General features: G+C 38.3%; 2 protein-coding genes across 2 annotated transcripts; one reads left to right on the forward strand and one right to left on the reverse strand.

Annotated features, from left to right (window-relative positions):
- The first annotated feature begins 43,591 nt into the window (after positions 1 to 43,591).
- Positions 43,592 to 98,538, forward strand: LOC145985930 (gamma-aminobutyric acid receptor subunit alpha-2-like). The gene is made up of 10 exons (XM_083120070.1): positions 43,592 to 43,763; positions 86,778 to 87,004; positions 87,627 to 87,694; positions 88,659 to 88,879; positions 90,883 to 90,965; positions 93,198 to 93,332; positions 94,402 to 94,554; positions 94,646 to 94,806; positions 95,605 to 95,739; positions 98,184 to 98,538. Exons 1-10 carry the CDS (start codon positions 43,684 to 43,686, stop codon positions 98,505 to 98,507), a joined length of 1,587 nt encoding a protein of 528 aa, XP_082976196.1. The 5' UTR covers positions 43,592 to 43,683; the 3' UTR covers positions 98,508 to 98,538.
- Positions 98,539 to 99,745: 1,207 nt separating this feature from the next.
- LOC145985931 (uncharacterized) lies at positions 99,746 to 112,888 on the reverse strand. Its single transcript, XM_083120071.1, has 6 exons — positions 112,807 to 112,888; positions 109,712 to 109,835; positions 108,339 to 108,440; positions 102,194 to 102,307; positions 100,616 to 100,732; positions 99,746 to 99,860 (listed from the first exon to the last, which is right to left on the reverse strand). The coding sequence occupies exons 2-6, from the start codon at positions 109,832 to 109,834 to the stop codon at positions 99,777 to 99,779; spliced, it is 540 nt and encodes a 179-aa protein (XP_082976197.1). The 5' UTR covers position 109,835; positions 112,807 to 112,888; the 3' UTR covers positions 99,746 to 99,776.
- Between the last annotated feature and the right edge of the window lie 18,196 nt (positions 112,889 to 131,084).

Raw genomic sequence — 131,084 nt, forward strand, 5'->3', positions numbered from 1 at the left:
TCCGCTTGTGGCTAAACGCGACGATGAGGATGAACGTTGAATACATGAACATAATAGAGAGTCGAGCGCGTCTAGTGCTTGACTTAACGGCCTTGCCACCGACGATCGTAGGTTGGAGCTCTGGGGTGATCCCTTGTGAGCGTCTCTTCATCTAATCATCATTCATATCATCATCGCGATTATCATAAGAGGCATAAAAGCGGCGTATATGAAAAAATCACATAGCTGCTTTAAGTCGTGGGAACAGAGAAGTATACTGGCCGTTGGTCCAAGCGCCAGAGCCTCGTTTGCTTACAACAATGCAGTAGTTTTCAAGGTGTACTACCGGTACTTTGGAGAGAGGTTGACATTTGAGCGTCTTCCCAGAAGGTCACTCATCAGATCTTTTACTACATTAAAATATTTACATTTCAGCATATATGCAATATGTTTAATTATTAATATTTATTAAATTTTCTCATTGTTTTCTTAGTGTTAAGTAGTCAACTTTCGTTCTCGCCAACGATCGTAGGTTGGAATCCAAGCCTGGGCATAGGTGTTCTTTGAAAGTGTCCATTCATTGATTTCATCTCATGTGCACTCATCCTCATCGTCGCGATTAGCCAAAGTTAGTGAAAGAATAAACGAAAAATTCCCCAAAATATATTTTCTCTTTATTTATCTCTTCCCCATCTCTATTCCTTTACTCTCTCTCTCTCTCTCTCTCTCGTAAATTCTACGCCTAATTCAAGCCGTTAAGTTGCTGGTACTCATCAATTTGACGGTGGAGAGACAAAATAATGTAAGTTGTAAAATGAAGGATTTGTACAATCCGGATTGTAACTGCTCGATAAAATTTCATTTCAGCCGACCGCTGCTGATGGAAGTCCACAAAGCGGCGAAGGAGTTAATACGCTTAGTCTCTTCAGCAAACCTCGAAAAATAACCGGAAATTAACTTTTATGAGATTCCCAATCCTAATATGGTTTTAATCCACTCCACAGAGCCATGTAGCTAACGAACACAACAAATACCATCGCTGAAATTTGTGGGATTTTGTCAATCACTGGATTCAGGTCTCTACTTTCGATTTCCATTTCATTAACGTACTACGCACCGCCCCAAAAAAGAAAAAAAGAATTGCAACAACTTACTGTGCTTGCTGACATGCTTATTGGGGTGATTGGAAATTAACAGCAGTTCGTTATATTTATTTATATATAGCTTTCATTATAAAATTAGTTTCCTGTGCTTTATTCTGCCTGATGACAATCTACACACAGAACTGTAAAAGCATTTATTAATGCAGAATAGTGAGTAAAAGTGGTAGTTTCAATCAAACATATAAATGCTTCATGTACTGAATATGCACTAAAATGTATCCGTTTTGTAAAATATTATTAATCAAGTTACTCGATCCACGAGAATGTGTAGAGAATATTTTAACACTTAGTCCCAAACAAAAGCTGATTTGAATTCTTAAAATGAAATTAGTCAGTTATGATGTTTAGAATAATATTTAATTTTTTAATGGAACAAATAGGGTTATATATCGCATAACTTATTAAATGTTTTATCCATTTGAAATTTGCTGTGTGACAAATCAACGAATTAACAATAATAATATTAATAAGAATAAAAGAATAATGCAATAAAAAGTAAATTGGTAATTCGAGCTAATAACGAAAGTAAATGCATAAATACGACTACATTATGATTTAAGTATAAAGATGTACTCTAGTGTCTCCTTTCATTCATCTTAAGACTTTTCTCTCTTGATGCATTAAAATTCATCAATTCAGAACCACTAACCGTAAAACCAACAACTACACGCAGAGTTTGTATCAATCGATAAGAGGATCATTAAAATTAATAGTTTATTTATTTAACGTACTGATAACAGTTAAAAAGAAACCTTATACAGCACTATGTCACAAAGAGTAATATCAAAAGATTAACTCATAATGTTTTTTACAACAAATCACATCCTATACCTAAATATAATATTTTAAGGGAAGTCATAATTAAAAACATCGATTAATGTTTTTATAAATTCACCATTTTTTCAATTTTGCTGACAATAATGAATTCTTTCTTGTTTTATATTTTGGAACATTATATACTATTGTATTTATAAAGTATTTACTATAAATCCTATTTGACAAAATGTTTTGTATCAATACATTAATTTTACCTTTCCTTCTTGAGCTCAAGGTTGTTAAATTCAGTATCTCCAACCACTCAATATAATTTAATGATATGTAACTTTTTTTCATTTTCATACAAAGTAACCTAATAAATAATTTCTGAATTGATTCAATTTTCTCAGTATGACGTTTTGCTGCTACGTTCCATAATTCACTTCCATATTCCACTAATGAGCGAACTAAAACTATAAATATAAATCTAAAAGTTTCAATTCTATTAAGGGAAGTCCATTTAAAAAATATAAAACCTAAAACCATTTGAGCTTTTTTACAAACTTCAATTATATGTTCATCAAATAACAATTTAGAATCTATGATTATGCCAAGATTCTTATGACTAGAACAAATAGAAATCTTATTAGATTTTACAACATATTGAGAAACAATACAATTTGTTTTTCTCGAAGATCTCGATAGTTAATTAATAACAATACTACTAATAATAAAAGTATTACATGCTCAGTCATAACTGTCTACATGTGTACATTATTGTGGAGGACGAAGTTGATTCGTAATAGCCTCCGGTCGTACATTTGAACTGCATAAATTTAAATTGATGTGCTATCTTTTCTGGTTGTATGGGTCTCAAATTCGATTCCTGCCTATTATTTCAATCGTTCGAATCACACTTTAAAACCTGTATTCTAACACAAATCAGCCCCTCTGTGTGACGTGGGCTTTGTCAGCAGTAGCTAAGCCATCATTGTTTATATTAAATGCACACAGGCCGGGGGCTATGTACCTCTCCCCTCCTACTGACAACTGATCATATGTAATTCTCGTTATAACTCTTGGGCTGAATTATGTCGAAAGCTTAGTTATTTCTAGTATTTTATCACCTTAAAAATGTCTCTTTTTTTAATTCTGGGCCTTTTTAAAAGCTGCTGTGGAGTTCTCTCCCACTCCCTTAATCCAGACCCTTAGCAGCCATGAACCCATAGATCACATAGCGGTAATTCATCCACTGATTCTCACCCAACCAAAATTATCTAAGGACGTCATTCACAAAATAACTAAATAGTTACAGAGAACCAAACTTTATGATGATTTGTGCACGGTGCTATACTTTGGTTCAAAACATTATAAATTATGGTATATTACTTCTCAAACCATACTAAATAAGAGTTTCTTTGTTATTGCATATAATATAGGGTCAATCCATATGAAGTTATACAACATGGTTCCTTTACCATTTTTTAAAAAAAGTTTATTTTTTGTGTGGTGTGAGCCTCATATGTTGAGAGTTCAGAATCACTGTTATTTTATTTTTACTATGACCGATTTGAAGATCGTGGGCATTTTTTTGTCATGGCGCGCATCATTTTCTCCATTCGTAAGCATCAGCGGCAACTTTTTTATCTCAGCTCTGGTAAGTCCTAAGATAATGAGACAAAATCTGTGATGTTAAGCATATTATAGGCTACAATCATATTTGCGTATAATATTCTTAATATTATTTCTTCCTAATACATTTTAAGGACAAAATTGTGTATCCTAAATGTTCAAAATGTCATTTTTGGATATTTGTTTAGGGGGAAGGCAATTTGTTTAACACTTGATTTTTTTGTGCAAGTACCTCTGTACCAATAGTGTGTGTCAAAATTATTTGAAGCTTGAGACTTAAATCCTTTTTTTTCTAAAGGGTTATAAACATGTACTTTTTGTTATAAAATTCCAAGTTCAGAGTTAAATATCTCTGGTGGACAGTTGTGTAAAAATCTGAAATTTGTACACAATACAGTACTCCATGATAAGTAAATTCAGTAAAAAATTTGCGTTTGAGATTCAATTGACTTAGGATATACAAAACTCGTGAAAAATTCAATATTTTGCATTAAATATGGTATCCCTAATTTCATTTCTTATTAACATTTTGTGTTAAAATTCTGCAAACTGTAAATTGGAATGTCAATCAACAACATTACAATCCTGAAATGGATCTGCAATAAAATATGTATCCGAGGGCGTGCTGAAAAGTAAAGCTTCCTATGTTGTTGTCTTTTTGTTACCTTGTAAACGCATTTTGGATTTTGAGCAACCATACATTGCACCTAAGACTTTTCCGCTTCTCCATTGAAGGTTTCAAACTTCTATCGCCAGGGGTGCTGAACTATAGCGAGGAAAATGGCAGTATGTAACCATGCAATGTCGGTGTAGCGCCTGAAGTAGCATGCCGTGATGGAGTTTCTAACCGCAGAAAATGTGCTGATATTCATCTCAGACTGTAGGAATTTGATGGGGATGTATGCGTAGACATCAGTATTGTGCGATCTTGGGCTGTTCATGCTTGTAAAGAAAACGCTGAAGAACTCTCAGCTTATGTGAGAGGATGGAGTGGAAGGCCGCGTACTGCAACTGATGGAGGTGATCGGAATCGTGATTCGCTAGGGTTTTCTTTACGAGCATGACCAGCCCAATATCGCTCAGTACTGATGTCCACGCATTCATCCCCATAAAATGCCTTCAGGCTGAGATGAATATCAATTTGTAGCCCATTCTCTGCGGTTAGAAAATCGATCACGGCACGCAACTTCAGGCGTTCCACCGACATGGCATGGTCACATGCTGCCATTTTCCTCGCTATAGTTCAGCACCCCCTGGCGATAGAAGTTTGAAACATTTAATGCAGAAGCGGAAATTCTTATAAGTTCAATGTATGGTTGCTCAAAATCCAAGATGCGTTTATAAGGTAACAAGAACAAAAACAGCAAGCTTTACTTTTCAGCACGCCCTCGTATATAAATTGTATTGTAGATCCATTTCAGGATTGTAATGTTATTGATTGACATTCCAAATTACAGTTTTCAGAATTTTACCCAAAATGTTAATAAGAAATGAAATTAGGCATACCATATCTAATGCAAAATATTCACGAGTTTTGTATATCTTAAACCAATTGAATCTCAAACTCAAATGTTTTACTGAAGTTACTTATCATGGAGTACTGTATTGTGCACAAATTTCAGATTTTTAAACAACTGCCCACCAGAGATATTTAACCCTGAACTTGGATTTTTTTTTTAACAAAAAGTACATGTTTATGACCCTTTAGAAAAAAAAAAGAATTAAATCTCAAGCTTCAAATAATTTTTGACACACACTATTGGTACACAGGTACTTGCACAAAAAATATTCAAGTGTTAAACAAACTGCCTTCCCCTTAAAAAAAATGTCTAAAAATGACATTTTGAGTTGTTAGGATACACAATTTTGACCTTAAAATGTATTATGAAGGAATAATATTGAGGATATTATACGCAAATATAATTGTAACCTATAATGTGCTTAACATCACAGATTTTGTCTTATTGTTCTAGGACTTACCAGAGCTGAGATAAAAAAGTTGCTGCTGATGCTTACGAATGGAGAAAATGATGCGCGCCATGATAAAAAAATGCCCACCATCTTCAAACCGGTCATAGTAATAAAAACAACAGTGGTTCTGAACTGTCGACATATGAGGCTCACACCACACAAAAAATAAACTTTTTTAAAAAATGGTCAAGGAACCATGTTGTATGACTTCATATGGATTGACCCTATATCCATTTCATCCAATTTTATTGCCAAATATAATCTAAAGAAGTAATTTTTCTTTCTTGCTATTTTATCATTTTAACGTTGCTTTGCTACAAAAACGTTCTGATCCGAACTCGAACACAGAAATAGCAGCATTCGGTTACAAATATACAATTTTACGTACAGAAGCAGGAATTTCATTCGTATGTATAAATGTGATAAATGCAGTGGATATAAAGTACTGGGCATATTTTTTGGTAATAAAAAGAACTATTTCCACAGTGTGCAATAACATTCATGTCAATCGTAGTGTAGCATTTATTGCAATGGCTAGTCAAAGCACATGATTGAGTTGAAGTCAATATAAAGCGAGAATGTGAAGCTATTGAGTGACACGGTCCGCGGTTTCCACTAACTGCAATTTCTGGGATTTTTTCCCGCATCACTGGCAACACCCGCACGGAATTACTCATGCGACTGAAATCGAAATTTCATCTGGTGTTGATAAAAAAAATAGAGGAGGAGCTACTTTAATAAGGGTGAAGCCATTACTACTTTTTTTTTAGCTTGTATGTATCTCTCTGTACATACCAAATTACAGGCTGGTGATGTTTTATTAACATTATTGTATAGGCTAAGAAAAGCTTAAACTAATCCGGGATCTCCCGCTTAGATCAGTGGCTAAGGCTGTCGCCTTGTAATCAAACTGTCCTGGGTACAACCGCATTATGCACTGGTTAGCTTATGTCTCGATTAGACGACCGGCTGGTGACAATTAAAGTTGCCCTTCTCAAAGCCCAGGTGCAAATTTGGCGCTTAGAATTAAATTTCTACTACTCAGATTCCTCTTGAGCCCGTTCGGAAGCAACGGATTTTGCTAAAACTGTATAGAGGCTATTCAGAGCATGAGGAAAAAATACTTCAAATTTTCACCACCAGGTAGAAATGTAGCGCTGAAATCTGGTGCACAGTGAACATCATTCTCGGAAACACTTCATCCGACCATTGACCACACTGCCTTACTCTTCCAAAGGGTCATTTACTTTGACAGGGCGCATATTGAACACCCCAGTACCGACATAAACCCAAATTATGGGCTGTTGTTACTTCAGCGCCACATTTCAACCTGATGGTGAAAATTTGAACTTTTTCATCAGCATTCCCTTCCCATGGCCTCAATAGCCTTTATACCAAGTTTCACCTCAATCCATTGCTTCGACCGAGCTCTGAGATTAGGAAATTTAATTCTAAGCGCCACATTTACACCTGTTGGTGAAAATTTGAACTATATTCTTCTCGTCAGCATTCGCTTACCAATGGTCTCCATAACTTCTACACCAAGGCTCAGTAGGTGGCTCCCGTGGTGGAGTGGTTAGCACATCGCGCTATGATGCCAGGGGTCCCGGGTTCGAGTCCTGACCTGGGCATGAATGTTTGTGAGTGTCCATTCATCATATCATCACTCATCCCCATTTTCGCAAATTAGCCAAAAGTTGCACAAAAGGCGAAGTAAAATAAAGCAAATCAATCAATCAACAAGGCTCAGCGAAAACTGTTACTTCGAACGGGCTCCATAGGGCTCTGAGTAGTAGAAATTTATTTCTAAGCGCCACATTTACACCTGGTGGTGAAAATTTTAACTATAGGGCTCTGAGTAGGGCAACTATAGGGCACCCGTTATCTAAGCATAAAGTGAGCTTAAAACAAACTTTGAGAATAAAGTCTATATTTAAGGTCTGTTTCAAAACGCTGAAATGTTCCTCTCCTAGAATCAAACCCTGAACTCGAGACAAAAACGTTAAGTTTTGTAATATCGGAGTGGCCTGCACTCTGTCTCTGGAATAGGTGGAACAAGGCCGCGCATAACGGTAGGAAAGGGGAGAAAGCGAGTGGTGGAGGAAAGCAGTGCGCACTGCTGCAAACGGCTGGTTGCTGAAGCAGCTTTTCCCCTACATTCACTCACTTCAACTCTCGCGCGTTCATTGGTCGAGCCTCACGAGGCCTACTTAGGCAGAGGACTTGTTTTGCTTGTTCCAGAGATTATCGGGGATTAGAGTAGTTTCTTTTAGATCCACGTAAAGTTTTAAAATTACCATAAGTTTTGTATTACTGTATAATTCTGTAAAATACAGCACTCTTTTCTATGACGCTTTCTCAGGTGACAAATTCGTGGAATACCTTTATCACCCCAAACCGAATAAATAGAAAACAAAATGAGTAGCAGATCCACTCCTATGAAATTCGATTCTGGAACTCAACACTCAATAAGTTAGTGACCAAAGGTGAAACTCGGAGCACCAGATTATGTTCCCATTACGACGAGTTTCTAAATATTCCAGGAAACGTGTTGCGCTCGAAAATAGAAAAATCCTCTGTTCCTGTACCGTGATTGTTGGCAACAATCCTCGTGTGGCGAAAACGTCCGAGAGCTCATCAAAACTGCAAGAGAATCATCTTCCTTTACCTGAAAAGAAGAAAGCAATAACCTACGAGTTTATCTTTTTTTCTTTTCGGTGATCCTGAGAGACTAATGCCTAGATTTTTATATTTTTCATGCCATTTTTTATTCATTATTTAGGTAATAAACTTATTTCTACACATGTAGACAAATTAAGTATTATTTTAATATAATAAAACCTCACTGCAAACATTCATATTGTAGACCGTTAAATCTTGAAACAAATTGATCAAAATAAGTCGCGACTTCATTTAAAAAATATGGTAGCCTCAATTTTTTATTTGGAAAAAAATATCTTATAGAAACTGTTTAAGAATACGGTGAAAGACTAACTAAAAGAATACAGATTTGCAATTTATAACTCGTACAATGTATTAAATACAATAAAACAAATAATCCACAGTGTATTGTAGCGCTACTGCTTAAAATGACAGTAAAAAGTAATCTCCAATACTCATTTTGTGTAATTATCTATTATGAAAGTTATCATCATCATCTCTGAAAACCCTCCTCTCCTCGTCTCCCAATATAAATTTTAGGTTTGATCAATTCGAATTATAATTAAGGTTTAATTCAAACAGGCCTCGTAGTCTAGAGTGAGTGAAAGGTGTTAGGTTCGAATTACAGTAGACCATATAGATAAATCTTCATCGTCGCGATTAACCTCGAGATGGAGAAAGTGACGTAAATAACTAAAGAAGAAATAAAAATCTCTCCTCCAACCACCACCCGCGTCAAGTAATTTTCCAAAGTCTTGTCACATTACGCTTCAAGTCTTCCATTTTGTAACAGATTTTGTTCAAATACCTCAACACATCAGTTGTCAAAGGTGTGTAGCTTATTCAGTTCGTAAGCTCTTTAAATCACGGCAGTTATTGTGGTTACAAATTTTGGTGGCCTGCCCTCCTTAGCGTCCTGTTCCTCCTGAATCACTCGCACTCGATCTCGCCACCGAAGTCCCCGGGTTCGAATCCCGGCTTGAGCATGGATGATCTTTCATCAATTTCATCTGATCATCGCTCATCCACATCATCGCGATTGGCCTAAAGTAGCAGAAAAGCGACGCTAAACAACAAAAATACAAATACCTTAACTCATCTTAACTTACTTCACTCAAAATATTTCAAAGGTTTTGTCTGAACTTGTATCACAAGTTATTCCCCGACATGCCTGTCACTTTTCTTCCATAAGCTCCAAAATGTACTCTGGACAAGAGTTTGAAAACCTCAAAAATGGCCAATAGGTGGAAATGAATATTCGTATTTAGTAGTTACTGAGTACTCATTTGCAATCTACACCTCGCATAAAAACATGATCAGGGACTCAAATTCCACCGAAGAGTGTATTTTTCGAAATGCATTAACAGGGGATGGATCTTGGACAACGTTTCCTCTATTCATCTCGTACGTAAAGTAGGAAAACATTTCTTAAATTATTGAAATTTAATTTGCAATCCGTAACGTATCAGTATAAAGCTAAAATATACTTTAATAACATTTGACTTTTAATCATTAACACTGGACACTGGCGTACGGGGGGGAGATAATGGGGCCACAGCCTTTCCAGAAATTTAGAGAAAATCAAATATTTCTAATGAAAGCCATATATAAATTCAGAGAACAGCAAGTGCTGAATTCATACCCCTTCAAAAATGACCCCCAATTACCATTTTTGTTCTTGAACAACTTTTAAAACGAAGGTTAATAATAGGAGTTACGAAATATTTTATAGGTATTCCCGCCCCCCTTACTGTGTAATATCCACCTTTACAATTCCAGCCCTCTCCGGAGAGGTGCCGGGTTCGAATCCTGGCCTGAGCATGGGTGTTCTTTGTGAGTGTCCCTTCATCAATTTTATCACATCATTACTCATCTTCGAGATTAGCCAAAAGTGGCAGTAAGGTCAAGTAAAATATACCAAATCAATCAAAAAAATCCTGCATACGCTAGTGACACTGGGTAACGTATAAAATACATGACACAGAAGCGACATTATTAAAAATCAAACAACGTAAAGAGAAATGTACTCACATGATATGGAGACGCAACAATAGTCCCAGCATTGTTGACGAGTGCATAATCAACAGTTGTAGAAGTTGAGTGAGCGTTTCCCAAAACCGCACATGATTCCGCACCTACAACAAACCCAGGCGTTCTATGGGTGCCGAGAACAATACCTACGCACAATATACGTAAAGCCGCTTCGTAACTTGACTCCAGTTCTTACGCAATATTTTGTTGGAAACTTCCAGCTAAGGCGACGCTGGAGCATTGACGTGGTCCGTCGTGGAGTCTGGAATTCCGCGCAAGCTCCAGCAAGGGGGAAGGGGCGTCCTGACGTAACAGGTGATTGCCAGATATCGCCCCGCAACAATGAGTAAAGTTTGGCTGCGGCCGTCCCAGGTATTTGCTGGAGACAGGTCTATTAAGCGGGAAGCTTCGATGGTTCTGCGCGTGGGATAGGGACAAGACTTTCTGTGGGGGGAAACAAACATCGAGGTTTCTGTACTTGATGCTGGGTATTTTCAATTTTTCTCACCATGGCAACCATAAGGGAAGAGGATCTCCTGGAATTCTATTACGCGTCTGAGCATTATAGGCCAATAACGAATATATTATGTAAAGCGAAATAACGATAGTTTCCTCTTTTATTACCTAGCGACGTTAAAGGGGGTCAACGGTGGGTTCCTCCCCGACAGTTTTGAAAAAAGTATTTTGATGTTGATTAATTATTATTTTTTTTGGGTCCGTCGACGCATACGTGTACGGCCATTTTGTACCCTTCAGTGATTACGGGGAAAACCACCTTATCAAACATCCTTACCTGAGAGTTAAAATACCAGAGCCCGCGTATTAACTATCAATATTTATAAATTGCATTATTATACACAGCATTCTGTATTTTCTTTGGAAGATTGTCACTGTCAATTTCCTCTCTTCTATTTTATCCAACGTCACTACATCTAGCAACGCAGGATTTGTCAGTTAGGTGTTCCATGTTCGAATCCCAGGCAGGTCCCTCAGTTCATATAGGATCCCAATCATGCAAGTGGGCTCCAGTTTTATCTTTGTGCATAAGACAAGATGAACATACAGTAACGTTTCCAGAAAAAAGTGAAGAAATATCACATGTAAAAATACAAGTACGTTTTGGAGACAACTGTACATTTAATTACCAAATATTACTTTATGTTAGGTGGCGCTAAAGTGGGTGTCCACGCCCTTTCCCAGCTCTAATGTTGGTTGGTTGATTGATTTGGTGTTTTAAGTCCACTTTATACACATTATGGCTAATCGGGGCTGGACCTACAGTTTAATTAAAGTGGGATCCGAACCACTATGTGCCTCCACCGGGTATCGAATCCCCCCACCCCCACTCCCGCCCTAATGTTATCACTGGAATTGTCCTTTTGTATAAATTAGGAAAAGTTCGATATGGTCCAAAAAAGGAAAGTAAAACGTTATCGGCTGTTGCTTCTAAACCTATGACGAAACACTAAATGCACGAGGCTGACAATATGAAATTTTTAGAATTAGGGATTGATCACATGTCAACATGATGTCCTACATTGTGCCGCCCTTTCGTCTGTTCTGGTTAGAGCAATGGAAACCATTTGATCTCTTTGGTCACTCAAAAACTTCTGAGCGAGAAAGAATCGATTCATTTCTATATTAAGGGCACATCAGCATTTTTGCCCGTCACACAATACGGATACTAAACTGAGGGAAAGGCCTTAACAGGACAATAAAATACGTGTTAAAAATCAATTTATAAAACCAAGATTGTCATAGACTATTAACAACCAAGACTATACTGTCTCTATCGATAAAATCTCCACATCGTAGTTAAAAGTTGAAGCTGTAATGAGGAGCCCAGCACACAAAAAAGACAAACACAGGACGAAATGATCCCACGGAGGATTATCCTCGCTGCGGGTCCAGGCGCCAGAGCCTCGTTGGCCTTGAAGACGCAGTTACCAGTGTGTACTACGTGGAAGTGAAGTTCACTTTCGGTTGTTTCTTTGCGCTAAGGTTACCCCTTACACGCCAAAGCGAGGAAGAAATACAATGTAGCGAATGTACCCCATATCACTGAGTACTGTGATACAAACTGTGTTTTTGTTCATGCAGGACAAAAAATCTAGTCAACAATTGAATTCAGTACCCACGATAATGTACTCAAAACGTATCTTTAACCTGTTTTATGTTATCATCCTTTATTAGTTACGACACGCTTAAACTTTCGAATCGCTTTACATTTCTGACGGTTTGTAACTTGTATCAGTCAATTGTAACAAAAAACTGTTTCATCTGTTATAATCCTGTATCTTTTTAAGTTTCTCTGCGAATGAGTGTAGTATTTAATTCTGAGAAAATAAACGTTTCAGCTCCCAATCTCTTTTGACATTAATTAACCGGGCACAATTTCATTAGGCGATTGAGGGGCAAATCCCTTTATTGGGTCTACGAGTGTCCGAATGTCTCAGCTATCGAATTTCCAGCAGCAATTTACCCAATCAGAGGCACTGATTGTGATTTTAATTAAAATACTTCTCTGCACGGTCCGTCTCCCATCCGGAGAGAAATGTGACGTCACTGGGTGAAAGGAGAGAAAGGTGCTCTTGTTGTCTCTGAGAGACGAGGGGTCGTCAGTTCTATTGGCGGAATTATTTTGAAAACTATACGTTCTTTAAAAATTCAGTTTGTTTCCGTTGCACCTTTGATATAAGGACATTGTAATCAATGACAACTAACAAATAATTGATGTGGCGAATTTCATAATTTTCTACACATATGGTTTTGGTTTCAATACTGTAAAAATAAAGATGTAATGTAAAACTTCATTAACAAATATACTTCATGCAAAACACACAGGGCGGCGCTAGAGTAGCTTATGGTGGCCCAACACAAATAAGGCTGAGGTGTCTTCTTAATAGTATGTAAAATGCAGGAGGCAGGTTTCTTTAAGTATACACATAATAATGATGAATATCATTCGAAACCTTATATAAATAGAATTCAGAAGCTCTTTTAACCTCTGGAGCAGGGAGGTTTGCATCTAAAATTTTAACACATCTGCAATGTAACCTTTGAATTTCCGTAATTTGTTTTCACGCCAACATTTCAACTTCCAATTATTGATTAATAAATCCTTGTGCATGTCACGTAATCCAAATTTGAATATTAAATATTTTTTATGTGTGGCCCACCTAAATCTTTCATAGCCATTCATAACCCACACCAGAAAATCAGGCGCCACCACTTAATATACATGACCATTTTAAATGAAACCGTTAACGCCATTTAAAAGAATAATTCCAGATTACATTTTAGTTCGATTAATGGACTCGGAGCCTAATCGGATTGTATATTTATGCACATCGAAGCCATGGGTATAAGATGAGAGTGGTATTGATAACCAGCACTAGGCCTACCCAGTTAACGATGTCGGCTTGTAATCAAGTGGTTCCAGGTTCAATACCCGGTGAAGGCATATAGTGGTTCGGATCTCACTTTAAACTGTAAATCTAGCCCCAGTTAGTCTATCTGAACATAAAGTACACTTGAAAGCAGATTTAATAGCCACTGATGCTGGCATGACCTGCCTGCGAGCTTTTGATCTATACAGTAATAAATAAATAAACATAAATATATAGCTATACAGGGTGTCATTTTAAAGGCGCCCACGGAAACGTATAGAGAACATCAAAACAAACAACTTTTCTCAATAACATTTTTCTCGTTGGTGCATTGTTTCAGCGCTACAGTCGTTCAGAAAAGCCCGTTTTGCCGCCTGAATGCTGGCACCACACACATTTTATTGCATTTGTGACGTCATATCCCGTCGTGAAGCGATGCGTTCCAGGGTTGACAGGAACACATATATTCTATGAAAAGTGACATAGCTACAATCAGCCACATTACGTAAAACAAAACGAGAAGTCACGTTCTGTAACCTAACAGGAAGTAAACAAACGATAGGAAAAATGGTACAAAGAAAATAGAATTCAAGTGGAAGTAGTCATATCGAATTTTGTCTCAGCTTACATGTCAAATATTTGCAAATCTCGTTGCCAAGGTGACATCTACAATTTAGTCTATCCACTTCATCATTCTGATACTAGTTGTCTGTGACACATGAACAGATGAGAAAATAGAAATGAAAGAACTCAAAATTCCAAAGGTAAGCAACACATAATATAATGTATATTCAGGGCATTATGTGGCAAGGGGCAAAAATGATTGAAAATACAGGGATATGAGTAGCAGTAAAGCAAGCTCTCGACGACTGTGTTTATCTACGCACCGGATACACATACACATGTAATAGTTTCCAGCTGTGAACAAGGCAGTATATTCGCTACTGATTCATCTTTAGATTGTTACTGTGGTTGTATGTGTTTTAGCCGTAATGTAACAACGTGAACCTCGGATACTTCCGTTATCAGCACAAAAGTACCACAAGGCATCTGGACACAAACCTGTAGATATCAACCTTTCAACGAGATTTGCAAATATAATTGACATGTAGCTGGGCGTAAACAGCCACATGTAAGCTGTTGGTCCAATAAAATTTATTATTTTTGATATTTGGCATGTAGGCTGAGACAAAATCCGATATTGACACTTCATTTTGAATACATTTTTTACCATTTCTCATATCGTTGGTTCTCTTCCCCCTACCCCTGAGATGACTGCTGATCTTCTGGCTGGTAGGCTATGATGTTCGGTCTACTGGACGCGTTTCTCGCTTCGTTTTACAGCTAATAATGTGGTTGGTAGTTTATCATTTTTCACAAAATTTGTGTGTTTCTTGCAACACTGCCGTGCGCTGTTTCGCAGCAGGAAATAACGCCACAGATACGATCAAATGTTGTGTTGGGTTGCCAGCATCCAGGCGGCAAAACTGTCTTTTTTTGAACGGCTGTAGCGTCGAATCGACGCACCAACGAGAAAAATGTTACTGAGAAAAGTTGTTTGTTTTGATGTCCTCTATACGAATCTGTGGTCCGTGGGCGCCATTAAAATGACACCCTGTACTGTATATATATATATTAGGGCTGTCGATGTATCAGTATTGGAAAGTATCAGCTGGATTTGATTTATTGATACTTTTCCGGTCTTTCGCAGGGTCCACAAAATGTTGCAACAGACTTTTGCAGAGTATATATTATCCTGGAAATTATGTCTAACTCCGTTTCCATTTATTTTGCACAAATATGCGTGAAGAAACTTATTTGGTGATTACATAAGAAGTATTTTAATATTCCGAATATTTTGAAGCAAAACTCTGATATTTTGATACTTATAATTGTAATGCAATATTTACACACTAATATTTAAAAGAACAAAACTTTTCATTATTACAATTTTCAGGCATTGGTAAAGGTGAGAATGAATAAGAACAGCATCGGTTCAAACTTCAAACTACAGCCCTAATATATAAACATTTTGACAGAAAACTTTTATGCGAAACGTTGGGCTTACACATCTTTATCTCGTCATGGATTTTATTAATTGTAGAAGAATGTGCCGTCATGTCTAAACAGTTTGTATCAGATTCGTTGCCTTAATTTCCTCAGAAAAAAATTACCGCTAAAGCCATTTGTCAGGAGCTGTCGAATGGATTTTCATAATGTCATTTCCGGCATTGAATTAACTCCCTGGCAGACGCTTTCGCAGTTTCACGATAAACGAAGCCTCCCGAAGCATATCGAACACTCTGACGAGTGCGATAGCATTGTCTAGGCCTCCATACATTCGTAAAAGCTTTCAGTTTGCTTTGCAGTGGAAGTTGACGCCAAACAATGCCTCTGGAGATGTCGTCATTGTTGCTGCGTTCAAACATGTCTTTCTGGAATCACAAATGCGTGAAATGAGCTTAACTCGGAACATTTGATTCATTTCAATAATTCAAGCAGGCAATCATTGTGCGAATCGATAGCGAATTCGATGCATTTGTAAAACGGGTGTCTGCCTTCCGCCATGTTAATTTCCCATCAGCCACCGCGAACGGCGGCGGAAGAATGAAACCGCACGCGGGCAAGTTGTCCATCGGTATTACTTCGGTTATTGATGAAGTGAAATAAATAGCATGCGCATCGCCTTCCCACCTTATAACCAGTGTAGGCGCCAGCCTAAAAAAGGGGGGGCGTAGGCTTGTCCAGAATTTTTTTATGGTAAAGGCACAGATCTATGCATAAACATATCAACCATGTCATCAGATGTAACATTGGAAATATAATGTGTAGATTTTATGCTATTAAATGTAGATATGAATTATTACGTATCGCGATATTTTTCATTGAAAAAAAGGTGGACAAAGTTTGTTTTAGATCCACGTTGTGATCAAATAACCTAATCGGAACCGGACCTACAGTTTAAAATAAGACACAATCTACGCCTTCACTGGACCCCTGATTACAAGGCGACGGCGTTAGGAGTCCTAAAATACTACTTTAATACCAATTACCAACAAATGGAAGAATGATACCTAAGAATTTACTTTCTGGGGTGAAACTGTCACAAACATCGTAAATATTTGACCTAGAATACTTCTGCTTTGACTCCGTTAGTGTAAATTTACTTGTAATCTCTTCCCATACTTTATTCTTTCAAGGTCACCAAAATTGCGCAATGTTAATACATAAATAAATTGATTGATTGATTTATTTCTTATTTATTTTAAGTCCTCTTTATGCGCAGTAAGGCTAATCGGGACTGGACCTACAGTTTAAGGTGGGATCCGGACCACTATGTGCCTCCACTGTACCGTACATAAATAAATAAATGTAAATAAAGATTAATGTATAATCGTCTTGTAATGAAGTCCTGGATTAGATTTTCAGTGTTCAGCAAATCCTGTTCCGATCACCTTATTTGTGTACACTTTTTTTTAATTATTATTCTTTGACTGAAAACATTATCAAAGGAAGTTGTTGAAGGATTCTATCTTGCATTGCTCCTTCTTTTTTTAGTTGGGATAAAACGATGTCATGATTTTTGATGTGTGGTCATCGCCATTTGTGGGAGGGTCACGTACCCCGTGACCCTCTCGCTTAATCCACCAATGAGTGGGTGCTACAGATTTAGGTTTCAAATTCTCTGAGGGGGGCTAATAATACCGACAAAGAGGTATTTATTTAATACTTTACTACGTTATCGTCTAACTACCATGCGAGAGATCCGGGTTCGATCCCGGCGGGGGAAAACCGGAAATTTTTCCACCTGTTCAACGGCTCCGGCGCCCACCCAGCGTCGTATAAAGTGGGTACCTGGAGGAAACTCCGGGGGGTAAAGGCGGCCAGGAGCGTGGTGCTGATCACATCACCCCCATCTTCGGCCGTGATCAAGAATGTGTGGGATCCTAACCCCACACCCCCTATACGCCTTCATGGTGTGGTGCATAGCACAGGGGAGCACTTTACCTTTTTTATCTTTACTGCGGTATAATTTTACCAATGACATATTTTATACCCTATTCCAACTATCTCTGGAGCAAGGACAAGGGAGGGGGGAAATCGAGTGAGCAGTGCGAAGCAGTATACGCTGGTATAGGCTGGTAACTGCAGTCGCTTTCCCCCCTCCATGCAATCCTGTACCTCCCGTGTTTATTGGTGGAGCCGTCTCACGTCACTACATGTGCAGAGACTTGTTTCCGTTCAGCTGCTCAAGAGATAGTTGGGACAGAGTGTAGTCAGATTCAAGGGTAAGTATTACAGTATTTTTGCATATTTCTCATTAACACATTATACTGTTAAGTAGTTTATGATATTTAATTTTTACCAGAACGAGTGAAATGTATTCGAACCTAAAATTTAACACATTTTCATCCTATATTTGAATTTGTAAAACTTCTTTTTTAGTCCGACATTTAAACTTCCTATTATTGCTGAATAAATCCTTATTCGGCTCACGTGAATAATAACAATGTGAATATTCCATTTTTATGCCTGACTCACACAAATCTTCGACAGCCACTCAGTGGCCCAACCACACCAGAAAGTCCGGCGCCGCAAGTGCAGGAATTCCTTCCGGCTTGGAGATTCCCTTGCATCCATTGTTTGTCAGGAGCAAACCGATTTCCATCTCTCCGCCTGCGCTAAATGAAAACGTTCCCGTACAAAAGTGCGGGCCTGCGGGCACTTTGATGTTGCCAATAATCGCCTATGCATACCAGCAGCTGTGCAGTAATTGTCACCTTCTCCCCCTCCTTGAACTGCCGACATCGTTGCACGGTAGAGGAAAAATGCAGAACTCAATTAGGTGGGAACTCTGATAGCAAAATGCTCGAATTTTAGAGTGGGTTTCAAGGTACGTATTTTGTTCCCAGGATTCGATGAAAACGTTATAAATTATGAAGTGTTGCCTGTTTTTGAATGTCATTTGTCGAGAGAGAAGTAACAATGACCTATAATACCGTCCTGTGTCCGCTTAAAATTGTCAATTTTGACCGGGAAGAGAAAAACCCTCTGCCGCTGTTGCTTAATTTTCACTTCTAGGCGAGCGACGGTGTGTGATGCAATCAGTTCCTTGACATATAATACTGCCACTGCGTTGCCATCGACGTCACCTGTATTCATTCAGTGCCAAGTGTCTGTATTCAGTGCCAGATCCATAAATTTTGGGCCCTCCCTCAAAATGTTACTAAAGGCACAAAATACTACTTGTGAAAGGAAATGTCAAAACGTTTGCTGTTATTCAGTTTCTTCAGTGTATGTGTGCGTGTACCTCTGGAAAGATTGATTTGGTTTTCTTGTTATTTAGCAAATCGCGACGATGAGGATGATTGATGATAGGATGAAATTGATTAAGGAACACTAACAAAGAACACTTATTACTAGACGGGATTCGAACCCGGTGCTCCTGGCGTCGTAGCACGCTGAGACAATCATGGAGGTCGGCATACCACTGGAGAACTAGGTGGAACTATATTGTGTCGTACTTCTCATACAGGAGTTTTGCAAAATTATGTACAGACGAAAATTTTGATAAATCACTTATGGCTGTTTAAAGTGACAAAAATTCAGCTGGGATTAATGGACCAATATCCGTTTCAAAATATTTCTGTAAATGCTCCTTATTTGCTATCAGTTCGTCATGAATTGTGTTGGTTAGGTAAGCAAATCAGGTTTGATGGCCCCATAGTAAATACTAGGTAGTAATTTCGTTCTATCCACGGGTTTTTCGTTCCTTTTCCCGCGTGCTGGACTAGTAAGACCCCTTTCACCCCTTAACTCATCTACAGTACAATCTCAACTAGTCGTCCCACATCAGAGAGCAAAGGAACACACGTTATTAACCGAAAGCTACTGCATGTTACCCAACATAAAATGAGTAACAAGTCCTTTGACAATATTTAGATGGTCTTTTCTTCTCTGCTCTGCGGTGCTGGACAAATTACTGTATTTATTGTTTTAAGAGTACATATTTGAGTATTTAAAGGGCACGGCAAGGGCCCCGTAAAGACTTGCCCATCCCTGCCCCACACCACCCCCCATACTGCGGGGTTTTGCTGTTTATAGATCCTGCACTGCTCTGTATCGTCGTGAAGGAGAAAGCTGTAGACACTAGAGTACTGCATCATTTACAATGGAATATCATTTTAATATGAAAATAATCGTAGACACATATATGTAAAGTACCCGCTCTAGTAGTTTCAGCCCACAGTCATCTGTTTCATTTTCATATGTCACTGTATTGTCAACTACATTTTAACATGGATATAATGGCTATGTTTACTTAAGTTTCAATTTCACTGAGTCTTTCAACACACGATCTATATTTGAGGGCCCACTACCACAGACAAATTACGGTTATACGCTCGTTTTGCCTGTTCGAGCGTTATTCGCTCGAGCAAAGAAGCTCTCGATTCCGTACTCTATCTAGCGTCGTACATGCGAACTATTTGGTGCTCGGGCGAAATGCTCTTCCTGCAACAAACTAGTAGTAAACACTGAAAGCAGAGACGTAATATTTAATGTAATATAAATATGGTAATATGAGGGCGCGCATGAGAAGGCGAAGAGAGTGTAGAAAACAAATGACTGTCCACGGTGTTATTTCAATGAACCCTTATAGTAAGCTCTGCATTCCATACCAGTAGATTCCAGATTCCGGCGCCGAATTTACTAGGGAGCAGTTCGTAGAACACCAAGGTATAGGGACCGCCAGAGAGTAAGGTTATCTGCTCTTAGGTTTTATACTGAAAGTTCCGAACAACTGATTGAGCTTTGAGGCTCGTATATAAGGCTGGAAAATGTAGTATATGTTATTATTATGAAGGAATTATGAATTCATCAAACATTATTGCTGGCATTGATGTTAGCAAAAATAAATTCACCCACTTGGACATTATAAAACGTTTGAAAACGGTGTACAAGCCTTCGATAAAACACTAGATTTTTTACGTTTGCATAATGTAACCAAAGTTGGACTTGAAGTAACTGGTGGATACGAAAAAATTATGCGCATATACTTTACTAAGCAATGGTTTTGAAGTTTACATCATTCAACCAAGATGTATTAGCGACTATGCTAATTCGACGATGTAACTTTATTATATTCTTAGAAACGAAACTAATTTCGTTATTTTCACTTACAATTCACATCAAGAGAAGTTTTGAGTTCTTTTTAGTTTTAAACGTACTTTATGCACATGTAAACTAATGAGGAGTGGACTTACAGTTTAAAGTGGGATCCGAACCTTTATATGCCTCCACCGGGCATGAAACCTGAGACCTCTAGATTATAAGGCGACAACGTTACCACTACGCCGTTTGAGAGACTTGTCAAGATAGATTGAAACACCATAAAACGTTTTATTTCCTTCATCTCGATTCAAAACAGAACCGATTATAACGGGTTATCTTCTTTTAAAAAAATGTGAATGGAGACGAAAAATTAACCCTTTGTCTTGTCTAAAAATAGATATGCTTGTCAGCGATTGAGACGTTCAGGCACTGGCGTACGCAGGATTTACTTTCGGGAAAGGCTGGAATTGTAAAGGTGGATAGTACATACCTGCTTTCTAGGTGCAGTATACACAATATGATATTTCGTAAATTAAGAACTTTCTACTCTCAAAAATGACAATTGGGGACATTTTGAGTATAGGGGTCGCATTTACCTTTTATTTGAAAATGTTGATTTTCTCAAAATTTCGGAGAGGGCTGTAGCCTCATCAGCCCCCCTCTGCGTACGCCAGTAGGTTCAGCGTAGCAGTAGTCTAACCCATATGTCCTGTTTCACGCAATGAAGCGTCTGTGAACTTATGCATGAACGCATTGCTGAGGTTATTTTTACGCAACGAGGTTATCCCATTGTTGAGGCGAATCCTTAGGTTGTGATAACAGCTTGTCCGAACGCCATGTGCAGCGTTAAATACGCGCTGTTAATTGTCTCCGATAACAAAAGGGTGAAACGTCCCTGTATGTGGTGGCGGAGAAAAGTCGATGATGGATATCTTGTCTGTTATCCTGAGAGAAGAAGGGTCATCATTCTTTCCTCTATAAAGGAAATCAATGATGGCGAGAGAATTTCACGGACGAGGGATACCAATATTCTCCACGCCTATTCCAGCGACAGTTATGACTACTGAAGTTCTTGTTTCCAATTCTAAACTTCATGAACCACAAAAATCCAAAGGTTGTAAGGATATTAACAGAATGTTAACCCATATGCTAAGCTAGAGCAACATACTCAGTTTCCCATATGCTAGACTTATACCAACCTGCAGTGGTGTCGAATAGGGGGCGAGGGGGTAGTTGCCCTCCACTTTCTGTCACTTTTGCTCCCGCACTATGCTAAATGCTAAACCTTTCAAGGGAAAGTAAACTGTTCTTGCCCACAAAATGTTGGCACCTTGCTTCCTCCAGTTTTGGAACCCAATCGCCGCCACTGCAAACCTGTGTCATTCATCATGTGAGTACCATGCAGATAGTAGCTTCAGCCATGGCGTAGGGTATGGCTTTGAATTAATAGTATTTACGATTGAGCCTTGTGATATAACCACCTCTATTTTTTTCCTTCAGAATTCATTCGATGCATTCATAAAGCTTATTCAGTGTTCGAATTTAATGTGGAGAGTTGAAGGAGACTTCAGAAATGTTTTTTTCCTGATTTAGACATTTTTGAAAGTGGCGTGGGTTTTCTAATTGAAGTCAATTGAAATTATGTCATTGCAATAATAATAGCAATACAAGATTTTCTTATCAAGGCGTATAATTATTAAAAGCCATGGTCCAGTTTTCTAATAAAAAATACAAATAAGTATAATTTACACACACACTTCCACAATCCCTATACCTTTCACAGTATTGTGACATACAAGTGGTACAGTTTCAAGTTTTAAACCTTAAAGTCAAATTCTAAAACTGAATAATAAAACGAACTATGATAATACAAATATTCTCAGAGCGAGAAAATTCTCTTTCCTCGGTTGAGCATTAACTTTAAGATGTAGAGCCTGTGAAAGGAAATTCATAAAGGGGGATTCTATGGCTTCCCAAATTAATTCGAAAAGTGACGTTTTTGGCGCTAATAAAGCGTACAATCAACAAGATTCCTCCTGTGGAATCTGACAGGAGTGGAATTCGATAGCCGCAGTGGCATTCTGTTCGATATCAGGTGAAGGCACATAGTGTTTTGTATCCTACTTTTAAAAAGCTGCAGGTGTAGTCTCAATTAGCCCATATGTGCTTATAGTGGAATTAATCTCGAAGAAACTAGGAGAAATAAGGCAGGGATTGTTCTTTGAGCAGCAGTCCTCGGGTTGAGAACCACCAGAAGAAAATTAATTGGGAAGCATGTCGCATTTAGTATAAACCTATAAGAGCCATGAAAAATTATATTTGGGCTTAAAAGCATTCAGAAGCCATCGACCCGTTGAGCATTCGCCCTCCTGCCCCCTCTGGCACCAACACTGAGAACCACTACAATCCTCCACGTAACAGACAATGTAGAGATTGTCGTAACCAAGAATACGTTCATATTTCGCCCCCATATTTCGTCAGGTGCTATTAGACCATAAGTAGGATCCATTATGGAATTCTTGATTATGTCACCGCATGTACAGTCACGGACACTTCTGGGTTGTAACGACAGCCGAATGTGCTTCAGTTTCACACTCAGAGTGTCCATTACTGTACTCGTAGTTGACTTGGTTCCGACTAAGGTCCAAATTGATGTAGCCGTAACAGTTAAATGTTGTGAAGGAAATAAGAGCACGAAAAGAGTTGACCACTCTAAACTTAGGAGGTAAACTTAATTCCATACTTTTTTTTTCTGCAACCGAGAGCTTCTGCGTCAATCGATGCAGATCCTTTTTCATATTTAAAGCGGGTCCCTGTCAATGCCTCACCAGAAAGCCTCCCTGTGAAAAAGATGCCGTAGAATTCCCGTCCATTCAACGCCAGCACTGTTCACTTCCGCAGACCAAGTATCAAAAGAAGCTGCTCCAGTGAAAAGAGACGTGCGTGTATGGTGGCTGCAGGGGAATATATACATGCATCCATACATAGTTAGAGAGACTTGGGGGGGGGGAGTACCGTGGGTAGGCTATTTACCAACATCTCAATGGATAGACCGCATGGCAGCCAATTATTTTTTAATTAAAGAATAACTCAATAGTATGTGCATCATGGGAACTCCCCTTCCCCTCCGAATGCTGCATCTCTCAATAGCAGTTTTGATCACGTTCTAGGCTCCTCTCTACAAACTCATACCGTAGCTTGTGCGTCATTGCGGAACTCACTGGTCTTATCTTCACCCAATGGGTTAACAGGTAAAACAGACAAATGTGCATATCGCCTATTGCTCATAGGAATGGACGTGGGGGTTTATTGACGTTAGTTGACTTTGTTCTCTCTCTCTTCTCCCCACCCCCCCACTATGGTTCCTTCATTCTCTCTCATCTCCCATTGCTTTCTTTCTGTTTACTCCATTGACACCTGGAAGTGCGGAGGGTAAGGGTGGCTGGAAAATGAATGTCAATTTATAATTTCATTTCAGTCAAGTAATTTACGTTAATTATTATAAGGGCGCTGAAGGAACATGATGAATTCATACTGAAGTACTGATTTTTGAGGGAATAACCCCTTGGGAAAAAATACCTTGCTTACCCCTTCCGGGAAAAAAACAATTTTCAATGTTGCTTTCTTCCTTTTCTCGCTTATCCCATTTTTGGTAGAGCTAGAAAATAAGCAATCCAATATAGGCCCAGACGTTATTTTTATTAATAAATAATATAGATTCCAAATAACTACTATGTACTTATTAACATTATTCTCTACAAATATTAAAATTGCTATCTAAAACGGTCAATAATGGAAATAAATCCGTATAATATATATTTTAAATTAAGTTGAAAACCTCTCCTGTACAATTTACAGGGGCATGCAAGTAAACAAATGCTGTAGAGACGGAATTCCATAAATTGGCCATCTTGATTATAATTGAATATGAGTTTCAAATTGTTACCTTTTTTTGAAGTCCACTTTGTGCACTGGTAATGTAATCGTTACTAGATTTGCAATTTAAAATTGGATCGGAACCAACATCTTCCTCCACCAGGTATGGTATTGAACCGAGACCCCTTGATAGATTTTAATTGAGGTGTTTTGATTAGCAACACGCAAGTGGCCATGTCTAGCGTCCCGTTTTCACGCATGCGGTCCTGTCTTCCGCTATATTTCCTGCATACTGTCATATCTTCCGCAATATTTCATGCATGTGGTCCATTTCTTCCACCGTATTTCCTGCATGCGGCAATCTCTTCCGCCATATTTCTCGCATGCGGTATTCCGTCATATTTTCTGCAAGCGGTCATGTCTTCCGTCGCATTTCCTGCACGCGGTCATGTCTTCCGTCGCATTTCCTGCACGCGGTCATGTCTTCCGTCGCATTTCCTGCATGCCGTCATAGCTTTCGTCGCATTTCCTGCACGCGGTCATGTCTTCCGTCACATTTCCTGTACGCGGTCATGTCTTCCGTCTCATTTCCTGCACGTGGTCATGTCTTCCGTCGCATTTTCTGCATGCCGTCATACCTTTCGTCGTATTTCCTGTGTACCGTCATATCTTCCGTCGCATTTCCTGCACGCGGTCATGTCTTCCGTCGCATTTTCTGTATGCGGTCATGTCTTCCGTCGCATTTTCTGCATGCCGTCATACCTTTCGTCGTATTTCCTGTATACCGTCATATCTTCCGTCGCATTTCCTGCACGCGGTCGTCACATTTCCTGCATGCGGCCATGTCTTCCACTCCCATTCCTGTTAAACGTCATGTCTTCTGGCTCCAGTCCAACCGCCTTGGCCGGATTAGAGGCTGGGTATGCCCCACAGTGTCAGTGATAAACGGAAAAGTTCCCACCTGAAATCATTCACACCAGAATCGAACCCGGATCTCTCGTCGGACTCCCTACTTTACTGTAGCGGCTCACAGATTGCACTTCTGTACATGCTAAATTATAAGTTAGAACTGCTACTTCCGAAACGGTTATAATATGCACTCTTCTGTTCTGTAGCTATCCCAGTGAGATCTAATTGCATTTCATATGTAACGTCAGCAGAATATTTATTCAGAGGCGGTGTGGGTAGTCCATAACTGAGCACAAACCTCCATTACGCCATGCCTGGTAATATCTGCAGACACCGTTTCTTTGTTTGAAGTGAACGGGAAGTCAATTTGGGCGGTAAGAGCACAGCCGAATCCCCGTTCAATTATTTCTTTATTCCACGTCCGGGAGATTCTCGGCTACAAACGGAATTCTATAGCAATGTCAACAATGGGCCATCGTTTCAGAAGCTTTGCACAGAATTCCATTCCATTTGTTGCTGCGTACGATTGAATCACGGGAACAATGATCTCAAGGACTGTTCGCCGTTCTTTCGCCGTCTTCATTTCGCATTTAAATCTTTTGACTTGAAACACTTAAATATGGGAGCATGCACAAAAGACATCAATTTCTAATTTGTAGTATCTCTGATCCTTGAGGCTGTGTGATTCTGGTTGTTCTCTTGTTCGGATGATTCAGTCGTATTGATGCGATATAGTTTCTAAAGCACTCCTCGCTACGGTGATAGATCAATGAAATTTCACCCATCGTTATTGCAATTTGCTACTCTCATTAGAGTTACTATAAATTGGGAAGTGAAAATACGGACAACTGAAATTTTTAAAACCTATATAAGATATAGAATTAAATATAAATATATGCCATATTTGATATACAATGTTTTCGCACACAATATAAAACTACAGTTTTAAATGTCGCAGAAAAGCAGAACTACCGGATTACGGCACACATCCACACAACAAGTAGCCACTCAAGGAATATAGAGATTAGGTAAAGCCATCCGAAGATTGCCGATCTTGCACGAACGCGTGACGTCACCGGAGAAGCAGTGAGCTCGGCTGAAGCAGACGGCCCCTAGCATTTATATGGGAGATTCAGAGAGCGAAAGTATATTATTACTTTTAGGAGGGGGGAAATAATAATTGTCATCCTTCAAGATGGTATTGAGGCATCCTTTGAATGATTAGTAACATAATTGAAAACGCGCTACTTTTAAAAGGGGGCAAAATACATGTGAAGAAATGTATTTTGAAAATCCATATTCCTGAAACTTTCTGACCGATGCGCTACAAAGAAGTTGCGTGTTCTCCTTTAGAATTTCGTCATTTTACAAATCGTAATATAATTTTGACAAAAACGTGGCATGCTAAAAAAGAATTAAAGAGTTTAAAAAAAATTATTGATTAATAGACTTAGTTTATTTTACTTCGCTTATCTGTCACATATGGCTAATTGCAAAGATGAGGATGCGTGATTATATGATGCTAGTGTAAATTTATAAGCTATTAAAATTTAAAACTTATTCCTGTTCGAAAAGAGAAACTGCCAAGTCAAATTAATATTTCGTAGAAATACATATATTTGTCTTTCATGAGGCCAAGAGAGTATTCGGAGGGGACGCTGGCTTGGGAAGGCTATAGCCCCGGATCTCGATCTGCAAAGGGGCTTCCAGTGGGAAAACATTGCTATGAAATAGTCCAGAAGAAGGGACGAAATGATTTTTTTTAAATGGCTCAAGAATACAAAGATATAAGTGGATATTTGACAAGCTTAGTCTAAAACTTACAACTGAAGTCGTACGTGTGTGTGGGGGTGGGGGGGGGGTTGGCTACGTGAGGTAACACAGTGGAATATGATTCACAATACTAAAATTAAAATAAATATGTGGGAACAATAGAAATCAAAATATGTTGTAGCTAGTGACAGCACAATAGTAAATATGGAGGGGTAAATCATATTTTCCTGGGGCAATCATTTTTATTATTCCGTTACATACGACACAAAAATGCATATTTTGGCTAAAAGAGCATTCATTCATTTATTTATTTTGTCGTTTTACTGGGGGCAGATAAGAGAGAGAGAGAAATTGTCGAACGAGAATTGGGGGGCGTTCCTGCCCCCCCCCCCCGTAGTGTGGTCACTGCCTATGGCTATGCTGGAGAAGAATGCACCAATTAATACGCTATTAAATAAAACAGATACTTTTAAAACTTTTAATCAAATTATTTGTGAACTATGATTTAAATTTAGAGAGAGCACATACCTGTTTAATTTAATTTGGATGAGTTAACTTCTGAAGACTGCCATTTCCGAGCCTTCTTCCGGTGTAACTACACTGCCCTTTGAGCCGTAGCTGCTGCGTTCAGGTGGCGGAACGAGCAGAATACTAATTAAAACAAATATGTGACAAATATATATATAAAAAAAACAACGTGTTGAAGCTATTGACGGCGCCAAAGAAAATACAGAAGACAAAGAACGTGGAGAGTGCAGTGATATTTTACGGGAAGCAGCAGGCACGTATCCAGGAATTCCTTTCGGGGCGGAGGCTGAACACCATTTTTTAAAGGGGTATCACAATTATTTCTTTTTTAATAAATCACTCAAATGTCCAGCACGATACTGCCGAAATATTCACTTTAGAGAGAGAGACCTTCGATCTCTTCGTCTTTCGACTCGTAGCACTACTCGAAGTTCCGCTGTCGTCAATGTCTTTAGCTTTGGGATCGAACTGGAACTAGTAGTAGACTTCGTTACTTTACGGTATTTAGTCCATTTCACTTTCGAATCACTATATCTTATAAAGCAACCAATGGACACTGACTGATCACTAATCGACTGTATGAATTGTCACACTTACCTCTAAAGTCTCCACCCTTATATTCTAGAACGTTTCGCAGATATCAGGATTCGTAAATATTGCCAGTAGTTCGACTCCTTCTCTTTTTCAAGAACGTTCCCTCTCGCGCTTTCCAGAGATTAAAAAATTACAATGAATCCGAATCGCCCTACCTGCGGCGCTACCTTTGTTGTGCAGCTTCCAAATGCTGACAAGTCTCTTCTACATAGTGTTCAAGTTCGCTACGACAGCACCGAAAGCGTAAGAAAAGTTTACGTGCAATATTATCAACAACAGGGTTATAGAACATTCTCCGTCTTGCCTTGATAAGTATTTCTCTCCTAAAATTATCGTCACATTATTCAAGAAGACAAAAACCTAATTTTATCTAGTGTAAAATGAAAACTTTCCTGATGGGGGGAGTCCACGAGTTACGATCCCCACCTTGGATACGCGCTATAAACAATAACAGGGTCCGTAGAACATTCTCCGTCTTGCCTCAATAATTATTTATTTCCTTAAATTATCGTCACGTTATTGAAGAAGACAAAAACCTAATTTTATCTCGTGTAAACTGAAAAATTTCCTGGGGGAGGGGGCTCGAGACACCTGATGCCCACCTTGGATACGCAGTATTAACAATAACAGGGTTATAGAACATTCTCCGTCTTGTCTCGATAATTATTCCTCTCCTTAAATTATCGTCACATTGTTCAAGAAGTCAAAAACCTAATTTTATCATTGTAAACTGAAAAATTTCCTTGGGGAGCGGGGGGGGGGGGGCTCGAACTACCTGATCCCTACCTTGGATACGCACTATTAACAATAACAGGCTTATAGAACATTCTCCGTCCTGCCTAGATAATTATCTCTCTCAAATTATCACCATATTATTCAAGAAGCCAAAAACCTAATTTTATCTAGCGTAAACTGAAAATTTTCTGAAGGGGGCTTGAGCCCCCTGATTCCCACCTTGGATACGAGCTGTTACCAATAACAGAATTCTAGAATATTCTCCGTCTTGCCTCGATAATTATTTCTCTCCTTAAATTAACGTCACAGTATTTTATTTGACACCACAAGAAACAAAAAAATCTCATTTTATCTAGTGTAAACCGAAAACTTTCGGGGGGGCTTGAGCCCCCTAAGCCCCCCCACCTTAGATACGTGCCTGGGAAGCAGTCACGTTTATTACACCCTTACATTTACATACAATATTATAAAGTTCTGCTTTTAGATCTCGCACAATGCCTTTTTCACAAAAATGGGCAATCTCGCATTTTTTTATATCAATCAAGCTGTGATATTTTAGATTTCTTCCGTTAGTTTTCTGATAATAGTTTTCACAGCTTTCCATAGCATTTAGGCATGATTTCAGTTGACAAGAACAAAATAATCTTAATTCAAAACATAGAGCAAAAAGAAATCCAACGCGCTTAAGTTAAAACTCCCTTACATTGGAAACCTGGAGAGAACAAAACAGGGTTTCCTTCGTAACACGATTTCTTGAAAACCATTTTACACATTTGAATCAACTTTGTGATAAATTGATTAGAAAGGATGAATCTTAACAGTGAAAGTTGTAACTTTTCCCTTGCTACTATATTTTAGAAGATATTCGTTGTCAAATTTCTCAATATTTGCATAAGGAACCAGCCTTTTCGTGCCGAGTGTTTCGATGGTGACGTCATGCATCCACGGACAACTGCGCATACGATCTGCGCCGCCGAACGAGCACCCCCTGGTAGCCACTGTACTGACTGAAGTAAGACAAAGGCAAAGAAAGCGAGTAACCGTCAGGTCGTGTGACGTGAACAACAATGGAAATGGCGATTGATTAAACCACTTCAAAATCAGTAATCACAATTCAGGATTGCCAGTACACCGAAAAAGAAACTCGGAACGAATATACTTCACAGAACAAATCTTATATTATATACATCCTCTACATCCTTAGGAAAAGTACGGACATTTTAACATTTTTTGCAAAGTACGGTACGAACACGGACGCGATGGTCAAAATACAAACTGTCCTTACTAAATACGGACGTACGGTAACCCTAACTCTCATGTTAGTCTTCTTACCTTACATAAGTTTTATATAAACAATAAGAATAACTTGTTTGGGCTTTATGAACTGCTCAAATTATGTTTCACATTATCTTGCTCTCCTTAAACTGTAATAAACATGGTGTGTTACTTTTTAACAATGCCAAACTCCATGGCGGAGAGTGATTATCACATTGCGTTACGGTCTCAGGGGTCCCAGGTTCGAATCCCGGTCTGGACATTGGGTGTTTGAGGGTGTCCATTCATCAATTTCATCATATCACTTACTTCCATCTTCGCGATTAGCCAAAAGTGGTAGAAATGCGAAGTAAAGTAAATCAATCAATCAACTTTTTTTTAACAATAAATCGAGTTCCTGCAGCCGCATTCAAAATCAAACGAAACAAGTACGCCAAGGATCCCGGGTTCGAATTCCGGCCTGGAAATAGGATTTCCTTGAGAGTGTTCCTCCATCAATTTCATAATTTCATCACTCATTCTCATGGCCGGTATTAACCAAAAGTTGAAGAAAAGCGACGCTAAGTGACAAGAATAAAATCAAACAATCAAACGTATTCCAGCGTTTACAAAGGAGAAACTACAATTTACTTTTACCCTAAACAGCTTTGCATTTGAACATTTCAAATTAATTAAAAATGCACAGATTATGTTAATATCTGTCCCTCTCTTAATTTTAATTTTCCAGAAATATCTTGTTCCATTGAAGAAGAAATCCGCAATATGGCCCTCCCGCTCGCAAGTCACGTTAATTTGACAGCTCCTTTCAAATGGTGCCTCGTTTGGTATTCAGCGGGGTCTTGAGAATCTTGACATATAATGCATGCATAATACATATAAACCACGGATTCCCAATCCGTCGATCACGAGTTGTGTAGGTCGTGGCTCTTGCACACTGCTGGTGCTCACATCTTGAGGGAAAGTTCATTCTGACTGAAGCCCCAGAACAGACGGCGGAAAACCTGGTCAGTATCTCGAAAGGCAATAATCTACAATTTCATAGAAACATTCTCAGTCACACAACTTGACCTTGATGATTACTCGTGTACCAATAAGAGTAAGAAATATTACGGTACTACTAATCAACAAAGCTTAAAAGACCACTATGCGTCGGTCATTTGTTCGTCCATGACATTTAACTCTCGGTATCTAAAGTTAAAGATCTTGCAAATGGAAGTTTAGGTAAAGGTAAAGTACATTGTAGCGTGCCATAAAGGCATATGGAAGGGTTGTGGTGGCAGGGACCAGGGTTGTTGAAGGTCCAAGGACGCCATAAATTCTAATGGGTTCTATTGGGTTCCGCTGCAGGACCGGAACCTTTTTTGTCGCACAATTTAAATTCGGTCCAAGTTGCGTATTGTATCATTAAAAACGTTCTTGGACCGAATTTAAATTGATCCGCAAAAAAAGGTTACTGGACCGTATTTAAATTCATCCGGAAAAAGGGTTCCTGGACCGTATTTAAATTCATTCTGAAAAGAGATTCCTGGATCGAATTGAAACACTCTATATATAATAAGGTTCTTTACGACCTAGAACCCATTTACACTTGCTGATTTTCTCTTCCATATGGGAATTAAATTCATTTACAATTCCTAGAAATTTTTAACCCTGAGGTGGTAAAGGATCGAGAAATTCATACAGTCTCATGGGTTCTATTTGGTTCCGTAACAGGACGGGAACCTTTTTTTCTCGCATCAAAGTTGCGTAGTGTTTCATTGAGAAAGGTATTTAAATTGATTCCTGAAAAAAGTTTCTGGACCATATTTAAATTGAGCCGGTTAAAAACTCCCTGGACCGAATTTTAGGTTCCTGGACCGTATTTAAATTGATCTGGTAAAAAAGGTTCCTGGACCTAAAAACTTAACTTATTTTATTTTACTTCGCGTTTTGTGCCTCTTGGCTAATTTGCGAAGATGGGGATGAGTGATGAAATTGATGAATGGATGAATGGGATTCGAACCCGGGACCCTTGGCGTCGCAGCGCGATGTGCTAACTACTCTTTTTTTTATTTACAATTTTTCTTTCATACAGTAATTTTACAGGTTTTGGATAACAATAGTTCTTTTAACATTCCATCAACACCTTTAAAAAATGTGCTAATAATATTTTCCTTTTATCCTGAGACACTTTATGATATTCCTGTTTAACATATATTAAAAATTGATCATGAAAATCTATACCTTTATATATGCAGACAAACAATATATAATGTCCAACCAACCATTCTACAGTGTCTCTCAAAAAGTTTTAGGACAACGACATTTTAAACTAGGCAACCCAATTTACACAAGGCGTTGGTGGGTTGCGTGTACAGTTAGGCTCAATTTCAGGGTTGCCACATGCACAAAAGATATTTATAAAATACGCGAGAGAAATAAAAACAAGTACTATTGTATAAAATTATTAAAAATATCACTATTATATCGCAAGTGACAAAATTCTTTCTCAAAGAAAAAAAAATAGTTTTCTAGTATTTCATTGCTGATGAGTCTACAGAAAGGAAAAGAGGTGATAGAAAACGAAAGGTGACAAAGGAGAGGAGAAAGAGAAAGCGAAAGGAGAAGAGGAAAAGTAGAGGAGAGAAGAAAGAATGGATAGACGAGGAGAGGAGATGTCGTGAGGAGAATGGAAGAAGGTTCTAGGAGAGATGAGGAAAATGGAGCAAAGAAGAGAGAAGAGAAGGAAAACGTGATGAGAGAAGAGGAGACGAGAAGAGGGGAGTGGAGAGTAGAGTAAAGGAGAGCAAAAGAGAAGAAGGAAAAGACGAGAGCAGTGGAGTCGGAAATGTAAGACAGGAAAGGAGATACGAGGAGTGGAGATGAGTGGGATAGAGATAAGATGCGAGAAAAGTAGGGAAGGCGATATGAGATAAAAGCAGAGCAGAAGGAGGGGAGAAGAAGGAGAAGGAGAAGAGAAGAACAGAAGGGACTGAAGACAAGAGGTAGTTGCAGAAAATATCGTCTCAGCGTCAAGAATTGATGCATTGGTCATATCGTCATGAAACATTCAATAACATTTTGAAATGTATTGGAGAATGTACTAGATCGGTGCGAAATGTCTTTTGGCTTAGTTCAGAGCAAGATAAAATCTTCCATGTAAGATCTTTGATTTTACCTGCGATTATACCACTAAAAACATGAATGTAATTTTAATATTTATAAGAATTATCCAATTTTTGTCCATTTCTCGGTCCGTTGAAATGGAGATTTTGAATTTAATATCTCCCTTCCCCCATCGTTAATTCCAAACTGAATCATTCCGTTTCACACGGCGTGGACAATGAACACAATGGGATAGGTCTAAAACGTACGAAAAGTTTCTGCCACCGGAAGGGTTTGAACATACGACCATCAGATTAACAGTCCTGAACGGTAAACACTACCCTACAAGCTTTCGCTCCTGAAAGTAAGTAGAAGGAGCTGACCAATGTGAAATGTAGATGCAACTCTCCTCCTCCATATAATATGCAAAGAATAGTTGTTTGTAACAAAAAAAAACGAAGGTAGTAGGCCTACGACTCGGCGAAAACATGTAATGGAGAATTGCACGTAATGAAAACTTTTCATTCGATATTTGCGGAGGTTTCCTTGCATTGAACTCTAGTGGGAAAAGGGGTAAACTTATTTTGTCCTGAATTGCCACAAATGTAAATAGTTATTTTATTAATATTTGTCAATGTCTTTGAAGCAGTACACAATTATCGTTAGAGTATCATAATTCACGATCGTATACATGAAAATATCCCTTGGAACGTGTGTCAGTTCATTTATTTGTTTATCTTTTTCATAAATTCCATATGCAGAACAATGTAGTCACTATAAAATTCTATTACAAATAATGTTACCATACTCTTGTTTAATAGAATGGGATTTAAAAATAGACGAAAAGGAAAACCTAGTATGGAGGATCGAACCTGGTACCGCTAGCAGCCTAACCGAGTACTCTAACCACTACACAACGCCCTTATCTTCGATTGAAGCAATAATTTTTAAGTATTCTGTCCCTCCAATATTGTAAATGTCGTTGGGTATACATGTAGTTGAACTTTTACTTTAATTTTGAATTGATTTCTTGTAGTATAGCAGCTATCTTCGAGATATAATTTTCGAAGTGATGAAGAAGAACGAGAATATTGGTAGTTGTGAAAATGCGAGTTATTTCTTCTAACTTATTATTGTGATTAGACAATATTAATGGAAAATATCTAGAGGCTTGAACATTGCAGGACGATATTCTTTTCCTGCGATACTGGAACAGACGAAATGCTTGTTCCCTGACGCAAGTCTCGTGTTCAGAAACATATTTGCTGTTGCGTAAGGTAACACGAAACAATTACATCGTTTGCGAACTACCAAATCTGCGCAACGTTAGACGTAAACAGGTGGAAAATTTTATTCATAAAATCAATTCACATTTGACAGAATTAGTCAAGAGAGACTCGTGGGACACTGTGTTAAGGTGCTGGAGTAAATACTTCTTATTTTTCTTCCTGGAAGAACAACAATTTTTAAAGTAGAGCAACAGTCGTTCGGTCCTTTCTTATTTCTTTTAAATTCTTCCACATTCCTTTAATTGGGTTAAAAATAAATAAAAATATTGCTTACATTTCTGACATTGACGTAGACCAGGCCCGTATGCAAGATTTCTTTGAGGGAGGGGCCAGACCGAAATTTATATATATATATATATATATATATATATATATATATATATATATATATGAGTGAGAGAGACACAGATATTACAAAATAGTTCAAATAGTGCGAGCGCCATTGAAAAGTCACGATAATTCTATGTTTAGAAAATAATATATTTATAAATTAAATGTTGCGTACTAGGAATTGTTATTAGAATAAAGAACATGTTTAATTGTGAGTTAAGAAAAAACAATAATAAAGAGACATTCTCGCATCACGATTGCAGTTCGAAAAAGTCGATACAGGGATTGAAAGTAACGCACTGTCCTGACTAAATCGCTGAATCCGACGTCTGCTAGCCTTGCATTATAAAACTAAAACCATCCAATATTGCACCCTGAAGACTTTTGCACAAGAAACAGAATCATTTATGTAAAAACAAAATTGAAATGTTTACACATTTCTAAAATCGACGATGTTATTTTCGTAGTTATTGATAGGTTCACATTAAAATATTTCAGGGTTTGAGGCCTGATGTACACAGTGGGAGAGAAATTTTGGAGAATCTTTCTATTAAATTTATTATTTACATCCACCTTATGCTCAGATAGGTTTATTGACAATCGTGAACTTTTCGTTTAATAGATAATATTTGGTTTTAAACGACGGGAGAACATTGGTCTAATTTCCTTTCTTGTTCTTTTGAGAGAATATACAGTTCTGAAATAGCTATCGCGTTCGGAAACGGCGAAAAAAAAATGACTGTTTTCAAAGGTAGACAAGCTTGGTAGCGCAGCTTGTTCGCGTTCAAAATGACTCACTCACTCACGCTATTCAAGGCCGCTTCTTATCGCAAAACACTGTGCGTCGATGCACAGTGTCTGCACCCAGCAAGTTACAAGTGACCAGAGTCGAATTTTAAAGAAAATCTGAAGAATGATAGATTTGGGCACTAGCTCAAAATGCAATAGTTTAAGTGATAATTTCCGACAAACAAGAAAACTTATTGAATGAGTATTGGGATAACTATTGGGATAGTAATACGTGTATCCGCTCCTTTTTAACAATGTAAGCTCGAAGACAATCTGTATTCCATTTGTTTATATTGGCAACCGGAGGTTATTATAAGGAACTATTTCGTAGATGTTCATGTAACCGTTATAAAATTACAAATAAAATATATTCACAAGGTTAGATATACTAACAACGAAGAAATAAATTAAGAGTTAAATTTCAAATGCATGTGTATAGAGTAATTCTAGAAGTACAGAGCTATATCAGAGTATTGAACATATTTTTGCAGGATAACGTTTACAATATTGACGCGACAGAATAATTAAGAACTGCTGCTCCAAGGGAAAAAAGGGCGTACTATATTAGTTAGAGTTCTTGAAAGCATTGATTGCGGTCACAGGTTCGATCCTCCATACTAGGTTTTCTTTTTTTTTCTATTTTTAATATATATATAATATATATATTAAATATAATATATATATATATATATATATATATATATATATATATATATATATATATATATATATATATACACATTTTGGGTCTGGCCCCTCCCTCAAAGAAATCCTGCGTATGGGCCTGGTCTACGTCAATGACAGAAATGCAAGCAATATTTTTATTTATTTTTAACCCAATTAAAGGAATGTGGAAGAATTTAAAAGAAATAAGAAAGAGCAGAACGAATGTTACTCTACTTTAAAAATTGTTGCTCTTCGAGGAAGAAAAATAAGAAGTATTTACTCCAGCACCTTAACACAGTGTCCCACGAGTCTCTCTTGACTAATACTGTCAAATGTGAATTGATTTTATGGATAAAATTTTCCGCCTGTTTACTTCTAACGTTGCCCAGATTGGTAGTTCGCAAGCGGTCTAATTATTTCGTGTTACCTTACGCAACAAGCAAATACATTTCATAAGACTGTTCTGAACACGACACTTGCGTCAGTAAACAAGCATTTCGTCTGTTGCAGTATCACAGGAAAAGAATATAGTCCTGTAATGTTCAAGCCTCTAGATATTTTCCATTAATAATGTCTAATCATAATAATAATAACTCGCATTTTCACAACTACCAATATTCTCGTTTTTCTTCATCACTTCGAAAATTATATCTCGAAGATATCTGCTATACTACAAGAAAGCAATTCAAAATTAAAGTAAAAGTTCAACTACATGTACACCCAACGACATTTACAATATTGGAGGGACAGAATACTTAAAAATTATTGCTTCAATCGAAGATAAGGGCGTTGTGTAGTGGTTAGAGTACTCGGTTAGGCTGCTAGCGGTCCCAGGTTCGATCCTCCATACTAGGTTTTCCTTTTTGTCTATTTTTAAATCCCATTCTATTAAACAAGAGTATGGTAACATTATTTGTAATAGCAGTGTATAGTGACTACATTGTTCTGCATATGGAATTTATAAAAAATATAAACAAATAAATGAACTGACACACGTTCCAAGGGATATTTTCATGTATACGATCGTGAATTATGATACTCTAACGATAATTGTGTACTGCTTCAAAGACATTGACAAATATTAATGAAATAACTATTTACATTTGTGGCAATTCAGGACATACTAAGTTTACCCCTTTTCCCACTCGAGTTCAATGCAAGGAACTTTTGAGAGACACTGTACACTACGCAATTTAGTACATGGAAAATACGAAAACGTAGGTAACATTATGTTATGCACAGTAAACGCATTGGGATGGGTGCGACAAATTTTTCCTAATAACACACATACAGTAGATATTTCCATGTTTCACGTGTCCGTATGCATTCACTTAGCCAGTGTGAAATCGAACCATTTTGTTTACACCTACCACATAGTGGGTCTTGTAACAGTTTTAATTTATGTCGTTTCTCTTCCGTTAACACTATATCCTGTATCACACAGTACCACGCAGATTTTACCAAGGGCGATAAATGTGCTGTTTGAAGATTGTTCCATATTTTGTGCCAGGGATGGGTTGGTTGATTAATCATTATCTTGCAGCTAGGCAGTGTTGCCAAACAACGTGACTTGTATAATTGAGATACTTTCGGTATTTCAAGAGGTTTCGCTGAAAGTAGTATATAACAAATTTCTAGCACTGATTCTTGTAAATATTTATAATGCGGTGGCACCGTTGCTATAGCGATCGGAGACTGCAATGGTATGGTGTCCAAAATCTGCTTAAGTATCACACCCGTTAAACTGTCTGGGAAGTTTACTAACATTGACATACTGTACGCGGAGAGTTGGCTTTTTAACTCCACGTAAGTCAAGCCAAGTGCCCCGCACCGTACCGGTAGACATACATTCTCGTGACTCACCCGCAGCATTTGGTGTGCCCAAACAAACCAGTTTATCGCACTCCTTATCTGTACACAATCCAATTTCCTAATCGGAAGCACTCGTGCCACAAACCAGAGCTTTGAACTCGCATAAATATTTACTAAGGCTACCCTGGCAACCAAGCTAAGGGCACGAAGTTTGTTTTGTTTAAGCACACTTTTCAGGCCAGCAATACATGTTGAATAATTTTGAGCAATCATTTCTTGTAAAGAGTGGGTAAAAATTATTCCAAGAATTTTCAGTGCATTTACTTTTTGAATTTTATCGTTTTGATACGAGTGGTTTGTAGCATCTAAGTGCATCCAATGAGTTTTATTATAGTTAAGCTTTAGGCCAGCCACCGAGCTGTACTTTTCTATCACATTTTCAAGTATTTCCATATCTGTCGGCAATTTCACAAACACAGTGACATCATCAGCATAACCTAATAATTTTATCGTTGTTGAGTGAATATTTAACCCCTGCAATTGCATTTCAAGTACCTTTAAAAATGGCATTAACGCTACACAAAAACTTATCATAGACATGGGATCACCTTGTCTGACACCCCCTTGTATAGGAAATGTCTTGGTTAAAAAACCATTAATTTTTACACACGATTTGGCATCAGTATATAAACTCTTAATCGCATTTACAAATTTTGGACTACAACCCATCCTTAAAAAAACAGCATATAAAAATTCTTGCTGTACCGTATCAAAAGCATTTTGAAAATCCAATGCCCCTATACCATGGTGACCTTGTATGGTCGTATGTCTATAACTAGTTATGACATCACGAATTAGTACTCGGCCACAGGGTCCGGCAATTAAGAACTTGAATATGGCGTGGATCTCGTTAAAAGAAAATCACTCAAACTCTTACGTGTACAAAAATATGATGTCATTCGCTCTATCTCGCGCATTATCTCGCTTGAGCACCACCTACACCAAGGCAACGCCCTAGGGGGACTAACTCACAGCACGTTGTTTATGATATCAGGAAACGAAAACATCACGGACACTCGGAGCTCTAATGTGAATGTGTGCTTCCGTAAACACTTTCGAAGCTACAATTTGTAGCCGGTTCGGTGGCCGAGAGCTCTAAGTTGTCTACTTTCGATCTCGCCACCCAAGCTCTGGGTTCGAGTCCCCACCTTTGGTATGGATGTTCTTTGTTAGTATTCCTTCAACAATTTAATCTAATCATCACTCATCATCATTGTCGCAATCAGCCAAAAGTGGCTGAAATGAGACTCTAATTAACAAATGGCATTCACTCTATTGTTTGTTTCGCCTCATTCGCCTAAGATCTTACGACACTATCCGATTCGTTTCTATTTTTTGACTTGAAGAACGAATTGTTCTATTGTTACTTTCATCTTGTATTCGTTCTTTCTTTCTCTTTTGAGTATTTCACATAGCTTTTCTATTTCTTGGGCTAGTTTTGATAAAAGAGGATCTGATGAAAGAGATGGTGAGAAACCCAGTGTTTCAACCTGGGACCTCTGGCTTTGTAGGCCGTTGATACGACCAATCCGCCACGATAAAAAAATTGTTATATGTGAAGCGTTTAGTAATGTCTTAATTTTAATGCGGTTATCCTAACATATTTCCTAATACGTTAATTGAGAAGGGTTCAAATTCCATCGAATTTCATAGAGACGTTCCTCGTTGTACACCGCATATGCGTTTAGACCTCTCTAAGTTTTCTTCATTTGAAAAGGCGTCTGTTGTAGAGCAACTTCGATGGCTTGCATGCTGTGTGGGAAGAGATACCCGGTGACCAGTGGCGGCGATTGGGTTCCAAAACTGGGAGGGGGCGGGGGCAAGGGCATTTTACTTTCCAATGGTATATAAGGTTTTGCATAGTGCGGGGCAAAATTGGCAAAAAGTAGGGGAACAACTGCCACCCACGCCCACCCCGCCTAATCGCCGCCACTGCCGGTGAATATTCATGGAACATGTAAAACAAGGTACAAAAGGAATTTATACGTCGTGAACTGGGAAAAATTTTTTTGAGGGAGGATTATGAAAGAGTAAATAGTTACAGTAGCTATGAATGTAAAAGAAACTATGTTAAAGGAATAGCAAACACAGCGCTCCTACTGGCGAGAAAGATAAGCTGAACACAACATAGGACTTTACGTATAACCATAAAAGATCACCTGCAAATAGAAAGTTTTGTACTTTCAAAAAGATGTCTAAAAACTCTTACCAATGATCTCCTCTAATTACTACAGTTCTGAAAATGTCGTTACTGGCCATATCATATACATTTTATCTAATACCTACATGCGCATCCCTCAGAAATCAGATTACAACTAGGTAAGTTGTGGACGATCCTCATTGATAATCTCGTGTCTGCATGATGGATTTTCCACAGAGTTTTATTGCCAAAAATTATCTTCGCTGATGATTTTGTGAAGCGCCAAGCTGAAGCTCTTTCCCAATAAATCCACACTAGACTCTCGTAATTCCGCAAACGTGCTGCTTGACGGTTTCAGAAGATTAATGATCTTATAAACTCCTTTCTCCACGGTAAGTAATCCAGACGGGAAACTGCGAGGTGCAGCAGAATCTCCACCTTTGCTCACGACTTACAAATTGACTTCATTGATATAGAAAATCATTCTAAGATCCATCGGGTAAGGAAGATCGACCTTACATTTAGTTGTCTGTAGTTAAGCTTTGAGTTTTATGCTGTCACACGCCAATCGCTTTCTGCGTGCAAATAAATAAGCCTGAATATTAAACTAATTCATACCTAGAGAGGTACTTGTATTTGTATTCTTGTTAATTTCCTTCACTTTTCTCCCACTTTTGGGTAATTGTAGCGATGAAAAAGAGTGATGATTGTACGAAATTGATGAAGGGGAATCGCAGAGAACACCCATGCCAAAGCCAAGACTTGAACCGAGGAACTTCGGTGACGGAATAGAAAGTCCACCACTTAACGCTCTCGGCCAAAAAACAGACTACATATGTAATACCTAGGCGCGATCCGTGCATTATTTGCTAGGCAGTTCACTGAAACAACCTACCACATATTTAATTTCACCACAGCTGAATTTTTCCATCTTGTGGTATAAGGCTTTTCAGAGGGATAGAAAATTTTGCGCCGAAATAACTATAAATTAGGCTTTCTTGTTCTTGAACCATTTTTGTCACAGAACTCGCAGTTTTGTCGCGATTAACCTAATGGTGTAAGTAAACGAAGTTTATTCTATTATTTAATATAACAAAATTCGATATTAATAATTTTGCACTGATGTAAATAAAGAGCTTATCACGAACAGCATCCCAAAATGTCGAGGGAATTTTGGAATCAGATGTCCGTGTGGTTCGAAGAAAGAAGGACTTGTAAACATCGCCCACCCTCCGATTCCCCACCGTTGGTGTTTCATTTTAATAATGAAAGCACCTTTATTCAAGAACGATGTTTCATTTTATCCACTTATTCCGAGAAACGAGTAATGTACTCCTCCTGACATTCCTATTCTCGGAAATTCTCTACTTCTCTTGAATTAGAAGGGTTTCGATACGAGTGTTATGAAATAACAATGGCTCTACATGAAATTGAAATTCCTGTAGAAAATTAGAATAAATTACCACAACTGTAGTAGTCAGCAGGGGAGGTGTGACCTGGAAATTGAGGAGAATTTTGATGCCTGCCAGTGATAAACAGTATCTTTCCAATAAATTTTCAATTAGATTTTAAAATTTACTTAAGCCCACGGTGTCGTTAGCGGGGGTAAAGTGGAGACGCGTCTCTCCCAATAAATCAGAGACAGGGGACAAAGGGAGGGGGATATGCTCAGTCCAAATTAACACATAAGCTAACGTCCGGTCCGCATCGTAAAGCTCTTTCACAATCCCACTGCAAGGCTCTTCCTTCTGCAATAATCTCTTGTCTATCGGCTTGTCCGCTGCCTCCAAATGTCTATATTTTCTGGCCAGAACACAGTTTCTGACAATCGTTAAGAATGTATATGTAACTTTTTTAAATTCTGTGCCATCTTGTATTTTTTTGTGTTCTTTTCCTGCTTTACGTAAAAGTAAATAAACATATTATTCTGTTTTCTATGAAACACACATTGCCCTCCTTCCTCCCCCTAGATTCCAGAGCCTGGTGCCACCAGTGCCTACGTGAGAAATTTTCTGAATGGTGTCTTTTATATCAAGAACCACACACCAGAAGAAGACAAAGATAGGAAGCCAGACATAAAAATGATAGAGAAACAGGTGAAAGAAAAAGAAAGACAGAAGTAGAAAGAGGGAAAGAAATAGAGAAGACGAAGAAAGAAGCCTGTAAAGATAGAAAAAATGAGTAAGTAATAGACGAGCAGAAATGGAAAAGAGGGAGAGAGAGAGAGAAAAGAATGGAAACGGAAAAGAGATAGAGAAACTGACTGAGAAAGACAGAGAAAGAAGCAGATAAAGATGGAACATTAGTAAGGGAGACGAACAAAGATTAAAATAGAGAGAGAAGAAATATAAAACCGTAGAAAGATGAATGGAGGAAGTGGGGAAGGACGCAAAGAAACAGCTATAGGTGAACAGAGATGGAAAAGATAGGGAGTGGGTGGGAGAGAAAAGAAAATGAAAACGAAAAACGGAGGAAGAAAGACAAAGCAGATAAAGATAGAAAGAGGATAAGTAAGTGATAGACGAAGAGAAGTGGACAGAGAGAAGAAAATGAAAGAAAAAGCCATAGAAAAACGGAAGAAGAAAGAAAGGGAAGGAGAAAAAGAAATTGGAAACAAAAGAGGAAGAAAAAGATATAGCAAGTGTGAGAAGGTTGCTAATCATGACCAGCAAAGTAGGCTCACCTGGAAAATTTTCTCCACTTTGATCCCACCCAGTCGAAAAGCCCTGACGACGCTACTAATAGAAATCCAAGTAACAAGATGCAGGTGAAACGCGGTTAGTAAATTCGTTCCTGCATTGTGGAGAGCGAACGAGTTTTCTATTGTCGCATAAATGCATGTTGAAGACCCCGTGAAGAGATGCAAGGGGAAGCCGCGTGTAGAGACGAGAAGGGCATGCGCGTCCGATCCCATCAATGAACGGACGGGGAGAGGAAGTTCGTTTAAAAACTACTCATCTTCGCAAAAGTTCGCGCGTTCTCTCCGAATCAGGTGCTACGATCGCAGAATGGCTGCACTGTCGCCCGATATCGTGATCTCCTCGCAGGAACCTATCACCGGGTGAGACGAAAAGTTGCCGCCAACTGCGAACTTTTCATCTCCCCGCCGTCCTGTGCGTGTGTGCGTCATGAGGTTCAAAGGTGAAATCAACTTCCGGTGGTTAAAGCGAACAGTTCCCTATTTCTTCTTCGGTGCTTCAACTCTGCTGTAAGTATTCCAACCCAATTTCTTTCTTCGGCTTAATTACTGTAACTCCCAAGTTAAGCCTCCGTGGTCTATTGGGCAGCGCAAAAGTTTGCAAGAAGTGTTTGTTTTCGATGCTTAAGGCATTTTTTGAACCATTTAATAACTTTTTATAGTTGTGATCCGGGTTGCAATAACCGGATCCGGTGAGAACCTAGTACCCGGATCGAAACAAAGTTCTGGAACTTAAGATTGGGTACCGGAACCTAATATCGAGTGCCCGGATTCGGAACACAAAATCGGGTACCTGAATCCGGAACCTAAAATGGAGTACCCTGATAAGGAATCTAAAATCAGGTACCCGGAGAATATGGATCTTAATGTCGGGTACTCTGATCCGGGTCGTACCATCCTTTCTTCCAGCTTTATTGTACAGTCACGGACATTTCTGGGTTTTAACAAGCTAATTGACATTCAACAGAATCATTACAACTCAGACGTGTCCGTGACTATACTAATAATCGTCAGTTTGCACGATCTTGATAATCAAGGTGCTTCGGAATTGATTCTCTGTTTGGCTCATTTGAGATTACCGGCTTCAGTTGGAGTTATGTAATGCAAAAACGTTCTCAAGATGTACCTAAAGTGTTTCCAAAAGCATTGTTAGAACTGTTTGGCTGTGTTGCAAGTGTGTGAAGTGTGATAACTAAAAGTAGTTCCTATACCGTGTCCCAGCTAACTGTAGAGCAGGGCCGCGCATATCGGCAGAGGAGGAGGAGGAAAATCGAGTGGTGAAAGCGCAGCGTTGCCAACCGTACGGTCCTGACCGTACATGTACGGACGTACGGTCCAGACCTTAGTCCGTACGCTAAATACACGGCTTGTCAAAATTTACTCTTGCAGTTTCATTCCTAATATTTCCCTAAGAAATTCAACCAATCGTACGGACCTGGAGACAAAAATACGGTTCCTTTGGCCATGTGCGTCTCGGTATTATTCTTTTCAAAAGTTTGCAACGCTGCTTAGCGAAGGAGGAAATCGGGAAAACTCCCGTCGCCCATTACACAATCCAGTTTCTCTCACTGTTCATTGGTAGAGCCGTCTCGCGTCACTACTTGCGCAGAGACTTGTTCTCGTTCGCCTGGTCTACAGTTAGCTGGTACGGATAATAGTGAATGTATTTTCTTAGGGAGGGTGCACTTGCTATAAACCGCCAGAACACATTCAGAACACTTATCGTGGATCCAGACGCCAGAGTCTCATTGCCCTGCAGCAATACAGTCCAGGGTGTACTACGTGAAAGAGAGAGATTGACATTTGAGTGCTTACGGGAAAGTCACCCCTTACTAATGTGCGAATTAACAGGGGGATATCGGGACCCCTTTTTTAATTATATTTATCCCTGTCAGGGATGTTTTTATCCCCTTTGAATTTCATAACTATGCATCAAAAACAATTGAAAAATTATTCGCGTCCATTAATGATGATCCAGCTTTGAAAGATTTCCCTGCAGCCTTGTGGATTAAAGGAGGACCCCATTCTGCAACCTCACAGAACATGTATTCAAGTGTTCACAAGAAAATTGTAGGTAGGTGGTTAGATGGACGTTAAGTTTGAACTTGGCAACAGAAATTTGGTCAAGATTTCCGTGTTGCTACTCGAAAGTTCTTTTTTGTGCATGAGTTTGGGTCTTCTTACAATGTATATACACTATGAATTAAGTGTTTCTAAATTATGAGTAAATGTTATCATAAGATTTAATGACCTAGGCTAGAACCAACGTTCTGAAGCACTTAGAACCTATAAGGCAATAGTTTGGGATTCGGAACATAAAATCGGGTACTTAGAACCACCGCAAGACAACAGTTCAGTTTACTGGATTTACATACATACAAATTTGCATACCCAAAAAACCTACAGCCAAAATTAAATTAAAAATACGCCACTGAGTGGCAATCCTTCCCAAAGCAAAAATCTTAATTCGCACAGTGTCCCTTACACCCCAACATCAAATGTTCCTTTCCCCTCTCGCTTTCCTGTATTGCATTTTTAATCTCTCTTCTTTTTTTTTTTTGGTCCCGCTTTACTTTTTAGTCTTCCGTTATGGTTACTCTGATTGTCTTATATTGGTACTCTAGTATTATACGGACTACCTCTTTGTCTACGTAACAAGAAATGCTTACGAGGTTATGTTAGGTCTGTAAGGTTAGGTTCCATTAGCTTAAATACAACCTAAATAATAATTTTTCATTGTATTTATGCTAATGGAACCTAACCTAACAGACCTAACCTAACCTCGTAAGCATTTCTTGTTACGTAGACAAATGAGGTAGTCCGTATAATACTAAAGTATCCTTATATTTATATACAAACAGAATTAGTATGTAACTTCGTAACTGGGGAATAGTTTTTGAATCGGAGAATAAATTTCACGAACTAGAAACGTCAGCTCACAGAAAATCATGAGATAATGTTATGATAAAATCTCCAAATGCTAAAAGGGTCAAGTAACACCTCTTTTGACAGGTCTCCTGTCAAACGAGTAACAAGTAACATTTGTAGAGAACTTCTTTTTTTGGTTTGCCCAAGTTTTAGAATAAATCTGTCTAATGAGTCTCTCCAGCTTCGCAACAGGCTAGTATTCCAGAACGGAATAATAAAGCTCAAAAATTTATTCATGGCATCACATCGCATATTGTGAGTTGACTGATTGTATAACGTATACAGTGTGTCCGTAAAATAATAGTGGGGTTTTAAACAGTCATAGTTTTGGAACAAAGCATGGTAGAGAGATGAACGATACGTCAAAGCAAAGAGAAACTCTCAAAGTTTCTTACCTGTTTAATAGACTTCGATGTGTGAACCCTTAGTTGCCCTGCAGACGTCAAGACATATTCAGTCTCTTCCCATACACGGCAGAGAACATCCCGCGTGATAGACGAAACAGCTTCAGTGATCCTTGCTCTTAAATGGTCCAGATTTCGAACTTGAAAGGAAAACACTTGACATAACCCCACAAATTGAAGTCCATGGGTGTAAGGTCTGGAGACCGTGGGGGCCAGGCAATCCACCCTCTTCGTCCGACCTTTCGCCGAAGAAATGTTTCGTTAAGAAAATCCCGCACGATTGTGGAAAAATGTGGAGGAGCACCATCTAACTGGAAAATGGAATTCTCCGATATTTGAGGCACTACATACCCTTGTAACATATCCAGGAAGGTGGTCCCCGTTATTGTTTGTTCAGCAAAAAAGAAGGGACCAATAACTCTGTCTCGTCCAATAGCGCACCACACATTCGCTTTCTCACTGTCACGCTCATGTTCCATAACGGCATGTGGAGGTTCACTACCCCATATACGAACATTATGCCGATGTAAACATCCCGAAACATGAAACGTTGTTTCATCACTGAAAATAAACTTGTTGAAAAACATGATGAGTAGCAAGGATGACTAACGAGCTCATTCAGCTTTCGTGTCCTTGAAAACATAATGCGCATGCGCTACCCCTCGCGCCTGTAGGTAAGCTTTCGCATACATAAACTTGGAGAGTTTCTCTTTGCTTTGACGTATCGTGCATCTTTCTACCATGCTTCGTTCCAAAACTATGACTGTTTAAAACCCCACCATTATTTTACGGACACACTGTATTTTGAAATAGGTGGTGCCTCGGTAGGGGAGGAGATTTTCGAAAATGTAAAATGGGAAAAAGGGTGATTGATCCTTGGATAGATCTTATAATTTCAAGTACATTTTAAGAAATACTTCTTTTCGGACCCAGTGATTGTCCGTCTATGATTTTACCGATGCATGTTCATGACGCTATCTTCGACTGTTCTAAAATTACAAAAAGGTTTAGAATGACAAGTCTTTTGGGAAAGGCATTCGAATTCGATAACCCATACCAAAAATGTTTACTTTAAAGAGACCTAACGATATGTCACTCAACCTCTTCATCATGTAAAATGTTGTAGATCCTCCCTCTCTCCCTCGGATCCCTATCGAGGCACCACATGCATTTTCGTGAGCTGATATTGATAATTAATGCGATTTTGTTATCCGATTCGAAGCTAATATCCTGTTCCAATTTACAGTTTCAACATGTATTTTATTCTTCACCTCTCTTCTATTTGCTCTATTGCCTTTAAACATTTATTTTTTTCTCCTATGCATCCATTGTTTGTCATTTCATGTTTCTCTTATTCCCCTATCGTTCATTTCTCCTCATATTATCCCTTTCCATCCACACACACACCCTTCCCTTTCTCGTGTTCTCCGCAGCCAACAATAAAACCGCTACCTTGGTCACACTGTTTCTTCCGAGCCAATGTCTAGCAGCGAAAAGAATTCGTCTGAATGTCCAGAATTCAGCTGCGGCGACGAAACATGGCGACGGGATTTCTTTCTACGACAGACTCCTGTGAGAGACGCAGGATGCAGGGACGGACGCTTTGTTGTGGCGTCGTGACTGGCAGGGACTCGCTTTTCCCTTCGTTTTTCGCCAGGAGCTGCTCAGACATCACAGACAAGAAAAAAAATGCAAATTAAAAGAACGATGCGCAGTGGGCGGGCAAATAAAGGAACAGTTTGTTGGCTCTCTCCGTTTTCTGCGGATATGTAACATCCACATGTACTCGACTCTCAACTGAGCAATGCTTCAACCGCAATACTGAAATTAGACAATATAATAACGTAGGAGGCACGTGAGGTCCGATGGGGTGCTTCTGTAATATAACAATGTTTCTTTAAAAATTAATATTAAATAATAATCAATTTTCAAGCAGTGTCAGGCAATTTTCTTACTTTTATATAGTTAGTCGGTTATGTAAATACTTAGGATTTTGTATGCATCTGAGGGACGAACGCTTTGTTGTGGCGTTGTGATTGACCACGCACCTAATGTATATGCATAAATTAGGCACTGTGTTATTTGCAATAATGTAAAATGATATAATATAAAACCAATGTAAAATCAGAAAAAACAATTTTGTATTTGGGTCCTTATTCTAAAGTGCAATAGTAATGCATAAAATACAATATTTTGTGCTGTGTGTGATCGGCAAGCTGATTGGCAAAGCTAACAAATATTGTGTCTCCTTTTATTTTTACAATTCCCCACAATTCTGTAATTGTAGAATGTTGCTAGTTCATCAACTTATTATATGTAAACTGAACTCAGTGGTTCAACAGCCCTTTGAGGACCAGGCCCTGCCAAGCGACTTTTTGTTGGGTGACGCGTGGTCAGCACGTCGAACCCCATTGCGGAGTGTGACCCTTTCCAAAGACACAAATCTCAACTTTTCTTCCACGTAGTGCACCCTAGACTGTGGTTTGCAGACTAGCGAGGCTGTGGTGTCTGGACTCACAGCTAGTATAATCATCTGTGGGGCTCGTATTGTGCTGTCCCTATGTGTCTGTGATTGTCCCCTCATCGATCTCATCATCATTCTGTGGTGGAGTGGTTGGCACATCGCGCTACGACGCCACGGGTCCCCGATTCGAATCCTGGCTTCGACATGGATATTTGTGAGTGTCCATTCATCAAACACATCATATCATCACTCATTCCCATCTTACCAAATTAGCCAAAAGTGGCACAAGAAGCGAAGTAAAATAAAGCAAATAAATATAAAAATCATCATCATTCTTTCTCATCCTCGCGAAATGTCTGAAGTGGCAGTAAAGCAAAGTAAAATAAATTAAATCAAATCGAGCTTCCTGTTTTCGAGGCTGGAATCCTCTACTTCTTTCCAAGTAGCTCCTTAATTGGACCCGCGATGTTCAGTCAACACTAAAATTATGGATCTCCCACCGCAAACGAACCCGGATGAGCTCAAATTCTGGGTTGCATATATACCCGGGCCCCACGCATATGAAGAATACAGTGTGTATATTTATTTTTAAAATGTTTATAAGAGTATATATTGTTTCTAATATGAAAGGTTTATATCACTACCTGCTGGCATTTACAGTGTCGAATTCAGATAAAATTATCACAAATTTCGAACGTGCTTGTTAACATACGTATTGTAACAAAATTATGCAAACATTTCTACAAGTTCCCATTATCTTTTTCTTGTTTTACAATTCACTTTAGAGTAAAAATTGGAATTCTCGGCTTGCTATTTTTCGTGGTGAGGAAAGTGACATTCCGCTGCTCTTGAGCCTTAGTTAATAGCAAACACGCTAACAGTGTGAGAATTCCTGGTGAAAAACTTGGAAAATGAATATGCATTGCTTCCCCGTCGGCTGATCCATTAATTATGTTTGTAATCCCGTCGAGCACCGCTCCACAACGTCCAATCCGATGATTTCGGTTGCTGGTTTCTGTGAACAGAGACTGTTCAGTTATGTATGCAAGATTAGCTGGCCATTTTTGGTACTGACCGGCAAAGATGAAAGAACAATTACGCTTATGTGAAGGACTCATCTGTCTGTGTCATCAATCCAAACACAGAAATATAAAAGTGACGAGCTGAGAAGCATAACTAGTGTTATCTTAAAGCAATATAAACGATATCGATTGGTATGCCATGTGAAGGAAGCTTCAAATGTTATCTTTTTAACTCTGATATTTCATAAATAACTACAAATATAAAATTTTCTTGACCTAAAAGTGCCAACTTTGTATGTTACGCCCTCCCTTGCCCGGGAAAACAAATGCTACCACTACCTAGATAGAGGCGGCAAAATCTCCCTCGGACAAGCGAAATAGCGTTACGGTCCAGGTTAAGTTCGCGTGTAGGAACCGGTGACCAACAGTGCATAGTAATAAGCCATATCGAATAAAAACAAAGACATATGTACTTTCAAATTACCACCTCTTTACCTGTAGCCGGGAAGCGGCTAGCTGCATACCTGAAAATCACGGGTAGCGACATGCATACGAAAATGATATAGCCCAAAATTAACATGAAAATAAAAAGTATAGTGACGGACGGTGATGTGATCAGTAAGCACTAATCACGTATCTAGAACTATATTTCTAGAGGGGTCCAAACGAAGTGTCTCACATATAATAATAATAATAATAATAATGATAAAGCGCATCCAAAACACCAAGTTTTCATGCACAAATGGAAATGAGAAATTACAATTGTGTGTGGAAGTTCTATTTGGGGTATGCCACAGGGCCCAACTTACTTGCCTTAGGACATTCCATGAAAATCCTCTCATCTTTGCATCCAGAGAAAACACATTGAGAAGCCAAATTGAGCTCAACAAAAATGGAATTATTACAGGTCCCCACACTTGCACTCTCACATTCTCTCTCAGATTCAATCCTCATGGGGTCATCGACACAAGAAATTATACATGACATGTACAGGTTTTATGACGACAAGCCCTAATTATTGCATTCTCAATTAATTTTATCTTACTTTTTGTCTAATCAGGTCATTTGTGATTTTGCTCCGGTGCTACTTAAATCCTAGCCAGCCCTTACTTAAGTTCACCTTTTGTTTTTTAAAAAGAAACTAGTCGGCGCGGTGACAATACATTACATGACCAGTATAAACAAAGGCGTCTCAACGGCAATTACATTCACGTGGGCGGACGTTTTCCTTTTACAGGACCTCACGTGGTTCCAAACATAACAAGTAACCTCCGTTGAGTGGCGCAAACATATACTCTCTAGCAGGCGGGACTTAAACACTTCGCCGCGACGAGCAATTCACATTACCAGGCAAATACTTTAACAAACAATCACATATGCGACCTGACGTAGCTAGCAGCGACACAGCACTGACACATAAAAATGAACAAACCTCAAGTAGAATATGCAATTAAGCGGGCGGCGCTTTACTCTAATAGTACGCACTTTAAACAAATACAAAGGAGCACAAACAACAATGAATTTAAGATCATAAAAAAATATCACAAGGAATAAGAAAACTTGACCTGAGACGAATAGATTACAAATGACAAGCGCGACGGGAGTTTGATATAAAATTTCGAGTTGAGTGGCCGTTTTCAAAATGTCGACGAACTTCAAGGGCGTTCTCTAAATCAATCGGGCCGTCACGTGTTAAGGTTCACACAGATGAATACTTTACCATCTCTCAGCTTCCGGAGTGCATCCTGGCGTCTTTATGGCCGATTGAAAGCACATAGTATCCACGCGAAAGGTTTCCTTGGTCGTGACGATGAAGATGCAAAAAGGGTTCGAACACCTAGTTCCCCGGCTCCTCTTCCTCTCGGGATTGGTGGATCTCCGTGGTATGGCGCGGTTCGGACGTCGCATCTGAGCGGTCGTTGTAGGCGTCGTCGGCGTCGTCGGGGCGTCAACATCTCTCTCTACGTCTCTCTGTCGCGGCTGGTAGGCGTCGTCGGGGCGTCAACATCTCTCTCTACGTCTCTCTGTCGCGGCTGGTAGGCGTCGTCGGCGTGGCTCGTCGTCCCTCTCTCTTTCTCCGTGGCGGGTAGGCATCGTCGGCGTGGCTCATCTTTCTCCTTCACTCTCCGTGGCGGGTAGGCATCATCGGCGTAGTCTCGTCTGACATCTGGCGAATCGACGTAACGCCCTCATCTCTCTTCTTCCTCTAGCCCGCCATAGTTTTCGGTGATCCTCGTTTCTCAAAAATTATAATTGGCGTAAGGTAATCACGGAACACGGTTTCGCTTCAACTTCCCCCAGCGGTTGAGGTAGGCGCACTCGTGTAGACTTACTGCCTATCACACACACTGGTGTTCGCACAACACAACAAAGTCCACTGTACACGAAAGGTAGCACGAAGGTGCTCTCGTTCCAAGAATCGCGGCAAAACTGTATATGGAGAGGTAGCACGGAGCTGCTCTCGGTACAAGGATCGCGGTAATACTGTTTATCGAAAAACCATGTCCTTCGTTTTATTTGGATTTTGAAAAAGGACGCTAGGCGCACGTTGGAGTGACGCTTCCGGAGAGGTTATTCCACCACGCTCTATTGTCTCCAAACTAGGACGGACCGTGTCCGAAGTTTACTTGTGCGGATTAAGCCTCCGCCTGGCTGTCGCCCATAGCTCAATTGCAATCGCTGTCCACAAACTGATCAATTAGAACCGATTTGATCTGGCGTCCGTAATTGTCGCTTGATCGTGACGAAACTCCACACATCCGTCCTTGCACACATGCCGCTGCGCTGGTATAAGTTTCACATGAATCTGACCGTTGGAAACCGAGATATTTAAATGTTTGTCATTACGGTCGAATTTCCTAAGCTTTAGACGCATAGCGTGACCCTTCAGGTGCTCACCCTTAACACACGCGAACGTCTCGTTCCTCCCGTCGGCTTGGCAAAAATCAAATATGTAATCTTACAAATTAAAACACTCAACACTTTGAATCAACACGTCTTTTTACCGCTACATACATGAATAATAATGATAATAATAATAATGACGGTAAATCTGACTGTCACAACTTCTTAGCACATAAATTAGTGGCGCAAGGAACAAAGGGTATAGGGGTCTCGTACCCTTCCAAATTGTTACCAGGGGATACAGTATCCCAGAGTGCGATTTGAAGGAGAGGTGGGGATCTCCCCCCCCCCCTCTGTGTTGAGCTATCGCACCTTCTGGTTATGAATGACACGTCCCAATTAGGGAAAACTATTTCCCACCTACTGAATACTGAATATGTAAACTATTTTATTAAATATATCAAGTTGTAGAGTTCCAGTTCAGTTCAATGAGTACAAGATTCTGCTGCACCCTTTCAAATATTCTTGGCAAGTTATGAATCACATAACAGTGACAATCATGGAAAAGAATTATATGTCTGTGCCTCCTGGGATCTCATAAACAAGTGATTTGAGATATCCCCAGATGGAAAAATCGAATGGATGCAGGTCAGATGACGTCTCAGGCCAGCTAATAGGGTCTCCCCGTTCAATCCAGCAAGCAGGAAAGGTAACATCCAGATGGTTGCAGACATCCACACTGAAGTGAGGTGGTGCTCCGTTTCTCGGTATTCTGGCTTCTCCGACCCTAGGTTCCCTATCTCCAACTGTTCAGTGGTGCATGACATATTTTCTGTTTCATTTTCACACGCTTTTACTGAATCACTCTGTATGTGTGTGTGTGTGTGTGTGTGTGTGAGTTTGATTTGATTTTAGTTTTGATATTTGGTGTCGCTTTTCTGCAATTTTCGGCTAATCGCGACGATGAGGATGATTGATGATATGATGAAATTGATGAAGAGACACTCACCAAGAACATCCATGTCCAGACCGAGATTCGAATTCGGGACCGTTGGCGTTGTTTGTGTGTGTAACTATATATATAAAGTAGAATTTAATATTTCACATCTCATTCGATCATCTTGCTAGATATATATTCTAGTTTAGTTTCTCGGTCTAGTTCGTGGAAAGTGGTTGCAGAGTAGCTTCAAGTTGTCTGTACATGTTTGTTGAGTGTTTAAATGTTCAGAAGGCTGTGATTGTACCACTGTTGTTAATATAATATTTTAGCGCGAGAGATACAATACAACGTTTCTTCTGTTGATGTATACTCCTGTTCAGATAAATTGACACATTCTTCAACTTCTCAACCCAATAAAGTGAGCCACTTTATTTGAACAGGAGTGAACGCTTTAGAAGATTAAAATACTCCAAAGTACGTACTGGAACAAGAACTGTCACCAATTCACACTGATAACAAATCTCAGCCTTTATGAGTCTATGCAACCTGCGGACAGATGATGACAGTGGCGATGACACAAACCGACTCAGTCATGCTTAAACGAGTTCGACGGGAATTTAATTAAACCCTACATGTGTAATTGCTCTCTGTGCTCTCATCGAGCACTTATGATGTGCTCAAAAATACTTTTGGGCTTTTGATCTGCACTAATTGTGCTAATTAGTATATCATTAAAGTTGAATAACACTTTATTGTAATGGCTAGCTTCTATTTGACGAGCCTCGTGTTTTCATGATTGGGTTTCGTTAAAAATTATTGATAACAAGGAACAATTATATCGTAATCACGATGCATATAATAAATGTAGACAAGATATTTTTCTAACGCTCTCACGTTCATTTTCATGGAATGCCCAGCTTCCTTTGTACTATGAAACCCCATTTGCATTATATAAGTGTAAATTAATCTGGAAAAATAAACGAAATTATAATTGTTTAGCCTTTATAACCTCTACGGAACTTTCACACACGTTTATCAAATTTGCCGCGAAGTACCAAGAAAATCATATAGCTAGAGAACTAATTGTCGCTGAGAGATGAAATCGTTGTTTTCTTCTGAAGGACAGAGCTTTTAGTGAAAGTGCAAGTTATACATTTTACCTTCCAATAACGAAAGTTAAAAGAAGAAGAAGAAAATCGAAATATTTCACAAAAATTCGCATTCGGCACGCCCCTATGGCCACCACAGTAGACCAAAGTGAACAAAAAGAAAGTAGTATGTAGTAGTGGTACACTCTTACAACCATGCAAAATCGAGTTGAAAATATGCAGACACTTCTTTGGGGAAAAAAAGTACTCCCTCTGTTCCAAAATTATTGTCCGGTACACTTTTGTTTGTTGACTCATAATATTTTTCCAATAGGCAAACTGTGACACTTGTGTATACAGAAGAAGAAAATTAAACACGGGAATGAGTCATACAACGTTATTACTCAAGGATCAGTACAAATTTGCCGATAAAGAACATAAATAAAAAGTCACCATTTTGGCATACCGGACTATAATTATGGGACAGAGGGAGTAATAGCACTGTATAAGGATCGCAGTGTTGCCAGCTTACAGAAAAATTTCCGGAAAATCGCTTCTAGCGTCGCCCCTGTGGGCGCTGAAAGGGCCAAATTTTAAGAAAAGCACAACAAATGAACACTTTCCGAGGACAGTGTGTTCTTCGTCCCCCACATGTTGTGAACAGGTTTTCTGTTTTCATTAATTATATGTAAAAGTAAAACATATCAGCAACAATCTCTGACGGAAGAGTAATACCGGTCCATAATTTACTTAGCATATTTTTCTTGGGAGGGGGGGAATTTAAAATGCATTTGTTAAAAATGTTTACAATAAATATATTGTATTATGATTCGAGTATAATATGCACAAATGAACAAAAATGCAAAACTGAAATATCATGTGTAGTTAAGAACAAATGTGGTGGTAATTGCTTTTATATAAAGATAGTGTGTATGCATATATATATATATGAGAGAGAGAGAGAGAGAGAGAGATAGGGCTTGGCCTCCGCGCAATACAAGTGCATATAAGACTAGTTTACTTCTCGCTCAATTTTTCTTTAATTTTGTGAAGTTATCTGAAGTCATTCATTGTGTCGGGGCTAAGTCAACTTCAACGGTTTTAGGTCATTACCCATCTATACAGGCCAGTGGGCCATCCAAAATACAAATAGAGACATTCAGAGCCTACAAATTGCATTTGAGCCTTTTAACAGTGTTCGAACCTGTAATGTGAGCTTTCATATTTTCTTCTACCTTTGTGTGTGTGTGTGTGTGTGTGACTCACTTTCTGATGCTCACCCTCTCGCTCTCGGTTTGTGTGTACGTACATACCTACATACAAAGGGGAAGAGAGAAAGATATGTGAATCCCCCCTCTCTCGCTTTCTCTTTATGTGTGTGTGCATACGTCAGCCTCCGTGACGGAGTGGTCAATGTCCAGTGCTGCAAAACCAGAGGTCCCCGGTATAAACACTGATCATGGTATGGATGTATCGTTGTTTGTTCAGTCATCCATTTCATCTGTTCTTCATTCATCCTCGTCGTCCGGAGCAGGGTTACGCATAACAATAGAGAAGGGGAGAAACCAAGTGGGCGGAGCAAAGCAGTGCGCGCTGCTGCAAATTGCTGGTAGCTTTTCCCTTCTAATAGGAACAGAGTGAGAATGTGTGTGTGGGTTTCAATTTCTCTCACCCACATACCAGTATATACATTTTCTCTGCCTCTGAAAGAGAGAGATTACAGCGTGTCTTCTCTCGTACCACATTAGTAATTTTTAATTTCACACGCGAGAGAGGAATTGCTGCATTAAAAAATAGATCGGTACGGAAGCTGTAGCGGCCATTGTGAGGAAGTGTATGATAATACATCTCCATGAATCCCCCATGAAAAAATATCCCCACCCGCGATTACCTCATTTATGTTCCAGCAGCTTCCTTATCTACGGTGGCAACACCGTTCGAACCGCACCGCGTAATGGTTTTCCGTAATAGAAACCTTGGAAAGCGGTGGACATTATTTGACGTTTGATGGCAAAAACGACGATAATGTCGCTCCATATTGTCATCGCGGCGAAGAGGAATCTCGGGGTTGCCTCGGAGTAGCTGAAATTAGGTAAACACATCAACAATAATGAGACGTTTGGTTGTAAAGTGATATTTACGACGTCATCAACCATTCTTGGGAATAATGAGCTTTTATTTTCTTGCTTACGCGGCTAATGTGTTCCATTATACACCATTCATGCATAAATGCCTACAAAAAATTGAAAATATCATTACCTGAATCACATCGTACTGGCAGTAATAATTTATCGCACCTTTAAAGAGAATTGAGTGTAAATTCTGTGCTTTAGGCATGTGCATTACATTTGATAGACCGACTGAATAAGAGCTCTATAAATATACTTCCAATTTTAAAGTTCCCTGTGTTATTCAGTATTAACATCCTCATTTTCATATTTAATCTGCAGCCAATAGAAATCACGTAACGAAAACCAGCTTTCCTGCAACTCTTCTTATAGCCACTGTATGAAAGATATTATAACAAAAGAATAACTGAATTCCTTACTTATAAACATGAAATAAGTTCTAAGCAAAATTGTAGTCAGGTTTTGTCATTAGAAAATATATCGCTCTGTTCGATAGTTTTCAATGTAAACCTAGCATTCAATGTATTCTCACAATAAAATTTGTCCTCTCTGATAGAATATGAGTTTCAAGTTGTTGTTTTACATACAAATTCCAGTTCCCGTGAAGGCAAATTTCAGTACTTCGGAAAGAAATGTACACTGTAAACCCAGTCGCCATTAACCTTACGTTCATAAAGTTGATTTAAAGACTGTCAATGATCTCCTTCATTCACCTAAATACAAATATGCGTGTGAATTTTCTTACTTGAAGGAGTAAGAATATAAAAATCTTTATCTGTGTGTCAATTGGTACAGCAAAAACGCATTCAAAATTAAAGTCTGAAATTACAAGGATGTATAATTATAGAAACTTAATATAACTAATGCTTACTGTTCGCGAAATGAGTAAGTTTGTGATTCTTACCGAAAGAATTATATGTATATTATAAACTTACTCTAAGTCCATCATAAGGTTGAGTTTTTAAGTTCGCTTTAAGTACAGATAGGTTGGGTATCAGGAACTGGGACTACAGAAAAAGTGGGATCCGAACCATAATGTGACTCCATTGGGTAGTGATCCTGGGACCCCTTCATTAAAACGCGACGACATTACCACTACATTATATGCAAAGTCCATCATCATTTATTAGTGTGTGTAGCCTACATGAGTACTGTGTGGCCGTTTGACACTTTCTCTCTGAAGCCTGGTTTACATTGGTCGAGTGGACGGGGGAGTAGCTGAAGCCAGTGGAGCAAAGCGAGCTACTCTCCTCGTGTAAACAACTACTGGGAAGAGTACTGGATCCAGCACTCGCTCCAGTAGTCAGGACAGTCGAGTGGCTACCCAAGGAGGACAGCGATTCGACCGAGTTGCTTCCTGTCTCATCGATTTTTTTTTCACTCGCGCGTAAACTCGACAGATCACTCGATCAATGTAAACGCTTTCTGAGGAGAGTATGAAGTCTGTGCGGTGGTAGAGTGTTGTGATTTTGCATATTAATTGTAATTGTATTTTTAAGAAAATTCAACCATGAATAGGAGGTGATCCAAGTCCGACAACAAAAAGTTTCTAGAAACGTAGGAGAAGTAAAATTGAAAATAAAGAATTTACGTTCTACGTACAACCAAGAACAATTGAAAATTGAAAAATCAAGTAAGTTATATTTCTTTCTAGGCTTGTTCTCGTGCATTATTGTATTCATTTCTCGTAAAAAAAAAGTGTGTGAACTGTTTTAAGAGCTTTTTTCTAAAATCGCCAACTTCGTCGACGTGTTCATATTGTCAAAACAGCACCAAACAGTTGCAGCCACTACCCCACTTTGCTAGAAAGTGTGTAAACAGCTACTCGCCACATAATGGTCGAATCGAGCAGACAAGACAGTAACTCGTCCCAGTAACTCCCCGCTTACTCGACCAATGTAAACCAGCCTTGATTCCGAGAATATAGGAGCATGTCTGGCTACAGTGTAAACGTTTTCCACACTGAAACATTTTATCCACTCCCCTCCCCCCACAGACTAGTACTAGTAATTACTTTAAAATCGTTTTGTATTTGTTGCATTCCTCGTTTTTGTCATACCACATGAAACTTTTTGTTCGTTCCCCCACCCCGTTCCCCCGTCAACTACATTCGTTTTCCTCGTTGGTCGCTCTGGAAGTGCTAATTGAGGCTTCATCTCCAATCGCCTCCCTCCTCAATTGACGATAATAATTTTAATTTTTCATGTCATGCGAAAGTTAGACGAGATACAGGAACAACGAAATTGCGGTTAATTGTTGTGCGGACTGACAGCTCTGATTGGGAATTATTGATTTGAACCTGAAGCCTCCGAACATTGACATATAAACTTAATTGCTGTACATGAGGGCGCTTTATGGACTACAGCTGGGCAAACATGAATATGATCTTGTTGTTAGTTAAATAGCCGAGCCTGATAGTACACTGTCGCCCTTAACCCAAATACGGGCAATCGCCTATGTATGTTACACTCTATCCAGGGATTCTCTGGAGCAAGCGCACGAAAACAAGTCTCTGCGCAAGCATGACTCGAGAGGCCGCGGCCAATGAACGCGTGGGAGAAGAAGTGAGATCATGGAAGGGAAAAGCAGTTGCAGCTACCAGCTTTTGCAGCAGCGCTCATCGATTTGCTCCGCCCACTCGCTTTCTCTTCTTATTTACCGTTATGCGCGGCCTTGCTCCACGGATTCCCGAGACAGAGTGTGGCATTTTGGGCATGTTGCAACTGTAAGTTAACGAAGCCACGGCAAGGATAATCCCGGGGCTTATTAAGATCTTTTCTCGTCCTGTGGATATGTTTATACCCTCATTTATGACCTATAAGAATCATATTTTGGAAATTATTAAAGTCAACAATGGCATGGTCCTCGTAGTACACACTGAAATCTGCATGTTTTAAGGTTAACGAGGCTCTGTCCTCACAGTCAGTAAAATTTTCTGTGAGATTTGTGTTTTGCGTCCTGTTCAGGTGTGGGTATGATTCTTCATTCATCCTCAGATCTAACCACAATTCAACCTCATAGTAGCGAATAGCTAAAATTGGAAGAAGAAGCGACAAAAATCAAATTACTCAATCAACCTCTTCAAGCAAACGAAATCAATCGGTTTACATACAACTCTTTATAATATTTCATGAAAACTGTATTTTCATTTCTTTGCTCTTAGACTAAGGGGTTATCTTGTAGGTACAGCCAACGGCAAAGATAATAGCAGGCAAATTCTTCATTCGTATTCTATTTATTTATAATCTCCATCCTGTGTTGTTTTAAGAAATTGATGCGAAGCAGATGTTGTCCCGTGCTTATTGACGCTCTTATTTCAATTTTTGATCACCACATTGTGGGGAAGAGGTTGAATGAAAATAGCGATGGACAATTCACCTACTATTTCTTTTGCCGTTGGGTGTACAAGCCTTCTATATACAAATTCTGTTAATTTGCGCCCTGAGACCATGGCTAACTATGGATTATTGATTGAACCTTACGATGTCGTTTGGTTTTCTTCCCGAATTTCCACGATGCCTCGCATTGTGCCCTTCCAGGCAGCCACTTGAAGTTTCCTCCAGCACTCGACAGGTACTTCGGAAGTAACTTCGAAGGACGCAGAGTGGCTCACAGGAAAGAAAGGAAGGAAGGCAAAATGCCGCAAGTGTCTCCTTCTCCGGAGTTAGCTTCAAACCCCACATTTTCCGCTGATTACGTAATGCAGACGCATCACTTCTTTCGCCGGGAGCAAGGCTAAGCTCTTACTCTCCCTACGTGGTGGGATTCGAATGCAGAATTCCTGTGCTCAGATCTCGGAACAGACCGACCAATTAGTGTTCCTCAAGGATCACAGAATGGCCGCGTCGTTTGGTCATTTAGCTGCTTCTTCTGCTCCTTACGACAAGAGTTGTTCTACAGACCGGGGAAACTTCTCATTCTCGATTCTTGAGAATGGTTATTGCTCGTGGCCAGAAATAAGTAAAGAACGAATTTTCCAAATATATGGCTGTTTTCACACCGATCGTATGAGAGATGTATCTTAGAACATGAAATCAAGAAAAATGAACACTTTGTTACACCTTTTCGTGAGATTAGCACATGTATCCCCTTTCTACCCCCTCTTTGATGCTTCAGCACCTTCTTTCTTCCTCTTCTTTTCTTCCTTTTGTTAAAAAATTGGACAGAAAAATAAATGATTTTCCCTCTTCTTGAGCATCTATATAAAATCCTACTGTCTCATTTTGTGCAACAGAACATTTTGTATAGATATAAAATGGTATAATATAATCATTGAAGCCCCAATAGTTCGCAGGTTTCTCCGCCTATAAGGATCTCCTGAGCTCAAAGCGTCAGCGACTGACATTCGGAAACAGAAATGTTGAGCGTAATCCAGAATAACAAGTTGGTTGAAACCTAGTAAATGACACGTAAATTTCCTAAAGACTGTGCACCATGAAAGGATAAGTACCGTACTGGTTACTTTATGCAATTATTACTAATTATGTTATTAGCTACAGTGTTGATTAAAGAATGTTAATGTAGCCGGTTTAGACCAGAATAAAGGCATTTTTTCAGCACCTTTTTTTCCACCTTTTCGAAAACATTTTCAGAACCTTTTTCTTTCCTTTCCCGATCATAATTTTGCACCTTAAAATCCTTTCCCTAGAAATAAGTAATAGAGGAAGAATATTTTGTGTGAAGCCTTCACATTAATTACATGTAAAATGTTGGGGGGAAAGGTTATACTCTGTATCGGTTATCTCAGGAGCAAACGAATTAAAACAAGTCTATCAATGAACACGTGAGAGGGGATGGGATTGCGTGAAGAAAGCGACTGCAGTTACCAGCCTTCGCAGCAGCGTGTACTACTTCACTCTGCCCACTCGATCACCCACCCCCTTTTCTGCCGTTATGCGCTGCCTTGCTTCAGAGATATACGGGACAGAGTATGGGTAAAGGAAGCGGGTTTGACAACTTAGGAAGAACTAGCTACCACATCCATGAGAATAGGACAAGATCGCCATTAGAGGTGTGCGACACGTGCCACTGCACAGGGCCTCGCGCTTCATACTAAAAGGGCTTTTAAAAAACAAAAGAAAATATGCGATTTTAAAACAATCAGAAAGGTGCTTTCAAAATATTTCAACTACATTTAAATACCGTTCAATAATTATATATTTATTGTAATGCATGAACTGAACGAAAGGGTTATCTTAGGGTTTAATACTGCAGTTCCTCTGTTAGCATGATATCGTTTCCGTAGAGTACCATCGTCATGTTATCCGAGAGAAAAATAAATGCCAATGGCAACAAATGTATCCATAGTGAATGGCTGCATGTAAACATGATAAAATAAGTTTATCGGAGTCCTCGTAGCGCCGAAACAAGACTTCTTATATCAAAGGTGCTTTCGTGCTAAGAAAAGCTGTTTGCCTTGATGTTCTCTACACAGTGCCAACTTTTATCGGGTTTTCATGACGAAATCCTGTGTTAAGCATGCTTAAGTCCACTTTATGCGCCGAGGGGCTAATCGGGACTGGACCTACAGTTTAAAGTGGAATCCAAACCACTATGTCCCTCCATCGGGTACCGAACTACATAGATGTACATAAATCACGCAGTACTAATAACCTTGTTTAAGTGTATAATTTTTACGAGAAATGGAAGTTCTCTACATTTCACTTTTCAAAATATGAGGATCTCGTGAATATAGTTTGCGCAGAACCTTGCGTTTCCTAATGGCAGCCCTGGCCTTCAGTAGGGTGTGAATTATTGTAGGATGGAATTTTGAAGGTTGCAGACCGACGTAATCTTAACATCAAACATCTTTGCGATTAGCCAGAAGTGGCATACAAGTGAGGAAAAATTAAACAAATGAATCCATTTTCTATTCACATTAGGCATAATTTTAGCTCTCATACAACAATATCATAATTGCATTTGTAACAAATATTTCCATTGGTTTTCGTTTTAGGATACAAATCTGTAACCCCACAATAGCTTTCCTCGTTCATTTGTCATATCCGTCCAAGTACCTACATAACAAAGAATAACTATCAGAGCTCTAAAAGGATGGTAGACCGATAGACAAACCACATTACATATCTATTTTTATAGATTGAGAAAAATGCAGAACATTAATAATTTTACTCTCTTTAACATAACATTCAATTCTGCCTGAAATGAACATAATCTTGTTTTGCATTTCTCGCTCCGGGTAACATGTTTGATATTTATAATTGCCATACTTTCTGCCACACACTTTCAACTATTCTTCATAGCATGACATCATTGCTTGAGGACTGTAATTTGATGCTGCAAGAATTTCCAGAGAAAAGAGGATTTATTGTCTATGTGCAGGTGTAATTTGAAACCTTCCTTTCTACCAACTGCTAGGCAACACTCCAACTTAAAGTGGCTGTCGCCCAAAGTTTTCATGAAGAAAGTTTTCTTTAGAAAGAAGATCATGTCCTGGAGTAGTCGCTACCTCGATCAAGTATCTCAGATTGAGTTTCTGTTTTTTCGATTTACTCAGAAAAATGTCATCTCTTGAGGGAGAAAGAAGCGAGAAAGACTTGGCCGTAATACTGGTAAAGATTTTGTTCAGCACTAAATGAAAACACTGTGAGGCCTAAAGAAATGTCTTACTGGATCATTATGATGTGCAATTTGATTATAGATAGATTTCTGTTTCCATCACGAAGTAAAAAATAATTACAGATAACCTGATGGAACTTTTTGTATCTGGATCTATCATGATTGGTGCTTGTTGCCATTTATTTGTTTTTCTTCAATTTCAGTTCAGTTGCCAGTAGTGACAAGCAATTGACAAGATGGCTGGGAACCTTTTCGTTGAGCAACGGAAGTGGATTTCAAAGTCTTTTTGGAAATGTGAGAACATGAAAGAAGTGCAGAGACGATGCCGTTCGAATCAGGACTCTAACTGTAACAACACCCGAAGTCAAATATCCCGTCAAATTATGTCATTTAAACATAATGAAAAGTAACATATCTTGTGATTAGTGTTCTCTTCCTGTAGGCTGTAGTAAAATAAATCGTTAATGAAAAATAGCAAGCAAGTAGTGGAAACGTATTGTTTCTAAATAATCCTTGTAGGTATGCCTAGTATTTAACCTCAGTTGTGACATATTTTGATGATTTTGATGATTTTTTTATGGATTTTATTGCGTTCGACGATGTTCTAGCCCTATTTTTTGCTCAATCTCATTTTTGGAGCCTCATCTTTGTAGGTATGCCATGATCTTACGTGATACAACTTAACCTATTCACTTTTTTACAGCCTTTTACGGGTTAAAATAACCTACAAAGTGTAAAAATGGTTATTTCTATGTTATCCTTGTAGGTGGGCCCTCAGCGTAAACGGCTACGATGTATTTTTTGTTGATTTTATAGCATTTGACGATGTCCTAGCCCTATTTTTTTGCTCAATCTTATTTCTTGTAGGTGGGGCCCTCAACGTAAACGTCTACGATGTATTTGGGGGCCTTATTTTTTTTGTAGGTGGGGGCCCTCAGCGTAAACGGCTACGATGTATTTTTTATGATGTGTAAGCCCCCACCCCCTTTCACGATGTATGTCGTGGAATTGGTTCAATGCCCCTCACTACTTTTGGAGGGGCCACAGTGGGGGCTCGCAGTGTTGCCTACTTACTCCGCAAAAATTTCACCATGTGATATTTCTCAGGCGAAGCTAATTTATAAATGGGAGTTGGCACTAGTCAGTATTGCTATAAATTTCTATAATATAGTGATTTTTTTTATGTGTGAAGAATGTTTGGATCTAAGGTCAGTGTAATTTTTATAGAATTATCCAATTTTTTTTCTTGTATCTAAAACTGTTCAGTCACTCTTTCATTCTTGACATCATACACAAAAGTTTTCTCTGCAATAATAATAACGCTGCATAGAGTATCGGCAGGCAGGCGTCATGGAACTCGCACACAATTTTGATGTTGGTACGATCGTTAACAACCTGCTTTCTCTTCGATGTGTTAATGACGAACATGGGTCTGCGAACTATGAACTCATTGGGGTTGTAGTACACGTCCACATTGCCGGAGGTCACTCTCTTGTAAGCTGTGTATGCCTCGTACAGTTTCAGGTAGTCGTTGTTTGCAATGTTCAGGTTGTAGTTCTCACGCGGGAATATCTCGTTCCTGCCAATTTTTGAGGTAGATGTTCTTGATCTTACAGTTGTCGAACTGGCTGGAATCTTTTTCTTGGTTGTTGTCCTCCCCACCAATGTTTCCAGACGAAGGCACTGTGTGGTTTCCACTGGACGAAGGGAGGCCGCAGAGCGGAGAAGAATTCACCCAGTCCGATTACCAGGAGTAAGACATAAAATGGAAAGAGTAATGGCTTCAAAACAAACACTTAGCTGGCACACCAGCTACCATTCAAACGTCGGTATTCCGGCGTTATTCTCTAAACTACATATCATACAATGCATTTATAAATTCTAATCCATAAATCTCATTCAAAATTAAATTCATTAATATTCCAAATATTTTTACCTTTTGTATTATACTACCTCTATTTTATCAATCAATAATTCATATCAACTATGCTGCTTTCTGCTGAAGTGTATTCATTTCAGCAAACAGATATACAAGGGAGCAGGTAACTTTCTTCCACACACACATTACTACACACATTTTTACAATTCCAAATGGGAACTGACCGCGCATAATCACATCAAACTATCTTCAAAATATGGGAGCTGGAGACCGACAGCGGAACACCTAGCCTCTGAGGTGAAGCATACCCATCCAACTGAATTAATATAACTCAAATAAATGGTCTTAAACCACATGCTGATCTACTGTCGCTCTCTGGCTCCCTATGCACTGTTTGTAACAAGAAAATTGTAACATGCAGGGCGCGTGAGCTCTCAACACTATAGTTTTCGGATCCCGAAATCCGGTATATGTTAAACAATGCATACATACACACAATACTTATATCGTATTTAAACATATTCTACCTAAGGTTCATGTAAAAAATGAAAGGTATAGATGTGTTAACATTGTACTGTACTGATACCAATGTAATTATACAAAATTATATATTATGTTATTAAATATTATTGTAATTGTCAAATTTTTATTTCCAGATTTATGTAAAATGCAAATTTCAAATAAAGTAATGGAGCGTAGCAATAACGGGGGAACCGTAAAACGAGCAAGTGCCGTCCCAGTTTTTCACAGAGGCACTTAGACATGCGCATACCCTCGAATGTATGCGGGTGGAGGTTAGGATACATTCGGGGGTTCCCCCCTTATTGTCCTCCCCTGTCTGGAAGAGCACGACCACAAACTGGCATATCGTACCGGATGCTGTTAAACTGTGTGGTCACGTCAAATTCAAAATGGTTGCCGGAAGCAGATTTCTGCACGCACTGGTAACCGTAAAATTGGATGGGTATTCTTCAAAATGTCTGCTTTGTACTTGAGAACGTAGTTAGTTTCGTATTCCACTTTGGGCATGCGCAGCCCCATGGATTGGATGATGCACTTGGCAGGATCGGGTAGTGTGTTGAGAAGTACTGAACCGTCTGCACTCAAGGTGCTGTAACGCATCAACGAATCGTTGTCGTTGGCGCTTCTGCGAAAAGTGACGCGCAACCACCCTTCCACATAATCTCTGTGTAGTCGGAGAAGAATTCCATTTTTTTATATGCTTTAAAATATGAGCAAACAAACGATAGAAATTTCAGATATGTTATTTATATAAAATTTAAAATTTTTATATAAAATTTAATGGGATATCACCAACTTAAAATTCAACCTGATAATACTATTCCCTATGAAAACTCTATGACCTTACTCGGGTTTTTCCGCCAAATTATATGCTTCTAGTCTCCTATACTTTGGTGGAGCCCGTTCAGGTTCTATCCCCCGCGATGTGGGTTCCTCTGCCGATCCAGCAAAGGTGAGAAATCAGCACTGTGCTCTGACTTATATAGATTTATAGAGCCAATAGAAATCTTGCTTACTTAAACCAATCAGGTATAAATTATTAGCCAATCAAAATCTATGTTTTTTTAGCTATCATATATAAAAAAAATGCAAAGTATCCAAGTTTCAATTCGATCCATTTATCTGAATCGAAGAAACCGACAATTTGTATATTCTCATATCACTGTATGCTTGGCTCCATTAGCGATTCTGTTGATGTTGTGCTCAATTAGTTTTCACTAATTGCGATTTTCTTGAAGAGGTCTAATAGAGCGAGATACGGCGGTATGAGAAATATGCAAATTTCAAGATATTTTAGCGAATTACGACGGCTTAAGTTAAGTTCGTATTGCTAGAAGGCCTTCGTCGTTGCAAGTCACCTAACCCATTCACTGGCAAAAAGAGTTAAAAAATGTTGACGTACTGAAAAAAAATGACTTGTCCCCCTCAAGCATTCATCGAGTTCCAACATTTGCACATAGATGGCTCTGTTATTGCAAATGAAATAACTGACTGAATTTTATTGCCCAATTCACTTACCATGAGGTCTACAGTGGAGGTGTGTGTGAATGGAGTGCTAAAAAAGCTTTGGGAAGGTAAAAAATCAGTATGATAGTGGGAATGTTGGTGGGTTGGAGTTTAAATTTTATACATGTGCACAGGGGAAACTTTACTTTTTTTTATCTGTGAAGGTTCTAAGGTGGGTGAACATGTTGGTAAAGCACTAGTATATGCATAGACCAAAGTTACATGGTTCTAGCTCCCATAGGAGTCGAGATACTCAACGTCTTATAATAATGTCTTAAGACAAATATCTTAATCTTTAAGAAAGTCGACTTCCGGTCTGTCAAGATGTTACTTCCGGTCTGTCAAGATAATTTTCTTTAAACAAATAACTTAAGACGTTTTCTAAGACATTACTTTTCTTGGCTTCTAATTGTGCTAGGAAGATAATTATAGGTTTGTTGGATAGAGTTTGACGAAAACTTCTCGACTAGCAAACAAAATTAATTCCATCCCCTCAAGTTTCGGAAATATATATATTTTTTATTTTTTTAAGAAACTTGATTTGCTGGCTTAGTTTTGACCCTAATTCGAAAATTTTAATAGCATTCGATAAAATATTAAAAGTACTCTACAACCTATTAGACAGATGATGATTAGTGCTTGCTGGTTCCGAGTTATTTTAGATTAAAATTTCAAGATGTAATTTCTAAGATGTTTTGTAATTCTTAAACTATGGGCTGTAGGAAAACGATTCTTGCTTTATCTGCTATTGCTCGACGAGTTCTATAACTGCGAGCCTCCTACTGTGCCAACTTCTATTCGTAGGTTAGCTTCGCCTGTGAAATATCATATGGTGAAATTTTTGTGGAGTAAGTTGGCAACACTGCGAGCCCCCACTGTGGCCCCTCCAAAAGTAGTGGGGGGCATTGAACCAATTCCACGACATACATCGTGAAAAGGGTGGGGCTCACACATCATAAAAATACATCGTAGCCGTTTACGCTGAGGGCCCCCACCTACAAAAAAAATAAGGCCCCCAAATACATCGTAGACGTTTACGTTGAGGGCCCCACCTACAAGAAATAAGATTGAGCAAAAAATAGGGCTAGGACATCGTCAAATGCTATAAAATCAACAAAAAATACATCGTAGCCGTTTACGCTGAGGGCCCACCTACAAGGATAAAATAGAAATAACCAGTTTTACACTTTGTAGGTTATTTTAACCCGTAAAAGGCTGTAAAAAAGTGAATAGGTTAAGTTATATCACGTAAGATCATGGCATACCTACAAAGATGAGGCTCCAAAAATGAGATTGAGCAAAAAATAGGGCTAGAACATCGTCGAACGCAATAAAATCCATAAAAAAATCATCAAAATCATCAAAATATGTCACAACTGAGGTTAAATACTAGGCATACCTACAAGGATTACTTAGAAACAATACGTTTCCACTACACAAGCAGTAGATAGATTGGTTAATTTGCAACTCCTATACTTTGAAGTTAATAAATTACAAATACCGAAAGAAACAATTAAGTTCTCAATTTTGGTGAATGTAAATGTTTGGTGCGGAACTATGAGTGACGAGTTGGACCATGCTTTTTCAACGGAGCCGTAGGCGTGCGCACGGGGGTTGCCTGGGCAACCCCTCATGTGTCCTGCAAGAATATAAAAATGTTGAAACTACCATTAAAATAATCAAAATAATATCAGTGTTAAAAGAAGTAAGGATTTTCGTTTAACTTTGGATTCCCTGCTCTCCAAACAAAAAAAAATGTAATAATCAATAACTCTAGGCTAAAGATGCTTTTCCACAAAGGCCCGCACTTATCCCTCTCCCGAGCACAACCTCGATTGCTAATGAAACTCACAATGTTTATTTGTTTATTTACAGTTATACATAACAAGATTGCAGTAGCAATCGAAACCGTGGACCATTCAGCTTGAGTTTGGCTCTAAATTCATTTATTTTTTAATTTAACTAAATCCTGCAATGAAGGAGATACAAGAGTTATGTTACATTTGTTTTCAAACTGAATCTTTTGTTAGAAACGTTTCGTATAGGTATGCGATGCATATTTATCGCGATATTTGATATCGGGTAGGCAAGTGAAGCAGCGGTACAGCTGCTATCTTCAAGAGCTTATAACTGATGATAAATAGATTTTTTTTAAATGCTGAGACTAAAAGTATCATATTTTTTGCATGAAATTTGATTCTACAATAAAAAAGGGCGTTGCCATTTGAAATAATAAGGTAGACCGACAGTGACTCCATAGTGCCATTTTACGCTCCCTTCCACTATTGTATTTTTTGCACAGAACATTTTTAGTACGATGTGTATTTTTCTACATATTTATATTTTTCATTATAAATGGACCACCTAATATACGAGGGGGGTATATACGTATCACACATGCCTTTTGGACAAGTTCGTGAAGAAAAGCTAATCTATCACATAAGATGAACGTGTGATTCATGTGTTCCTACATAAGGCAGATCAGCTACAAAAATTTCACTCAAATATTATTGAGTAATTTCTTTCAAGAAAATATCTACGAACCCCACCTTACCACCACTTTGGTCTCCTATTGCGCCCCATACGAAACTAGTATCATACCCATTCCCAAGCCTGAGCTGAACCTTTGGTCGACGTCACCGAGGCAGTTTTCGAAATTTCCTCTCCTTTACAAAAAACCGCTATTCCAAAATCTCAAAGAAAAATACATGTGCTTGTGTGGCTGCTTTGGCTGTTGTATAGATATTATCAATGGTTTAATAAGACTTAAGTAGCCACTAAACTATTGAGAATACCTATGCAACAGTGAAAGCAAACCGCTTGAAGATTCACGTGAATGCTCTAGAAGGAATTCTGATTTTGGAAAACCATAGCGGTTTTTAGAAAGGAGAGGAAATTTAGAAACAGCTGCCCTGGTGTAGGGCAAAGATCCAGTAGAGTCTTAACCCAATAACTTCCCAAAATTGAGACGTGGAACTTCATTTCTAGGGTAAGGATTATAATGTCCAAAATTATGGTCGGGAAAGAAGAAAAAGGTTTTGAAAATGTTTTCAAAAAGATGCTGATAAAATGTGTTCATTCAATGCTCTCTCTTTCTGCGCCTTCTGTATATAATGCGTGCGGACCACATGGAGAACTGTGGTTCTGCAGAATAGGTTTTGTTCAAGTGTGTTTTCTCTCGCGGGTTTTGCTACATTATGTTGGGAAGTATTGGGGAGGCAATGATTATTATATACCATTTTATAGCTCTTGTTCCGCTTTACAAAATGAGACTATAGGATCTTATGTAGCTGCTCAAAATGAGTGAAGATAATTTATTTTTCAGTCCAATTTTCTAACAAAACATCAAAGAAAGGAAAGGAAAAAGGTGCTGAAGCATCAAAGAGGGGGTACAAAGGAGATAAGTGTGTGGATCTCACGAAAAGGTGCAAAAAGGTTGAACAAAGTGTGTTCATTTTACTTGATTTAATGTCCTAAAATACATATCTCAAACGATCGGTATTAAAACAGCTTTATTTTTGGAAAGGTACTGCACCTTAAAATCCGTTCCCTAGTCATTTCGTTTCGATGTGTGTGGATGAAAGATTAGTAAATCCGTCCGGAGACTTGTTTTAAAACTATTTATTACTCAACTTAGAATTGAGGGCATGGATATAATATCAGTAGTTTCTTCGCAGCTCTAGTTACCAACTTCCATTCTACAACTTCATATGAGGAGTGATTGCTCTCCACAACGAGTACGAATATGATACGTATATCCTCCGAATTTCCTGATCAAGATCTAAGATTGCGGAATGCGCTTAAATCTGAAATCACCTCAATACCTACCTCCCTTAAGTGCTTTCGCAAAATTTCTTCTCGCTGATAACTCTAAACTACCTTCCACTGTTCCCGATCTCTGCACTGCCTTATTTCTATTCAATTCTTAGTATTCCCGTAACTGCCGCAATGCGGCAACAGGAAAACAATCTTCCTCAAAATTGAAACTTCTCAAGATTTACCTCCGGTGACTCACTTCAGTCTGAGGCCGTGTCCGAAAGGTGCAAGACCGTCTGAGGTCTGAGGCCGTGTCCGAAAGGTGCAAGACCGTACTTGAAGCGAGCATACTTCGAGAATGGTCTCACAGTGCGGTCTTGAAGTTGTGAACTGAAAGTGAAAATCTTTCGAACTGCACTTCGACTGCAGCGCCAAATAGATCAGTAAATATAACCGAGGACATATTGGTTTTCCACTTTTAAAACACTTGTTTTTCACCACAGAAATCACATAGCATTTGCAAATGTACTTATACATACATTTTCACACATTAGAAGAACTACAACAAACAACTAGCTGGCTTTCTACCTCCGCGATTTCAAACAAATGAACAACAAGTCCGCTTGTCACGTGACCAAGCATGCAATCTTGACGTGCTCTGGACTGTGGTCTTGATACCTCTTGAACATGACGCTCTCGAACTGTACTAGGTGACGTCACATCCGCCAAGACCATACTCCAAGTATGTACTTTGTACCTTTCGGACAGACCTTAGCCTCGTTTTTTCTGGGTTTTGATTCTGGAAGAGCAAGATCTACTGATGATAGTGAAGTAATAGCTTTATTCACAGCCAAGCCCGCTCTCTGTAAAGAAGACGGTAAGTTCGCAGTTGTTGACTTCTTCTTTTAAATTCACAAGTGTCAAAGGGACATAAATTGTAATCTATGATAACTCACAGATACAATTTCGCCAGCTCCAATCTACCCTCGTAATTAATTAATTTCAGGAAGAATCTTTTGTGGCTGCCTTTACACGTGGGCCAAAATTTGTTTCTTGAGGGCAGGCCCTTGGCGATTTTGATACGCCACTGGATATTGTGGTTAATATTCAATGGTTTCTATTCACGTTGGAGGAACAGTTAAGCAGTTCCAGGTTCCGATCAAGCTGTGTGTTCATGTTAATTCGCTTATCTGAGCGTAACATTAAATTCAGAATAAATTATAAAAATGTATAAGGCTCTCTCCAATTTTTTATTCGTTTCATATTCGAACGTTGACGTTTAAGTCCATTTTATGCACAGATGAGCTAATCAGGACTGGACCTACATATGAAGTGGGATCCGAAACACTGTGCTTCCACCTGGTATCCAACCCTTGATTACAAGGCAACGACGTTATCACAACGCTAGCGGGGAGGTCCAGCATTCGTACTTTCAGTAGAACACTTCGGAGTAGTCATTGCTTACCTATACATCACTAATAGTGTAGGCAAATTAAACAAAATTATAAGGGAAAGTTGGGAGATAAAAATTGACAGAAAGGCGTAGAATATTATTCTAAATAATGTATTAAAAGTTCTTGTGAAATCCAACTAAATCTTCGTCCACTATATTGAAAAATGGCCACCATAAGTACAGAAGTTCTACAATTAGCAGAAAGTTCTGGGAAATCTGACTGAAGGTTCGTTCGCCATATTGGAAAAATGGCTTGGCTTCCAAACACAGTAAAGTCAACCAAAAATTATATATTTGCCACATATAATTTCATTTCAGCCACAATTATGTCTTAATTATCGCATGTTTTTTGAGGGAACAACACTATTATTGGGGAAAATTTACTTTGTTTGCCCCCTGGAAAAAAATACCTTCCTTGCCCCTCCCTGGAAAAAATCCTTGCGGACGTCCATGCCCACTACGATCCTTCCGCGGGCTATGGTTTAGGAATCATGCACATGAAAGGTTAAGATCTTCAGTCGCTGTGTAATCAGAACGAATGTACATTGAACAGAGGAAGAGCTCACATCAAGGAATGTGGCAGAAATATTGGTTTCAGACAAGTGTTTGATTCGCTTTATGTACATTTCCATGCAGAAGGATATTCACCCATTTCTCTCATTCGTGCTGTCGTTCAATTCTTTTACATATTTTCACTCAGTTCCTTCAAGCGACTAATAAGTGATCTGTTCGTTAATAAAGACAAGATAATGTTTCTTTACCTCTGCAATCGATGACGACAATTACCTTCAGTGAACGTCAGTTAACAAACGTATTTGACGTTTGCGGTAGTCAATTGAGAGATTAGTAAGTAAATAGGACAATTTCTGCAGAAATTAAGAACGTAATTTATGTCAGTCAAGATGGTTGATGAAAACTGCATCACTTCGCACAGTCGTTTACATTTTTTAATAAAAATAAAATGTAAACTTTGGATAGTGAAATATTGTGAAGCGTGTACAGTTTTCGACTCACGATTTCGCCACCGAAGGTTCCGGGTACGAGTCCGGACATAAATGCTTCAGTGTGATTGATTGTCCCTTCATCAATTTATTTAATCATCGTTCATCCTCAGCGTCGTAATTAGCCTAAAGGGCCTCCCAATGGCATAGTGGTAACGTCGTCGCCTTATACGAATCCCACTTTAAGCTGTAGTTCCTGTCCCGAGTAGCCTATCTGTGCATAAAGTGGACTTAAAAACTAAATCAAAGTAGCCTAATGACAGAAAACAAGGAAAGTACAAATAAGAATTAAAATACAGTAAGAAAAAAATGGGCAATATTTACTGATAAGCTAGAAGAAATTCCGAAATATAGGAACAAAATTTATTCTCCCTTTTTTATTTTCCGTAAACTAGCAACTTGTTGTTTCAGACAATGGTTTACATCAGACATACGGTCAGCTACATAAATAATACCAGGGAATTTGCCCATCACAATTTTAATTCTTTGTTCTTAAAATTATACTAAAGCTGGAGCAGAATTTCCAACTACTCTTTGCATTTTGTTACAATTTTTGAACTTCATTTTACCTAAAAGAAAGGAAATTGACATGATAGACAACTTACTTAGCATTATTTATAATTTCACTGGACGTAGAGAGAAAAACCCTATTTACCTCATGTGCTGTGTAATTGTCATTACATATCTATTAAAGATTTTTGAGAACCTTGCTTCTCTCTTGTGAAGAAAAATACTCACTTCATGGCAGTTAAAATAAACATTTTCCGTGGATTTTCATCTAGGTGAAATTTATATTTCTCTCAAACAGTTTAACTTAACGTTGCTGGAGAAATGATGGAACACGTATTTCCTTAATTGAACTTTGTAATGACCCTCCTGCCTTCACATCTTTCCATATTTTCCTTCTCCGTTGAAAGTTCCTTGTATTTCAAATCAGTGCAGCTACTCTGTAACGTGTATCTTCTTGCCATGTAGCCAGTTCTTTTCTATTAAAAGAGGTGGTAATTTTTGGACTATTAATTGAAGGGCTCGGGTGTAAAACATAGTAAGTGAACATTTTGGCCATTTCTGAGTTCATTAAGAAAGAAAGTTATTAGAAGCTGTACTGTAGATAAATTTGTTTTCATGTTGTGTTTACCAATTTCACAAGACTTCACCGAGTCCAATGCAAATTGTATGACATGGCAATTTCACTCGGAAATTGAAGAATGGCGCATTTTACTTTGTAACTAAAAAATTACCAAAATGTCACTTACCGTGTTTTAAACCAGAGCCCTTCAATTTAATTCCACAGCTTTTATCACAATTTATGTTGAGAAAAGTACAAACATGATGTTTTGTTGCGATTGATTTATTCGTAAAGTTTGTTTTAATTCCACTTTCTGCAAGAGTAGGCTAATCGGGACTGGAGCTAGAGTTTAAAGTGGGTTGGAAACCACTATTACCACTATGTTATCGGGAAGTCTCATAGATTAATTTGTTGGATTAATTTAAACGTCACTTATAAGTACCGTTAAAGCGTGTTCGGTGGGAGGAAGAGGGGATAGTAATAGAAGAATGTATCTGTCTGTCTGTGTGTGTGTGTGTGTGTGTGTGTGTTAATGTACCGTGTTGCAATGTGGTCTTGTATAGTTTTAAATGTATTTCATGTTTTTTTTAATGCTGTATTAAAATTTCATTGTTATCAACAACGGTAAAACCATAGAAAGATTGCTGCAGAATTTGAAACGGTAATTTCCCCCATTCTTCAACTAACCTCTAAAAATTCCGTGAACTAGATCTTCTCGCAAGACACATTTCAAAAACCTCGGCTAAGCTGTTGTAAATTTATATCTGTTCATAAAGTGTGGTTAAACATATTAGTTTCCCCATATTTCGCTCTGCAACACACTAGAGAAATATCTTGTAATTTTTCCTGGACGAAATCAACGCCTACCATGACTGTAGTTTTAATAAAATTGCAGCGTATAAAAATTAATTTTATATCTAGCAATTGATGAGAATCAGCAATAGAGGAAAAAGAGACATTTAATTAAACTCAGTAATTTTCATTTCAGCTCTGCTACAAGAGTGAAAAACGTTGGCTTTGTAACAAACATGACAATATACCCTGGTACGGATGCAATATAGAATTTACTATGGCCTCAGGTATTTTTTTCAGTCCTATTTAGCGGTTTGAAAAAAGCAGTGAAATGCCTATTTATTCCCTCTCTAGCGTTTATATGATACTGCTGGACAGTTTGGTGAAAACAAAATACCCATCGGCAATTATCCAGATTGAAAAGTTTTACATGAACAAGAAACGAGACCACAGAAAAATTTTACAAATGTCGATTGTGTCATTTATATTTGCTTTCCTTTTCCGGATAATCGCACTCGTAGTAATGTAATTGGTATTAAATTTAACCACCACTGTCAGAATTGTTTATTCCCGTCAACTGTAATGATGAAGGCAATGTGAGTAAAGTCAAGTGGCGTGAATATAACGTAACAAGTCGTATGTGTGTGTGTGTGTGTGTGTGTGTGTTTATATATATATATATACGGGTGAGTCTTTTAAAAGGGGCCCCGTGGAAAATGCGCTCCTTGCATGTAGGCAACCTTGGTACACCGAAGAGAAGAGCGGGTTAGAGAACAGTCCAGGATATCGGTGCCAAGCATATTCGACAACATGACATGACATGACATATCCTGGACTGTTCTCTGCCCCGCTCTTCTCTTCGGTGTACCAGGGTTGCCTACAAGCAAGGAGCACATTTTCCACGGGGCCTCTTTTAAAAGACTCACCCAGTATATATATATATATATATAGGGCTGAGCCGATGTCGATGTATCGACTGATATCAGTGATATCGGTTGGAATTTATTTACCGATACCAGCCGATACTTTTTCCGGCATTTCAGTCTTTCACGAGCTCCGGAAAATCCCGCGAGATACTTTCGCGTATTCTAATTATCCTGGAAGTTATGCAAAAATCGAAGTTTGTCTATTTTGCACCAGTCATGTGTGAAAAACCGACTGAAATTTGTGATAAGATGTAATTTAGTATTCTGATGTAATTCTTGAATATTTTAAAGCACAAACCTTGGTTAATTGATGCATGTAATTACATTGGATTTTTTAGAAACTAATGTTAATCAATATTTTGAAAAACTATTAATTATTATAGTTTTCAAGCATCGCTATCGGTGGAAATTGATAAGAGTATCGGCATAGGTGTGTGTGTGTGTGTGTGGGTGTGTGTGTATGTGTGTGTGTGTGTGTGTGTGTGTGTGTGTGTGTGTGTGTGTGTGTGTGTGTGTGTGTGTGTGTGTGTATATATATATATATAATTGAACAACTATCTTGCACTTGTGATACGCTCCGTGCGGTGCGAGCTTCCCGTCTGCACCTCAAAGCCAGTAAGCAGCAGAGGAGTGGAGATGCCTCTTGCGTTGAGAGGTAAAAAAAAATACTGCGAGAGAAGGCGCCACCTTCTATATCTTGTGCCATGATTGCAATGCCACACTGCACCGTTACTCACGAATCAGATGAGAAGTTTCCCGCAACACGAACGCGACCGACGAAGCCTCCTGCCTTGCTCGCTCTATCGTTTCCGCTCCTCTTACAACGTTCTAGTACCGCTCCTCGCTCTAAAGTTACCACGTACGTCCGAGAGCGTTCTTTCATAAATACGGTGTGTTGACCAGCCCTGTCTTAAGCTATATGGATTCACTCTGATTCAAAACGTTTGTAAGAATTTGGATGACTGAATGTCCCATGCAAAATTCTAATATAGCGCATCTTCCCTTCGTTAATGTTTCCATAGTTAATGTGCTTAAGATTTATCATATTTAGTAAAGTTTAAATTGGTTAATTCTTTGTTAGATTGGATGCAATATTTGAGACTGGTGTACCGTATTCTAACTAACTAACTAACTCCCTAGCCTTCTTAAACCCGAAGGTTCATGGCTGCAGCAACACAGGCCTTCCATCTTTCCCTATCTTGAGCAAGATCTATATACTCTTTTCCATCTCTACCGATTTCCCTTAAGTCCATCTCAACGTTGTCCCTCCATCTTCGTCTTGGTCTTCCTACAGGTCTCTTACCATCAGGTTTCCCAACAAGAATCCTGTAAACTCCTCTTTCCTCTCCCATTCGTGCCACATGGCCTGCCCACCTAAGTCTTCTTGATTTAATAAACATACATATAATACTACAGGCAAAATTACTGTTTTGTATATTTTAACTTTTAGTTTCTTAGATATTAAACGAGAAGACAAAAGATTATGAAGAGAGAAGTAACATGCATTTCCTGAATTAAGCCTACTTTTTATTTCCTCTTTAATATAATTTTCATTTGTTAATATTACTCCTAAGTATTTGAATTTGGAAACTGGTTCAAACGAGTTCTTACCAATAATTAGATTTTGATTATTACCTAACACTTGGTTTCGGCCTGTAAACATATATTTAGTTCTCTCTCTCTCTTTGTTAACTTCCAAACCTATCTCTTTAGCAGTTTTGAAAAATATTTTAGCATTATTCTTAATTGTATTCACATCATCCCCCAGTAAGTCTACATCATCTGCATATGCTAACAATTGAGTCACTCCATTTAATTTTAGTCCTTCTTTAGTTTCTTTTACCTTACTAACAGCATATTCTAAGGCAAAATTAAAGAGCAATGGAGATAATGCATCTCCTTGTTTTAACCCATCATGAATTGTAAATTTGTCAGACATATTAATACCACACGAATTTTACTTTCTGTTTCACTGGTGCATATTTTTATCATACTAACAAGCTTCTTAGATATTCCAAACTCTACTAATATATTATATAATTTATCTCTTTTGACCGAATCATATGCTTTTTTGAAATCAATGAATAGCTGATGGACATTGTGATTATATTCCTACTTTTTTTCAAGTGTCTGTCTGATCTGAAAAATTTGATCTGTAGTTGATCTGTTATGTTTAAATCCACATTGATAATCACCTATAATTTCATTAGCATATGGGGTTAGTCTTGTTAAAAGAATGTTAGATAATATTTTATATGTTGTTGAGAGTAGAGAAATTCCACGGTAATTATTGCAGTTCATTTTATCACCTTTTTTAAACACAGGAACAATTATGGATTCTTTCCACTGTTGAGGGATTTCTTCTTTATTCCATATTAAACAAATTAATTTATGAATTTGACATATTAATGAATTTCCACCATATTTAATTAACTCAGCTGGTATTAAATCAATGCCAGGTGCTTTGTTATTCTTTAGCCTTTAATAACATCTTTAACTTCAGTCAAGTTAGGTTCTGGAACTAAAGGTTCTGCTGTGTGGACTTCATTTACTTCTGATTTATCTCCTACATGGACATTTAAAAGGTCATTAAAGTAGTTCTTCCATCTATTTAGAATATCGCTTGGGTCAGCTAGAAAATCACCATCTTTATCTTTTATCAAGTTTACTTTAGGTTGCCACCCCTTTCTAAACTCATTTACATCTTTATATAAATCTCTGATATTTTTATTTTTGCTGTTTGTTTGAATTTCGTTGATTTTGCTTTTCAAGTAATGCAAATTATGAATATTAGCACTTTAATTATTCTGTTTCATTTAATAATAATTACACTGTCATCTGGCTTTCGATGCAATACTGTGAATTCAAACCTCTGTCAAATATTATACCAAGATATTTCGTGCAATCAACTTGTTTTAATGAAGTCGTTTTCAATCCGGTAATCACAACTGAAATTTTTCATTCCTAGAAGGAATTGATAGCCAATGATCGGTTACCCAATTCTGAAGCTAATTTAAGTCAATGTGAAACTTCTTTTACAAATCTCAGTGTGTATCGTCTGCGTAAGAATTTTTTTACATATTTTAAAGGATGTACAGCTTCATTAACGTAAATGTTAGTGATTTTAGTTACGTAGTTTATAAAATAAAGTTCTAATGTGGATCAATTAAGTGATGTGGCTTAGTCCTGTTCAGATAAATTGTCACATTCTTCAGCTGTCTATACGCTGTCCCAGCTAACTGTGGAGCAAGGGCGCGCATAGAAGCGAAGGAAATCGAGTGGCCAGAGCTAAGCATTACACGCTGCTGGGAAGGCTGGTAACTGCAGTGGCTTTCCCCCTCCACGCAGTCCCGTTCCCTCTCACGTGTTCATTGGCGTCACTACTTGCGCAGAGACATGTTTTCGTTTGCCTGCTCCACAGTTGGCTGGGACACAGTATAACCTTATCTCTTGATATAGAAATTAACGAATACAATTTCTTACAAGTTAGTGCAATTTATTTTTTGTCATTGACCTCGTTCTTACGGTGAATGGAGAATTGAATGTAAGTTCTAGAATAGATTGAACAGCAAAATGAGTGAAACTCAAACACCACTATTTCCCCGACAAAAGTTTAATGAGCCTCCTGCTGAAAAGATAAATAATACTCTGTAAAGTGTCAGTGCCGACATGGTTTTTTTTTAAAGGGAGCGTCATTCAATTGCCTTCAACTTCCGTGTTGCTCGCTGTTCAACAGAGGGACGAGTGAAATTGAATCGCGCGTTGTACACCTGAGACCTTCGCAAGCGAGGTGGTGAATAATTGATGCCACTGAAGTGGAAATATGATGTGGTTCTCCACCAACTTCCCTCCAGATTCGTTCCCTTATAGTTAAAATGATTCTATTTGAAAGAGGTAACCTTGCGAATCGAGTGTGCTCTATTTAATTATGTTGCTCAAGGCTTGTCAAAATCGATTGTCTTTTTAAGTTGTATTCTTCGCTTAGAGCGAACTACGATTCACATTACCATTGCGGTGGCCGCTGTACACAGCATACAATGTTTGTTTACATTCTTGTCTCAGGACATTCAAAAATAAAGGAAAGTGAATTTCCGGAATATTTTCTTAAATTGTGAATGCAATGTTAGATCAAGTATGTGTAAAGAAGCTTAAAATATGATTTAAGCACAACCTTTACTCGCGATCCAAACAGCTTTGTTATTTGTTCTTCATGTTACAATGTTCGAGAAAGAATACAATATAATATATATATACTAAATATTTTCTCTTGAATATGCAAAGCTATAATACGGGAACTATGAAACAGTGCCTCGCACACAATGTTGCCACATTTCGAGAAACAAAAGAGTATTTCATTTATAAATGTGCCAGAATTTTGTTTCCATCATCCACTATGTTTCATTGTTTCTCTCTCTTTTTCTTTATCCTCCCTATTTTGTTCTTTCTATCTATATTTCTATTTTCTCTTTCTTTCTCTCTCTTTTCTTTCTTCCTCTACCAGTCTCTTCCTTTCCTTCTTTCTGATCCTTCTCCATTTCTACCTTTTCATCTCTGTCTCTCCCTTTCCATATTTCTCATTGTCTCTTTCTCTCCATCTTTCTTTCTCTTCTTTTCCGCTCCTCTCCCCCTTTCCCACATCGCGCTGCGACGCCAGGGGTCCCGGGTTCGAATCCAGCTCGGGCATGATTGTTTGTAAATGTCCATTCATCAATTTCATCATTTCATCACTCATCCCCATCTTCGCAAATTAGCCAAGAGGCAAAAACAGCGAAGTGAAATAAAAACAAATCAATCAATCAATCTCTCACTTTCCTTCCTTCTATTTCTGTATGTTTTTCCCTCTGTTTCTCTGCTATATTCTCTGTCTTTAACTCCCTTCTCATACGTGCGTGTTTCTAGCTATGCTGTACAGTGTTGAATCTGGCAACTTTACTCCGGGGGGAAATCAAACTTCACGAGGGAATATCATAGACGTCAAATTATATTAGCAATAATACAATATTCAATACTAATATTTTTAAATTTCACCTTGCTTCTGATATGTATTTCAATAAAGTATAATCAACTATAATTAACTATAATTTTAAGAGTGAAATTATGAGAATCAATAAAATAATATTATAGCATGTAATAATTTACATTTACAGCAAACTAAGACGTCCAGGCCTTCTACAGCATATCTGTGGATGACATAATCGATTAAACTTTCTGTGGATTTGACACCCTCACACAAGCTTGAAGCGTATCCTGATCTATCCTATTTCTTAATTTAGCATTTATCAAAATGGATGATAATTTAAATTCCTTCATTTTTTTTACTTTTAATTTTTAAGAAGTCTAAATCAGTGCTTATTAACACGGAAAAAAAGCAGTACGTTCTACGTTCAATTAAAGTGAATGAAAGTGAACATGATTCTAAAATTTCTAAGCTATTGTTGAATGATCGGCCAGGTTAATGAAATTTTCGGGTTGGATTCCCTCCCCCCCCCCTCCTCCGGGACACCCACTGAATTCATCACTCATGCTGTAAATTATTTTGAAATTTTCTCCTGTTGGCGGGCTGATTATTTTACCGTCACCTCCCTAATGGCGACGCCCCTCCTTGTCTGTGTTCCGGTGAAGAGAGAAGCAACCAGAGAGGCTCGCTTCGCAGGATTCCATCCAAAACAGGAACCTCATCATATTCTTGAGGCGAAACTCGCCATATCAACCCTTAAAATCTGGGTAGTAGTTTTATCTGCTTGAATATCACATCAATCTTGTGCGCTGATGTCTCGTCACTCTGTTTTCTTTTTCGCCCAACGCTGATGGACCCTGAGAGTGTAGCTCTGTCTTCCTATCCAGCTGTATCTCATGCCAACAGCTGATGGCACCGAGAATCATTAGAGAATCATCAGGAATCCACGTCCATTGAGTGTGACGACACAAAGGCTATACCTCAGATCTCTGGCAATCTTTGTTAATATTTTCTCGGACTTTGTCGTTTTCTGTCTGTAAAAACAAGCTTCATTCTTGCTTATAGGCTACGGGGGTGTGCGTAGGATTTGATTTGGGAAGGGACTAGCTTCCTATCTCCGTTGGTAAGAATGTCCAAGTTCACAGGCTTTTGCGTTTGAATTCTTTTATTACCATACGTATATTGCAAGCCTATCTGCATATTCAATACAAGAAATGGGATTATAAAAAATAAATATAAACTTCGTACTCAATTTCTTTCTTTTTCTTCTATTTAATTTTACACGTAGGTTTAATTTTAAAGAAGACAACGTAAATTTATCAAAGAAATAAAGTGTGATAAGTATGCTATGAGTCATGTGATAGCCTAGTGGAAAAGGTTGTTCCTTTGTAATCAAGTTTATCTGGGGATCCCGACTTCGAACCATTGAAGTATATTGCCCTTTTCAACAGTCCCGATTAGCCTATCTGAGCACAAAGTGGATTTTAAACAAACTTTGCCTTTGATAGTGAAACAGTGTGCTGATATGGTATAGTAAACACATACCTCAGACTAAAAGCAGGTTCATTACGAACCTGGTACCCTACATGATATCACAGACACTTTTACAGAATATGAATAGTCGAGAACGAAATATTGTTTTGGGATATATGTAGCCTATTATTATATTTTCACATTTCACATTTCCTTAAATTTACGTTCATAACTTATGTGTGATATTACAACAAAATATTTCAATGCACTTTATTACTTTTTACATGTAAATTTGTAAAGGCCGCAGCTTTAACCGGCCTTACATACACCCTTATTTACGTGCCACTGGCTGCAAACTTTATCTATTGACAAGGAGATGTTAATTTGCGTAACATTTCTAAACATAAGAAATTTCATCCTTTTCGTGATTAAGCTTTGAAACTTGTAATTGTTGTTCGGGGAAGTTTTCTAATTACATTTGAGTGAAACCCTTATTGTTATGTGCAGAATTATGATAATGTTTCGCAACGTATCGAAGTCAAGCAAGTGGAGTTCCACTCCTGCTCATTAGGTTGATGAAATATAGTTGTATGAAAGGACGAAGAAAGTTGAACCGAACTATTGTTACGTGATAAATTAAATTTGTGAGAAGCAACCCAAAAGATATTTTATAATTATTTTAGGTTTTCAACTAACTCCACTCATATTTTCCTTGCTGTGTTCTGAGAGATTTATGTAGAACATTTGTTCTGCTTTGTGTTTGGGCAATGTAACTTGTTTTTCTTAGCTTCACGACAAATGGAATAGATCAGCTTGGATAGACGTGAGAACAGTATAATAAGTGAGCCTGGTTATTTTGTACAAAAGCAACCTTAAGCATTGTTGTCACAAAGAGATCATCGAATATAATATAAACTCTTAGTTTATACATTATATATAACATGTATGTATACTCACACGTATATTCATATATATGTCTGCATGTTGGCTCAGTGGCCGAGAGCGTTAAACGGTCGACTTTCGGACTCGCCATCGAAGTTCTCTGGTTCGAGTCCCGACATGTGCATGGGGGTTCTTTGTAAATGTCCGTTCATCAATTTAATCTAATCATCACTCACACTCATCGTCGCGATTAGCCAACAATGGAAGGAAAGTGACGTACGTACATAAACGGAAATTTGAGTTGTGATAAGTTTTGGACTATTTCTTCACACCATACTAGTAGCCCGGGTGTTCCGAGTTATCACATAACTAACAGTGTTGCCACATCAGAGAAAAAAATGGTTTAAATTAAATATGTTTAGTTTTATTGCACATTTTAATCCTACGTTAAAAAATTCTTATAAAATTTGTACGAGCAATTGTAAAAATGTTGTATAATATAGACGTAAAGAAAAACTAAATATTTTAGAAGGATACCGTATAACTAACGAACAAGACAACATCGAAATTTCAAGTTTGTGCATGAACATACTTAAATTTATTATATAGTATTTCATACAACACAATGTTGAAGCATTGCTGATCATATGATGTGATGTATCTTGTACACTTTTTAGGTGATTCTTGAATTTGTTCCAGCACAGAACTTGAATGTCTTACTTCATTGTTGCAATAAATTAGTAACTCGCAATGTTCACTAGTTGTAGTTATACAGGGTGTCCCACGAACGGCGCAACTGGGATTTAAGAGTGGCGTTACTTTGTAACCGAAACCTGTACATACATAAGTCATACACCAAATGTTATCCCTGTCCAAGTAGATATTTTTAAACATAGAAACAACAAACGGGGTGCAGTGTTGTTCATGCAGTGTTACCAAATGTAAGTGAAAGTGTAAATTTATTTTTCCACAAAGCATGGAAAATTGCATGTCAAACATTCGTACGGAAATTTGGACGTCAATTTCCACCTTGGGTAGGTGGACTATTTCGCCATCTATAGTTCAGAGAAGAAAACCGATCGTTTTCGCGTATAGCCAATCCTGAAATGCCTCGTAAAGGCATACCGGTCCAAATGGGTGTTTTAAAAAAAAATATGAGGTACAGTGGCAACACTGTTGATGTTTGACGGCAACAAAAGGTGTGTTTTGTAATGGGGATTGTTACTTGACCAGTGTCGAGAATTTTGACTGTTGACATATCTATTTAAGTGGAACCATGCTTCATCCGTGAAAAAAACCTTATCCAAAATATTCACACCATTGTCTCTAATAAAATTTCTAAACCACTAGCAGTATCTTACACGTGCACCTTTGTCTGCTTCCTTCAGTTCTTGCACAGCCTGTACCTTATATGCACGTAGGTGCAATTGTTTTACGCTCGGTGAGTTGTTGTTTTTGATACACCTGACTGTGCAGCAAGTTTACGAACAGATTTCCTGGGAGATTGTGATATTCTCTGCTCCACATCCTGCAGCACACCTTGTGTCAAAACTGGTGGTTGTCTGTGGTAGGGTTTGTCATTAACTGATTCTGTTTCACGAAATCTGGAAACAAGTCGATATATCGTCGAATTTTCTGGAACACTGTTATTCGGATATTTCTCGCGAAACACAGTTTTTACACTAGCGTACGATTTTGAACAAAAATAATGTTCCACAATGAACACCCTCTCTTCCAAAGAGTACTTCATTTCACAGAACAATTCTAATCTTCTCCTACGAACAATGCGAAATGCAAGGCTAAAACAGTTCTGAGTACACAACTAACTGATTCTTTTGTTCTCGTTCGGTGGGCGCTCTTATCGCATTGCATGGTTGCCAGGAGTAGGTAAGTAACACTTTTTTCACCATAATTTTCATTTTCTTTTTTTTCCTGTTTCCAGTATTTCCATGGCATAGACCATCACTAAACACACCTTTTGTTGCCTTCAAACATCAACAGTGTTGCCACTGTACCTCATTTTTTTTTTTAAAACACCCATTTGGACCGGTACGCTTTTACGAGGCATTTCAGGATTGGCTATACGCGAAAACGATCGGTTTTCTTCTCTGAACTATAGATGGCGAAATAGTCCACCTACCCAAGGTGGAAATTGACGTCCAAATTTCCGTACGAATGTTTGACATGCAATTTTCCATGCTTTGTGGAAAAATAAATTTACACTTTCACTTACATTTGGTAATACTGCATGAACAACACTGCACCTCGTTTGTTGTTTCTATGTTTAAAAATATCTACTTGGACAGGGATAACATTTGGTGTAAGACTTATGTATGTACAGGTTTCGGCTACAAAGTAACGCCACTCTTAATTCCCAGTTGCGCCGTTCGTGGGACATCCTGTATTACAGTACTTCTAAACTATACACGTTGTACAAAAGCCATTGGTAAATTTGATGCAATCAATGCCTATCCAAGTCTGAACGACAACTATCGTAATTTCTAATAATAAGGTAAAGTTCTCCGTGCATAGATCACCGTGCCATGGAGGCACATTTAGGGGATGTTGGGGGGCAGGGCCCCACACATTCTGGATCTCAACCATTTTGGGGATGATGGGATACGCACCACGCTCCGGCCGCCTTCCCCCTCCCCACGACTCACGGGGTAGCTTCCAGGTACCCATTGATTTGAGACTGGATGTACCCAGAGCCGCTTTATGCGGGGACAAGGTCACCCACCCCGGAAATAATACCCGGGTATCCCGCGTGGCAGTCAGACACCATACCGACTAGACAACCCCGGCATTTCTAATAGTGTAATTTAAAAAGATCGATGGCTAAGCTGGAATTGTTGTTGTGCATTTCTGTTCCAGAATATTATGCTGATGTTTAAGTACGTCTCTTTTTAGTCTGATCCTTGTAGCTCCCAGCGAAGCTTCACTGGCAGCCACTCAGATTTCCCAGTGGCTGGTGCTGAACGCCTCGGAGCTGCCCCCGAGCCCCCGCGAGAACAGAGGCGCCGCCAGCCTTCAGGCCACTCCCGTTGGCAATGACGTCGTCAGCAGAAACATCTCGATGATTCTGGAGAATCTCCTGAAGAACTACGAGAACAGCCAACTGCCGACGCATGGGAAAGGTACGGAGGATTTTTGGTTTATGATGTTAGGTGGCAAAAAGAGATGATTCGTTTTCAAAACACTGTCTGAAGTGAAATCACAAGGGAATTTTCATTGATTTATATAAATATGTACAGGTGAGTTCTACTTCAATGGTAGGCTGTACCGATGTTTTTGTTTTTTTTAAATCCTAAACATATACAGGCAAAACTCTATCTTGATCCCTAATGTTCATTGAAATGTTTATTAAATTTCTCACAGAGCCTAATCGGGGTTGAAGTTTCACATTTCAAAACAAAAATCTGAAACATTTACACTCATTATTCTATATCGATGAAGAGGAAATTTAATTTTGTCTTCCGAGAAGAATGAAGGAGAGATTCTGAAAGTATGAACAAGAAGGGATCTGGCTCAGATGTAGAAGGGCAAAGGCTCTCTTCCTAGCTCCAAACACGAGTCGAAACTTGAGCACCATAGTGTATCTATAATTTAAATTGTACTGATAATAATCACATTCATAATATTCATTGTTTTGGGGAAAAGGTGCAAAACTAATTTAATATAAAGGATATTTTAAGTGTTTTACAAATGTCCCTAAATGCAAGTAACGCCAACAATGTAATCGCTTAAGTCCTTTTTCAGGATTTCCAACAATTGTGAGGACTAATATATTGATCAGAAGCATGGGACCTATCTCTGAACTTGATATGGTAAGTATAGCTATGATCAATACTCGTGCAAAGATTTCAATTGGTAATACCGCCGGTTCCAATACATTACAAAATTTGCAGTTTATTTGAAACAATATTTTCAAAAAATTGGACCGATCATGCTACTGTACTTATTAGCAGAATGACATAGTGAATGTCGTTCCTTTCTGTTAGTGACACCACTCTAAAAACTTTAAAATAAGATATACGCCAATACACTCCAATAAGACCTTTAAATAACACCAATCCTCCCAAATTGTGGTTTCAAGGTCGGTAACTCAATTTAAAAGATTTTAGAATTTCTATGTTGTCAGTGTATCCATAATGTCAGCACTCAGCATAATGTAATGTAAATTATTAAATGGGCACTTTAATAGCTTCATTATGTAACGATGACTTACTACTCTAACACGAAAATATTTAAAATTTATGGTGCATGAACGTCTGCAGTTTCTTTCCAGGGATGGGCAAGGAAGGTATTTTTTCCAGGGCGGGGAGGGAGGTAGGGCAAATGAGGCACCTTTTACCCATAATAGTATTGTCCCCTCAAAATACATTGCTTCAGTTTGAAGTTATCATGTTCCCGCAACGTACTTGCAATAATTAACATATATTACTATGCTCAAATGAAATTATATGTTTAAAATATGTAATTTTTGGTTGACTTTCCAGAGTTGCACATGACCTCCACCTTGCTCCCCGTCCGGACGTTCAAGGTATGGTGGAAGGTAAAATGTGAGAGATAATTACCTCTTAGCAAAAAATTAATTTCTCTCGGTGCCTAATGGTAAAACATAATGTAAAGTTAAGTAATTGAACTTTCAAAAGATAGCTTATGTTATGTGTACGTATACGCACGGGTATGATTTCAAAATGACATATAATATTTGTGTATGACGATAATTACAAAGGTTAGCATCAGACAACTGCCATTAGTATTATTTAGACTCTCCTCTGTTTCCAGGACTATTCCATGGACTGCTACTTCCGTCAGTACTGGAGAGACTCCAGGTTGAGCTTTGTGGGGCCAATAGAGAGTCTCAGCTTGAGCATCAAGATGTTGGAGAGGATCTGGAGGCCAGACACCTTCTTCCACAACGGGAAGAACTCCTACGTGCACACCATAACGGTCCCCAACAAGCTGCTGAGAATTAGTCAGGAGGGAGACATTCTTTACTCGATGAGGTAGGATATGCACTAGGAGCCTGAGTCCATTTTATGTAATAATTATTTTCCCACAATTGATGCATGCGTCACTTCAGATCCAAAAAATATAATATAAGCTTAGTTCAGCGCTCTCGTGTAAAATAAATACTTCTCCTATATGAAGAAATTAGAATGTAGAAATGCTCATGAATGTCGTCGCAGAACAAGCTGTCATTTTTCCAACAATTGACGCATGCGTTCACGAGACGCCTCTGTAACATTTCATGTTAAAGTTTTCGTTTCGCTTAGCCTATTGGATGTTAAATTGAGCTTTGTCCAACTTCATCGCTTCAGTGATACATCTTCCAAAGTTATATGTACGCGTATAAGTGCAATGCATATTTCATTCTCGCTTAGTTCCCCAAATTCAGTATTAGTTATTAAATTATTGAAAAGTTAGTAAAGATTTGTGACTCGATCAGGATTTTAATTTTCAACTTTCTGGCATTTTTCGCGTCAACAATGAAGCTATTTGATTTCTCAATATAACATCTGGCGCCATTATAACTTCTAACTCTTGCTGTTCCCTGTTGCCCGATCCCAATTAAATTGAACTACAGTTCTCAAGTGAGTCGAATGTATTAATTTCCTTACAATCACTTATTATGAGAGGTAGCGTAGAAATAAGACATCTAAGTCTATCAAGTTGAGTAATTCTTTGTGTGTTTCTACTGTCTACCGAAACACTTTTTATGATGTTTACTGCTTATTTCTGAACAGTTGTCCCGTAACAGAGCAACTAGAGAGAGCACAGAATGAAACATCTGTGCAAGAAAAGCCTCTATATATCATGACTTTCCATGATCAAATTCGACACAGTGAGGAGACTGTGGAAAGAAATCATAATTTAAAATTGTTTGTTAAATTGTATCCCATGTAACCTTCCTCCCTCCAACAAATAATGCCCTCTCTCAGAATCAATGGATGATTAGTATCATTACGGGAATTCAACATTCCCTCTCCAATTATACGACATTTTTGCATTTGTTTAATGAATTCTGTCTCATGTTTCATTCGGTTCCACAAAAGGATAGATTACTTGAAATAATAGGCTCAATTGCAATTCCCTTAACGTTATTCCCAAGGGAAGCCGGTGTATAGCTTTCTATAAAGTCTGCTTGCAACTTACGGGCTACATAGCATGAATTCTTGAAAGTCTTGCTTTCAAGTCCAGCTTATGCTCAGATGGGTTAAACTGTTAGGACCTACAGTTTAAAGTAAGATGCGATCCACTGTGCAATCTGCTTTCAATTGCAAGCCGACGGCGGCATGGATTCTTATTTTCATTGTCTTTAACAAACATCCTAACTTAAACTAAACGCAGTGGCGGCGATTAGAGGGGCGAGGGGGCAGTTGCCCCACACTTTTCGCCACATTTGCCCCACACTATGCTAAACCTAATATACAAAAATAAATATACTGTCTTTGCCCCTCAAGTTTTGGCACCTTGCCCCACCCCCGGTTTGGAACCCAATCGCCGCCACTGACTAAAGGTATGGTGTTAACGTAACATAAATAGCAGCAGATGAAGCTAATTGCAACGAAAAGATAATTATGTCAATGCAGTGTTTCGATATTCACCATTATCCGTAGGAATGAGCCTCCCCGATGGCGTAGTAGTAACGTCGTCTCCTTCTAATGAAGGGGTCTCGAGCTCGATACCCGGTGGAGGAACCCTGCACAGTGGTTAGGATCCCACTTTAAAGAAGTGTAGGTGCGGTCTCGATTAGCCTATCTGTGCATAAAGTGGACTTAAAACAACAATTCATTATCCGTGGCCAAGGTTGTTGTGATATAGAAGTGTTAGAAGGTCATATGCATTTTAGCATTGCATTGAACATGTATTCTGTCCAAGTTCACAGTCTTCCGACTGTATCGGGATTTATTACGAAATAACTAGCCAAGAGGTCCACATTCATAATATACAGAAAATTATTGGAAGTTGACAAGTGTAATAATAGTTACTTTCCTTTGCTCCACAGGCTAACCATCAAAGCAAAATGCCCCATGGAACTGAAGAACTTTCCCATGGATTTTCAGTCCTGCCCTCTAGTTTTCGGTAGTTGTAAGTGTTTATTTCAAGTTCTGAATATATACATGAAGCACTCAGAATGCAAGTGTTGTAAGTCCAATAATAATTAAATAATCTGGTCGACAATTGCTAAGGAACAAACACATATTGACCCATATCTTTTTCATACACAACTTCGTGTCAGTTTGTTGCCAGAAAGAGACCAGTAGAGGGCAGAATGAGCGCAACGATTCCTTGCTGTCCTGTACTGGTCTCTTTCTGGCAACAAACTGACACGAAGTTGTGTATGAAAAAGATATGGGTCAATATGTGTTTGTTCCTTAGCAATTGTCGACCAGTATATTTGCGAAATAGGGTTTGAATGTGTTAGCCACAATGAGAGTATTTCAAAGGACCAGTAAAAAGAAATAATCCCATAGTTGAACTGTTTGTCGCTATGTGGCAGCACTTTGCAGAACCAGTTGACTGTTGTTTCATAAATAACTCGAAAACAGTTTTATGGACTTAAACCACTTATATTCTGAGTGCATCCAATAACTTTATACACAAAATGTAAATGATTCGTTGCATGATGTTACACAGTGACACATTTAGATCTATTTCCATGGAAGTTAATATTATTTATATTATTTCTATTCCTAATGTAAGAGTAGCGTTTTACAAAGTAAGATTTCAAATGAACAAGTGATGATAGTCAGATAATCACAGTTCTTTTATCGGTTTGAGGATACTTTGAAGGGCTCAAGTCCGAAAACACGTTACATACGCCAATAATACTAAAGTACTAACGGTTATTTTTACCTTACTTTTTCAGATAACTTAGTGGTAAATCAAGAGAAACAAGGCATATTGTCTTTCAAAGACTTGCATATAATTTGTTAACACCTGACGCACTATTTCTAGGAAATCAGGAGAAAATTTGTAGTTACAGAATCATTAAAACCCATCCTAAAATTCCAATGGGATTCCCTTTAGGCAGACAAACCAGGTAATGGTAAAAGTTAATAGACAATACATAATATGAGATCAATGTTTGGATAGGGTAAGTAGCAGGAATTACAACGTTTATTCAGTAAGTCCCTAAAAATATAAAATTCTGTCTGTGAATCTCTGGATTCCTGTTCTTTCACGCTGCATAAATTTCAAACATGCAAACACCTACTGAGGAAACCTGAGAAACATACAACAGGTTCTTGATAGACCTAGACAATGTGTAGTTCTAGGAAAATGTGTCTGATGATCAGTTTCTCAAGATTTCATCACCTGAAAAGTTGAGCTCTAACAAATCTTGCATCGTTCCAGGCTCCTTAATTGACTCTGTAAGGCGGTGATATATGGACCTCAATCTGTTCTCTGCACGAGATAAATTGCTTCAGACCTTGGTTACGTATATCATCCTGTCTCTTTTCAAGAACTCCTCATCCGAACATTAAACATAAAATTGATACTGAAGGTGAGATGAGGTGAGATATGTTCTCCATTGTGGACGCAATGAAAGAAAAAGATGGGATTCTGAAAAATAATTTGAATGGTATTTTCTCCAGGATTTTTTTTTACAAATAGCCTAACGTTGTGGTTGAATAATTCTAATATCGAGTTCGAATCCTGGTTCAGGCATGTACATCTGTTATATTGTTTCATTCGTTTGCTAATTATTCTCAAGCGATGCGCAGGATAAATGCACATAATTCAGAAAAACATTGTTTTTTTAAAAAATAATTTTGCAAGTATGACCTTTGGAATATGAGGCATAATACATTTGCTTTAAATATTATAACTGATAAGAAAACAATTTCTCAAATTGTAATTATTCCATCTCCCGTAACTGAGTTAAAGAGGAAGTGAGAGCTTATAGACATTGTGGAAACCTCCATTGCATTTATTTTCTATAAAACTGAGAAACCAAGGTAACATTTGGAATTAACAAATGAAATAAACTAAAGCTCTACAAGAGATGTACTCACTGGTTCTCACGTACTTCTACCAGAAATTATATCCACGCAATATGTTGTACTTATCCTTATCTTCATTTTAAGTAACATCCTACATTTGGATAAGACAGCTTTAACCCTTCCGATTACAGAGGGTGCTGATAAAAGACCGGGACGGAGCCGAGAATGAGGCTGGTGTCTGAAAAATCAGCGCCAGACAGAGGCTGACTGTCCGACACCACTCCTACTTGCAATATTTCTTCCCACGTGCATAAACTAAGATTTACTTACCGGAGCAACCAATTTATTCCTAATAGCCATTTCTGTATTCCAGACGCGTATACCGCCCAAGAGTTGGTTTATCAGTGGCAGGTTGGAAAAAGCGTCAGTTTCGTGGCTGGGATGACGCTGTCCCAGTTCGATCTCATAAGCAGTCCACAACGAAACCTCACGGTCAAAAGGCGAGAAGGTAGGTTTGGCAAACTATTTACACTATTTTTACTTTTGATTGACTATACTTTATCTCTAAGTATGCTGAAAAAAATGAAATATTAATACTAATTTTTACACGGAAATTCCAGAGAATTTTTTTCTTCATTCCTAATTCATGAAAAGTTATTTGTACACTACAACAGCTTACTATCTATTCAACAATTGTCTTCAACAAGATAAAGCAAGTGCTTTGTTCTTCTGCAACGAAACTAAGCAGGGCAAGAGGAGTATGTAACAAATATAATGACATATCCAGAGCTTGGTTGGTGGGTTCTTCTCATTTGATCCAGCTTTACTTTTAAAAGTTGGTTGTTAAAATATAAGGTATAACCCTTTCCTACGATCATATATCCCCCTAGCAAAAATCCTGATAACCACACCGAATAAATCGTCACTACCAAGACAATGGAGCAATCTTAGAAAAAGATAAGTTTACCAGGCCATTCTCTTGTTTGGCATCTCCAAAAGGGTAAAGTTGCGTATCTCAAACCACACCGGTTGACGTAACTCGGAAAGTAAGAACAAGGGTCCGGGCATACAGAAAAGGCATGCTCTCCTGAAACATCGTGAAGATTAGGAAAAACTGAGATACTCCTCATTGTCTAGGTAAGGACGAATATCTCTTAAAGAGGGTGTCCAACGTTATTTGGCCATGAAGGGAACACCATGTTAAGAGAGAATTCATGTCGTTGGAGATTTTCTGTTCGGCAGATTAGTTTCTCAATGAATGTCGTTTTGTCGCCCAGTATTTATGACATAAGGTTTACAGGGTAAGTTTGTAGATACAGATATCCTGTGGCTCACAAAAATGTTATGAAAATATTTTCACTGCTTAAAACTATTTAACATATAGCTGTTTACAATTTTCCAGTATGTATATATGTATGTAACCCTAGGCGCTGGAATTTCAGAGTAAATAAAGGACGATTGAATTCATGCCAAGCATTTTCAAGTGACAATTGTGTTTGTTTGCGACAACTTGCATGCTACTTAAAAGCATTGTTAATTTCTATGAAATTTCAAATGTAGTTTCATGTTGCTTCTAGGTGTATTTTCCGTCCTGCAAGTGAACTTCAACCTCCAGCGCCACACGGGCTACTTCCTCATCCAGGTGTACGTCCCCTGCATCCTGATCGTGGTCATGTCGTGGGTCTCCTTCTGGATCCACAGGGAGGCCACAAGCGACAGGGTGGGGCTAGGTAAGCAAGCAGGGTTCTGTTCGCTGTGTCAGGTACTTTGAGATGAAAGTCCTCCGTGCGACAGGAATAACGAGAGTGTTGTCACCCGCAGGCATCACCACGGTGCTCACGCTGTCGACCATCAGCCTGGACAGCCGGACGGACCTGCCCAAAGTGAGGTACGCCACTGCCCTGGACTGGTTCCTTCTCATGAGTTTCTTCTACTGCATCGCCACGCTCCTGCAGTTCGCCGGAGTTCACTACTTCACGAAGGTAGGAGTTCTCTCTCTCTCTCTCTCTCTCTCTCTCTCTCTCTCTCTCTCTCTCTCTCTCTCTCTCTCTCTCTCTCTCTCTCTCTCTCTTCGCATGACTCTCTAGAACAGTGGCGGAATTGTGTTTATAAGTGGTGGTAGGTGGTATTTCTTACATGTCTACTACACAATGTAGATAATAAGAAAATACTACTTTCTCATGAGTATCTCATTTAAATGTAATGAAGTTATTTGGCGATCGTCATCTTACAAAGGTACAAGTATATCTGTTTCTCTTACTGCTTTAGCAAAGCTTAAAATTCTTTTCATAGCTGACGAACAGTTCCCAGTATCTTAGACTTACTTCTCCGTTTCTGATTTCACCACAGGGGACATAAAAGTTGTAGGTTTAGAAGACAACTTTAGTTTTTATTCTCTTTTCTTAGCGATATTAGGTACTTTAACTAAAGCCTTTGTTTAGAATTGCTACTGGTATATGTACTAATCCGAACCATATAACTTTTACTGTTAAATTACATTTATTGTATGCTTTTAATACAAAAAAGCCCATGCGTTTGGGTTACTTTTTTCCCTTTAATATCTTATGCAACATTTTTACGCAGTATGTGGATTCAAATGCCGTTAGAGAAAGTAAATCGTAATTTTACTAATATTTTCACAACGAATGTCGGACGTTTTCTCTAATAATTCGGAAAATTATATCGGCGTATTATACGCTGCCCTCTACCCCCAAAGAATTTAAACATAACGACTCATAGGATTTTCACAACTATTTGTGAATTACTTCATATCGTTTCAGGTGGGGAGCGGGGAGATTCCTTTGAATGATGATGACGTGGAGGACTCCGAAATCGAAGACAACGGGAGAAATTCGCCGACGTCTTTGTCTGCAAGAAAGCGTCGGAAAAGCGCATTAATTTGTCCAATATACAATGTAAGTATTTATCCGCCAATGCATTGTTACTGTCTGAGTGTGTAATCTGAAAAAGTGATCATATTGGATGCATAACTAGTTTAGATTGAACATATTATTGGAGCAGAAACTATTGCACCAAACTTGATAAATATGTGCAAATGTATATTATTTAAATTTAGAGTTTGTGTTCAATATAAACCTGCAACATATACTCTGGTTGTATTTACCCATTTTTAAAAAATCAGCATATCTTTTTACGTCCATTTTTAACATTGGACGTTTTTTACTGAATTTTTCATTCAGTTGGTAAAATATTACAATTCTTAATTTAATTGCTCACTTGGTAGCGTCAATAATATTGACATTACTGCTACCAATATGTTTAATCTTAAGATGCTGGTGGAGTATGAAGAGACCCTAGTCCGTATTCTTATTTTGAACCTGTCAAACCATAATGAACCTTGTCTTATACTATTATTTCAGGGCCATAGTAGGAAGTCCTGTGTTCTTCAGTCCCTATTGCTTCACGGTAGAATCTACATATTTTATACTCCATTTTGTATTTCAATATTTGTACTATTACACTTTCTTCGATGACTTACGCAAAAACTTCCGTTTCTAGTTATTTGAACTGGACTTTGGTATTTTCCAGTGATATATTCTCCTTTTTTACTTATAAACTCCATAAATTTCTGAAAGAATATCCAATTGATTAGTATCTTGAGTATAATTTACCATTCGTCTTTTGCAGTGGCGGCGATTGGCTGCCAAAACTGAGGGATTTCCCTTGGTAGGTAAGTTTAGTAATAAGAGGCCATAGATCAGGGCCAAAAAGTGGGGGGGGGGGGCGACTACTTCCCCCAACGCCTCCCTAATTGCCGCCACTGCTTGTTTGTTGTTTTTATCCTGAACTTTTAGCTTCACAGTTGTTGTGTTAACCCTGCAATACTGAAGTTGGCTTGTACCGTGCGTCCATTTCGATCTGCAGCCGAGAGATCGGGAGAAGCGTGGCGGGCGGCACTGACGGAGATGCCGACATTTGCGGCCTGAAATGCCCGCTTATTTTTATGGACATATGCAGACATTTATATAAATATTGCAAAACGAGTACTAACCTGTGTTATAAGAGTATGGTTTTAATTTTAGTAGCTTAGTGACTGTATGTGCCGATGATTTTGACACGCCCACCTCTTGTGAAACACGGCGTAGAGGTTTGTTTGGAGAACGTTCTAACGCTGCACCAATATCATCGAGTTTTGCTTCGGTTAGAATCCGTCGTTTTTGCTTAGGTGTTTTAAAATTTAACGATACAGTTTCTCGTAATTTAAGGACAAGATGTCTAACCGTATCTCTGTGTGGAGTTGAAACGCCTGGAAATTTCTGTACAAATTACCTACACACGTCTCGACACGAGTTTGTTTTCACGTAGGTACGTGTCATACATAAAAAAATCTTTGTTCTAACGTGAATCTTGCGGCTGGCATTCCAATCGTCTCACTGACACGTCACACATACACACTACAATAACACAAACAAGTAACTGCAAGTAACCAAGAATAACACTCTTGCGCACAGTACGAAATTAACACGCTCTTGGTTTACATTGCTCGCCAATATATTTACAACTCTGTCTTCTTCTAGTCGCGAAGGAACAAAAAACTCGAGCTCGGATATTTCGGATTGCAAGGAAGCTCACGAAAACCATTCACTTTTATCGGTTTCGTCTGCAGTTTAATCCTGATACAGTGTTGCACATTCGAAACCTCCAAACGATTCCCATCGCCACAAAACTCTTTCAAGGATATAAACTTAAACAGGACGTTACTGGTCAAAACTATGATTAAAATGCTTTATTATCTGTGGCTCTTAACATCGTTTCTATAGCGTATTTATTTGTGTATATAAGAGCAGAACTTGGATGAATTACAGAAGAACTTTTGCGTGTTATAACACAGGTTAGTGATCGTTTTGCAATATTTATATAAATGTCTGCATATGTCTATAAAAATAAGCGGGCATTACAGGCCGCAAATGTCGGCATCTCCGTCAGCGCCGCCCGCCACGCTTCTCCCGATCTCTCGGCTGCAGATCGAAATGGACGCACGGTACTTGTTGGCGTTATCGCACTTGTGACTATTATAATTATTGTTCTTGCCATGGCAGAAAATCCATTGCGAACGGTCGACACGACACGGCACAGCACAGCACAGCACAAACCGGTATCGATGAGGAAATCAAATGGGACTTAGCCCATTACGAGTCCCAGGCTCCATTAGTCACGCTTCGGTTCAGCTGACGTTCGTAATGGGTTACTTCTAATTCGATTTCCTTAAAATCGCTTCGTCTGATGCCAATCTGTGCTGTGTTGTGCTGTGCTGTGCTGTGTCGTGTTGTGCCGTGTCGTGCCGACCGTTCGAAATGGGATTTCTGCCTATAATAATTACAGTCCTGGATGTTTCCAGCAACCTGGCAGCTACGGGGCGACACCAGTGGAGGGCTCATCGACGTCGGAAGAGATTCCCAACCTGCGGATGGTGGAGCGGCAGACACAGACGGAGCACCACGTGCCCTGCTGGAGGCAGCTGTTCTACTGCCTGTTGGGCGACGAGAAGTTCAAGAAGCAACGCCAGAGGGAGGCTGGGAAGATCAAGGGTCACGTGAACAGCGTGTCCAAGATAGACAGTGTGTCCAGGGTCCTTTTCCCGACAACCTTCGTGCTCCTCAACCTCTTCTACTGGATCGGATACGTCAACTACCAAGAGTCGTTCGCTTGGAAGGAAATCTAGTCTCAAAGTTTATATGGTTGCATTACACGACACTCGCCTCCTAAAAGCTTTGAGAAAAGCTGTTTTTTTAGTGGTAAAGTTAAGGCATATGCCCCTTTTTCCACTCAACCACTATTAACTTACATTTCACTTCTTCAGTTGTTTTTTTTTAAAGTAACTATTAACATTTCTCACTTTCAAGGAAAAGATTCATTCAAGAAGAACAAATAAAAATTACATAGAAACATATTTTAAGCTTACACAGGCATAAATCTATACAAACCAACAACATAATAATATGGTTTAAAGAAATAACGTATGTAATGCCATAAAGTACAAACCAAGTTTAAGTGAACTTTTATACTTTTTTCTTTTTCCTTTTAAGTTTTTTTATGCGGGCAAACACATGAGCTTTGCATATACTCCAAAAACTCAACATGACAGCTTGATTTTTTTCTGACATTAAAAAGGCATACATACCGGTCGATCTTTTTTTTCAAGTCCGCAGTCAGTAGAGTAAAAATTGGTGATTAATATTTTTACCCTGAATATACTTCCACATTCCAACTCACTTATTGATCAGCGAGGTACATGGTTCACTCACACCACTGGCATATTCAGGATGGAGCTGATGGGGCTACAGCCCCTCCAGAAATTTTGAGAGAAACAAAATTTTCAAATGAAAGCAGTAAGGAAGTAGGGAAGACCCAAAGTACTTATTGCAATCCCTCTCAAAATGGCACCAAATTATTACCATTTTTGTCTTTGAATAACGTTGTTATGTTAGTTGATATTAGTCAGCGTAGTTCTCAACTCCGCTCATATTGTTGCGCCTGCATTAAATACTAATAATTACTCAGAAATTGGTGTAGTTTTATTCGACGCTTCTCAAAACCAAGTCGTTTTGTTGCTACTGAGGAAAAAGCATCTGTGAAAACCAGGTATACACTTGATTTGAATACTCTTTTTCAGGATTAAGTTTGCTGCAGTTAGGAATCAAGAGCGTGTTGATACCTATGCAAAGCTTTGGAGTGTTAACATATGAATGAAAATTTCAAATTTTTCCAAGACTTAAGTATAAAATGTACTAGACAATAAATCGCCAAGAAAAGAGTACCTTTGTCCTATAAAGTTCGATTTGTGAAATGCAGATTTTTCTTTAGCTAAAACAGCAAATTTTCGTCACCAATGAAAAATCAATCCTGTTTCAGTGATTATTTTAATGTAGATGAATACATCTTGTACAATTAGAATTGCCACCCTGCGGAAATATAAATAATCCTTTTAATTTTATTTTACAATTGGTAGAATGAAAGTAGGATCAACTACAAACTCAAAGCCTCCGAAGTATGACGTCAGAACTCCTTTAACAATCTGAAATATAAATTATATATATATATATATATATATATATTTTATATACATACATTCATGTACACCTATGTGTGTGGGGGTGTATATGCATGGGTGTATTCTTTCATTTAATATAGCACCATGCATTACATCCATAATATTTAAAGATTTGTAAACTAAAATGCTAAGAGAAAACTAGAGAAATACCTAGTGAAATGAGGTATTGGACAATCAATTGTCATGTAAAAAACATAAAAATTACATTTTCATGGAGTGAAGTTACTAGACTTTTTTTGTTGGACACCAGAAAGGGGTAATAAGATTAGATGCTCTTTGTTTTGTAGTTAAGTAGTATTTTAGCCAAGTGTACAATTATTTTTGCATTATCTAAAAATAAAAACTGTCATGCATTTGGGTGTATTTCTTGTGTAGATAAGTTCACTTTTTCCAGTGGCAATGCCATTGTTTCTTTGAAGTTCTAGTTTGGAATGTAACAAGATGTTCCCCTTATCTCCGGAGAACTTCTCCAATAACCCTTTCTCCTTTCTACGTTCAATCACTGACACTTCTGAGTTGTAACAATTCCATTGAACTTAATGGCAGCGTTACAACCCAGAAATGTCCATGACTCGTGTCTATTTTATTTCCTTTTGATATGTTTCCTTAATTTAGCCATTGTTATCCTTTATCATGTTTGTATTTTATTGTATTTTGCAATTGAGATTTCCTCCATCTTTGTCTCGATAAAAGATCGAGGAATGTCTTGTATTACTTACGTCAGCGAATGCTTTGCCAACTTCAACCGTCAACTCCATTGTCGTGATTGCGTTGTCGCGAATCAGCATAAACTCATCTCCCAAGGAAGGTTGAGGGTCTGGCCTGAACAACAGATCCTACCAAGAAAGAAATTCCACCTAAATTATTTAAATAAACTCCGATATATATCTACGTAGCAATTACTTGTACGCTCATACACATTTCTGGAAGTGTCAGTAGAGGCGTGAAAGACTAGCTTGTGATAGAGTAAATTGTGTATGACTGCTTATCAGTTATGAGAGGAATTACTGTTCTATTACTAAAGCTCTGGGAGGCACGGTGATCCTACCTTCACATCCCCTATGTGCCTTCGATATTGTTCGTGTACATGTATTGTATTACTTTATTACGTGAAAAAATGCAACGACAACGAAAAGTGCGAACGTGAAGATTCTAAATCCAATTGTCATTTTTCATATGTACAGTTGAAAAGTAGGTTTGATTTTTAAACGTTATACTTAGAAATATGTAAGGAAGATACCGATTTTATAAACAGTACAATGGAAGATATTGCTTTTTAAAAATCCAGTAATTTTGTGACTATGATAATCCTCTTTTTATCTTTGACAGAGTAAGGTATCCAGATGAATGTGTGTACGAGTGATAGAAGCTGACATATAATAAAGAACCAGAACAAATGCTAGAATGAGGTTATGCTAAGATTTTAGATATCTAAAGAATTGGCCTAGTTAGGACATGTGCAATGCATTGCTCAACAATGAATGAAGAAAAAGGTGTTGTGCAAGAGAGAACTAAAGCAAAAAGAGGCAATACAAGGGATAGAAAAATAATGTAACATTTGGAAGAGGACTTACAAACTATAAGAACAAGATGATGGTGGAAAGAAACAGGAGTTAAAAAAAATTTGGAAAAGATTGTGGAGAAGGCCACCAGGGCCGCAGTGCCAAGAAACAAGATATCTGAGATATCAACAGACACTGGACTGTACTTTCTTTATGTGGTTCAATGTAGAGTTGCAACAAATGAGCACAGCTATTCCCTCCCTACTCCAACGATGTCTCTTCCATCATGTGTTTCCTAGTTCTGGAGACGACGATCATAAATGCTAATCATGACTTCCTTCTAATAAGTTCCTTCCACTCTGTTCCTATACTCTGCTGTATGTGTAAATTTCAGCTTATAATTAATAATTATAAAATCATGAAATTTATAATAATAATTAAAATAATCTTAAAATATGTGTGTCATAGAATATTCATTAAATTTTGAGACCCCGATGGCGTAGTGGTAACGTCGTCGCCTTTCAATCGAGGGATCACAGGTTTGATACCTATTGAAGGTACACGGTGCTTCTGATCCCACTGTAGGTCCAGTTCCGATTACCCTATTTGTGCATGAAGCGGACTTAAAACTCACTCATTAAATTTTGAGCATGCAGGTGTTCGTGGAAGCTGAGTGAAAATGTGACTTGAAATTGAAATATCTATGGTTCGAGTATCAAGACAAAATTTCCACACATTTTACATTTATTACTAATTTTCTATTCTAAAAATTATAGTGCAAAATATTTAACTTACGTTAACTTCGCCGTAGGTTCCCAAGCCAACGTTCATCCACTTCCTTATGATTCTCAAGATAGATTTTACAATTGGTCCAATCGATAGCATCGCCTGCATCACCGCCTCTAAGAACTGCAACAAAAACAAAATACTTGTTTTGTTACTTCAATTTATTTAGCACAATACTGTATATCAATCCAAATAAATGACTGGACCGAAATATTCTGCAAAAGAATGCAGGAGAACTAAAATTACAATAAAACCACTCACTAAAAAGAAATAACTAATATCCTACTTTTGGGTTCAATTGCAACTTCCAAGAGATATACTGCTCAGGGACGGCGCTACAGGGGGCTAGGGGGGCTGAAGCCCCCTAAAAGAGGCCTCAGCCCCCCTGTAGCCCCCTACATTTTTATAGTATGGTAGACGAATTTCGACTGAAAAAAAAGAAGTTTACATACATAATGTTTTCCATTTTAACACTTGCATTGGGATAAGGTCATTGCAATGTTCAAGTGCATTTTCTACCTCAGTTACTTTATTACGATGTGTTCTAAGATCCTAAGTAATTGGCCAATCATTAGTAGCCAAACTCACGAAATTGGCGTGATACTCTGCTGCCTGTGTGGTAGGTGGATATATTCAGAGGCCGTGAGGTTTTTCATTGGTTGTTGGTAGTCCAAACGGCGACAACAGTTAAATGGGGCATTCCACGAAAATTGGTCCTACTCCATATATATATAACAAAATGAAGTAATAAGGAAATTATTATTATTTTTAATTGCATTAAGGTTTAGATGTTTTTGAATGTGTGTAACTTGCACATTTCACCAATAAACATTGGTAGCACCTGCAGCCTAGTATATGCTTCACAGACAAATGAAGTCAAAATTTGCTACATTTTTAAAGCGTCACACGTAACACATTTTCGTTAATGCTTTTCATGCATTTAGCGAATGTCATCATAGTCGTGTTTTTGTCATTTGTCAGCAGACACCCCAAAGTACTTCTTTATTCCATAATATCAGTTTACTGTGAATATTTTCAATCAATCTCACGGCTAGAACCTTAAATTTTGTGTGTAAAATGTCACACACGTAACGTTGGCCCATATGTATTTACAGGGTATTTCCCTAAGTCCTAAAAGCTGTTGGGGGAGAATCTTAAATTAACTCCTATAAATATTGAGATGAATTTTATTTTAATCAGGTTGAGTATATTGTTATTCCTGTAAATAATGGGAATCAGTGAATTAGCCCTACCATAATGGCGAATAATGCCCCTACAGTTAAATGTGTACAATTAATAGCCACTAGAAATCGTATCACTATATTTCTGAATATGTCTAACAAGTGTGAAATAGATGTTGTTATTTATTAGGACGACGTTCAAAAACTAAAGAATTGACTAGCTTCTGATTGTTAACTCCTCATTCGAGTATCGACAATGGCATGAGTTTTGGCGATGTTCCTTCTTTGATTTCACTTTCATCGATATATCTATCCTTATCGTTGTAAATAATCGAGAGGTAGAAATACGACGTTAAGGAATCAAAGAGTACACGCATTACTGATTCTTAAATGTTAAGAATTGGAAAGATTAAAATTGGGCTCAAACTCCCTGTAGTCTAGCGGTGAGAAATCAATGGCTCCAGGATTCGATTCCTTTGGAGGCATATTTCATTAAATGGCCAGATTAGTACATCAACTAAACATTGCAGTACGGTGCAAAAAACAGCACGCGTGGGTAATGTTATTGCTCGCAGGCTTATGCCTACATGTTAATTAATTATCATTTTTGAGTTAAAAAAATAATTTATGCAGTACCGTCATAGTGGCAAAATTTGATTCTTTGCAGGATAATCAATATTTTCATCACATCTAAAACTATTCATCCAATTCTTATCAGCCTTTATGCATAATACATTCTGCAATAAAATTATAATCTTCAGCAGATATTTTCATTAATCAAGATGCCCAGTGCAAGAGTTGCAACTATAGTCATTTTTTTCTGTCAATGTATTTGTTTCCTAGAAGAGGTGAATTTGTAGTGAAAATATGTTTATTCTTTCTGCGTGGTACCTCATTTCTTCAGAAATGTTATCTTACGGTATTTTTCGGATCCTCCCCATGTTTAGTAGTAAATTCTGAATTCCAAGAAAACGATGGATGCTTCATAGTGGTAAAGAAAGTTGTATCATTAGCATGTTTTATATTCAAGTGTGGAATTGTTTCTTTGATGCCTACTTTATTAAGTTAGTGCCGATTTCTGAATCACGAAAAGTTACAATCTTTCGGCGCCTCCTACTGCTGCGATTCATACAGTTTAGATTCCGAGCTAAAGCTGATGGCAAAAGTTATGACACGCTACGAGGCAGAACGTGAACTCAAAGTAAGGACCATTCATCAGCTGCTTGCAATAGTTGAAACGTACAAAATTGCCTTTTACCAACTTTATAAGCTTTGTGTTATTAAAATGTGCATACACCATCAACAGCTGCTTGTGGCAAATCAAGTGTTGTCTTCGTAATCGAATTGGTAACGAGAGATTGAGTGCCCTATCCATTCTGTCCTTTGAGAAAAAGCTTGCAAATTTTTGGATTTAAATTAATTTTGCAGCTGCTCATTAAAAAGAACAGACTTATCTTATTGTAGTTTCTTGCTATGAGTCATTTTCTCACTGATTTATCTTTGCATATGGCTGTAAAATATATCATTGGAAAATTATACCACAGTAAATTAGTAAGTAAACATCTTCAAGCCGGTAAAAGTTAGCCCCCCTAGAATTTGAAACCGAAATCTGTAGCCCCCAACTAATTTCAGGCTGGCACCGTCACTGATACTACTATGTGTTTTGGTTACTATTACATGCAATATATTTAGTCTTGCTTTCAAGAAAAAAAATATATATATGTGTGTGTGTGTGTGTGTGAAAATATCACAATTTGGTATTCTACCACTCCGTGGTAGAGTGGTTATCACAGCGCGTTACGACGACAGAGTTCTGGGCAGTGGCGTACCAAGGGTGGGCGAAGTGGGCGACCGCCCGGGGCCTCGCGCTTGAAAGAGATCCGCGTCCCATGGGATTGATATGAAAATGTAATAAATAGAAGTGAGAAAAATATATGGAAAAGGCCTTATTCTTGTGTGCAAAATAAATTTAAACGTTCCCTTTTTATGAGGTTTTAAATTCTAATTAAACGTTATAATTTGAACGAATACGTCAAATCATGGGATGTAACGTACAGGCAGGTAGGCCTAAAAATCTAAGGGGGGCAGAAAAAAGTAAAAATTATCGTCGCATTTCTCATGTGAAACATTTACGCAATTCACGATAACTTGCTTGGACATTTTTACCCATTTATTCATGCAAGGACGAAATCGAATATCTTGCACAATCTGAAAAATCGTCAATGTTATTTTCGTATGTTTTTATATCTTCATATTATATCTCACAGTTCAAGGGGAGGGGGTCATGGCTCCCATGGCCCCTCCCCTGGGCACGGGCCTGTCCTACAGCTTGAGATTTCAGCTCCAGGAAAACAGAGAAAGACCACTGGTTCTGGGCTTCCAATCCCGGCCTGGACATGGATGCTCTTTGTGAGTGTCCCTTCGTCAATTCCATCATATCATCACTGATCCCTATCTTCGCGATTGGTCAAAAGTGGAAGAAAAAAATCGAAGTAAAATAAAGAAATCAATCAATCAATCATAAAATGTAAAGCAAAACCCATTAAAAATGAATTTATGTTTGTATGTATTTTAATTATTTAAAGGCATTTTTCCGCCACCATAGCGACGGTGAATATGAAAGAACGAAAACAAAGATAGCAAGGAAAGCCTTTGCTCTTGTCAAAACTGCAGCGCGAAACTTTCGTGATAGTGAACGGAACTCTCAATGCAAACGCCAGTGTCGGCTCGTGGTCTGGCTCTATGGGTGTGCACTTCAGTCTATCGTCCAGAAGTGTTATGCCACCCCTGTGAAATACTCACACCCGTTTTTGCGTTCATAATGAAGCTTAATATATGGGCAACCTAAGTTTTTATCACCTTTCACTGAAAATGGGGCTATGGCAGAGTTATACGTATTTCATGATTTTTTTCACATGAATTTTTTTTACAAATTTCAAATATTTCGGAAATTATCCAGCCAATCACGAGAAGAGCGATGTTATTGTGCAGTATGTAATTCAGCATTCGATAACCTGACAAAATCACTCAAGACATAGAAATACCGATCTACAATATCAATACTATTGTCGATTTGCAAAATATTTCGTAAAAACTCTCCCCCGCTCTGCTGATATTAATGAACAAGGAGAATAATAACATTGGCGTACACCAAAGAAGCCGATCCAACTACCACATGGAGGAAATCAGTTGTAATCTATCCAGCTATTGTTTATTTCTTATGACAGCCTGATCAAACCAAGCAAATCAAGCGAAAAATCAAAATAATAATAAATGTTAAAGCAAATAACAGTACTCACTAAGTTCACACTGCCCTGTTTCGTAATCGTACTTCAGAATTTTCCTTCTCTTCCTTCGTATCCATATATTACTGCAGTTGCTACAGGCTTTGTAGCTAACTTTCCTTCAAAAAATTCAATAACGTTAAGTCTACTTTCGCGATGTACAGTTTCCCATGAAATCAAACACTTTGCACTGAAACAGGAACGACCTTTTGACAGCGTTAAATAATTTTGTAACGTAACGCAATAACAGCCACACAATGCAAACAGCTGACTATTTGATGCACGCTCCCTCCCCGCGGGTTGATAATTCGGCTACTGTGCCACAGAGGCCGTTTATTTTGACCAAGATGCATGAAGCAAAGGCATGCTTAAAACACCCTTTTTGGTTTCAGTTGCCCTTTCCTCCTTTTCTTCCCCTGTTATGCTCGAGACAATATACCATCGGAATTTCCCTTTCATAAAAAAAAAAAAAAATCCCTCAATTTGCGATGATGTATGGGTTGCATCAACTCCGTCACACGATCTCCAATGAAATGGGTTTGCAACACTACATTTGCTCGCACACAGATCGCTGTGTTCTTGGCCTTCCTAAATGATGCAACCTCCCCTCACACGGCGCTCAAGCCAAAACACCCAATCAGCGTCCTCTACGCGACTGCTGCAACAGCGTCATACCGAGCGAAACTACCATTGTGTTCCTGCGCCGATCGCGGCCTGGTCTACGCGTGTTGATATCACGGATCGCAGGCTTCTCGGCCATCTCTCTTGGTGGAGCGGCGTGGGAACACTTGATGTTTCGAAGGAGATAGAGTTCAATAAATAAGTATAATAATAATGACTTGCATTTACAGATTTATTTCGGTGTGCACGTGCGAATGTGCGAACGCATGGTGTTGAATTTTGTTGGTTAGTGTACAGAAAATTTAACACTGTTAAGCCTTGTTTCCATGTTAATAAAACATTAAAATGCTGACCAAGGCAAACTTTTATAGTATAAAAATATACATAAAAACGTAATGTTTCCACCCTCTAACAGGTTCTTCAGACGAAACTTCACAATAAATTTACGTTTTTATGTATATTTTTATACTATAAAAGTTTGCCTTGGTCAGCATTTTAATGTTTTAAGAAAATTAAATTAAGTTTGTAGTAACTCGACTAAGAATTGGCAAGTAATCGAAATGCTGTCTATTTAAAATCGTAATTAAACTTTAATATCTGGACATCATTTTAATAATGGAAATATCAAATTTAATTTAAGTGATGCATACAACCACTCTATGAACAGATCTAATGCTTAAAATACATGTGATTATGATTCTCTTTCTAGTGTTGAATTATTATATTCAGGTCAATAACTAATTTACGTTGCCTTTGTACGCGTGTATCCCAATAGAGGTACATTTTAGTGATTCGAATCCCAATCTCGGAATAACTTTCGAGGGGAACAAATAGAATTTGAAACAAACTTTGCATTTAATTTTTGAAACAATTACATTCATTTTATCAGTACTAATTATAAATGAACCGAGGAAATGGATGACAGAAAATCTTGTTCATCAAGTTTCAAAAGCAAGATCCACACTAAGGCATGCGCTATGCTGTTAACCAAGGTTGATAGAAAAACAAAAGCATATAGAAAGAATTTACTTAGATATTAACTGTATCAGAAAACAAGAAGAACCTTACCAGTACAATAAGACCATGAAAGACGCGAGCCACATGCACGGTCCTCTTGCTTCTCCCTACCTCCTCTACACTGGTTGATCCATCACTGTTGGTAAGGTCTGCCTAGAAGGAGAGGTTGGATTTTGATTTATAGGTCGACTTTATGCACAGCTAGGCTAATCGTAACTGAAGCTACAGTTTGAAGCGGGATCCAAAACACTATGTGCCTCCACTGGGTATCGAATCCATGACTGGGCGACTTACATCTTCTGAAAGGCCCTATCTAGAAGGTTAAATATCAAAAGCAACAAAATGGGTGCGTTACAACAGATCTTTCGAAAATCAGTGTCCTGTGCAATGTATTAGCAATAAGTTTATGTTAATGGAACATTCCTATATAATTGCCTCTGAAGTTTGAGTTGGTATTTCCCTGGCTAGGAATGACTAAGGGTTCCTTCTATGGTGACCAAGTGGAAGAAATTAGTATATTGAGAACAGATAACAAGAGAATCTATATTTAACTTATAATGAAATTTTCAAATCATAAAAGGTCCCGGGTACGATACCCGGTGTAGGCACAGTGGTTCGGATCCCACTTTAAACTGTAGGTTCAGTCCCGATTAGCCTTCCTGTGCATAAAGTGGACTTAAAACAACAAATCAATCAATCAATCAATCAAATAATAAAACACGTAGAGACATGGACGTCCGCAGAATTTTTCCAGGGAGGGGCAAGGAAGGTATTTTTTTCCAGGGGGGGGGGGCAACGAAGACAAATTTTCCCCAAAAATAGTGTTCTTCCCTAAAAAACATTGCTTAAATTTGAATTTATAGTGTTCATGCAATAATTAACACATATTATTGTGGCTAAAATGAAATTATATGTGTGAAATGCATATTTTTTGGTTGACTTTCATTTTCCAGGGGGGGCACGCTCCCCCCCCCCCTTCCGGACGCCCATGCGTAGAGACTATTCCTTATGCTTTACCAAGACAAAGTTATCACTTCCAGTTGTTTCCTTGTACTCAACTCCCTGGTTAAAAGACATTGCACAGTTGTTCTAAACTGTAGGCCAAGTCCCGAATAACCTACCTGAGCATAAAGTGGACTTCAGCAAACTTTATATTTGGCTTCAAGTACTGCCTGCCTTTGTAGCGGAGTGGCTATAATATGGTGATACGATGCGAAGGTTCCTAGTTCGAATCCAGGAGGATGTGTGTTTATCGTATTTTCCATCGGTTTGTCATTCATACTCATCGTCGCTATACATCCTAGATAGAAAGACATAAATTCACGAAAATAGAAATAAAAGTTATCAAATACCGGTGAAATGTATTGTTGGTGTCTCTAGAAATTTGAACATAAACATTACCAACGATGGTCGAAGACAATTACCTGTGTTTGATGGGTGATTTCAGATGGATTCGTTGGTTTAAGTTCTTGTTCTGGTATAGCTAATACTGAAGACAGGAAGATGTAGAATACCACGCCTACCACAATGGACAACTTCATACTCATCCTATTGAGAAAGGAAGCACAAAACACTTTAATGACAATGGTAATTAAAATTTGACTCCTACAGTCCAGTATTACAAGTGACTAAAACCTATTGGTCATTCAAACACGCATATATAAATTCCTCACATAAGTTATTGTTCAAAATATATGATTAAAATTGTGAGGCGCATCCTGCATCCAGAAAGTAACTGATTCACCATAAAATAAAACATTTATATCAGTATGTAATAGGCATTTATTGCATCAGTTATAGTGACTCGTAACCTGCAATTCGACATATCAACCACCGTTGTTCAGGTATTTGTCTTAGCGTGGCATTAAATTCTGTATGCCCGTGTCAGATGTGTCTGCCGTCAAAGACAGAACCTTCTGTACCGTAGTCTCGCTGCCAAAACGATGTCCTGCCAGAAACCGCTTCAGCTGAAGGAAGAGATGAAAGTCTCTAGGGGCGAGTTCGGGGCTGTACAGGGGATGGTCGAAGATCTCTCACTTGAAGTGGCGCAAAAGAGCCCGCGTGCGCTCAGCCGTATGGGGTCGTGCATATTGGATCGGCCTTCCGTGAATTGTCTGCACCATCGTCTAACCATACTGGCCCCGTCTAGCTCGCTGCACTTTTTGACATTAGGTGTAGTGCAGGTGTATCCTGGTGTCAGACCAGTGTTGCCACATGAAGGGAAATTCGGTCCGAAATTTTAGCCAAAAGAAAAAGGAATTTCGATGAAAAATACCACAATTACAGGGAAATTTTAAGGTCATCTGGCTACATTAGTACAGTTTATGTTAATTTTGAATTTCATATCGACATTTTTATGTTATTTATTTCTTTTGCTATTCCTACTTGTTTCTGCTCCTTTAAGTTTATTGTACGTTGCTTTTATGCATCTTTCGATAAATAGTAACGATGAGGATTAACGATTAAATGGATTCCTGACCAGGATTCAAACCTGGGACTTCTGGTCAGGAAATGATGAAACTGAAATGTGATTTTTTTCAAACGAATAACGAATTCAACGGAATACTTAACTACGTACTACTACTGCTTCCATCAACACCACTAATAACGCTGCTACTACCATTACTACTAATTATTATTATATAATTTGCTTAGGTGAAGGGAAAAATTTGTCCTGAAAGGGAAATTTTGCCTGCTGGAGAGGGAAATTGTGCCCTCATATTGTGGCAACACTGTGTCAGACTGGTGCAAGGAAATGACGTTCAACCAAGTAGAAGAATAGCGGCGTTCAAGTTCAGAAGAATCAACAAATTCCTGTCTGCTGCTTTAAACGTTCATTTCATTTGTTAACATGCACCACGTGTTCATACACCATACAGTACACCGCTCCAGAATGTCGAGCAAACGGTGCAGACACCAAATGCACTACTTGACGCCAAATCAACCAAGTAGACTAGTCGGTGTTGCACCGTGTAACCAGCCAGACGCGTGAGTGCAAAGAGAGTAAAAAAGTGCAGCGAACTAAAGGGGGCTACTGCAGGCCTATGGGGGGGGGGGGGGCTTTGAAAATCAAGTCCATTTTTCAAAAGTTTAAAAGTGTTAAATGAAGGTAAATTATATGTGTGGGGGGAGGGGGTCATTAAGTTACATAAAGTTTAGAAATATCACACAAATACTACTACATTTTTCTATATCTTTTAAAATGTCACTTGAAATGTTAATTGGCTGCTACTGAAATCATCCCTTACTACACACTCTATACTACGTTTGATGATACAGATATTTATATTACACAAGAAAAGATGGACAATATTCAATCATAGTGCCTAACGTACATTCCACTCCCTGGCCGAAACAATAGAACTCCCCTTCGTTCCCAAAAGTTGGGAGCTGTTAACCTTCGACGCAGATGCGGAGGGAATTTGCATAATGACATCAAAGTCACAGATTTCTGTATAAATGGGAGGTCGCAAAAGGGGCATCGAAGGTACAGATAAAAAAGCTCCCCTGTGAAGGAACTTTCTGAAGTCTAGAGAAGAGAATCTCCTAAATACTTGCCGCTACTTAAGACTTCTTCTTATAAATAAATAAAATGATTGAATGTAATAGACTGCTGTTCATGCTCCCTGAATTTAACCTTCACCAAAGTTGTGAGAAAATTATATCTGCTGTCTACATTTTCACTTTTCACTGCAAACAAATTACACAAAATAGCTTTACTTAATGTCAAGGGGGCTAACCTCAGTGCCAGGGGGGCTGAAGCTAGTTCCAGGGGGGGGGGGTGCAGCCCCCCTGGCCCCTGCCTGACTACGGGGCTGGGCTACTGTAGCTCTTAAGTCCGGTCCGTACACATCGCACGATTGCCGGCGTTTGCTTCAGAGCGTACAAAAATCTGATTACGGCACGTACCTCGCAGTCGGCAGTAGAATGTATTAGAATTGCCATATTTTTCTTAGCAATTCTAAATCTACTGCCTTCACAATGCTGCACATTACAGCCACATACCACCTCTTCCTGCCTACATATGCACGTCGCGTTCCGACCACTAGCGCCGTGTATGACGCCATCCGAACTTATTTTCTGGACGCGCCTCGTAGTAACAAACTCAACATTCTTCTGTATCCCTTTTCAATCTAGTCAATCATGACGTGCAAAAGTAGCCTAGTGGTGCGTAGAACCACTTAAACTGGTTTATTTTCTAGTTGCACTTAGACTATGCTACTAAATTGATTTTGCTAATGAACAAATTAATATTCTTATAATGCTACTATATTACAACTAAATAGCAGACTTTACAGATTAATAGCTAGTTTTAAAATATGCTTCTATGAACTTATCCTTCAGAAATTGAACTATAAAAATTAAATAAAGCATATGTCGCCATCTACGTATGTACAGTGGGGTTTTTTGATTATAAACTCCCCGCTCTTTCCCTAATTACCATTTCCACGAAATTTCGGGACAGTTCAACAAGCTACGAATATGTTCTGAAAGCTAACTTCTAAAAGTACAACGTTACCTTGCTCCTGATTGTGGTGCTGCTTCACAAAACCTAGTAATTGCAATACTTCGTGTAAACTTGAACCACCCCGTGTCATTGAAACATGGACAACGAATGTAAATTTTGCTGGGAGCGGTTAGGAAGGAAACAAGCATACGTAACAATGCTACTGTTAATTCATTACTACGAAATCCTTTTGAATTGCATAATCATTAATATTTCATACTCTCTGTATAACACACAATAAAGGGCAAATGCCAAATAGAGGCAAGCTCATGGGAAATATGAAGCAACATCTATGTCTGTCTTGTATAGGACGGGTTATTTTGGTTACACAAAAAGGTTTTCTTCTTTACTGTTTAACAGCAAATCTATATCTGGAAACAGTACAATCTTGAACCCCGTTGCATTGGCTTCGCTCTCTACTGTCCTGTCCGCGCTTTCCAGATTCCACCGGTGGACGGCTTAGTCCAGTCAATAAAGGTTTCATGTCGGGAATAATTCCGTAAAAGCTGATTTTGGTCAGTTGTTAGAACGCTACTAGTAGTGCAAAATCTCAAAGGTTCCCGTCCCTCCTCACAGTGCTTCATCCCCACCGCCCCGCATCCCCTCCAGGGCACATTTTCACGCATTACAAACCTTGTCATATATCAATGTCATTAAAAAAATACGTTTTTTCCATTTTTGCATTTTCGTGATTTGTAAAAAAACCTGACGTGCTATGGAATTTTGAAGGTCATTTTCGGAATTTGCGGAAAAAATCCATTCCGATACACCTCTTCATTTCAAAACAACAAAACCTTGCATATTAGTTGTTGTTCAATTGGTGTTTTAAGTCCACTTTATGCACAGTAAGGCTAATCGGGACTGGACCTACAGTTTAAAGTGGGATCCGAACCACTTGTGCCTCCAGCGGGTATCGAACCCGGGACCCCTTGATTACAAGGCGGCGACGCTACCACTGCGCCATCGGGGAGGCCCTTGCATATTATTCACTATGTATCCTTCAGATGGGCTCTGTAATTAGGTATGTACCTGTTGAGTTCAATAAATAAATAAATAAATATCAGGTCTTGCATTCTAGCATTTCTAAACCCGAAGGTTTATGGCTGCAGCAACACAAACCTTCCATCTGTCCCTATCCTGGACAAAATCAATCCAATCTTTTCCATACTGGTCCCGGGATCGAATCCCGCTCGGGCTTGGTTGTTTGTGAATGTTCATTCATTAATTTCATCACTTCATCACTCATCCCCATCTTCGCAAATTAGCCAAGAAGCACAAAACGCGAATTACAGGTATAATTAGATGATTCCATCAACAAAATATATTATTATTAATAAAAGGAGTAACATCCATAATTCTGTAGGGTTGGATTAAAGCACATTGATTAAAATGCGATTTGAAACACAAAATCTTCCTCCCGTGGCACCAGTGAGAAAGGATTGTTCTTTACAGTAACACATGTGTAAATGTTCGTAAAATATTTTGCATATATTGCACATGTAGGTTAGTTACACTCATTTCGTTTCCAAAACTAGTGATTACTTATGATTTGGTTCAATGTATGCTTTCGTAGTTAGGTTAGGCAGGCCAGGTTTGGTTCTCTTACCATTATAAATAAATTCCCTAAATTCATTTTACTAAGGTCCCGATTTACTTCTACATTAATTCCCACTAGTCTACGATACTTACAGTCCCTTGTCAATGGAAAATACATTGTCCTTGGGAAGCGTGCAAGCTTGCGTAAGGTAATTTTTAAGTTGTTTTTTCAACATAAATATTTTTTTAAAAAAAATCCAAAGAGTGCTAATTACTTTAAGAAAGGTTAAAATTTCGTGTGACAATGATTGCTAAAATTCTACGATAATTAGTCTTTCCTTCTAAGATACTTTTTTAAAAAATCATCGCTTTAATATTTACACGCTTTTTTTCATCTCCTGTACATGTTGACAAAGTTTTATATGCTACAAGAAATAAACTTCATGCAGAAGCGAATAGGAGCGCGATAACTTGCAACTTTCTACATTATAACATGCACAAATGAGCTTTTCTGAACTTCAAACAAACTTCAAGTCATTCCTACTATTCTCGTTGGCTTCCTATCCTCCTGTGTAACTTATAAATAGCCATTAAGTTACAAAATCGAACCTTTACACTTTCAGACGTTTTTTAACACATGGCCTTTTACTTAAATGAAGCAAAATACAGAATACGAAGACATGCTAGGAATTATTCTCCGTGGAAACCAACTTTATGGAAAATATTTTTACATAAAGAGCGAACAGAATTCATAAATAACTAATCTTTCAGGATATGACAGAACACGAAAAAAGACAGCTCTGGATTCCTCTTCTGACAGTTTTTACAATAAAAATCTGCACAATAAGCCATTGTTTTTATTTTTTGTTCTTCTACATCCTCATTAAAATAGTTAGTGTACGTCCATGACAGATCATATGGAACGATGTTACGTCATGTAGAAGTAGTGACTTTAAAAATACGATTTTTCTTATACATGTTTAAGAAGGGAAAGGCATTTAATAAAATACAAAATCACGTACAAGTGATCATCATTGATTAATAGATACATAAACTAAATTTGTAATGAGAAAATTGGGATTTAGCATCGATGGTGGTGCCGACTGGTAACTGGTTAGTTCATGCACGAACAAATGAATTCTGAAATTTACCTTGTTCGGATTTTTGCACCAGTGCGGGAGGCCTGACGTCATAGCGCGCACAGAATCATGGGAAAAAATCTCGGAACCTCGAAACCCAATAAAGGTACCTTGGTAGCACAATAACAAATTTACTCCTAACTTATTTTTTTTCTTGAAAAAGACGTGTGAATGTAAATAACAAAATATAGTACTTTGCATTTCAGTACACTAACTGTATTTGAAATGTAAAAAAAAAAAAAAAAATTGTTGCGCTGCATATTCGCTCATCTGGTGGACCGAATAGAACAGCCTACCCAAGGAAGGATGTAATAAAATTATTATAGAAATAAAAACTTTTATTTTATTAATTTATAATTGTTATTGTTGTGCAATAACAATCATAACCATTATTATTATTTTTAATGTTTTAACTTTTATTACAGCCTGAAATTCTTCCTCCGTACAAAAATTTCTGGCTACGCCCATGGTAATGCAATACAATGTAATCAATAGTATTTTTAGTAACTTGCACTTTTACATAGCTTTCACAGACCAATTTCATTGTTCTTGCAGCTTATCAGCCATGTGGCCTCGCCATGTAAATTGCACACAAACAAGTTGTCTGATTTTGTTTGTTTTTTTTCATTCGTGGGTGCATTGAGAAATATCATATTGGAGCATCTGGTACTCGTATTTGTGCATAATGGTGAAATCTTTATTTTCTACTGTGATATCCACAACACTGACCAGCTATAAAATTCGGGCTGCTCTGCTCTTGTAACTCACAAAAATAAGATGGAAACTTGTATCGGCACAAGGTAACAAAAAATCTTATTTGTAATGTTAACTCAGCAGAGAAAACTGTGATAAGGACTTTCCTTTCTGTGGGTGCATATCAATGGCGGTTAGATCTGTAATTATCAAGTATTGTATACTTTAAATAACTTACATGCACAATGATTGCAAGAGGCAATGATATTATCAACACGTTACTAAAAGAAAATACCACATTCATACAAATTAAAATGAAAAAATCTTCATAAATGCAAATAATTTTAATTATATTGCAGAAAGAATATGCAAGGATTTTGTTGTCAACAGAAACTACAAAATGACTAACGTTATGTACCAAATAATAATAATCATGATATGTTAACTTTCAATATAAAACACATTTCTTCTTACGTCATTTGCACTTATGAATTTGTTTGCAATTTTGGTAATGTCAATATTTTTAGTCATTTCTTTATGAACATGCAAAATTGCCAATCATTCAATCTTTTTTGGGTCATTGTTGACCGCAAAAACGTTTTCAATCGTCTAATGCAAAATGACCGCTCAGAGGTACAAGAAGTAACAGGTATAGTTAAAATCACCCGTATAAACTTCACAAATTCTGTGAGCATTTCACGCATGGAACCACTGTTTTCTCTACTTAAAATATTTGTAATGTCTGACAAGTTGGCCATTTTTTCTTTGTTCGTTCTGTACACATCTAGAAACATGTCCCTGTGCAATGTTAGCTTGTCTTTATCAAAGTCTGTCCCATAGAACTGCAGAATTCGATCAGCACCAATTTGACCGATAGCAAAAGCTTCAAGTTCCAAAACCTTTGTTTGAAATCTACGATTTAGCGAATCCACAGCCATATCAATTATTTCAAAAAATATTTTTCTGTACATTTCCTCCGGCGTTTGATACGTATGAGGATCACTACCTTTGTCGTAGCGTTCTAGCATCTTGCTTTTTCTGGCCAAAACTGGTTCATCAATGTTCAATTCCTCCGCTTTCCTCATGGTTTCATTCCACAACTCAAAAATATATCCCTTTGTGAAGCTAAACTTGCAGACAAAGTTTCCACCAAAGTTTTGATTTCTCAGTATGACAATGATTTCTTCTGAAAAGAAGAATGAAGTTGTTCAATCCTGCCGAAAAACGAAATTAACTTTTTCAGGAAAATAAGAAATCTGAATTGATGTAGGTTTGAAAAATATCCACTAGCCTTCCCACCGGCTTCACTTTTTTCTTCTGACAGATCTTCCAAAAATGTCAAGAGAACGTCATAATTACTTTCCAACGATTATATTAAAAACTGTACTATTTGCATTAGTTGGTATCGAATAACAAAACTTAGAAACAAATTTATTGAATCATTCATTGTTACTAGGCGTCTTCAGCAATTTTGTTAATCATATAATGTAATAAGAGGTGCACTGCCATCTATCGGGAATGTTATTAACTTCTAATTTCTGGGCAGGAATTACGATTTATACAACAATGAAGATTTCTAAATAACTGAGGGTGATACAACAAAAACAAGGTCACTTCTGAAATCAGCATCAAATGTAGTTTCAGAAACCACAATTAGTTTCCAAACATCAGAACCCATGTCGACCAGTGTAATTAATTCACGAAGAATCACCAGAAAGTCTCGCACATAACTGATAGCTTGCATCGCATCTTGCACTACCAAATTCAAATTATGCGCCGAACAATGAACAAATATAGCTCTCGGCTCCAACTGAGTAATCCTACTTTGTAATCCTGTTAATTGTCCACTGACATTACTCGCGCCATCATAACATTGACCACGACAGTATTTTATGTCGAGAGATAAACGTCTTATGACATCCTGGACGACTTCAAACAATGTCCTAGAACTTGTTGAAGCTACTTCATAGAAGCCCATAAACACTTCTTCAACTTGCAGATTTTCATCGACAAATCTGAAGCATATGGATATTTGTTCCTTCACTGATATGTCGGAAGTCTCATCTACAATGAGAGAAAAAAATTGTGCCGCCTTAATAGATTTCACAATATTTTGCTGTACATAGCTGGATAATAAAGAGAGAATTTCATTCAATATATCGTGAGAAACCCACTTATATGTAGTTCGCTGCAGCCAAGATTTCAACTCAGGAGCATCTTCTGCTCTAAGCAGCAGCAAGCAACTGATGAATATTTTATGCTTCATCGGTGTGAACCCGAATTGCTATTCCTTGCTGACTTAAAAATTGGAGGGACGTTATTATCTTTAAAATCGCCTTGTGTGCATTTTTCATATCTCCTGATTTATGTGTTGAGATAAGAGATGACACATTGGTGCCAGAGCAGTCACGGACGAATGATGAAGTGTACATTTTTCGTGAACCCTGAAACGTTCAATTGGGAAAATCCATCTGCAGAAGTAGCAGTTGCCGACGAAAGCACTATACTGCAGTGGCGTCTCTTGGCCTCAAATTTGGCCGGGGCTTATTTTTTAAAGAATTTAAAATATAATCACAATTCACATGAATTACAAAAAAAAGGTATTTTTTTCTTCTAGACTACAAAACTGGACTTACTTTTTTGAAAGAATTTAAAATGTAATGACAAATTACATGAATTACAAAAAAACGGGTATTTATTTTCTTCTAAACTACAAAACTGGACTTATTTTTTTAAAGAATTTAAAATATAATGACAATTCACATCATTACAAAAGAAACAGGTATTGTTGTGAAACATAACTTCCTACGAACGTTTACTCCTGTTCTTCTGCTCAGCAAATTTTGTTATTACTTTTTCGTTGAAGCCCTCTATGTTTGAAATGTATTCTATCTCTATTGTAAGCAAGTGCCAAGGCATTTGGTCTATCTTGTCCCATTGCATTTCTTAAGCAGGTTTTAATACGCTTCAATGTGCTGAAACAACGTTCAGATTCAGCTGTTGCCACTGGAGTTATTAAAACTATGTTTGTCATTTTTACTGTTTCTGAAAAGGTACCCTCTAAATAATTTTAAATAAAAAATGAATGCAATATACTGATAGAGTTTATGTTTTTCAACTCTTCACTACAATAAAGAACACGAAGTTCCCTCTTTAGTTTTCCCTTTTCTATGAAGGGATAATAAATCTGGGAAGATGCCTCTGTTTAAAGATTGTTCTCTTTCATTATGTCCTCGTAGAGCAAGTTCATGTCGACCACAGAAGTTTAAGCAATCGATAATTCTATTTAATATATACCTATATTTCCGGACAAATTCATTGTGTCTTGTAATTCACAGCCTATGTCCTTCATCAATTTGTGTTCGAACATCAACCCTGCCAAACTCACTCAAACATAGCGAATGAAAGCCACCACAACACTACAGTACAACACGCGAGATCGACGCGACGCAACGGAGCTAGCCCCGAATCAGCACTTAAATCCATTGCACTCTTCCCTTCTCTCTCTGCTAGCATGTGACCTTCACTGTAGCGTAGGTGGGTGTAGGCCACGCCTTCCTTTGCGACGTGCCCCGGAAAACGATAATTGACATCAATGCCGCTAGGATCGCTGTCGTATCCATTACAACAGACGATGAATTTACGTGGGTAAAAATCGCCTTTTAAAGGACTGTGTGATAGTTATGCGTTATGGTGATTGATAATTACGTGAATACCTCCGTTTTTCTTTAGGGGCTAAGCCCCGGAAGCCCCAAGGGACGAGACGCCACTGCTATACTGGAAACAAAAGCGTTTTTACACACACTACAGAACACTTTGTCCAATTCTTTGTCGTAATAAATCCAAGGAAATGTATTTTTCCATCCTTCATGGTACGACCTGCCTGACGATTTCTTGGCACTTGTTGCTAATGTACTACAGGAACTGGCAGAAGACACATTCTCGGGTTCCTTATTTTTTGACTGAACGTGCTTTTCATTATGTTCAGTGTCAGTAATATCCACCTGTGATGACGACGACAAACGTATGACGAATTTATCCATAGCGACTAGCAAACCTACTGTTCGAATTCGAAAGAATGTAATGAAGCAATACTCAATATTGTGTTTCAGCTTTCCATACGCGTCCCGTGCCACGTTTGAAAATTGCGAAATTTTTTGCCCGGCGAAGAGCTTTTGCTCCACGCATCCGGTCAGTAGACCCTCTTCTTTGTACTAACTATTAACACCCCTTTTTTTCTGAAAATGAGAACTTCCCAGTCTACAACCTAAGCTCCAGCGTCCTTCCAAGCCATTGTCTCTCAGAGAACAAACAAAACTATAACAATCCAGATTACATGAAAACAACTTCACTGAAATCGTAAACCACGCCGCTTTTATCTGATTGAAACAAACAAAAGGAGAAAAATCAACTATTGAGGTAGTCGGTCACAATCGGCTTGCTTGTGTTTCGGTTTATTCTTTATGCTCAATATCGGCAAATAGTTATTTTAAAACAATTGTTGAAGAATGGAGTGGGCGTATTGTCGTGTGTCACTTGTAAGGAAACATCAAAGCAAGCCGAAAAGACGGGATTCTATTCCAATACAATATACTTCCATTGTTATTGTGGGGACTGCCTTTGACTTGGCCAGAGACAGGCAAGGAAGGAGGGAATGTGTTGCTTGGTTCCATCTCAATGTTTTAATTGCTTATTATATTTTGATAATGGCAAATGAGAAATATTTATTTTATTTTGTTTTTATCAAACTAAAAATCTTGTGGGTGCAGCGCGCCCACAAGATTATTTATGTGGGTGCTCGAGCCCCGGAGCACCCACATAGTCGGCGCGCATGATAAGGACTCACTTAGTGGTAACTAACAACATTTCCTGTTCTAGTAGTTACGTATCTTTTCCAATCAGGTTTGATATGTTTAAAACAAGAATGTTTAAAACACTTTGTTTTAAACGTTTAAAACACAGGGCTTTGTTTTTCTTACAAATGTTGTAATCGTTTAAAACAATGTGTTTTAAACATGTTTTTTTAGAAGTGTTTAAAACACATTTTGGTACTTGATATTTTATAGTCTGTGATATTGTTTGACAACCCTGTCTTGAATCTGTGTCAATTAATCCGTGCTTTACGGGTCTCACATATCGCACAACACTTGAGCAACCTTATGTTCTGACGTCACGGGAGAAAGCTTTTTAAATTTTAGACTAATGCTTACGTTGTTAGGTTAGGCAGGCTATGCACAAGTAAAAAAACTGCTGTGCGACAAGAAGGACCCGTGCTTTACTAAAGACAGTTTAAAAATGTAAACATAAACATTGGTGAGTCTTGCCTGGTCCCCCCGGAACTTCCGGTTTAGGCCAGTCCCCGTTGTTGCCAGTGCAGATTCACCGGCATACGAAGTAAGAAATGAGCGCTTGTTTTCATCAGTTGTGCGAAGATAGTCAAGAAAGGTATTTGTTAAAGTTCTACTATGAAGAAGTGGACGTCTAGAATCCGTCGGATGATCAACTGCAGAACAGATTATTAAAATATGACGTGTCTTTGTGGCCGCTAGTTGTATAGCATACTACATACAAATGTCTCATGTATACACGCACGACGAACTCAAAACGTAAAAAAGTTTAGATACGAATTATTTTGTAAATGGAAAAGTGAGGGAAAGATAATTGTATAAAACTAGTGATATTATTATATTATAAAGTAAAGTAAAGTAAAGTAAAGCTTAAGTGAATCTTTGCCAACAAATCTACAGAAGTACTGACACATAACAAATGCTAAAGTAAATATATGTGCTTTCAACGTCGCCTTTCCGCCTGATGGATTTAGGGAAAACCTATGATATGGCATGCCACTTTCACTTGCACGAATATACTTCAAACAACAAGGGAGTTTTCAGACTGAAGCGACAAGCGATATCGGGATTTCGTACAGAAGCATTGGATCTAAAGCAAACCATTCACCAGCCACGCTTGCGCAAATAACAGGCCGGGGCAACACAATGCACGGTATTGATAAAACGGCCCAGTCCGAGCGACAAGCGACACCTCCAATTTGTCGTATCGCTTTCTTTCGGAAGGTGTTTTTTATTTTTGAATGTTGGTTTCCAAGAAACACGTATCGCTGCAGTCTGAAAGCTTCCTTTCGAACCAATTCATCACGAGAAAATGCACGTGTCGCTTGGACTGGACTGTTGCTTTGTCAGCACCATGCATCGTGTCGCCTCGGTCTGTTGTACTCGTATGCAAGGTGAATTGTTTCCTTTAGAGTAAAGGGGCTGTTGCTTGTCGCTTCAGGGAGTAATCTCCGTGCCACTTAAAAGTGAATCCTCAGTGATCAATGAATTTTTTTGAACCGAAGCGATAAACAAGCTGCACGTGTCGCTCAGATTCACAATGGCGTGTATTGTGCCGCCTGAGACTTGATTTTCCATGAACCGTAAATGCTTATTTATAGACTAAATGGGCCTGTGTCGCTTGTCACTTCGGTACGAACCACTGCTGTCGCGTGTCGCTTCGGTCTGAAACCTCACTAAGAGGCGTGCTTTTCACCACAACACAATACGCAGATAAACGATCAACATGCTTAACAAAATGCAAGTCGTACAAATACTTTCCGGGAACCAATCCTTTCTTTGTTCTGCTTGTATCAACAGGTTTCGTCTCTCTACGTCCTTCGGAAACCTACGAAGTGATACTTGACTCAATAAATTTGTTCCCGATCGAACTGTGAAACCAAATCCTACACAGTTGACACCCTATTTCCTTGTAAAAAAATCTCCACCATATTAACGTCCATAGCACCTTAAGCGTAACCGGATGTTCGAGGGGGACCAGACGAGTGCGCATGCTCCGCAGTAGCTCCGCCTTTAACACCGTCTATAGAAATCGAAACTTCGCAGTTCTTTGTTTCGTACCGTCCTGTAAGTAAGCTGGTAACTAATATCTGAGTACGCAATGCGTGATTTTGATCATGAGGTGATTTATTTTTCTCTTGCGATACGATTCGTTGGTTTGTATAACTGAATGAAGCTCAGACGCTTACTGTTCAGACAGCAGGAAATATTTCACACTGATTTTTCCAAGACGAGGATAGTAATTATATAAAATTTAGTTTCTTGAAATTTAGTAAAGTAAAGTAAAGTAAAGTGTTCCCCTGTGCTTAGCACCACGCCATGAAGGCGTATAGGGGGTGTGGGGGTAACGCCCCACACTTTCTTGATCCGGTCGTGAGTGGGGCTGATGTGATCAGCACCACGCCCCTGACCGCCTTTACCCCCCAGGGTTTCCCCCAGGTACCCATGTTATTCGACGCTGGGTGGGCGCCGGGGCCGCTTCCAAAGTTAGAAAAGTTCCCGGAGTTGAACCGGCCGGGGATCGAACCCGGGACCTTTAGCTTGGTAGTCAGACGCGTTACCGAATGAGCCACCGCGATGAATATGAATCCTAACCTACTTCAGCAGTGGCGAAAAAAGTGGGGCTATTACCCCCAACTTTTTGATCCCTACTTTACAAGCACTTAAGATGAAAATTACGTGTAGAATCCGAGATTTCAAGAGCTTCGGGAAATTTCGAACATATTTCCCCATCCCGAATTTCGGGATTTAAAGAATTTCCCGTCCGACCCAAAAAATTCTGTCGGGATCGGGACGGGAATTTTTTTTCCCGATCCCGCACACCTCTACTGCAGGGACAAAAGTTGGGGGTAAAAACCCCCCTTTTTCCGCCACTGCTGAAGTAGGTTAGGATTCATATTCATCTAAATTTCAAGAAACTAAATATTATAGAATTACTATCCTCGTCCTGGAAAAATCAGGGTGAAATATTTCCTGCTGTCTGAACAGTTTATATAGCAGAAAACAACCTGCAGTGTCATAATAGATTCTCCAGATCAATTTATCTTTCCAAGTACAAAATTATGTTACCAAAAGTAAACATCTGCGCTTCGTTCAGTTATAGAAACTAATGAATCGTATCGCTAGAGAAAAAAAATTCACGTCATGATCATGGACGTCCGCAAGATTTTTTCCTGGGAGGGGCAAGGAAGGTATTTTTTTCCCATAGGGGACAAACAAGGAACATTTTCCCCAAAAATAGTGTTGTTCCCTAAAAAAATATTGCTTAAATTTGAATTTATGGTGTTCATGCAATAATTAACACATATTATTGTGCCTACAATGAAATTACATGTGAAATACATAATTTTTGGTTGATTTTCATTTTCCAGGAGGGCGACGGCACCCCTTTGCTCCCCTTCCGGACGCGCATGGTCATGATCAAAATCACGCATTGTGTATTCAGTTTCCAGCTTCCACCAGTCTCAAATTTATAGCAGTGGCGATTTCTCTGTGTGTGTAAGTCGTGTGTCAACGGCTAAAGGAAAATGAAATAAAGAAGAAAGTATCTGTACTTTTATAAATTACGATTTTGAGCGTTTTTCTTCAATTGTCAGTCTCGAGCGCCCGGTAGTTTTCGAACGCGGCGCAGCGCGCAGTGATTATCAGGCAGGCAGATCGGTCCCGCACTGCCAGGGCGATGTAGAGGAAATACAACGTCTTACCACTGCCAAAACCCACCAGCATGGTTACCTTCTCAAGGCGTTGTATTTGTTCCCAACGATTTGGCTTTCATTCGCCCTGCGTTCCGCGTTGTTTTGCTCGTGATTGTTGTGCATTATTTTTGAAACGTGTGGTGTGAAGTGATGTGATTATTTTAAGATGGAGAATAGTGAAAGTGTTGTGCAAAAGTATTTAAATAATTCATTTTCTTCGCTTTCGTATTCAGAGAAGAAACAAGTGATTGACAATGGTCGACCATGTCCGAATCTCACGATGTCAACATGTGTTAAAGGAAAAAGTTGTGCTGGAAAAGGTTTTGAGAGACATTTTCGAAGAGAACTCTATGAAATTTCAGACTGGCTTTGCGGGTGTGATGTGGTAAATAAATTTTACTGTTGGATATGCTTATTATTCTAGACTAAAGAAGGTGTTGGGAATTATCAAGGGTATGCGGATTTGAATCATCTCAATAGAATTTAAAGAAACTATAAAGATGCAATTCAGACTCGCTGTGTTTTCTCACTGCAGTATTGAGTCAATACTGCAGTGAGAAAACACAGCGAGTCTGAATTGCATCTTTAAAGTTTCTTTAAATTTAGTAGTTTTGTTGCCACCCCTACTAGAATTGACGTTCTTTTGGATACTCAACGATAAGCTGAAATAGAGCTTACACAGTGAAAAAGTAAAAAGGAACAGGGAAATATTAAAGAGGTTGATTAACGCCGTCTGCTATTTAGCAAAGCAAGAACTGCCATTCCGAGGCCATGAGGAAAATGTAGCATCTCTAAATAAGGGCAATTACATGGAATTCCTTATTGCAAGTGTCGAGTTTGATCCCTCATTAAAAGAACATTTATTAAATTCTACAGTTTTTCGCGGTACTTCGGCAGGCATTCAAAATGATTTAATAAATTCAGTTTCGGATGTTCTGAGAGATGAAATCTACAATGAAATTCAAAACACAGACTTTGTGGCTATCATGGTCGATGAAATATCAGATATTAGCAATAAATCTCAGGTCTCAACCGTGTTACGTTTTTTTTCGGCCTCACAGAAAAAAGTCATTGAAAGATTTCTTGGATTTCATGACATGAGCGCCGATAAAACTGCAGAAGCTCTTTTTAGTCACGTGACTGAAATAGTGGATATATATAAGTGTGGGGATAAATGAATTGCCCATGGGCAATGGATATTCTGTAATGAGTGGTCATTTGAATGGCCTTCAAAGTAAAGTTTTGGAAAATTATCCGAAAGCTTTTTTTACGCATTGTTATGTTCATGTCATGAACTTGGTGCTGCAACAATCGTTAGAATGTAACAAAGAGCTTAAGGTGTTATTTTGTGGTCTTAAATCACTTAAATCCCATTCTCCAAAGAGGTTACACGAACTTTCTGCTTTCATGTTCAGAATGCTCCCGTCATTAGCTCCTACCAGATGAAATTTTACCTCTAGGCTAGTGTGGACAGTCAATGACAACAGAGAAGCACTGCTTATGTTTTTTGAACATGTTAGTGAAAGTGGAGACTTCGATCATTTGACTGCAATGACTCCAAGAGGATTTTCTAGCTTCCTGAAGGATTTCGAAAATATATTTTTTAAAAAGGTTTTATCCAACTTGCTTGCCTATTCAGACGTATTATTCAGTATATTGCAGTCTAAAAATGTTGATATTTTGTATTGCAGTAATAAAACAACTGAATTTCAACAACAGCTGAAAAAGGAAAGTGAGAATTTCGACACACTATGGAATTCTATAACTGGTGCAGTAGAAGAGGAAGAGATTGTTGAAATGAAAAGGAGGCGACTGAACAACGAATCACAGAAACACAACTGCCGGAGGCTTTACTTTGAAATCATTGATAATATCAGCAACCAGATAACAATTAGATTCGCATCATTTGAGAAATTGCAATATTTTGATTTACTAAATCCCACTTGAATAAAAGAGAAAACTTTCCTCACCATCTCGTACATAAATTGCAGGAAATTTGTGGCAGTCTGTTTAATTTAACCAAACTACAGAATGAACTTTATGTTTGGTATGCTTCCACTGAAGGATCAGAGATTGAGATTGTATTATCTACTGGACACGAATCTAGTGGGGTGGGTTTACGGAAATATATAAGTTAGCAGTGTTGATGGCAACAATTCCTTCCACGACGTCATCTGTCGAGAGATCGTTCTCATCACTGAAGAGGAGCCACACATTCTGCCGATCTACTCAAACTCAGAACCGGATGACGAATTTAAGTCTTATCTCTATCGAGAAAGAATTACTTTCTAAGCTGCGAGAAGGGGATAAATCCAAATTTTATGAGGCGGTGATCAGCGCATTTCTCTCTAAAGAAAGAAGAATAGAGCTGGAATTCAAGTAACTATAAGTAATGAGCAGTTGATTTTTCAAAATTTACTTTTTGGAAGGATAAATGAAGGGTAAGGGGAAAAACCGGGAATATGCATTTTAGCGATTTTGCAATGAACGGGTCATTCTTATGTCCACGGTGTTTTTTTAGGGGTGATAGGTAGGAGTTCCACCAACCCCTCTGGTTGCAAACTCGTGCTTTAAAAATTAATTGTATTGTATGGCGAAGTATTGAACATATTAATTTTCTCCTTACCCTTCAAAAATATTAATACTTTAAATGAAGTATTTACTTCATTTAAAATAATTTATGTAATTTAATGTTTTTCTAAATATTTATAAATTTACACCAAAAAGGTACGGAGGAAATTTGTAATATTGGTTCACAGAAATGACAGGGGGAGGGGTTAACATTCCTTCTTTGCCAACGCCTGAAGTTCAGGGTCAGGAGACGCCACTGATTTATAGGACGGTACGAAACAAAGAACTGAGAATTTTCTTCGAATTCTACAGTAAAGCACGGGTCTTTCCTGTCGCACAACAGCTTTGCTACCTGACTAACCTAACAACGTAGGCATTTAGCCTAAAATTAAGAAGCCTTCTCCTGTGACGTCAGCACATAAGGTTGCTCAAGTGTTGTGCGATAAGTGAAATCCGTAAAACACGGATTAATTGACACAGATTCAAAATGAAAATACAGGGTTGCCCAAGAAAAAAATTAACAGACTATAAAATATGAAGTACCAAAATGTGTTTTAAACACTTCTAAAAAAAACATGTTTAAAACACATTGTTTTAAACGTTTAAAACATTTGTAAAAAGCAAACCCGTGTGTTTTAAACGTTTAAAACAAAGTGTTTTAAACACTTTTGTTTTAAACATGCCAACCCTGTCAGTAATATAGTTTCATACAAATGAGTATTTTTCTTTAACGACTTTAACTATAACTTACTGGGAAAATATTGAATTTCTTTTGTTTCAAACATGTTTTTTTTTAAACGTTAAAACTATGTTTAAAACAAAAAAAACATGTTTTAAACAAAAAAACAGTTTGTTTTGTTCTTTTAAAAAAACACACACATTTTGCCAACCCTGTTTCCAACCCATTAACATATAGCAAACACAGACTCGTCATAACACCAAATGCAGCCAATGCGAAGTGCAGACGACAGAACAACGACGACGTCACAACATGGCACAAGTGGGTTTTACGCCGAACGCTCGGCTCGAAAATTAGAAACTCGATTTTTACCTAAAAACGAACGCACATGAACGTGGGAATTTGCAGGGGTTATTTGTCGATGGTGTAGATTTTAAAAATTACATTTAAAAAAAGTATTGGAAATGTCCTCCATTCCATTGAACTGATGACTCATTTCTAGTCTGTGCTCCGACTCGCGTTTAGCGAAAGTACAGCGCCTTGAATAACGTAGTGTGGAAAACGACGTGCTAATTTTGTTATGAAAGTAATGCGGCTTAGTTAGTTTTTAGAATATATTGTGTAGATTTGTTTGTCTAGAAAGGCGGTAAGTGAATTGATGGAAACAGTTATATTTGTGGAGTGATTTGCAGTCACGAAATGACATTAATTTGGAAACAAAAGTAAAATAAAATTAATAAATAAATAGCATGCGTAACACAAGAAGAAACATCGCAAAGTGATTCCAGACGTCAGGTGTTGGATTGTGTACTAGAGTTGTATTTTTCTATGTTATTAGAATATAAATAGTATCCTGAGAGATATTTCATACCGAGGCGACAAACCACAAGTGTCGCTTGGAAGCGAGCAGTCCATAATCAATGCAGCCTTTCGAACCGTAGGGACACAAGCTCTGACTGCACAGTTTCCTCAAGGAGATTTTAGACCAAAGCGACACGCGACAAACGATACGAGGATTTCACACCAATGCGATACGTGTCCTTCGGTCCAAGGCAACTTTCATACCGAAGCGACACATGTTGCTTCGAAAGGAGCCAATCAAGAGCAACATTTCACATCGTAGTCAGGGGGTGCTCGTTCGGCGGCGCAGATCGTATGCGCAGTTGTCCGTGGATACATGACGTCATCATCGAGAAGCTCGGAGCGGAAAAGGCTGGTTCCTTATGCAAATATTGAGATATTTGACAACGAATATCTTCTAAAATATAGTAACAGGGGAAAAGTTACAACTTTTACTGTTAAGATTCATCCTTTCTAATCAATTTATCACAAAGTTGATTCAAATGTGTAAAATGGTTTTCAAGAAATCGTGTTACGAAGGAACCCCTGTTTTGTTCTCTCCAGGCTTCCAATATAAGGGAGTTTTAACTTAAGCGCGTTGGATTTCTTTTTGCTCTATGTTTTAAAATAAGATTATTTTGTTCTTGTCAACTGAATTCATGCCTAAATGCTATGGAAAGTTGTGAAAACTATTATCAGAAAACTAACGGAAGAAATCTAAAATATCACAGCCTTTCCAGTCGGTAATTGCGTAAGTAAACGAAAAGACAAGATTGTTATAAAAAATGCGGGATTGCCCATTTTTGTGAAAAAGGCATTGTGCGAGATCTAAAAGCAGAACATTTTAATATTGTATGTAAATGTAAGGGTGTAATAAACGAGACTACTTCCCGTAAAATATCACTGCACTCTCCACGTTTCTCTTCTGTCTTTTCTTTGGCGCCGTCAATAGCTTCAACACGTTGTTTTTTTTATATATATATTTGTCACATATTTGTTTTAATTAGTATTCTGCTCGTTCCGCCACCTGAACGCAGCAGCTAGGGCTCAAAGGGCAGTGCAGTTACACCGGAAGAAGGCTCGGAAATGGCAGGCTTCAGAAGTTAACTCATCCAAATTAAATTAAATAGGTTTATGCTCTCTCTAAATTTAAACATAGTTCACAAATAATTTGATTAAAAGTTTTAAAAGTATCTGTTTTATTTAATAACGTATTAATTGGTGCAATCTTCTCCAGCATAGCTATAGACAGTGACCACACTACAAGGGGGGGGGGGCAGGAGAATTCTCTCTCTCTCTCTCTCTCTCTCTCTCTCTCTCTCTCTCTCTCTCTCTCTCTCTCTCTCTTATCTGCCCCCAGTATAACGACAAAAATAAATAAATGAATGAATGCTCTTTTAGCCAAAATATGCATTTTTGTGTCGTATGTAACGGAATAATAAACATGATTGCCCCGGGAAAATATGATTTACCCCTCCATCTTTTCTATTGCGCAGTCACTAGCTACAACATATTTTGATTTCTATTGTTCCCACATATTTATTTTAATTTTAGTATTGTGAATCATATTTATTTATTTTTATTTATTTATTTATTTATTTCGTCTTCTTTTACATGGCGAAGTTAAGGCTGTGGAGCCTTTTCTTCCACTTGACCATGTTTACATATTCCACTGTGTTACCTCACGTAGCCCCCCCCCCCCCCCACACACGCCCGTATGTACGATTTCAGTTGTAAGTTTTAGACTAAGCTTGTCAAATGTCCACTTATATCTTTGTATTCTTGAGCCATTTAAAAAGAATCATTTCGCCCCTTCTTCTGGACGATGTTTTCCCACTGGAAGCCCCTTTGCAGTTCGAGATCCGGGGCTATAGCCTTCCCAAGCCATAGTCTCCTCCAAATACTGTCCTGGCCTCATGAAAGAAAAATATATGTATTGATACGAAATATTAATTTGACTTGGCAGTTTCTTTTTTCGAACAGGAATAAGTTTTAAATTTTAATAGCTTATAAATTTACACTAGCAATTTTGAGTAAAAGTTTTACGTAACCCTAAAAGTACATTTAGAGACTGCAAGGTCAACTCTCGATATTTGAGATATATTAATAATTTTCATCACAACGTCTAGTAATAATTATTTGTTACTTCAATAACCTCCTCGCAAATGTTTCTCGCATATTAAAACGTAGATACCATATGATTGTCATTTTCTGTTTATTTCCTTGTAATGCTGACCTCCGTGGCGAAGTGGTTAGCACAACACTTTACGATGCCAAGGGCCCCCAGGTT

This window comes from Lepisma saccharinum, chromosome 3 (assembly GCF_977018435.1).
Source record: "Lepisma saccharinum chromosome 3, izLepSacc3.1, whole genome shotgun sequence".
Classification (NCBI taxonomy): domain Eukaryota; kingdom Metazoa; phylum Arthropoda; class Insecta; order Zygentoma; family Lepismatidae; genus Lepisma; species Lepisma saccharinum.

Coding starts and splice junctions, on each gene's coding strand:
- LOC145985931 (XM_083120071.1), bottom strand. CDS start 109,834: ATGAGTATGAAGTTGTCCATTGTGGTAGGCGTGGTATTCTACATCTTC. Junction 102,308..108,338: donor TTCATGGTCTTATTGTACTG/GTAAGGTTCTTC, acceptor TTTTTGTTGCAG/TTCTTAGAGGCGGTGATGCA. Junction 99,861..100,615: donor TTGGCAAAGCATTCGCTGAC/GTAAGTAATACA, acceptor TTTATATTTCAG/ATTGTTAAAGGAGTTCTGAC.
- LOC145985930 (XM_083120070.1), top strand. CDS start 43,684: ATGAGGTTCAAAGGTGAAATCAACTTCCGGTGGTTAAAGCGAACAGTT. Junction 88,880..90,882: donor GACATTCTTTACTCGATGAG/GTAGGATATGCA, acceptor TTTGCTCCACAG/GCTAACCATCAAAGCAAAAT. Junction 95,740..98,183: donor TAATTTGTCCAATATACAAT/GTAAGTATTTAT, acceptor GGATGTTTCCAG/CAACCTGGCAGCTACGGGGC.